The following is a 134694-nucleotide window of genomic DNA, read 5'->3' on the forward strand; positions in this document are numbered from 1 at the left end:
GGATGTAAGAGGGTTAGAGCGTATACAGGAGAAGAGCTGGGTAACACCTAGTAAAGCTAAAGGTGAGAACTGCTCTATGAACTGCCCATTCCACCTCTCGTCAAATACTCCACAAAAATTCTTGCAAATGTTTGCAAGTAGACATGAACCAGAAAATTCAGTGCAGCAGTTTGTAACAGCACAACAACCAAAGACAAAACAAAACAACACCACCCTGGGAATAATTTAAAGGAACACCAGTGAAGGAATCGATTGAAGGAAAAATTAAAAACAACTGTGATTGCAGCATCACGAGTACAATCCAACAGGTCACAGTAGTAATAGAGGGGGAACCGCTGTACATATTTTCATACAAGTAAGTTCAATCAAAAAACGAGCGAAAACACCAGTTGTTTGGGTGAATGATGCTGTCTCTCAGCTGTTCTCAATTCTGTGGACAAGGACTCAGGCTTGATGTGAGATTAAGCTATTGGTCTTATGCCCGCGAAGCTTTTCCGTAAGGGTCTCACAGCGCCGGTGCATCTGTGACAGGTGGAGCGGGCCCCACCAGACAAGCACTGGTGTGGAGTGGGTGGTGTGCGCCTCAGCCGAAACAGGTGCAAGCGGGAAAACGAAATGAAAAAGCCACTCCCTATCACGGATGCATGAAAGGAGCTGTCACCTCGCGAGAGGAATGCAGGTAAGTGGTTTTTAATGAGAATGTGCTACTCAACAGCAGGCTGGACTGAACTGTTAAGAACCCACATCACACTATCATCACCAAGAGCATCAAGGGATGGAAAAGTGGTTTTGTCTTTGTTTTCTCTACTAGCTTATTAAAACTACTCAAAAGATCAACAGAAAGATTTTTAAAAAATCAAATTATTTCTAGTCTTATGTGGCATTGGAAAAGAAATAATACAAAATAGAAAGTGATCACAAGAAATCAAGGGGGAAAATGACTTCTAATTAAATTGGAGAAATACAGAGGTAGTGTGCCACAGCGGAAAGTCAGAGCTGAGTCAAATTCTGGCCGGTGGCAGAACTTAGGAGCTGGTGGTGCCAGTTCATTTAATGGTCCCAGTCTCTATTTATTGACTGTATTTTTGTGAAACAGGACCTCTTGTAGAGTTGCTAGGAATCACAGAGGCAACCCAGACAAAGGGCCTACATTCAGTTTTTTTTTTTTTTTAAGATTTATTTTGTTTGAAAGAGTTACACAGAGAGAAAGGGAGGAAGAGAGAAAGAGAGAGAAGGAGAGAGAGAGGTCTTCAATCCGCTGGTTCACTCCCCAACTGGCCATAACGGCCGGAGCTGCGCCGATCCGAAGCCAGGAGCCAGGATCCTCTTCCGGGTCTCCCACGTGGGTGCAGGGGCTCAAGGACCTAGGCCATCTTCTACTGCTTTCCCAGGCCACAACAGAGATCTGGATCAGAAATGGAGCATCCGGGTCTCAAACTGATGCCCATATGACAGGATGCTGGCACTGCCAGCAGCAGCTCCACCTGACACACCACAGCGCTGCCCCACCCCCCCATGTTCAGTTTTGCTAAATAAGGGCATGTGAAGGGGTAAAGATTGGGTTGACCATGATACTTGTCCCTTGTTTTGAGCCTGATACCCCTCTGTACTCTCGGCCACACCTTTCTTCTATTTTTTCCCTGGTGCTGGTGGGAGAGGGTCAAAAACCTTGGCACGCTGATCACAAGTGCCATCTGCAAAGCATTTGGTGGCCAAACCTGACTTCAGCCACTCTGATAACTACGCAGTGTGTTTCATTAACATGATGTTTTCTGGTTTCAACTTACTTTATTGTTGGCACACTACTGATCAGCCGAGAGGTGATTCTGTGGGCTCCGTTATGCCGGATTCCTGCAGAATTCTTCTCATGGAATTCCCCTCCAGGAAGACGCCATTAGCAGAGATGGAGCCCAGGGAAGAGGCTGGCTCTGTTGTACAGCGGGCTTTGAGCCTGAGTCTCAGGGCATCAGATGGAGTCCATCACCAGGCCTCTAGGGAAAGCCTCTTTCTGCTCCTGGTGCCAAAAATAGCTAAAATTCCCTTGAGCAATTGGTTTGATCCTGTGGCTAATGTGAACTGATGACGACATCCTTTTCTTTTTTTGAATCAATATCTGGAGAGCTACATTTGAGGTCCATCTGCAAAATACCTACGTCAATGCCTTGTACAATTTTTAACCCTCACTTGGGAGTCATCTTTGTTCCTGCCCTTGATTTTTTTTTTACTTCTCTTTCACCCTATTTTTAGACACACACACACACACACACACGGCAACTTCAAAAAGTTCATGGAAAATGGCAATCAAAGAGAAGAGTATTTGGTGCAAAAATTTTTGAAATCAATGCATCGTTTTCTCATAATTTGCAATTGCCAGGAACTGTTGGAAGACCCTCCCCCCTAGTACCACCCTCTATACAATTAGCACTCCATGCTCATCTATTGAAGAAATGATGCAAAGTGTTGTCATCTGGGTGGACTGAGGATTAATTAATACAGAGTAGACCCGTGTTAAGTTGTGCTTCTCCCGTAGAACCGTTCATATCCACAACTTTAAACGCGGCTCTTAAAATGCTGTTGTTAACGCCCTTCTAGATCCAAAATAAGTGTTTTTCCTAACACATCATTTATAATGTTTTTGCACCTTGGGGATTGAGGTATTAAAGTGCTGCTTCAGACACACTGGGGTAACTCTGGAAAATAACATGCTGGAATGAAAACAGCTCAGGAAAGCAATTTTATGTTCCATTTTCCTGGTAGGATACTTTCTGGGGTGGGGTGGGCCCTGTTTATGTGTAAGCAAAAGTCTATTCTGTGTGCTGAAAGAAAGACAAAGGCAGTTCCGATCTGAGACGCTGTGCGGGAGCACTCGGCGGACAATTCAACGGTCAGAGAGCCAAGGACTCATACTCTTTAAACCACTGTCAGCTTTACGCACAAAGGGCCACCATTATATTTTTTTTCCTTTCTTCAGTTCTCTAGTATTGTTTGCTTTTTTATTTCGAAAAGTAATTATATATACTAAGCTTTGCATGGGTTCAAAGGTACTTGTTAACTCATTCAAGCCGTGCGCCCCTTCCCTGAGTGAGAGGAACGCACACGAGTCAGCATTATGACCACAGCGACGGAGAGGTCAGGGCCTTGGCCCCGAGTCCTTCGGCTTGGAGGGAGTGCTTCTGGGATTCCTATGGACACAGACATGCTCAGGTCCCTTCCGTTAGATGCTGCAGTATTTGCATGGAATCCTTGGGTATTATGTAAACCAGATTGCTTATCATATCGAATGCAATGCAAACAATATGCAAATAGTCATGGCACCGTATTGTTTAGGGAGCAATGATGAGGAAAAAGGTGTGTAGATGTTCAGCACAGATGCACGGTGTGGTGGCACGGAAGGCTGTGGCGCCCTTGGGTAGGAAGGGCTGCCTGCGTTTCCTCGTCCGAGCAAAGGCGCGCCACACCCTCTCCCCTGGACCCACTGGCTTCCTGCTTCTTTGGGGGACTGCGCCCGAGTTTGTTTCCTTTTTCACGTCTTCTAGAGCCAAATCCTGGGGAGCCGCTGTGGTCCCGGCTGTGATTCTAATGAGGGAAGAGCCGATCCTTTAGCCTACAGGACAGGTGAGGCAAGGCCCCTGCTCTCCCGCCCTCACCTGGCCTTTTTTCTTCACTTCCTGCACAGCTCCTGAAGGGAACGGGAGAGCTGTGGCTTGCGAAGCAGAGGCCAACGGAGAAGTGTCTCAGGAACTGCGGGAGCAGGACTAGCGGCCAGGGGACAGAACACACAAGGCCCCGTCCTTCCCTCAAAACGATCCTTCTTCCCTTCAGGTGCTAGAGGATCCGGCGAGACCATCTCTAAAGCACTTAGCACAGTAACGTGAGTGTATTCAGCACCAAAAGACAGCAGTCATTATCTAGAGGGCCCAAATCCCTTTAATTTAGGATTGGTTGATCCACAAACTTTGCATTTTTATTAGAAAGACCTCTTTTTAATGAAAAAAAAAAATCTCACAGGGTAGGGTCATTATAGCATATTTAGGCTCCTGTAACAATGTTATGAGTTAAACTACAGGTATCAACACATATTTTAAAACCACAGTGGGGATGGTTCCCCACAGTGGGGAACGGTTATTCATTCAGGGTTTGGTGCACCTGGGGATTTGCCGACCCCTTGTGAACGGCTCTCCAGGACCCCCAGAGCCTGAGTCTATGTTTAAGGAAACACTGACTCCTGCGCCCCTTTAACTGTGTTCTGAGGGATGGGGGATTCAGTGACCAAGAGTCCTTGGCACACGATGCAGGAAATAGCGTTTCTTCTGCAGAACACCATGAAGCATTTGCGATGCAAACGTGTACAGTGACCCTCCAAAGCAGTGAGATAGGATGTCTTGTTTCCCAGACGTTGTTGACAAAAGGTGTGGGGCGTGAGTGCATGGGTGTGTGTGTGCAGTCCCTTTAGCAGGCTTCCCAGCATGAGGGCTGGGGCGCACACCTGTACTTGACCTCACTGCACCCAGGGTCAGTGATTCACCAAACTTGTCTGCTGCTTGGCTCCTGCTGTTGACCTCTGTCTGTCTGTCCCAGACACTCCAGGGATGCCCGTCTTCTACACATGTCATCTTCACTCTGAGAGGAAGAGAGTTGGACAAAGCTTCCAATGCGTGGTCTGGGCAGGGGGGTGGGGTGGGGTTCCTGAACCCATCACAGGAGAACTTAAAATAATCTAGGAACCCTGACTGTTATCCACTCTCAGGTAAATTCCAAACCCATCCTGGAAAATGGGAAAAGCTTTCTCCCATTTGTTTTTAGCATGCCTTAATTCCAGTGTCTTCCTACCCTACTGGCAACGAAAGTACCAAGTTCTCAGATCCTTAGACTCCCAACAAACTGCTGCATTGCTTCTCAACTGGACGAATATAGTGACCTTTTACCCATTTGTTTGCTCATTAAAAACATATTTAAATAGTTCCTATCTGAGCAAAGAGCCAGCAGAGAGAGAGAGATAAGTATATTTTGGGGGTGGACAGCATTTGGTAGAATCAAGAAAAGAATTCCATGTTCATGGCTTAGTAATTGGTGTAGAAAGTGATACCATTTACTAAAATGTGGGAAGACTGGGCTGGGAAGGAAAGAAGGGAGGGAACTGCGTGCTCCTTTTGGGGACAGGTTGAATTGGAGACCTCTATGGATGATCTAAATGGAAATAGTAAACGGGCAGTTGGATGCAAGTGTGAGGGCCCACAGGTGTTCAGGCAGGTGATTTAGAATTAAGCAGCATCAAGATTTTACTTAAATCCAGGAAACAGATGGCATGAACAGGGAGAAACTGGAGAAGAGAGAGAGAGAGAGAGAGAGAGAGAGAGAGAGAGAGAGAAGGGAACTGAATGCTAAGCAACCCAACAGCTGGAGACAGGTAGGATGGAGGAGGAGGAGGAAGAGTCCAGCAGATGAAGGAGGAGCTGCCAGGGTGAAAGAAGAAAACCAGCGATGTCCCAGAGGCCAAAAAGAGTGGAGGAGTCAGGTGAGCCCAATGCTACTGCCAATTTCAAGTGTAAACAGAGAAAGTGTCCGCTGGTGACCCTTACAAGAATGAAGTCAATGAAGACTGGTGGACACTGGATCCACACTGGAGTAAACTGAAGAGTGGGGAGTGAGAGGAGAGGCACGGACAACATGTATAGTGACTGTATTAAAGAAATTTTGCGGAGAGGGGAACAGGAAAATAGATAAGTAGGGGAAAGGAACTCATAATGTGTTGTGATGAGACCAACTGAGCAAAGAGAAAGAGATTGGGGAAGCATGAAAAGAAGGAGAAAATTAAAGAGGGGAAAATCCAGAGTGGGTAAGAACAGAAAAGATTCAGAACACAGATGGTAGGCTGCAGCCAAAGCAGTATTAAGAGGGAAATTTATAGTGATAAGTACTTGCATTTAAAAAAATAGAAAGATCTCAAACAACCTAATGATGCATCTCAAGGACTCAGAGAAACAAGAACAAATCAAACCTCAAATAAGCAGGAGGTGAGAAACAATAAGAATCAGAGCAGAAATGAATGAAATTGAAGCTAAAGAGGCCAGCACTGTGGCACAGGAAGCTAAGCTTCCACTTACGGCTTGGGCATCCCATATGGGCACTGGTTTGAGTCCCAGCTGCTCCTCTTTCCATCTGGCTCTCTGATATGGCCTGGGAAAGCAGCAGAAGATGGTCCAAGTGGTTGGGTTTCTACACCCACATGGGAGACCCAGAAGAAGCTTCTAGATCCTGGCTTCTGGTCGGATCAGCTCCAGCCATTGCAGCCACATGGGGAATGAATCAGCGGATGGAAGACCTCTCTCTGTCTCTCCTTCTCTACACCTATAATTCTGCCTCTCAAATAAATAATAAATAATATTTTTTAAAAAAAGAAATTGAAGCTAAAAAATTCAAAAGATCAACAAAATGAAAATCTTGTTTCCCAAAAAGATAAACAAAATAGATATAAGCATTTAGCCAACTAACAGAGAAAAAAATCAAATAAAATTAGAGATGAAAAAGGAGACTGATACCACAGAAATACAAAAGATCATAAGAAATTACTATGAATAGTTTGGAAACCTTGAAGAACTGCATAAACTCATGGATACATATAATCTACCAAGATTAAATAAAAAAGATATAGCAAATCTAAACAGACCATAACAAGCAGCAAATTGAAGCAGTAATTAAAAGTCTCCCATCTGGGACAGGGTTGTGGGCATAGCAGGTTAAGCAGCCGCCTACAACAATGGCATCCACTATTCATTTCTCATCAGAAAAGCTGAAAAGTAGAAGTCATGTAAGTGGAGACAGTGTTTTTAACAGACTCAGGTTCTCTTCTCTCTCTCTCTTTCTTTTAAAAAGATTTATTTATTTATTTTGAAAGAGTTACACAGAGGGAGGGAAGGAGGGGGAGAGAGAGAGAGAGAGAAGGAGGGAGAGAGAAAGAGAGAGAAAGAGAGAGAGAGAGGGAGGGAGAGAGAGAAAGAGAGAGAGAGACTTCATCTATTGGTTTACTCCACAGATGGCCAAAATGGCCAGAGCTGGGCCAGGCCAAAGACAGGAGCCAGTAGCTTCATCTGGATCTCCCACATGGGTGGCAGGGGCCCAAATACTTGAGCTACCTTCTATAGCTTTTCCCAGGTCATTTGCAGGGAGCTGGATTGGAAGTGGAGCATCCAGGGCTCACAATGGCATCCATCTAGGATACTGGCATTGCAGGCAGCAGCTTTACCTGCTGCACCACAACACCAGCCCAAGGTTTTATAAATTCTTTTATTTAAGTTTTATTTATTAATTTTAAAGAGTTACACACAGAGAGAAGGAGAGGCGGGGGGGGGGAGGTCTTCCATCTGCTGGTTTGCTCCCCAAATGGCCTCAATGGCCAGAGCTGTGCCCATCAGAAGCCAGGAGACAAGAACCAGGAGGCAGGAGCATATTCCAGGTCTTCCATGCGGGTGCAGGGACCCAAGGACTTGGGCCATCTTCTACTGCTTTCCCAGGACATAACAGAGAGCTGCATCAGAAGTGGAGCAGCCAGGACTCAAACTGGTACCCATATGGGATGCCGGCACTGCAGGCAGCAGCTTTACCTGCTACGCCACAGCACTGGCCCCTATAAATGCTTGAATCTTGTCCTTCTGTAGCCATATAACCAATTCCTCACTTTTCTTTCCCTCTTATGATGTTTGATATACATCAAATACAAGCAGGTACTTCAAAAAGTTTATGGAAAACAGAATTAAAAGATAAGTTAATTTTGGTGTAAAAAATTGAAATCAAAGCATATGAGGTATCTTCAAAAAGTTCATGGAAATATGTATTATGAACAACGTATTCATGGATTTCCTTTTTTTTTTTGCATCATTTTCTTTCCACAAACAATTTGAGGTACTCCCGTGTGTGTGTGTGTACAAGAGATAAGACAACCATTTCATGCTCATGGATTTGGTGGGTCAGGAATTCAGAGCACACACAGTGGGATGGATGGGTTCTCTTTGGTCCATCATATCAGGGGCCTCAGTTGGAAATACTCCGAAGTTGGGGTGGCACAGTGGTGGGACTGGAAGCATGCGAGGCCTCGTCTACTCCTAAGTCTGGTTGTTGGTATAAGCTGTTGGCTGAGACCTTGGGTGGGGCTCTTGGCTAAGATTGTTGGCACACCCTCACCGACCTCTCCACGTGACTACGTGGGCTTCCTTACAGAACAGTGTCTGAGTTCTCGGCACAAGGGCCGCAAAAGACTATGGCAGTGGTGTGTGGCATTTTATTCCGCTGACTGAGGCGGTTGCAAAAATTCTTCTAGGTTCAAGAGCAGATGTCACAGGCCCTGCCACCCAACGGAAGGAATGTCAAACAGTTTGTGGGCGTGTCCTAGAACTACCTCAGAGTCAGTGAGTCAGGTCATTGAGTAAGGGAAAGTATTCCGTGTAATGGAAAGCTGGTCTCTGGGTCCGGAGGAAACATCTACAGTTGGACAGCCTCTCCATGTGAAATATACAGAGTGGTTGGCCGGCGCCGGGGCTCACTAGGCTAATCCTCCGCCTGCGGCGCCCGCACCCTGGGTTCTAGTCCCGGTTGGGGCGCTGGATTCTGTCCCCATTGCTCCTCTTCCAGTCCAGCTCTCTGCTGTGGCCCGGGAAGGCAGTGGAGGATGGCCCAAGTGTTTGGGCCCCTGCACCCTCATGGGAGACCAGGAGGAAGCACCTGGCTCCTGGCTTTGGATCAGCACAGCACTGGCTATAGTGGCCATTTTGGGGGTGGACCAACGATAGGAAGACCTTTCTCTCTGTCTCTTGCTCTCTCACTGTCTAACTCTGCCTGTCAAAAAAAAAAAAAAGAAAAAGAAAGAAAAGAAATATATGGAGAGGTGCTATCTGCTCTTCCAAGTCTCCGCTGACCCCCTCTGCCTCATTTCCTTTTACCAGTCAGTAGTCTAATTTATATCCTTCATTTAAAACTTCATATGAGAAGAGCCAAACTTAAAAGAGTCATATGGGACTATCTTGAAAATTTTTAGAGAAAAACAGTTGTAAAATTCTAACAGATAATGAAATAACTCAGGAGAATTTTATACTGGAGGGGATTTATCTTCTCAGTGCCTCAAAAGTTGGCTGAATCTTTTGGACTAACATTGTGTGCAATATTTTTTAATTGTATTCAGTGTTATTTCAAGATTGGAACAATTTTTTTAAAATGACATGTTCACAGAACTCAATAGAACCACCTGAGGTAGGTGAACGGCTAAATGATCTGAGACAGATGGATATCAATGAGCAATATTTAATCTTAATAGCAAGCAGGCTTACCAATGACAAATTCTTGGCTTGGAAGCAATGCTGACTATGATACAACTTTGCTGAGCTCAATGTTTTCAGTGAGTGGGGAACAACAGGATAGCCAGGTAGCTGCCTTACAATGCACCATAAACATGCCTAGGAACCCCTGATTAGCTGCTCCCATGCATCCTCAATGGGGCCTGCAAATGGTTCTTTGAAGTGTAACTCAGTCATACAACCACAAATTTAACTGTGTTCCAATATTAGTCTCGTATGCATTTAGTCAATTTTTTTTTATCAACTGCCATGGCCATGGTCTTGAACTAGCTGTGAAATGTTATTAGAAAACTCCAGGTCAGAAGTATATCATTTTAAGAAATATTACCCTTTTAAATAATTAATCCCTTACTTCCTGAAGAAAAAATTCTTGAGTTCATATAAAATGTATCATAAGAAGCTAACTGGATGAGCACAGCAAAAGCTAAGGCAAGCATATGTTTAACTACCCTTTTCATTAAGCCCCAAATGCTCATTAAAATTCTCACAAGTTATGCATGTACATTTTCACTACACTTCTTGAGTGAGGTCAGAGATGAGTAAAAATTAAAAAAAAAAGAAAGAAGAGTAGAAATGAATTGGCCACTTTCATTTCTAGCATAGTGAACTAGTTAATGTCAAATATAATTTTAAACATAAGTTAAACATATAATATCTGTTTTATGAAAATTAACCAGCCTTGTGAAGAGACAAGAAAACCAAGATAAACAATATACAATTGAATCAGGTTTACAAGGGCTCCGAATGATAAGCTCTGACATATAGACTTTAAAATGAATATGATTAAACTATTCAAAAAGATAAAGTGATTGAGAATTTTGGCAGATAATTATACACAAATTGTAAAACTCACAAATTGAAAACTAGATGTATGAGTGTAAAGCAAATTTCAGATAGCTGAAGAGAGAATAAATGAACTGGAAGATGGGTTGGAAGAAAATATCCATACTGGGTGATTGCGAGACAAATACAAGGAATATTCCTAAGAGAGCATAGAAGACATAGATACACTTTTTTGTGTTTGGCACACAAAAAGATGATGATTCTAGCAGGAAGTTTGGAGATATTAGAAGGAACAAAAAGCAATTAAATTAGAGTGCTGTCAGGAAATCGGCAGATCAGAAAAATTCCAAGGTCTTATTTCCCCCATAGAAACATCCAAAAAAAAAAAAAAAAAACTGTCTGAATGAACTTTGTAGGAGTTCTGAAAATAACAAAAAGTTTACAACAACAAGAAACACTCAGTAAAGAAAACAATTACCTTTAAAATAGTAGGAGTGTTTTGTGGCATTTCCGTACATCCTTGCCCCCACTCACTCCCTGGTAGGGTAGCAACATCTTGGTTTCGAGCAGTGGCAAACCTTCCAGTTTCCAGGACTACTCTGAAAATTAGAGTGCACTCTATTCTAAGTTGTCCAGGAATATCTGAAGGACTGACTCACTGGTCTGTGTCTTGCACAACTCAGAACACAGATGGAAAACGGGTGGGCACTGCTGATAAAGGCTATGAAAGGACTGCAAACCCACGGATGCCTGAGATGAGAGATGCTGTGTGGAGGTTCACAACTGGGTATCTAAGGCCCACAGGAGGAGCTGAGGCAAGACTCTGGGAGATTGGAACATTTCAAAGTCACCGCATATATGGAGATTTTTAGAAAGTCACACACATGTCCAGATAAGATGGAGTCTCAAAACAGTCTTGAGAAGACTTGACCCTGCAGGTGAGGTTTCTCTCTGGGCTCAGAGCAAACCACACAGAGAGTCTGTGAATGTTGGCCCCAGCACAGAGCCAGTCTGCAAAGATTGGGAAACATGGTTATTTCTCTCTCTATTTGTGTGTGTGTGTGTTTGTGTGTGTGTTGTTTGTTTTCTTTCACATTCCAGGAAATCATCATCAAGACATCAACTGGACATGAATTAAAACAACACACTTAAATGAGCACATATAAAAAGAAATAACATTCCCCCACAAATAAAATTGGAAAAAAAATTTCCCAAACAAACACACTACCATGGCCTTCAACAACTGACACAAAACAAAACAAAAGTAAAAACAAATCCTGATTGCCAGAGCTGCCAAATAACAACTATCAAATGTTCAGTTTTAACAATAGCAACACACACACACACACACACACACACAGCGTACAATGTTGCAGGAAAACACAGTTCAAAAAAAAAGTAAATTGACAGAAACTATCCTCAAAGCAGCCAAAACATCAGATTTACTAGAAGACTTTAAAACAATTGGCTAAATATGCTCAAATACTTAAGGGAAAACATGGACAAGGACTTAATGGAAATTAAGAAAAAATGTGAGAGATCTTTAAAAGGTTCATGGAATATATATATATATATAATATTATAGAAAAATACCTGGGTTTTAAATTTTTTGCACCGAAATAAACATCATTTAATTCCATTGAAATAGCCTCATATATGTATAAAGTGAGAATGTCAACAAAATTATAGAACTTATAAAAACAAGCCAAATTCTGTGGGGAGCAACTGGGAGCAACTCGGACTAGACTAAGTTACTGGAATTAAGACTTATTCTATGCATCTGCTTTCCCACAATATGGCGCTGAGAAGGGAAACAGCTTCTACACAGCTGCCTCCAGTTCAACCAATAAACTGTGGGACCTGCTCCTGATTGGAGGAGAGCAGTGTACTCAGCGTGTGGGTAGCAGAGTTGGGATTGGTGGAAGAGGACTATAAAGGAGGAGAGAGACGGCATGCACCAGGAACATCTAAGGGGAACATCTAAGGGGAACACCTGTGCAGCCCCTGAGAGAGCCGGCTGGCGGTGTGCCGCTCCCCCGCGGAAGTGGGGAATGTGGTAGGGGGAACCACCCTTCCACGGAGGTGGAAGGGTCGGCAGCCAACCCGGGAAGAACCAGCAGCAAACCCGGGGAGGGCCGAGCAGACAAAAGAACAGCGCAGGGTCCTGTGTCGTTCCTCCACGAAGACGGGGAGCGACATAATGGTGCCGTGACTCGGATATGAAGCCTAGGCAGGGTTTAGTGTCGTTCCTCCATGAAGAGGGGGAGCGACAAAATTCTGAACTTTTTTTTTTATAGTGGAGTGGACAATGAGAGAGAGACAGAGATAGAGACAGAGAGAAAGGTCTTCCTCTTTCCATTGGTTCACCCTCCAATGGCCTCTGCGGCTGGCGCACCGTGCTGATCCGATGGCAGGAGCCAGGTACTTCTCCTGGTCTCCCATGGGGTGCAGGGCCCAAGCACTTGGGCCATCCTCCACTGCACTCCCTGGCCACAGCAGAGAGCTGGCCTGGAAGAGGAGCAACCGGGACAGAATCCGGCGCCCTGACCGGGACTAGATCCCGGTGTGCTGGCGCCACAGGGGGAGGATTAGCCTATTGAGCTGCGGCGCCGGCCCAAATTCTGAACTTTCAAAGTACAGTAACGGAAATGAGAATTTCATACACAGGTTCAGTATCAGATATGAGCAGGGAGAAGGAAGAATAAGTGAACATGAATTTGGAATAATTGAATTTAGAATAATTGAAACGCTTAGATCTGAAAAACAGAAAGAAAAAAGAAAGAAGCAACTTGTGGAACATCATCAAGTGGATCAATGTATTAAGGGAGTCCCATAAAGAGAAGAGAGGGGTGGGGCCGGCGCTGCGGTGTAGCAGGTAAAGCCCGCTGCCTGCAATGCTGACATTCCATATGGGCGCTGGTTCAAGTCCCAGCTGCTCCACTTGTGATCTGGCTCTCTGCTATGGCCTGAGAAAGTACTAGAAGGTGGCCCAAGTCCTTGGGCCCCTACACCCGCGTGAGAGATCTGGAAGAAGCTCCTGGCTCCTGGCTTTGGATTGACGCAGCTCCAACCATTGTGGCCAATTGGGGAGTAAACCAGTGGAAGGATGATCTCTCTCTCTCTCTCTCTCTCTCTCTCTTTCTCCTCTCTCTGTGTATCTCTGACTTTCGAATAAATAAATAAATCTTAAAAAAAGAACAAAATCTTACACAATTTAACAATGAAGACACGTTCCAAGAAATACGTCATTAGGCGTTTTCATCCTTATATAAATATCATTGAGTATAATTACACAAACTAAGATGGCTATGCCATCACTGGGCAGTATAATCTCATAGGACCACTAGCACAATATATTACCCCTGTGTTTGTGGTGATGCTGGTGCAAATAAACCTGCTGTGCTTCTAGTCATAAAAAAGTATAGCTCATACAATTATATATAGTATGTAATATTTGATAATGATAATAAGCTACTATGTTACTGGTGCATGTATTTACTATACCATTCTTTGTACCACCATTTTAGCATGTACTCCTACTTATTAAAAACAAGTTTACAAAGCATACTGTGTTATGCCATCAGCAGCCTCATATGTATGTGTTTATTGCCTCCCTTGATTGCATAAAGAGATCACTTGAGGGATTGGTTTATATCACCTAGGTTTGTGTAATGTATACTCTATGATGTTTGCAAAGTGATGACATTGCCTAACAATGCATTTCTAAGAATGTATCCCCATCATTAAGAGATGCATAACTCAATCTTTCTCAAACTCTTCCAAAAAATTAAAGAGAAGGGACTACTTCCTAACTCATTCTGTGAGGCCAGTATTGTGCCGATACTAAAGCCAATGATACTATAGGCAGACAAAGATACTGATATCCTTTGGGAATACTGATGCAAAAGTCCTCAGCAAAATACTAGTGAATCTAATTTAATAGGATTATACACTATGATCAAGTGAACTCCACCCCCCCCAGAACAACATATTAAAATCAGTCAGTGTAATTATATCATCTTAATAGGACAAAGGAAAAAAGACAGTGGATCATAAATGATGCAGAAAAAGATGCTCACTTTTGCCACTTCTGTTCAATGAAGTATCAGAAATACTAGGCAGAGGAAAGAAAGGAAGAGAGAAAGAAAGGAAAGAAGGAAAAGAAAGAAAGGAGGGAGGGAGGGAAGAAAATAAGGAAGGGAGTTAGGAGGCAGGGGCATCCAAATTAGAAACAAAATAGTAAAATTATCCATGTTTTCCGATGACAAGATCCAACATGTAGAGAACCCTAGAGTTCACCCCAAAATTATCAGAACTAATCAACAAACTCAGCAAAGTTGCAGATACAAAATCAACCTATGAAAACCAGCTGATTTCTACACAATCACAATGAACTATCAGAAAATGAAATCAAGAAAGCAGTAATATGCAAAAAATAAAATATTAGTAATAAATGAAGAGGTAAATGAATTGCACACTGAAAAGTACAAAAAATTGCTGCAAGAACTGAAAGGTGTCACAAATAAATGGAAAGCTTTCTGGTGTCCAGGGATTGAAAAACTTAATAGTAGGATGCCAGTACTACCCAAAGCAACCTAGAGACTCAATAATAAAATTTCAATGATATTTTTATAGAAATGGAAAATCCATCCTACAGTTCATAAAGAATATAAAAGGACTCTCAATAGCCAAAATTATCTTTAAAAAGAACAAGTTGGATATTTCATACTTTCTTATTTGAAGACTTACTACAAAGCTATGGTAACCAAAAGACTGTTGTACTGGCATAAAGACAGATACAGAGACCAACAAAATGGAATAGAGAGCACATAAATGAACCCTTGCATATAGGATTAACTGATTTTCAACAAAGAGGCCAAGATGATCCAAAGGGGAGAAAGCAGTATTTTCAGCAGACGGTGCTGGAAAACCGGATATCCACGTGTAAAGGAAATGAAGTTGAATCTCAACCTTACATCTTTTGCAACAATCTATCAAATCTAATCATAAAAGGGAAAAATCAGAAACTATTAGAAGAAAACAGAGCTAAAGCTTCATGACATTGGATTTGATTGTGATTTCTTGGATCTGATACTTTAGCTTTTAAGAAGGCAACAACAAGAAAGAGAAGTAGTAGTAGTAGGCTAAGCCTCCGCCTGCGGCGCCTCCATCCCATATGGGCACCAGTTCATATCCTGGTTGGTTGTTCCTTTTCCCATCCAACTCTCTACTATGGCCTGGGAAAGCAGTAGAAGATGGCCCAAGTCCTTGGGCCCCTGCACCTGTTTGGGAGACCCAGAAGAAGTTCCTGGCTCCTGGCTTCAGATCGGCCCAGCTCTGGCTGTTGCAGCCATTTGGGGAGTGAACCAGTAGAAGGAAGACCTTTCTCTCTGTCTTTCCCTCTCTCTGTATGTAACTCTAAATAAATAAATAAAATATTTTTAAAAAAAAAAAAAAGAAGTAGATAAATACTATGGAGAGAACAAAAACACAATCAACATTATGGGATAAAATATTTAAAATCGTAATTTTATAAGTGAGTAGTATTCAGAATAAAGAACTCTTACGATTCAACAGCAACAAAAACCCCAAACAACTCAATTACAAACTGGGCCAAGGACTTGGAAAAAATGCTCAAATATCTAGTCATTAGGGAAATGCAAATCAAGACCAAATTGAAACAAAAAACACCAAGAATTGTTGAGGATGTAGAGCAATTGCAACCCTGAGGCATTTTCACTCGGAATGTAAAGTGGTGTGACCCCCATGGAAAGCCGAACGTTGGTCCCTCCAGAGGATCGGTACAGTGACCATGTGGTCCAGCAATGTGCGTCTAGCTATGCATTGGTCAGCTCAGGCTGCCAAAGGCCAACAGCACAGACTAGGGCTTAAACAACGGGAGTTTACTCTATCATCTCTCTGGAGGCTGAAAAGTCCAAGATCAAATTTCTGGTAGGCTTTTTCTGGCTTGCAGGTGATCACTTTGTCCTCACAGGGCCCTTCCTCTGAGCACATGCAGGGGTATGGGAGAGAGGGACAAAGGGTGTGACTACTTCTGGGCTCTTATTTTGTAAGGACGCCAACCCCATCAAATCTAGGCCTGCCTCATGACCTTATTTAACCTAGTCATTTCTCGGCATGTCCACTTCCAAGTACAGCCACCTTGGAGGTTAGTTCAACACATGAATTTTGGGGAGACACTGCCATTCAGTCCACAGCAAGGCATATAACTCCAAAGAGTAACAAGGAGGGATTCAAACAGGTACTTGAATAGCAATGTTCATAGCAATTCCCAATAGTCCAAAGGTGGTGAGAACCGTAATGGTCAGGTACAAATGCAAGAGTAAAAATAAAATGTAGTGAAGTTGGCCTCTTATTCCCATCTGAGGATTCCACCAAGGGCCAGCATTGTGGTTTAGCAGATTAAGCCTCTACCTGCAATGCTGGCCTCCCATATAGATGCCGCTTTGAGTCCTGGCTGTTCCACTTCTGTTCCTGCTCCCTGCTAATGTGACTGGGAAAGCAGCGAAAATGGCCTGAGTGCTTAGGTCCCTTTACCCATGTGAGAGACCCAGATGAAGCTCTGGGCTTCTGGCTTTGGCCTGATCCAGACACAGTCAATGTGGGGAGCCATTTGGGGAGTGAACCAGCAGATGGAAGATCTCTCTGTCTTTCCTCCTTTATCTGTAACTCTGCCCTTCAAGTAAAAAAAAAAAAAAAAGTTTTAAAAAATGACATCTGTTCTGAACAGGTGCAGACTTACTTTTCTTGATGTTATCTCATAAACACTAAAAATAACAACAATTTCCCTAGAATTTACACCGTATTAGGATTCTAGGTAATCTAGAGATAGATGAATGATGGTGATGATGGTGTATGGGGAAGATGTACGTAGGTTATATGCAAATATACTATTTTAAATTTATTTATTTATTTATTTGACTTATTTGAGAGGGAGGGAGGCAGAGAATGAGAATGAATATCCCCGTTAGCTGAGTCACTCCCCAAATGCCCACAATACCTGGGACTGGGCCAGGCCAAAGTCTGGAGTAAGCCGGGTCAGAAGCAGAGATAGGACTTGAACTCAGGCATTCTGGGATGGGATGCAGGTGTCTCAAGCAGCATCTCGATTGCTAGGTCAGAAACCCATGCCCAAATCATTTTATATAAGGAACTTGGGCATCTTCGTATTTTTGGTGTCCCTGGGGTTAGAGTTCTGAAACCAAGCCCTTCAGATACCCAGGGACAACTGTGTATCTACACAATAGAATATTATTCAGCCTCAAAAATCAATGAAATTCTAACACATGCTTTCAATCTTGAAGATAAAATGCTAAGGAAAATGCACACGAAAGCTGCTGCTGTGGTGTAGTGGGCTAAGCCTCCGCCTGTGGTGCCAGAATCCCATATGGGCACCGGTTCGAGTCCTGGCTGCTCTTTTTCTGATCCAGCTCTCTGCTATGTCCTGGGAAAGCAGCAGAAGATGGCCCAAGTGCTTGGGCCCCTGCACCAGTGTGGGGGACCTGGAAGAGGCTCCTGGCTCCTGGCTCCTGGCTTCAGATCGGCTCAGCTCCGGCCGTTGTGGCCATCTGGGGAGTGAACCAGCAGATGGAAGACCTTTCTCTCTGTCTTCCCTCTCTCTGTAACTCTACCTCTCAAATAAACAAAATAAAATCTTAAAAAAATTCACATGACACAAAATGACAAGTATTGTGTGATTCTACTTACATGAGGTGCCCAGATTAAGCAAAATCATAGGGCCAGAAAGTGTAACAGAAGTGACCAGGAGTGGAAAGCAGCAGGAGGATGGGAAGTTGTTGTTCAATGGGTGCAGTTTCTGCTGGGAATGATGAAGACATTCTGAAAATAGAGTGGTGGTGGTTGCATAACATTGCCAGTGTACTTAATGCCACTGAATTGTGCACCTAAAAATGGTTAAACTGGGAAGGAGTGGGAGAACAGGCGTTGTGGTGAGCAGTTAAGCCACTACGTGGGATGCCCCCATTCTGTATTGTAGTGGCTGCACTGGAATTCCAGCTTCACTTCCAATCCAGTTTCCTGATAATGCACACCCCCAAGAGGCAGCAGGTGATGGCTAAGTACTTGGGTCGCTGGCTCCCACATGGGAGTTTCAGATGAAATTCTAGGCTCTTGGATTTATCCTGGCCCAGCCCCAGTTATTATCGACATTTGGGTGAACTGATAAGAGGAAGATTTTATTTCTGTCCCTGTCTGTTACTCTGACTTTCAAATCGGTAAAACTAAATAAGTAAAACTTTAAAAATGGTTAAATGGCAAATTTTACATTTTATATAATTTGCTACAATATAAAAAAAAAAGAACAACATTGATAACTCTACAGGTATGTCTAAAAGAATACTGACTTTTTAAGGAATATTAAGACAATCTTGTGGGTTTAAAATATCTGCCTAAAAATATATGACAGTAATAGCATGCCATTTAGGTGGAAGCAAATTGAGTTAAACTCCTTGTATTGTGTGAGGAAATGACAACAGTATCAAGCAATATGAGATCTTGTTATGTCCAGGAAACACATTCTAATATGTATAGGCACCAGCAAGAGAACTGTAGAAGGGTACAAAACTTCCAAGGTAATACTGGGGGAATAGTACAAAAGATTTACCTCATTTTTCAAAAGGAAAAAAATGAATATGAAACTTGTAGGACAAATATAAATCAAGTAGTAAAGAGGTGAATTTAAACTCACGTATATTCGTGTTAAAGGTATATGGATAAAATTCTTTACAATTAAAAGATAATAACAGTTTGAATTTCAGAATAGTGAACCTATGTTTTTATGATAGATACATCTAAAATACAAAACATATCAGACAAAATAGTGTTTAAGGCTATTAGAGAAATACAAGGCTAGAGGAAGATTTACCAAAAGAAAGCTGATTAATATCAGACAAAATAATCTCTAAGTCTATTATTAAAGCATTATTGGAGATTAATGGGATATTTCATAATGAGTGAAAGTTCAATTTATCAGAAAGAAAATACAGTTTTAATTTGTTTAATATAATTTTGGTATGTAGCTTATAACACCAAAATACATAAATCAAAAATTGTCAGAACTATAAAGAAAACCAGACTCATTCATAATCATGGTGAGAAATCTTAACATGCCTCCTTTAGTTACTAATACAACAATCAATCAGCTTGTAGCAATTATGACAAAAATCAATTAGTTACAAAAATCAATAAGAATCTATGAAGTTGAGCCACACAGTTAACAAACTTGATCTAATTGCTTATATAGAATTTGAACTCAACAACTGTAGAATACAAATAGAATACAAATTCTTCTTAAGTACTCAAGAATTTATTCTAGCTTCATCATAGCTGAGCCAGAAAGCAAAGCTTGATAATTTCCAAAACGACTGAAATCCCACAAAATGTGTTCTCTGATCACAGTTTAATTACACTAGTATTTTATTTTAAAACCCCTTTAAAGTCTCCATATATTTGGGAATAAAGAAATATGCTTTGTGTATCTTCCTCTGCTTTGGCTTTGAGGTCTCTCTCTGGAGATCGGCTATGAACGCCAGCCCTGCCCTCACTGGAGCGCCAGGAAATCTGGCCATGAATGCTAACATTGTGCCCTTCATGGGATACTTCTTTATCCTGGTGGATGGTTAATGTCTAAGTGTGCAACCTGTAGCCTAAGGCCTAAGTATCTAATTTGTGACCAGGTGTCCCTCTCCTAGGAAATGTGTTTACACTGGAAGACACTCTTGTGGTTTTTGTTTTCGACAGGCAGTTAGAGAGCAAGAGAGAGAGAGACAGAGAGAAAGGTCTTCCTTTTCTGTTGGTTCACCCCCCAAATGGCCGATACGGCCGGCGCACCGCGCTGATCCGAAGCCAGGAGCCAGGTGCTTCTCCTGGTCTCCCATGCAGGACCTGGGCCATCCTCCACTACCTTCCCGGGCCACAGCAGAGAGCTGGACTAGAAGAGGAGCAACTGGGACTAGAACCCGGGGTGCCAGCGCTGCAGGCAGAGGATTAGCCTAGTGAGCCGTGGTGCAGGCAACCCTTGTGGTTCTTGTCCGACCTGTGTCTGGTTTATTTCTGTCGAGAGAACCCCTCTCTCCAAGAGCTCTGTCAGTTCCGTGAGACACAGAGGAAGCAGCGCAATCACATGCCTGAGATAACAGAACCATGGATTACTCTCAGATCCCAAAGGAAAGAGGGCAGTAAGCCTTGCAGGGCAAGTAGGAAGAGACAGCCCTTTGGAGTAGGTGTGCTCAACCCGCAGATGAAGAGCAAGAGAGACAGAGAGACACTTGTGGGCCAAAGCCTTTTTACTGGGGTGCGGGGCATTACCCAAGCAGGTTACCCATGGGGAGTTCGGATTGGTGGATTTAAGGCAAGCTGGCATGGGTTCTATGAGGTTGCATTGTGACTGAGATGGGGTCACTGGGGCATATCTCTACAGTCCGTGCTGGCTTTGGGGGTCAGTAGGGTGCATCGGGTCCACTGGATCTAACTGTCCCATGGAGGGGTGGCCATCGGGAGGTAGCTGTATAAGGCAGATAACCTTGAGGAACTGCAAGGGGCTGAGGAACAGGACATTTTGTCAAAGGTGACTAAACCCTGCTTCTGGAATGAGAACACTAAATGTATTTAAAATGGATGCTGAGGCAGTATAAAAGTATACAATTCACTACACTTCTAAATAACCCATGGGTCAAAGAGAAAATCACAAGTGGAAGCAGAAAATATTTTGAATCAAAAGAAAATGATAATGCAGGTCAAAATTCCTGGGATTCAGTAAAAGCAGGGTTTAGAGGAAAACTTACAGCATGAATGCATATATTAGAAAAAGAAGAAAGGCCTAAAAATAATTATCTAAGCTTTTATCTTCAGAAATTAGAAAAAGGAGAGCAAATTAAACCTAAATTAAGAAAAAGAGAGTAAAAAACTAGAGCAAAGAAAAGCAATGAAATCTGAAATAGGAAATCCATAGAGAAAAATCAATGAAAACAAAAGCTGGTTCACTGACAAGATAAAATTGACAAATATTCCGTTAGATTAACTAAGAAAAAAAAATAGAGAAGATATAAATTACTTAATCAGAAATGAGACAGGAAACAAGAAAACATCACTACAAATCCCACAAACATGAAAATAATAATAAAAAAGCACTATTATAAACAACTCATGCCCCCACAGATTTAATAACCTCAATGAAGTGGACTAATTTCTTGAAAGACGTTATCTGTCAAAATTCACACAAGGACAAACAGGTGATCTCAATAGGACTGTATCTATTAAAGAAACAACCAGGCCGGCGCCGCGGCTCAGTAGGCTAATCCTCCGCCTAGCGGCGCCGGCACACCGGGTTCTAGTCTCGGTCGGGGCGCCGGATTCTGTCCTGGTTGCCCCTCTTCCAGGCCAGCCCTCTGCTGTGGCCAGGGAGTGCAGTGGAGGATGGCCCAGGTGCTTGGGCCCTGCACCCCATGGGAGACCAGGAAAAGCACCTGGCTCCTGGCTCCTGCCATCGGATCAGCGCGGTGCGCCGGCCGCGGCGGCCATTGGAGGGTGAACCAACGGCAAAGGAAGACCTTTCTCTCTGTCTCTCTCTCTCTCACTGTCCACTGCCTGTCAAAAAAAAAAAAAAAAAAGGAAAAAAGAAACAACCAAAAATCAGCTTTCAAAGCAGGAACCGTGTGCTTCAGATGGGTTTATCCGTGAATCCTTGAAATACTTAATGAATAAATAACATCAATTATCTATAGTCTTCCCAGGGAACAGAAGTAGGGGGATGCTTCCTAGCTCATTCTGTGAGATCATCACTATCATAACAGCAAACCAGACAAAGACGTTACAAGAAAGCTATGGAGCAATGTCTCATAAACATAGATGCAAAGCATTCTCAACAGCAAATCAAATCCAACGATATACATAAAGAACTATATACCACGATCCCCCAAGTAGACAAGGCTGGTTCAACATTTAAAAATCAATTAATGTAAACATCACATCAACAAGCTAAAGAAAATATTTAAAACTGAACGATAATGAAAATGTTACATGTCAGAACTGTGGCACAAAATTAACACTGTACAATGAGAGAAGTTTCTGGTTTTCTAGGCATCTTTTGGAAAAGAAGATGGGGGCCAGCGCTGTGGCGTAGCTGGTAAAGCCGCCGCCTGCAGTGTCAGTATCCCGTATGTGCACTGGTTCTAGTCTTGGCTGTTCCATTTCTGATTCGGCTCTCTGCTATGGTCTGGGAAAGCAGTAAAAGATGGCCCAAGTCCTTGGGAGACCTAGAAGAAGCTCCTGGTTCCTGGCTTTGGATGGGCACAACTCTGGCTGTTGCAGCCATATGGGGAGTGAATCAGCGGATGAAAGACCTCCCCACTCCTAGCCCTGCCTCTGCCTCTCTGTAACTCTGCCTTTCAAATAAATAAATAAATAAATCTTAAAATAAAAAAGAAGAAAAAAGTAAATTATACCAAATATGAAGGAAGAAAGGAAATAATAAGGATAAAAGCAGAAATTAATAAAGCAGGGAAAACACACAGAGAGCTTCTTTGAGAAGCTCTATTGATGAGACTAGCCAAGAGAAAAGGTCAGGTCACAAATCAATATGTAGAATAAAAATGAGAAATCATTGTAGATCCCTCAGATATGACAAAGAACTATGGCATCATGAATAATTTTATGCCAATAAATTTGAAAATTTAGATGGGAGAAATAACTAGAAAAATACAACTTACTAAAACAAAAACAGATGAAATAGGAAAACTTGAGTAGTGGTATAATTATAAAATACCTTGAGTAGCCGGCGCTGTGGCATAGTGGGTAAAGGCACTGCCTGCAGTGCCGACATCCCATATGGGCTCCGGTTCTAGTCCCAGCTGTTCCATTTCTGATCCAGCTCTCTGCTGTGGCCTGGGGAAGTACTAGAAGATGGCCCAAGTCCTTGGGAGCCTGCACCCATGTGGGAGACCTGGAAGAAGTGCCTGACTCCTGGCTTCAGATCGGCCCAGCTCTGAACATTGCAGCAGTGGATGGAAGATCTTTCTCTCTCTGTTCTGCCTCTCTATAATTCTGCCTTTCAAATAAATAAATAAATCTTTAAAAAAATAAAAATACATTGAATCTATAATTATCCATCATTAAAACTTTCCCATTTAGAAAACTGTGTCAAAATGGCTTCATTGGGGAAATCTAACAATCATTTAGGGAATAAACAATGCCAATGTTATACGGAGAATAATTTTACAGAGAATTTTTGCAAAGAGTGGAAAAAGAGAGAGGGAGAGAATGCTTTTCAACTAATTTCAATGAGACCAATAAGAGAAAGATAGACCAACTCAACAGAAAAAAAGTGCCTAGTCTCGGGACCAATGTTTAGGCTTAGCAGGTTAAACTGTCGCCTGGATACCAGTGTCCCATAACAGGTGTGGGTTCGAGCCCCGGCTACTCTACTTCCTATGCAGCTCCTGGCTAACATGCCTGGGAAGGCAGTGAAAGAGGGCCCAAGTGCTTGGGTCCCTAAACCCATGTGGGAGACCTGGAAGAAGCTCTGGGCTCCTGGCTTTGGCCTGGTGCAGCTCCAGCCCTGGCTGTTGCAGCAATTTGGGGAGTGAAACAGTAGATGGAAGATGTCTCTCTCTCTCTCCCTCTCTCTCTCTCTCTCTCTCTGTCTCTCCCTCTCTCTCTCTCTGTCTCTCCCTCTCTGTCTCTCTCTGTAACTGCTTTTCAAATAAAAATTAAATATAAAAATGTGCCTGGCCTCCTCATAAAAGAGAATATAGATTGGCCAACAAATAGAAAAGATATTCAACCTTATGAAGGAAATGCAAATTAAAACAAGACATTACTACACAGTCACCATTAAAATGGCAAAGATTAAATAGACTAATATAGTACCAGTGTTGGTGAAGATGTGGAACCACTGCTTCCAAGGATGTGAATTGGCATAGCTACTGTGTTTTGTCGTATTATCTACAGTTGGGCTATCCAATATGGTAAGTTGTAATCACTTTTTTTAATCGATTACCTGGAACGTTGCCAGTCTAAATTACTGTAAGCAATTTTTTCTTTTAAAATATGGCCACTAGAAAAATTTAAATTGCATATTTGACTTTGAGTAGCACTGTATTTTTACTGAACAGTGCTGATCTTATGCAATGAGCTACCAACTTTACTCTTGGTTATGTTCCCAACAGAAATGTGTGTTTGTATACACAAAGGCACTAAAAGTCAAGCACAAAGATACTCAGAGTAGTGTTACGTATAATAGCCCCAAACTGGAAACAACCCAAGTGTTTGCCAATGGAGAAATGAATAAATAAGTTGTGGTATGAAATAATATTTAGTATCAAGAATGAATAATTTACAGTTACATGCATTTGATTCCAGTTACAGTAGGCTTAAAAACAGGGGGAAATAGCTACAACAGTAGAAGACAAATAATAGTTAACTTTGGAGAGAATGGTGGGTATAAGAACCAGAGGGAAGCTCTGGGCAGCTTGCAGTGTTGTGTGCCTTGAATGGGTGGTGGTGGCCAGAGTGTTTGTGATAATCCATTAAGCTGTACATGTGTGAACATCATGCGCGCTTTCTTTATGTGCGCCATTTCTCATCCTGTAAGAATTAAAAGAGGTTGTGAGGCTTCTAGCAATGTTTTGCAGATGATTTTAATAACTGTACGTCTTCCTTGAAAATCAAGCTTCTGGTGACTGATTCATCTATGGAAATTGCAGCAAAGCAAATTAAGAGTTTTTTTTTTTTTTTTTAAAGACCATATTCTGCCCAGTAAGGAAATTGTGACACTTTCTAAATAGTTCTAAGTATGACTCTCCAGTTTAAAATAAATTTAGAAATCTCTGCTCTTTGCTTGGTCACTAAGCTTGGCACAACAGTGTATTTCCTGACAAATATATCAATAAAGTCAATACAAATAATATATGGAACATGAAACTTACAGAATTTAAAGGGATCATGCACCCTACATTTTTTGAATTGGGATTTCTTTTTGAATCTGAAGGAATCTATGGTACTTCCCCTTGAAATGCCCAGGTACATAACACACAGTGTAGTATATACAATATGTTACACGTGATTTGGGGTGATTCATTACAGTAGTTTATTTAATCCAGGTTAGTTGGTAGTTAATAGTCTAAGGCAGAAGGAGTTCACGAGACACAGTTGGTTAGTGGACAAAGCAGGACTGGTATCAAAGACCTAATTTCCAAACCAGACATTATTTTTTTAAGCAAACAAGCTGCTTTTCTCTTGCCTACTACTCCCATCTGAGCACTACTGTTACCCAGGTTGAATTCTCATACAATTCTGTCATCCGTTTGCCTGCTTGCGAAGAGTCTTCAGCTCTGAATATGACTCCCTTATCCCACTTAAACAACAACATCCCTTTCATTGGCCTGTATCAGTTATTTCTGTATTTGTACTACTTTTCCAAATTTGCATTACTTTTTCAAAGCGACCATGCCTTATTTATCTTTGTTTTCCCCCAACCACTTAGCTAAAGGACAACAGGTGTAACCAATATGAAATAAACATTTGCTGAATTAAAAGGACATGCAAATGTTTGACTGAAACTTCATGATAGAACTGTATTCCTTGAACTCAGATTCTGGTGTGAGGGCCATAGATGGCAATCAAGCACTCGAAGTGTGTCTAGTGTCATGTGACTGAGGAAATGAAATTTTAATTTCAATTAAATTAAATTTAAATAATCATCTATGGCAGGTACACTCCCCAACTGGCTGCAATGGTTGGGGCTGGGCCAGGCCAAAGCCAGGAGCCAGAAACTCCATCTGGGTCTCCCGTGTGGGTAGCAGGGTCCCAAGTACTTGGTCCATCTTCTGCTTTCCTAGGTGCATTAGTAGGGAGCTGTACTGGAAGCAGAGTACTGGGGTTCAAACCCATTGCAAGCTGTGGCTTACCCCGCTGCACTACAGTGCTGGCCCCAGCTATTAGTTCTTAAGGTTCCAGGAGATCATGCTGCTCTCTGCAAAGGGAGGAGGAAAGGCCCCACCTGAGCAACCTCGCCCCCACTGCCTGGCTCTTCCTCCCCCTCCTCCTCAGGGCATCATTTTTAACCAGCTCTTTTTGGAGATTTTCCCCTCTAAGCCCCGACTATGGGGTAAGATCAAGCAAAACAAAATGACAAAAATGAGTCCCCAGGACCTGATGCTGTCAGCTGCCATAGGTCTCTCCTACAGAATTTCCTATCCCTCACCCCAGGACTCAACTCATACATGTGCAAACACGCCCCCATGTCCTCCCGGACACACACACACAACAAAAGCACATCCACCTCTGCCTGCATTCTTCCTGTGTCTTCACCACACAAGGCTGGGTCCTCTTTAAGATCAGTCAGCACCATTTGTAGTCCATGTATGCTCCTGGAAAAGAAATGGACAAAGTAATAAATAAGCAATCACAAGCCAATAGGCAGATAAGATGTGCACGGAGTGGGAGCAAGCCCCTGGTATCTTGGGTGAAGTGTGTGCTCTTGGTGCCAGCCTGACCTGGATTCTAATCTCAGCCGGCTTACTTTTAATAGCCGGGTGAATTTCAGTTTTCACTGGTAAAAAATGACAATTTTGGGAGGGTTGTAACATTTTTTTAAATAAGTAAATATATTTATTTCTTTTTAAGAAATTTATTTATTTATTTGAAAGGTAGAGTTACAGAGAGGCAGAGGCAGAGGCAGAGAGAGAGATCTTCCATCTGCTGGCTCACTCCCCAGGTGGCCCCAACGTCCAGAGCTGAGCCAATCTGAAGCCAGGAACCAGGGGCTTCCTGCAGGTCTCCCACGCGGATGCAGGGGCCCACGGACTTGGGCCATCTTCTACTGCTTTCTCTGACCGTAGAGAGCTGGATCGGAAGTGGAGCAGCCAAGACTCGAACCGGTGCCCATATGGGATGCTGGCACTGCAGACAGCGGCTTTACCCACTATGCCACAGTGCCAGCCAGAGTTGTAACATTTTTAAATAGCGCACTGGAATGGGTGTACCTAGAAGGTGCTCAGTGGACAGAAGCTGATGTTTCTGCATTGGTGTGGGCAGTTCAGGGTGCCACGGGCCTTGTGAAGGGTGGACTGCAAGCATCCTGATGTACAGCAGCCTGAGAGCTCATTAGACTGCAGCCTAGGCCTCCCTTCCTACAGCTCTCTCATAGTACGGAGGAGGCCCCTGAAGCGTGAGGCAGAAAGTGACTTGATCAGGATGGCCCAGCACACCAGGGCCCCAGCAGGCCAGGATTCCAGTGTGGCTGGTGAGGTTCTGCCCGGCTCCTTCCTGTGAACTGCCCAGCCCCTGCTCTGACCTGGCTCCTTTTCATGCCGATGTGACAACCCTAGTCCTGTTTCTCACCGGGGATGAACCCTCAATGCACAGGCAGGAACCAGAGACAGATGAGCTGAGCTTCTGGGGAGGCCCAGACCAAGCAGCATCCCTGTCGCCATGGCAACCCCAGCTTGGTCGGGGAGGACCTGCTCCTCCGGCACCCCCTCCCATCCACGCAGCCGACGTGACACGTGCGCCAAGGTCACGTGTTGTTGTTGGGCAGAGAGAGCTGCTTCCGGGTCAATGCAGGACACTGGGCTCCGGCGGCCGGATTGGGGGACGAGGTGAAGAGGAGCCGGGCCAGGGCCGGCTGGGGACCAGGCCGGAGGCTGAGCGGCGGCGGCGGCGGCGGCCGGGAGGGGGGAGGAGAGGCGCAGCCGGAGGCGCCGCCGCAGCAGCTCCCCCGCCTCCCGGGCTGAGGGGTGAGTGGAGCCCGGGCCCGCCGGCTCTGCCGGGTTGTCGAGGCCCGAGGCGCTCCCCTCCGGAACCGAGGGCCGCTCCTGTGGGGCGCCGGGAGACGAGGCTCGGGGAAGGAGTTGGGGCGAGACGGGGGTCTGCCTGCAGCGGCTGCGGGGCTGAGAGGCCTGACCCGGGCTGGACGGAGGACGGGGCCTGGCCGGGTCGGGGCGGAGCGGGGAGGGCCCTGGCTTGGGAGAGGGGGGCTGGTTCCAGCTTGGAGGGGGCCCTGCAGGGACGCCTGGCCGAGCTCCTGGGAGAATCTAGGCTTCTCACCGTGACCCCGAGGCGGCGGGATGGGACGGCGCCCAGTGGCCGAGAGGAGATGGAGACATGTCGGGGGCTGCAGGGCAACTAGGAAAGTTGTATCCAAAAAGGAAGAACCTACCCCTGGGAGGTTTGGTGGGGGAAAGAGCGGGCGGTCGCGGGGCCTGGGGTACTCGGCCTGCCCCTTCCCGGAGCTGGTCATCAAAGGAGGTGCTGAGAATTGCCCGAGTTAACGGACGGGGTGGGAGTCGGATGGGGCCGGCGGGAGGGTGCCCTGTCCTTGGGATCCTGGGGGTAGGGAGGATCTGTGTGGAGCCTCTCTGCGGAGAATGGGGGTACAGAGCGCTAGCCCTGAACCAGGAAGACGACCCGGGAGTTGGGGAAGGGGCGAGGTGGCCCACTGCCTTCCGTTGGGACTCCGAGGTGGTAGTTGAGGAAAGTTGCTTGGAAGAGTTGAACTGTTGACAGCCGGTGTGGGAGGGAGGAGCTGTACGCTGTAGGTTGCTAAGCTACAGAGAACTTGCAGGCACCGCCCAGGGCTGTCTGGGGGAAGCTGGCAAGACTTCCAGGTCCAAGTACAGGCTTGGCTGGGGCTTGTCCGCTCTGCTTTGTATGCTCCCTGGAGCTCCTAGGTCAGTGTCCAGGGCTCCATCTTGAGCAGGAAGAGAAGTGGGTGCTGAGGCATTAGCTCTCTGCGGTAACAGCTCTCATTTTTCTTTTCTTTCTTTTTTTTTTTTTTAAATCGGCCTCACAGAAGTACGTCTTGCATTATGATCTGGTACACACCTACATGTGAATGAATGAAAAGTTTCACAGAGCAATATTTACCCCTTATTCCCTGTGATGCATTATGAGAATTTGTTACATTCCTTTCTCTTCATTAAAAAATGATGACAGAAATTCACCCCATTGATTTATGGGTAACAACTTGCAGTTTGAAAAACACAGTTGCTGAGACACATTTCTTGGGCTTCCATCAGCATCCTTATATTGTAAGCTTTTAGAGGGCAAGGGTGATTCTAAGAAGATGGATTTTTTTGAGGGGGCAGGACAGCCAGGTGCCAATGACTGATCAGTTGTTTAGGTGCTTGTAATGTAGAGCACATTTGACCCATGTTTTTTGAAGTACCAAATCTTAATCTGTGGTCTATTAATGTGGCCTGATCATTTGACAAAATTGTGTGTGTGTGTTTTAATTTTCCCTATCCTTTGCTTTAAGAAATATGAGAGGCCTAGTTTCATTTAGTTGCTGTATCACTACAACATAGTTAAGGAAATTTTATTTTACTCTTCCAGTGTTCTAAGGATACACTGATTTGCTTTTCTGATATTTAAAAACATTGCAAAGTCTTCTTACTCCAGTAATTACAGTATAGCATACCTTTTGCAACATCAGTGGGGTTAGAAGGTTCATGGCTTTACTGTATAATCTAAACCTAAGTATAACTTTAAGTAAATTAAGGTCTTAACTTCCTCTATGAAAACAGTGTTTTAATCTATTTATACAATGGGGGATATGCTTAGAAAAATCACATTAACTCCTAAAAAATATCAGTGAGTATTGGTGACTAGTAAGTGGTTCCATGTGTTGCCATATTAAAGTGTTTTTGAAAAGTTGTCACATAGCCTATTGCTTGAGGACATTGAGTATCAAGTGATGTTGCCTAATTTCAGTAGGTAAATGTATAGGATAGGTATTTAAGACCAGCTTAATAGTGTTACATTTTGTGTAGGACGAGTTCGTATTATTAGGAACACAGAATTCAAAGGCACAGTCATCAGGAAAGTATTGCCCAAATGGGACTTCATCAGTGGGCTCCCATTCTTGATTGGATGCCGTTTGAGAGCATTCTATCACCTTCAATCTGTGTGTGTTACATAATGTGTGCTTCTTGCCTTTAACCACTTATTGACTATGTCTTGGTTACAGATGAGAGGGGCTGTGTTGTCTTGTGTCAGCCATCCTTTAAAAATTACCTCTTTTATTCAGGTGAATATTATTTGTTTTGGAATATTTAGCTTGAAAGAATGTTTAAAGAAGATTTCCCTTTGTGGTAGGTGTTTGGAACATTAAGGAAGATGTTCATTAATTTCATTTTTCTGGGAATTATGTATGCTTGTCAATAAACAATTGTGGAGAACTTACCCTGAGTGATTATGTGTGCTTTTTTATAGTTTTCAATTCTCCTCTTGACCCTCAGACTATTTACGTGTGTCTACCTGTACCAGGCTGTTTTCTCCTGGTAATGTTTGCTTCCAAACTGCTGTGGGTTTGGAAATCTAATACTTGGATTCGTTAGAATTTTGTGTAAAATGAGATTGTGACCTCTGAATATATGTTTACTTTCTTTTTCTTTTCTTAGTGTATGAACTGTGTGACATGTATTTTGACTGCTCAGAGGCCTATTTACTGATCTCTTGGTCCTGGACTGTGGTTTAAATAAGTTTGCTATATATTTTGGGCTTAGTCATCTGTATAAAGAAAAAGTTCTAAGAAGTAATGTGAAACGAATTGTGAGATAGTTTATTTTCATTTTTAAAAGCTTTTTATTGCAGACTGGTCTTACGTTTACAAAACAAAAGCTGTAGTACAAAGAGTTTCTATATATGCTCCACACCCAGCTTCCCCTGTTAACATCTTTTATTAGTATGATATATTCGTTACATAAACTATACACAGCTTCCCCTGTTGTTAACATCTCATGTTAGTACATTTGTCACAATTAATGAACCACACCCAGCTTCCCCTATTTTTTAATCTAAACCTCTTCTATCCCTCCCACTCCTTCCAGCCTCTAGAAATCAATATTCTCTGTTAAGATTGAATTTTTTTAGCTCCTACATATACAATATTTATCTCTCTGTCTGACTTCCTTCACCTACCATGGTGTCTTCTGGTTCCATCCAGTTTGCTGCAAATGACAGGGTTTCATTATATTTTCATGGCTGAATAGTATTCCATTGTGTACATATACTACATTTTCTTCACCCATTCATCTAATGATGGACAGCTTGGTTGGTTCCATATGTTGGCTACTGTGAACTGTGCTGTGATAAGTGTAGTAGAGCACAATTTGGATTTAAAGGGTAAAGAAACCATTTAGTTGTGATTGTTATATTTGCCCTATAAACAAGTAGTCATTAAGATTTACCATTCCTCCCTTTTTAGGCTTTTATTTCTCTGGGATTGGAATGTCACTAGGCTAACTGTACCCGTTGTCTGTTATTCTAGTTCCAGATGGTCTCACGTAGTTTCATGAAAGAACTCTTCAAGAAATGTTGCTGTGATTGTTTTATTTACCTCCCCCCGCAAAAATTAGCTGCTGTCCAGTGCCAGTAGTGATTAAAGCCCATACTATTAAGTTTGCCATTCAGGATCAACTGCAGCCTTTCTCTACCTATTTCGTAACATTACCTTTCTATCCCCAAATGCTGGTCCTCTTCATGCTGAGGCCTGTACTCCTTACACGTGCTTCTGTGTGCAGCATTCTCCCTTCAAGTGTTTGCACAAAGTGTGCTCCCTTCCTTTATGAAATCTCATTCATCCTGGTTCATCTCAGATGGCCTCTCTTCTGCGAAGTCCTTTTTGCTTGACTTGTCTCTACTGCTTTTCCTATGTTGCCCCGTATTGTGTGTTCACCTCATTCTTACTCCTTTTATATGGTAAGTTTGTCAAGAATAGGACACTCAGATATCACAGGGTCTCTCAGTGTGATTCATAGACCGAGTGAATCAGACTTGACTGAATTTAGGGTTAAAAATGGAGACCCCTGAATCCTACCCTGGACTTAGTGAATTGGAATCTCTGGTAGAGTTTAGGAAGCTGCATTTTAACAAGCTGCTCAGGTGCTGCTTCTGTGCAGTAAAATTTCAAAATCACTGATCTAGCATGATGCTTTAAATTATAGTCGATACACACAAGTCATTTTTGAGTCAATAACGTAAATGAATTGAACAATATCACGTAGCTCAGCAGATTGGTTGAATTTTAGAACTTTGACTCAGGCTAGGTTTGAATTTTGGCCCTGTCATTCGCTAACCATCTGGCCATAAGCTGTCTTAGCTTAGTTTTATGATCTGGAAAGTAGGTGAATAGTATGTAAGAGTGTTGTGAGAATTCAGTGAAATAATATGTGGAAAACAACAGTGCATGCCACATAGCAAACTCTCAATAAATGGTTTATATGCTATTATGATGAAGAGTAGCACAACAGTGGTCATCATAGTACAGGCTGAACATCCCTTATCCAGAAGTCCAGCATCTGAAGTGCTCCAGAATTCAGAAGTTTTTGAGCATGGATGTGATAGCACAAGTGGAAAATTTCACATTTGATGTCCTGTGATAGATGGCAAGTCATTGCAGGTGCACTTAAAATACTGTATAAAATTGCCTTCAGGTTATGTTTCTAAGGTAGATATGAGGGTAACATAAGTGAATATTGCATTTAGACTCATGTCCCCACCCCAAGATACCTCATGTTTATGCAAATATTCTAAAATCAAAAAACCTTGAAAGCCAAAAATAGTTCTGGCCTCACAGGCATTTTGAATAAGGGACACTTACCATGGAATGAAACATAGTTGTGAGAATTAGTTCCAGCTCAGTCATTGTTAATAAACAAATTGTTCATGCCATTTCAAGAATTTAGGTTTAAAATATTATTTTCCATTTTAGGTTAACAGATTGTGGACTTATATGCTATTTAAAGGCATAAAGGTATTTTGCCTCTTAAGAAGAATTGTTATCAAATTAGCATGTTAAATTTTTCTCCCTTTATTTCCCTGCTTCCTAAAGAATAAAGTGCAAACTTTTGGAACAGGCAACTTAACCCCTTACTTTCTGGCCCTACTAGTCCCTCTCTATCTCCGAACCCTCCTCCCCTACAGGCTGTGTGCCAGCTACACTACATTTCTTGCTGAATCTTGTGTCTCTTCTCTTACTCAGGCTTTCCCCTTCTTTTTCATCTAGGACATTTCTGCTGCTTCCTCTAAGACTTTGTAACCAGCCTCTGTAAAGAAGAGAGACGCTCCCTCGGTTTCTCTAAACGCCTTGCCCATCCTTCCCATGCTTGTAGTCCTGGATTTAGTACCAGGATTTGGTCCTGGGCTGTGTTCCTGGCACATTGTCTGCAGTTACCTCTGCCAGCAGGGGAGGACGTTTGTCATCTGATTCATATCAGTTCATCGTTTTTCTCTTATTTCCCTACTTTCAGCTTTCACAAAAATAGCCACACTTTCTTGACCACCTACTACATGCCAGGCACTTACTTTTTAACCTGTGCATTTTTATTTGAGATGCAGAGACGGAGAGCTCCCATCTGACAGGTTACTCCCCACACGCCCACAAGGGCTGCCGCCAGAAGCTAGGACCTCAGTCCAGGTCTGCTATGTGACGGGACCCAACTGCTGGAGCTCACACCTGCTGTCTCCCAGGTGCTGCACCAGCAGAAGGTGACAGTGGGAGCTGAAACAGGGACTTCAACCTAGGCACTCTCGCATGGGATGTGGCTGTCCCAAAGGGATGTCTTAACCACTAGACAGATGCTCCCCACCAAACCTAAGCTCATGCAGGCACTTAACTGGATACTTTTTATTTCATTTAATCTTCACAGTAACCCCAAGAAATAGCTATTGTATACAGTCATACACTGCACAACGTATTGGTCAAGTATTGATTGCATATATGATGATGGCCCATTGTATTATCTAGTGACACTGGAGCCATCTCAGTGTGTGTAAGTGCACACTTGGGTTCAGACACATTTCTCAGAAGACATTCCCTTTGTTAAGCGAAGCATGACTGTACCTTTGTGCTACAAACGCAGGGGCAGGGGTAGAGAGGTAAGGGACCCCCCCAAAGGGCACAGCAGTTGAAACTGAACTCAGAGCCAACTGAAGCTCATGCTTTACTCACAGTGCTCTTCTTCTAACAGCACGAGATTTAATGAGGTGACATATTTCCAAAACTCAGGATCTTGTCATTGTGTGAAACATTCGTTAATCATCCTTAAGAAGGTGTCCCTAACAAGTACTGTTTTGAGGCACATGGTTTAATCCAAAATTGCTCTTAGAAGAATGTTTTTCCAGTGGTTCTGCAAAATTTTTCTTTCTTCCACATTGCCATAGTCCTCACTGGTATATTTTGATTTTCATTTCACTGTCAGAATATATTACTTCATGCCTATTTAAAATAAAATTCACTTTTCCATTCATCCAACAAAATGTGTGGAAGAAAGAAATTAGAAGGTAAATTTGTTTTGGTGGGCAAAAATTGTAATCCATGCATACATTTTTTTTCTTACTATGTTTCTCCATGAGCTAGAGAGAGGAGGAAGTGACACCGAGTGGTTGGTCATGGCAGTGTGCTTTTGATGGGGTGAGGAGAGGCAGGGTTTTGGAGAAGTGACATTCATGTGTACACTTGAGAGCCGGGAGAGGCCAGTCTGACCAGTGTAAAGGCTGCCGGGCGGGCCAGGTGAGGTTGGGAAATTTGAGAAGCTGGAAGCCAGCAGGCAGAAGCCTTGTGGGCTGCGAAGAGTGGAAGGAGGTGGGGCTCGTGAGGTGAGCAAAGATTGGTGTACAAGCATCCTTGAAGACTAGAAAAAAGAGCTTGAATTTTGGGGTGGGGGTTTGGTGGTTACGGTGGTGCTTGGTACACCCTCATCCCATACTGGAGTGCTGGCGTTGAAGTCCCAGCTCTTCTTCCGATTCCAGCTTCCTGCTAATGTGCACCCCGGAAGGCCACTTAGTGGCTCAAGTACTTAGGTCTCTGACACCCATGTGGGAGAACTGGATTGACTTCCCAGCTTCTGTCTTGTTGGTAGCATTTAGGATTGAATGAGTGGGTAGTAGATACCTCTCTCTCTGTGTCTCTGCCTTTCATATGAAATAAAATATAAATAAATAATTAAGAGACTGGATTTTATTTTAGGTGGGAAAGGAACCCATTGCCAAGTTTAAAGGACATAATTTGACATTTTGAAAAGACCACTTGACTGCTTGTGGAGAGTGAATTGTGCAGAAGTCAGAAGAGACGAGGGCAGGAGCTACTGCATCCTAGTGGGAGATTGATGATGGCTTGAGCTAGTGTTGCAAGCAGAGAAGGAAAGAACAGGTCAGGTGTGGGACATTTTGGATGTGGTGTTGCTAGGTCTTGCTGATTAATTACACGGGGGTGGGAGAGGAAGAAGAAAGTCAAAAGCAGCTTCTGAGATGGGATGAGGAGCAGATTTGAAGAGGGAATTAAAATTCAGCCCTTGAGTGCTTCTTGATCATACACCTCCATTCACCAAGAATATCATTGTTCTGAATTTTGTATTTAATATTTTCTGTGTTTCCTTTACAGTTTTTATCATATATGTCTGTGACCCTGAATGATAAGATGATTAAGTTTCTATGTTTTTGAATTTTGTGTAAATGGAATTCTACTGAATATATTCTTAGGATTAGTCAGTTTACCTATTCAACACTGGTTTTTAAAAGTCACTTGTATTGATAAGGAAGCAGGCATAATGAAGTATCAATTGTTAATTTCAAATGCTGTTATTTTTATTTTGTGAATATATTATAATATATCCAATTGCTTGTTCTTAGATGTAAGGGCTCCCCCCACCAGGAATTTTACAATTTCAAACAGTGCTGTTGTTATGGACTTTCTTATACTTGTCTCCTGGTGCCCATGTCCAAGTTCCTGTGGAGCTTACTCTGAGGAGTGCAGCTGCTGGATCATAGGGTATGTGCATCCTCACCTTCCTAGACAGCGACGAATTGTTTTCCAAGGCACTTGTACCAATTTATACTCCCACTAACAATGTGAGAGTTCCCATTCCATTTTTCCCAACACTTGATATTGTCAGTTTCTAGGTTTTGCTAACTTATATGAAATGGTATCTTGTTGAGATTTTAATTTTTGTCTTCCTGTTATTGAACTTGAGTATCTTTTACATGTATTTCTTAGCCATTTGAGTTTATTCTTCTGTCAAATACGTGTTCTTGTCTTTCTATAGGGTTGTTTACCTCTTTATTGTTTGAAGAATTCTTTGTGTGAGTTACATGAATTGCAAAGATTCTTTATTTTTCTCCAGTTTCTGGCTTGTCTTTTTATGTTTTTATGTCTTTTGATGATCAAAGTTTTTCCATTTTATTGACTAACTTTTACTTTGTGTATTTCTTTAATGTTTTGTTTGTGAAATAGTTCCCTAAATCAAGATCATAAAGCTCTTCTCTTATTAGAAGAAATAACTGTTTTCTTCTCAAGGGAATAAATTTCGCTTTCACATTTTATCTAGAGTTGAAATTTTTTCTGTTGTGAAGTGAAGGTTCACTTTCATTTTCCCCAGATTGCTATTCACTGTCCCTGCATCAATTATTGAATAGTTGAAGCTTTTCTTACTGATATTTATGCCAGTTCCTGCCAGATTTACATAGGCGTGTTTCTGGGCTCTGTTTTCTGTTCTGTTGGTCTCTTTTTCTCCCCAGAGTTGTCTTTTTTATTTTTTTTAACAAAGCGCAGTAAATTTTTGTTATTCTCCATATTTTTATGTAAAGTTGCCATGAACACTGAATTAATGAATATTGAACCATTGTTCCTAGGGGAAATATAGAAGTCGCTTCCAGTGAGCCTATGACATAACATTTTCATCAAATGATCAACTTTAAGCTTGTTTTATATGTGTTTCTGTTTCAGGATACTTTACTTAATATATATTATTGATTCATTAACACTGAATTTACTGTGAACAGTAGTCTAATTCATGCCTGAATGAAGCCATCTCACTCATGTATTTTCTCTGTAAGGCACATCACAGCTTCCTTGTGCTTCAGGAACACTAGATTGTATTTTTGCACTACTCTTGGGAGCCATTTTAAATAGTGACATCCCAAGAAGCATACAAAATGTCAGAGACAGCACTAAATAGACCACCCAGAGGACACTTGTGTACAGTACGAGAGCTGACACAAGGGAGCGGAGGGTTGCCTCGTTCTGCTGCAGGTGGGCACATGCGCACTGGGCAAGTCACATTGTTCTGGTTGCTCTGTGTGTAACTGCAAGTGACCACAGCAATGCTACCAGTGTTGATTTGTGGGGTTAGAAATAAATATGTGTTTTCATGAATTTGTTGAAAACCCCTTATGTATGCGTGGATTTTAATTTTAGCATATAGAGGAGTTTGCAAATATGGAATGCATAATGAATGAGGCTTGACCTATGAAATATTGAAAGGCGGTTTGTTATGAAAACATTAGCTTTTGCACTTTCTCTTCTTTGTCATACTTAGTCACATATCATTTTAACATTTTTATTTTGAGAGAATAGTGCAGTAACTCCTTCAAATACTAAATGTTCTGATTGACAGATGCCATTATCTCTGTCAAGAGACTTCTTTCTTAGAATACTTTTACACAGGGTACTTCAAAGAGTTTGTAGAAAATGGAATTAAAAGATAAGGGTTTTTTTGGTGCAAAAGAAGTTCATGAAAATGCATATTATACAAAACTATGCAGAGGTTTCAATTGTTTTGCACTTACATAAAATTTTAATTCCATTCTCCACAAACTTTTTGAAATATACTTATATTTTTAATCATGGTACTGTTATGTTAGTGTAATTCATAGGTAAATGTTTGAAAGCAGTAATTTTAGGAAAGAATTGCAGCTCTTGAAATGTTTAAAACCAGGTATAAATTATTAAACCTTTATTATTATGATTCATATGAGGATTATATTTTCTTATAGTCATTACTGATATGTTCAAAGTATAAGTTTTGTGAAGCCAGATATCCTCTAGAGGTTGAAGTTTGAAGATCAACTCTTAGTTCCTCATTCAGTTAGTGATATTTCTCCTTATAAACATTGGTAAAGGATTCCAGCAACAACAGCAAAAAGATTTATACATCACAAATCTAATCTTCCAATAAATGCATTAGTTGAGAATTAGCTGTTTTTTCCCCTTACTCATGGTTTAAGATCCTCAAGTGAATTAATTACATTAATTTGATAAGGCCATTAACAGCAAGAACCAGAAATTTTGGACTTGATATAAATTGTTTTTAGCATAGAATATACTCCTTTATTTAAAAAAAACTTCATAAAATACAAATTAAATAAAACTTACCATTTTAACTTTTTTTAAAAAGATTATTTAATTGAGAGGAGAAAGAGATAGAGTACTCCCAAGTGGTTCACTCCCTAAATACCCAAATTGGGAGCTTGGAACTCAATCCAGGTCTCTCCTGTGGGTGATAAGAACCTAATCACATGATCATTACTGCTGCCTTCCAGAATCTGCAGGAAGCAGGAAGCAGGAGTCTGGAGCCAGAGCTGGTTACTGAACCCAGGTACTCCAGTATGGGACATGTGCCACTTAGCCAGCATTCTGACTCTGAGGCTCCATGCTTGCCTCTTTTTAAACATTTCATCTTAGCCAAAAGGCCAATAAGTGATCATTCCCATTTTTAAGTGTACAGTTGAGTGGCATTAAGTACATTTGTATTGTTATGTAAGCATTGCCACCATCTACCTCCAGAACTTTTTCATTTTTACAAACTATAACTCTGTACTCATTCGTCAGTAACTCCTCATTCCCCACTCCCCCTAACTCCTGACAACCAGATACTATACCATTATTTCTCAGCCTTTTGGCTAAGATCAAGTGTAGCCTGCTACACCACATACCAGCCCGTATAAGTAGATCTTTAAAAAAATTGTTTTCCATCCTATGTAGAACTTACATATTATGAAAAGACTATACATGAATTTCAAAGGTGTTTTGCACCAAAATAAAACTCATCCTTTTCATTCTATTTTTTCATGAGCTTTTTAAAGTACCCTCATATGCAGCACATTTTGTTTATCCACTCACCCACTGATGGTTACCTGGTTGGTTTCCACCTTTTGGCTGTTGTGAATCACGTTGGCATTGATCATGGGTCTACACATACCTGTTCCACTCCTTGCTTCCAGTTCTTTTGGGTATATAGCCAGAAGAAGAATTGCTGAATCATATGGCAGTTCTGTGTATGAATGTTTGAGGAACTGCCAGGCCATTTTCCAAACCAGCTAAACCATTTTACATTCTTAGCTGCAACACACAAATATTCAAATCTTTAGTTGTGCCTGTTGTTCTGAAATAGGGCATTAATCGTTAACTCTTGCATATGGGTTGTAAGGTAGTGTTGGGATATAAAAATCATATATTCAGTATTAAATCTGTTGTGGCTGTTGTTTTTATAGAGAATTTGACGTGGTAGAGGAGCAGGTATTTCTACTATTAGTTCTTTGCTGTATGTCACCTCTTTAGGAACCCCATGGAGTAGGCATAATTGTGTATCCAAGCTGTAGCTATGGAACGGAACTTTTTAATTAACTACTCTGATTTCAGAATGTATTAATAAATCTGATTTTCATATAAAATGTATGTGATATGCACAATCAGAAGTGACTAGAAAACCTTACATTAGCACCTTTTCTGGGTGCCAATCTTGTGCAAAAAGTTCCAGTGTGTGATAGGCACAAAGCAGCATTAGGATATGGTTCTTACCTTCAGGACCTGTGGGCTCTGAGATCACAAGAACACCTGAAAATCACATCACTGTGTATGAACTGAATAAAAATGTTATAAAGGATAGAAATGAATGCCGATATGTAACAAATTAATTGCACACTGAATATTTTAGGTAACAGGTATTGTGGGCTTAGCTCAAAGGAAATATCATGGTCACAAGAGATACCTGAAAAGGTATTATCTCTGAAGTCTGTTTTGAGTCGAGTGTTGAATGATATGTAACATTTAGACAGGTAGTGAGGTGTGGGCAAGATCATCCAGTTAAAGAGGGGTAGCATTGTAAGTGTCAGACATGATTGTGCCGACTCATTAATTGGCATTAATTAGCCTACTCCTGGGAAGTAAGTGCCTTCCATGAGTCAGGCACTGTGCTAAACATTTTTTTAACTATGTTCTTTATTCATTTTTTCAGCAACCCAGTGAGCTAGGAATTAGGGACCATCTATTACCCCTTCCTGTGGATGAGGGTATGGGAACTTGGCGAATGTCAGTGACTTTTCCACAGAGTCCTGGTCAGTCATGGTTTACATCCAGCAGGTGTAGTTGCAGACTCAGCACTTAGTACATCAGGCAAAATTGCTGTGGCTCTAAGTGTGAAAGGGGCTAGTGAAAAAATTGTAACTGGCCTGTAAAGTTCTGAAACCTCTCTGTGTGGCTAATGTTAGACATTCTGGCAGCCTGTGGATATGAGCCAGAGTGGTTTATGAACTCCTGTAGAAGGCTGCGGAGTAATGAACTAGTATCTGTTGCCAATGAGGCCTCGCCTCTACATGATGGCTTCTGTAGAGCAGAGATAATGGAGGTAATCTATTCTGAAAACAACTAAATAATGACCTTAAACTTGTGTGCTCACAGCTGAAACAACATGTGCATATACAGTTTTCTTCTGATGAAACCCAATCCATTCAAGGAAAAAACAAACACTGCTTTTGGAAGGATGGAGAAGTTGAAAATAATTCTTTCCCCTTTGTTGACTTGGCCAGTTAGTTCTGCTGTTTATATTTATTTATTTTTTTGGTCCAGCTACTTCGTGTGTTCATAAGAGATATTTTGGCTGTAATGGTTTCATACATTTTAATACTTGTTAAGTTACATTTCTGTGTGGTGCTGTATACTGTTGACATGAAGTACTTCTTTTTTAAGAGAGACAACATGGCTCAACAGATTAGGGCCACAGAAAGTATGACTTAGCACGATGGGGCACCGAAACATGAGCAAGTCCCCGCAGTTTCCTGGTCTGTAAGCAGAGATAAGTATTAGTTTGTCGTTTTCAGAGAGTGGTAGTAGAAAATACTTGGCTTTACAATGATTGTTAATCTCAGTGTGGAACGTTTGGTCTGGGAACAAGGGTGACTATCTCCTCCTGCTTTGAGTAAGTGCCACGGTAAAGGCTTGCAGTTTTCCCGGCTAGAATCTGGGCCAAGTGAAAGGTAAGGGTGGATGTGATTTTGTTTGTGAAGGAGCTGGATGTGTGTAGTGGGTGGTGAGGGTGAATTCTCCTTGAACCTGTTGAAGTGAAAGGTGTTGCGGATGTTAAACCATTTTTATTGTTGTGGTTGTGGAAAGTATTTTTGTTCTGTATTCAAAAGCCTAATGTGATGGAGATGCAGACAATTTGGTTAAGCCAACATTTTTGGACAAATAGTGGGTATGGAAATCAAGGAAGAAGTGTTTAGAAATATTTTCAAAGAAACAATTCAGTCTAAATAGCAATGTTTTCTTAATGTTCTCTCAAATTTCTCATCAAAATCATAAATTTCTTGGGCTGGTGCATTTGGATCCGAAACACTCCGTGAATTGCAAGCCTGCGAGCCAGTCGTGTCTGCTGGTGTGCAGCTGGAGAGGAGAAAACTTTGTCTCTTTGTCTGACATCAGCTGGGCTTTGTATGCAGCGCCTCTCCTTACTGAGTGTATTGATGGTCCTGAAGCCGTACTTTTCACTGATAACACAGTCACGGTTTTACACATCTTTAGTGTCACTAATGCGGTGAAATGAAGAATTTTGGATGAGAATTTAGTGTTTGTGGTGTTATGATAAGAAAGTGGGTAGCACTTCCTGACTTAGTAGCATAATTCAGAGAATGACTAGGAAACTAAATTCACATTTCATTTGGCGGTGTTGGATTTTTTTAAAAACTTACTTGAGAGGCAGAGAGAGAAAGGGCTGGTTTACTTTTCAGATGTCCCTCATGGCCAACCCACAAAGGACTGGGCTGAAGCTGAAAGCTAGGAACACAATCCAGGTCTCCCATGTGGGTAGCAGTACTCAGTTTTGTAAGCTATCACTTCTGCCTCCTGGAGTCTGCAATAGTAGGAAACTGGACTCGGGAGCCAGAATTGAAAGTCAAACACAGGTACTCAAAATGAGACATGGACATCTTAACCAGTGTCATAACCGTTAGGCCAAATTACTGCCCCAGATTTTTTGTTTGTTTTAATTTACCAAAAAAGTTGCTGTGCTATATTGTATTTTTATTTTATTGTTAAAGATTTACTTTTTATTTGAAAATCAGAGTTACAGAGAGAGAGAGAAAGTGAGCTTCCATCTGCTGGTTCACTCCCCAAATAGCTGTAATGACTGGAGCAGGGCCAGTCTGAAGCCAGGAGCCAGGAGCTTCATCTGGGTCTCCTATGTGCGTACAGGGGCCCAGGCACATTAGCAGGGAGCTGGATTGGAAGTGGAGTAGCCAGGACTCCAGCCGGTGCCCATATGAGATGCTGGCATCACAGGCAGTGGCTTTACCTGTTATACCACAACACCAGCCCCAGTGTTATTATACTTGATTGTGGTGTAGCATGCAGTTGAGAAACAGAGCCTGAGAAATAGTGTGGTTCCTAGTAGGGTATGAAATCATAGCGGCATGGTGTGTTGTGATAATGGATTTATCAGCTACACTCAAGTTTTGCACTTGGAATGCTAGCAGTTGAGGTAGTGAGTTAACTATAGTTCTAAGACTAGTTCTAAAAGTTTATTCTAATTAGTTTATTTTCCTTTTTGTCCAAATGGGGCATAATGCTTAGGGATAGCACTGATATAGAACTTCATGTATATATACTTTAGGATAGATTAAATTAGACGTGCCATTGAGAATGAGGCCACCCTGCCCAGTCTCATTACACTGTCTTGGACGATGGCTTGAAGTGTTTCTATAGGAAGAAATGACTGTCTTTTGTGACATCGGCTCAAAAGCTTATTAGTGGAATACTTGAAAAACCTTAAAAATGGTTATATGAATATATATTTATTGACACTGAAAGTTTTTCATAAGCTACTTAGCAAAAAATCAGGTTATAAAACTATATATCTAAAAGTAATTTAATCTTTCTGCTAAAATACATACTCATATATCTACATAGCATAGAAAAATGGTCTGGAAAGATATACACCATAAGGTGCATCCACAGGCCTAATCTACTTGCTAAATCTGTCACTGAAGTCTCTTGGTATGGCCATGGCTGTAAATACACTTCAGATATGAAAAGCGGTTGGTCACAGTTATTTACATCTTAAGCGTAGCTAATAAAAAAAGGATACCACATGGTAGGGGTTACAGAATTTGCTGATGTTCTAAGTTATTTTAGACTGGGAATTTTTAAAAGTACAGAAAGAATATTGTATTTTTTAAATCAAATACTTACTAAAAAGCCTATTAATATACCTTTATTTATTGATTTATTTTATCTTTCTTGGAGGGAAAATATCACACACACACACACACACACAGACTTTCCCAGAGTAATTTTATTTTATTGGGGATAATGCTAGGGATCAGAAAGGCTGATTTAGAAAACAAAACAAATAAGCAAAAATTGCAACCATCTAAAATGCCCAAGAATCTGTGAGGGCTTGACTATAGTTGGGGAGTTGTTTAAAAAAATAAAGCTTTTGGGAATGAAGTTAGAAGAGGAATCCATGAATGAAAGCTAAATGGGCTTTGAAAAGAAAAAAAAAAAACTGCTTAGAGAGGTAGTAATCCTGAGAGGGTCTTTGAAGCCATCCCTGGTATTTTCTCCTCGGGCCCCCAGACTCAGCCTATGTGCTTTTGTCCATTTTTAAGAGAGAACAGTTCTTTATTAACATTTGGTTGTTCTTGGTGAACTCTGCCATCTCTTCTACCTTCATCTAAGCTTCTCAAAGATGTGATTCATCCTCACTGATTATCTCCACTTACTTGTTCCCTTAATCCCCTAGTCCATGGCTTCCACCTGCTTGAATGGGTACTGAAAATGCATCCTTTAGACAAACTCCTCATGGCACAGTCCTTGGGGAACTTAAAAATTCCTACTATTTTTTTACCTTGCCATATTCTATGTAAAGGTCTCATCCTTGCATTCTATTTAGAGTGATCTGTGAGGGATTTTTCTTTTATCCCTGCAGGATGAAGTCTGGCCTGAGCAGGGACAGTCTTGATGACCACTGTTATCCCCACGGCCCAGGTCCAGTCTCCTGCCTCTGTCCCCCCACCCCCATTTGTGTTTCAGCAGTCCTGCTGACAACCGCTGTTTCAGTCTCTTGTGACTGTTCATGCTCTATTGTCTGGGCCTCTGTCCTTTCCTACCCTGTAACCTGGTCTTCCTTGATAGCTCAGAATTCACCTACTTTCTTTTTTCAAAAAGATTTATATATTTATTTGAAAGGAAGAGTTACAGAGAGAGACAGAGAGAGAGACAGAGACAGAGACATCTTCCATCTGCTGGTCCACTCTCCAAACGGCCACAGCAAGCTGGAGCTGGGCAGGTCCAAAGCCAGGAGCCAACAGTCTCCTTCTGGTCTCCCAAGTGGGTGCAAGGGCCCAAGCACTCAGGCCCTCCAAAGCCCTCCCAGGTGCATCAGCAGGTGGCTGGATCCTAAGTAGAGCAACCATGCTCACATGGGGTGCAGCACCACGGGAGGTGGGCGACTCCACCTGCTACACCATAGCACCGGGGCTGTCACCTACTGTCTTGATAACACGTCTAAAAGTTAATCACTTCTTATGTTTTAACTTCCTCTTTTTGTGCGGCTGGTTTTACATCTGTGCCATCTCCTGTGTTTCCTTCTAGATTATGGATGCCCTGAGGACAGTTTGGGTTTTATTCATTCTCCATTTCTTTAGTACTTAGCACTGTATTTTGCACAGATTCAGCATCTGGTGGCGTAAGCTTGTTTAGGACACACAGTTTATAAATACGTGAATGGACAAATAAGTTTAATTAGTATCACTTAGGGTGCAAATAGAGCAAAAAATATATTTTTATTCCATTTTTACTAAACAGTTAGTAAAGAGATTTTCATTTAGGTTGTCCTGTGAAGGAAGTAGGTGCCTAAGTGGAGAAAAAAATTACTGGAATGAAATGTCCTAAGGAGAAATTGTGGAACCTTTGGCTTGTATATTTAATGTAAGATTTGTTTTCAAATTTTTGGAAACAAATATCTGCAAGTATCTTTTAGCCTGCAATTTTTTCTGCCCTTCTCTGAATAGCTAAGATTGATTAATTATATATAAATGGGTCCATAGCATATGTATGAAAGTATGAAAAATTTTTAAAATATTCATTTACTTATTTGGAAGAGTTAAGGAGAGAGAGGGAGAGACAGAGAGATCTTCCATTTGCTAGTTCACTCCCCAAATGGCCAGGAGCCAGGCTTCAACAGTGTCTCCCAATGGGTGGCAGGGGCCCAAGCACCTGGGCCATCTGCTGCTTTCCCAGCATGTTAGCAGGGAGCTGAATCAGAAGTGGAGCAGCTGGGACAGGAACAGGCTTAACCTGCTACACCACCATGCTGGCCCCTATTTTAAATTTCTTGAGAATACTTTCCATTTCTCTGTTTTTATGAAAATTCTTCTCAGAGATTTGATCTTGTCTTAAGTGAATGCACATCTTGAATCATTGTGATTTCTTTTTCAAGTGTGCAAATCTGTTCCAACTGTATTATTCCAATAAGTTGAAACCTGCAGGAGTGGCATCTTTCCCTGTCTTGGTTCATGTTCCTGTTCACAGGTGGCAGGGAGGTCTGAAGCTCCCCAGGCTTTCCAGGGAACATCACTTTCTGGTGTGGTTTCACTGCAGACTCAGAATAATTTGGGTAAACTGTGGAGGGTTTGAGTGAAAGATTTGGGTTACTTTTGCAAACATGTTATTTTGGCATCTTCGTCTTCTTCCAGCCTCCCGATGTCCACCTTGGAGCTTGTGCTTTGTCCTTGTCCAAGCCCTGGTCACCAAGAGCAGAACACAGATCTAGCTGTCGTCCTAATCCACCTCCTTCTCCGCCCCTCCTGCGGGTCTCCTTGTACGTCAGTGCTGAGGTTCAGGTGTGTTTGTCTCTGCTTGCTTTTACTTTCCTGATTCTGTTTTACAAAATTATCCAGTTTTGTTTGGCCATTCATTTCATTCTCTTTTCATCTTCTCTCCCCTGTTTCTTTGAAAATTATTTTTAATATTGCAAGCTCTGCATTCAAAATTTTCAATTTGATTTTTTATAGGAGCTTTATAATCATAAGAAGTAAACCTCTTGATGTGTTAGTAGATCATTCCCAAATATGTTAGTTAAAAATATTTTGTATTGGAAAAGATGATATATGCATCTGGTGAGCTCACGTAGTTCTGCAAGGTAAACAATAGAAAAATCTTTTCCACTAGGTTCCACATTTCTTCTCTCTGGGGTCAGTGTTGGCACTGCTTTTATTCATTTCTGTTTTATCCTTCTGGAAATATTCTAGGCATACACAAGCACATAATTTTATTTTTGTCAGATTTAAAATTTGTACCCTGTCACTTTTGCGGTGGTATTTAGATTTTTTGGAAGATGTGAGCAAAGCTGGAAATATGTGAGCTTTCTGAAGGATGCTACTCTGCACTGGCATCCCAGCATGAGCTTATATTTCATGTATCTTTTGGGGTTAGGGGTCAGGCATAGCATATTTCTGTTTTCAGTTGTTTTGGGTTTTATCCTAATTTTGAGCTGACCCTTTTGTTGGGAACCTAAAGAACCAATTGTTTGATGGCAGTGGAGAGTATTTAGGTGGCTGGATGTTCTGTTGTGATAGTAATCCACTTGGCAAAACTGTTCTGGGCACCTCATCCTCCAACTTGCACTTTATTCTGATTTTTTCCAAGTTCCTGACAAGAGAACATTATGGTCAGGATCTTGAGGCAAAAAGGGAATTGAGATTTTTCACACACGCACTCCACTACGTGGTAATGGAATGAAGGGACATCACCCAAGATTCCAGGTTCCCTGGCTTTAAGCACCAATTCAGAATGGTTTTACAAATGTGTTAGAGCTAAGCCAACTGTTGAGGTAGATTAATGTAATTTGATGCCTGTTATTTCCAGAAAGTCAGAGATTAGCGGCCCCTTTCCACACACACACCTAAAAACCTTTTAAATGACTCCAGTTAAAGATCTTTTTCCATCCTGTATTTTCTCATTTTTCAATGTTTGGTTTTCAACCTTCCTTTCCCACCTGCTGTTCCTCCTCAAACTGCCCCCCAACAGATTTTGAGTGGATTTATATTACTAATCCATTTTGCAATCTAAATGTTCTAATTCAAAACTCATGTATTAATGTGCACACCATCTGCATTCCTGGAAAGCAAGTCCAATAGGATATCTTGGAAAATGACCAATGAAGGTGCTTGCTGTTGCTTTTTAGTCTTAGAAAAAGAAGAACTAGAAAAACACCCATATAAAGAACAAATAAATCTATTTGCAAGAGTTATTAAGGCATTGGCCATGAGGAAAAAACTTCTAAGTCACCAGATTTGCTTGCTTACTAGGACATATTTTAACTTAAATGTGTCTCTACTCTATATTTAAATTGTATGTAAGATTCTCAGCCTTCAATTGAATAATTTGAATTGAAGTGCTTTTAAAACCTGCATGTAAAATATGCTGCTAAAACTTGCTGACCATTATTTTTATAGTGACAGTAAACCCTTCCTTAGCCACACACTTTTTATTTTGAACTGCCAATTATGTGAAAGATAGCAATGTAACTTCTTTGAGTTTTTTGGTGAAACATTTCAAAAAATTCTGTTGGTATCCTGCTTGAGATAGGTCTTTGATAAGAGCCGTGGTGCCTGTGGCTAGTGGCATAATGCCTGCTCTGTGTGGTCCGCTGTTGGTGGTGATAAGTTTACATTGAACAAGTACTTTTCATCCTGAAGGTTCTTGAAGCCCTAGAGGAACACAACACAGTTCAGTTTTTACACAATCAGCGTTGGGATAGAGGACAGCATCTAGGCAGGCACTTTCCACTCCATGTGGGTAATCTTGTACTAAACAGGCTCTAATCCTAGACATATGAGTGAGGATTTTTTTAAGATTGATTTATTTATTTGAAAGGCAGAGTTGAAGAAAGAAGAAGACAGAGAGAGAGAGAGGGAGAGGTCTTCCATGCACTGGTTCACTCCCCAAATGGCCGCAGCAGCCAGGGCTGGGCCAGACCAAAGCCTGGTACTCTATCCAGGTCTCCCAACTGGGTGGCAGGGGACTGAATACTTGGGCCGTAATCTGCCCCTTTTCCAGGCACATTAGCAGGAAGTTGGACTGGAAGTAGAACAGCTGGGATTAGAACTGGTGTTCATATGGGATGCCTGCATTAAAGGCAATGGCTTCGCTCACTGTGCCACAATGTCAATTCCACAAATGAGGATCTTGCATAGAGAGCAGCCCTGTTTTTCCAAGGTGACTTGTGGTATATTCATTATGAAATGTATTCCGTGGTCAAACTTTGGTAAATCTTACACATACAACCTTTTTCCTACGGATGGACCTGTGCTGTGTGAGTGCCTGCCGCTGTGTTCCAGGCATTGGTGAATTGGTTTCACAGAGTCCTGTAGACTTGGTCCTGGTAGAAGTCTAGGGCACAGGCCATATTTCATGACTACTTTTATGATCCTACTTTTTCCTAATTCTTACTACACACTTGAGAGGAAGGTTTGAAGCACCCATCCATGAGAAAATTACAGAGAAGTTAGGTAACTAGCCAAACTTCTCCCAGCTAGTAAGGGACCCTTCATTTCCTAACTCCATGTGCTTTTTACCCTACTAAAACTTCCTCTGATGGTTAATAGCATTCGTATATGGTAGAGCTTTTGGAGAGCCCTGTAATCCAAGCAGTGCATGGATACATTTTAGGGCTCAACAGCAACCCTGAAATCCAAGTAGTACTGATATTAATATCATATTTTATAGATGAAGGCGTTGAGTCCCAGAGAAATGGAGTAGCTTATCTGAGGGCAACAACTATCAGGCAGTGAGAGCTGGGTGGTGCTTACACCTAATCCCCGTCTTCAGTTCTCCTTTCTTGCCATTCCAATTATCCTGGATGCTAGTGACGAGAGGAGGATGCTGGGAGGTGGGGGCAGAGATTTTCTGTCTGCTGATTCATTCCCCAAAAGGCCGCAATGGCCAGGGCTGGGCCAGGTCAAAGGCAGGAGCCTGCAACTCCATCTGTGTCTCCTACATGGGTGCAGGGAACTAAACACTTGAGCCATCTTCTGCTGCCCTCCCCGGCACATCAGTAGGGAGCTGGATAGAAAGGGAGCAGCTGGGGCTCAGACCAGTGCTCATATGGGATGCCTGTGTTGCAAACAGCAGCTTAACCCACTGGGCCACAATGCCAGCCCCAAGGATGAGTTTACACAGAAAAAGTGTTGTTTTTTTTTTTGTTTTTTTATTATATTTTCTTTCTTAAAACCTTCCAGTTTCTTCCTGTTTCCTGTAAGACACAGTTCACCCTCATGATGTGGATCACAAGATCTCCTGTGAGTTTCCCATTTAGATTCTTCTTATTCTATGGTCATGCCACTGTGGCAACTCCAGATCTCTAGTAGTTACTCATGAACACCATTGTTCATTCTCATTGCTGGACCTTTGCCCATGATATCCCTTCTATTTTTAGCACTCCATGTCTCTCTCACTCTTAGTAGTATTTTAATAAAATAGCCTGCTACTTGGTAGTTGGAATCACAGAGGGCAGTTATAGGGGCCTACTTCTTGATTAATAATTAATACAGAGCATAGGCCAGCCTCTTAAGCTGTCAGAATTTGGCACGTTAATTGTTCCTATTTTAACGTAGGCATGAGTACTGAGACAATGCCACAGTTACTGAATATTTGGACCCATAGCTGAGGTTAAAATAGGAAAGACTGTACCCAAACTTAGAACCAGTGATATTCTGTATTAGTTAAAATAAGTCCTGTTGTAACCAACCAAAAAAATGGAAAAGAGCAGTGGCTTAAATAAAGGGGTTATTTCTCTATCACTGAAAAATCCCAAGTATGTACCAGTAGGGCCCCTGGCTACCATGAAGTCCTCAGGGACTCAGGCCCCTTTTAGCCCTTTGTCCCACCCTACTTGGATTATATTTCATGGGTGAATGGGCCAAGATGGCATCAAGATAACATTTCTCAGCAACAAAATGGAGTAAGACACAAAGAAGGCGGGCAGATAGCAGACTCTGGCCGTCTTTTAAGGGTGATTTCTGGAAGCTGCCCCAGAATGTTTTATAACTATCCCATCAGCTACAACTAGTCACGTAGTCACTTCTGTATACAGGCAGCCATGTATATAAAGTTAGAAAGTTCCTTTTCCTCTGAAAGAAGGGGAGTATGTATTGTGAAGGTCAGATATTACAGAATTCATTCAAGCTGTTTAGCTAATGTTCAATCTATACCATCTTTTTCGGCCCTTTTCCCAGTTACTCAGCACACAAACCCTCTGCACCAGCCCAGAGTCTTCCTGTTATGCTTGGTAGGAAGTGACTGCCTCCTCTTCTGAATCTCATAGCACTTTTCCTCTCTATTGCAAATATCAGACGCAGGGGCTGGCGCGGTGGCGTAGTGGGTTAAAGCCCTGGCATCCCATATGGGTGCCAGTTCTAGTCCTGGCTGCTCCTTTTCTGATCCAGCTCTCTTCTGTGGCCTGGGAAAGCAGTGGAAGATGGCCCAAGTACTTGGGCCCCTGCACCCACGTGGGAGACCCGGAAGAAGCTCCTGGCTCCTGGCTTCAGATCGGCACAGCTCCGGCCGTGGCGGCCATCTGGGGAGTGAACCAGCGGATAGAAGACCTCTCTCTCTGTCTCTACTCTTCTGTAACTCTGTCTTTCAAATAAATAAAATAAATCTTTAAAAAAACATCATATGCAGGGCAGTTATTGCTGTCATTTATCTGCATAAGAATCCTCTCTAAATTGTAACATCTCAGGAGGTAGTGACCATGGATTTTATGCCTGCAATGCCTAGCGTAATGCCTTATAAATAATTGGTTTTCAATAAATATTTCTTACATAAATAAATGATTTTGATGATTTCTCATTTTCTTACAGAATTTTAGGAAAGAAAGATGGATCAGCCTAGTGGAAGAAGTTTTATGCAAGTGTTATGTGAAAAATACAGTCCAGAAAACTTTCCCTACCGCCGTGGTCCCGGGATGGGAGTTCATGTCCCTGCCACACCTCAGGGCTCTCCTATGAAAGGTGAGACTGACAGGACCCACGCATTTACTTACTGGGGCTTACTTATGAAGGTGCTACGATATTGCCTTGGTTTGCAGATGGTTTTCTTTATTTTGAATTAGGAGTCAAATAGTCTTTCCTCCTTCTATGACTTTTATTTTCTTAAGAACCAGACAGGACTAGTTTTCCTCCAGATTGATCAAGAGATGTTTTGGCTGCACTCAGGCAGGAATACTGTTTGAGTGACAATATTTCAAATGCATATTCTTTCAAGGAACGTGGAGGGGACAGGCTGGGCTGTGCCCTGAAGGACCTTAAGTTTAGTTGCATTAAAACATTCACATTTACAAAGATAGAACACAAGGTACTTTTGTTGAGCCAAAGAATAGCATAGTGATTGGGAAATAAATTTAGAACATAGCCAATTAATATGAAACGATCAGGAAAGAATTCAAAGCTGTGTGCCTTGAACTCATCCTTTAAGAATGTAGAATTTGGGGGCTGGCACTGTGGCATAGCGGGTAAAGCCACCATCTACAGTGCCTGCATCCCATAATGGGCACCAGTTCGAGTCCCAGCTGTTCCACTTCCAATCCAGCTCCCTGCTAATGTGCCTGGGAAAGCAGCGAAAGATGGGCCAAGTCTCTGGGCCCCTGCACATACATGGCAGTCCTGGAAGAAGCTCCTGGCTTCAGCCAGCTTGGGACCACTTGAAAAGTGAACCAGCAGATGGAAGATCTCTCTCCTTTCTCTTCCTCTGTCTCTACCTCTTCTCTGTAACTCTTTCAAATAAATAAATAAATACATCTTTAAAAACAAAGGAATGTAAAATTGGTTAGAGAGGAGAGAAAGGTATTCTAGGAGAGGGATTAGAGGTGAGCAAATTTCTTTAACTAGGAATTTATGAGGTATGTTTTTGTTTGCCCTTTAGCCTACTGTTGAAATTAATAGTTCTTAGAAATAGTTTTTTGTTATTATGGGGGATTAAGATAGGTTCAGTGTTTTAGTTACTGTTTTCTATCTTCATGCAATTATCTTATTATTCTATGCAACCTGAAATGGCAAGAAGTAGTCTTTGTTCTTGGTAATTTTTTCTAGGAGCCATTCTTTTTTTTTAAACTTTTATTTAGTAAATAAAAATTTCCAAAGTTTATGGATTACAATGGCTTTTCCCCCCATAACTTCCCTCCCACCTGCAACCCTCCCCTCTCTCACTCCCTCTGTCCTTCAATTCACATCAAGATTCATTTTCAATTCTCTTTTTATACAGAAGATCAATTTAGTATATATTAAGTAAAGATTTCATCAGTTTGTACCCACATAGAACATAAAGTGTAAAATACTGTTTCAGTACTAGTTATAGCATTAATTCACACTGAACAACACATTAAGGACAGAGATCCTACATGGGGAGTAAGTGCACAGTGACTCCTGTTGTTGACTTAACACTTTGACACTCTTGTTTATGGCATCAGTAATCTCCCTAGGCTCCAGTCATGAGTTGCCAAGGCTATGGAAGCCTTTTGAGTTCGGCGAACTTTGATCTTATTTAGACAAGGTCATAGTCAAAGTGGAAGTTCTCTCCTCCCTTCAGAGAAAGGTACCTCATTCTTTGATGGCCTGTTCTTTCTACTGGGATCTCATTCGCAGAGATCTTTCATTTTTGCCAGAGTGTCTTGGCTTTCCATGCCTAAAATAGTCTCATGGGCTCGTCAGCCAGATCTGAATGCCTTAAGGACTGATTCTGAGGCCAGAGTGCTGTTTAGGACATCTGCCATTCTATGAGTCTGCTGTGTATCTCACTTCCCATGTTGGATCATTCTCTCCCTTTTTTATTCTATCAGTTAGTATTAGCAGACACTAGTTTTGTTTGTGTGATCCCTTTGACTCTTAGACCTATCAGTATGATCAATTGTGAACTGAAATTGATTACTTGGACTAGTGAGATGGCATTGGTACATGACACCTTGATGGGATTATATTGGAATCCCCTGGCACATTTCTAACTCCACCATTTGGGGCAAGTCAGCTTGAGCATGCCCCAAATTGTACATCTCTTCCCTCTCTTATTCCCACTCTTATATTTAACAGGGATCACTTTTCAGTTAAATTTAAACACCTAAGAATAATTGTGTGTTAATTACACAGTTCAACCAATAGTATTAATAGAACAAAAAAAATACTAAAAGGGATAAAGTATTAAATTGTACATCAACAGTCAGGATGAGGGCTGATCAAGTCACTGTTTCTCATAGTGTCCCTTTCGCTTCAACAGGTTTCCTTTTTGGTGCTTGGTTAGTTGTCACCGTCTAGGATCCATTCTTATTCTGAGAAATATGATATTCACAAGTATGAAGTTGAAAATAATATAATTTATAGTTTCTGTCTTCAGAAGTAATATACCAAATAGGTAATGAAGAGCTGAATTCACGTGTTTGTTCTTTTTATAGAGATAGTAAGAGTGATTTTTGTTGACACACAGTTTTGAACCAGGCTATATTCAGAGAGTTATTACTTTAGTTTGACCTAAATTCATGGAATCTTTTAAGACCCTGAAATACTTTCTCCTGTTACAAAGAAGGCTAATTTTCATAAGGGACAAATTATACATGGATATGAAAGAGAAGAATTCATAGCCAAATGTGAGAGAAGGTGATGCAGGTTTTGAATGGCTCTACTTAAGTGAAGGAGACTTGAGTAGTAATGAACTTGAAGAGAAGAGGTTTAGCAGATAGATCAGTGGATTGGAATAATTTTCAAAGGCAGCAAAAGGTGAAGATACACAGCAGGCAGAGAAAAGAGCTGTCAAGGCTACTTTTAAACTAAATTTTTGAAAACAAAGAATCATGGTCAGTAAGAAGGAAGTGGTGGTCCAGCCTGAACTGTGTGGGGCTGGTGTTGGGATGGTAAGAGGATAGATAGCATGGATGGGGCTCAGTTGTTGGTAACTGAGATGAGCAATCCTGCTGAGAGTTAAAGCTTAGAGGACTTTGTTGGTGGTACTAGTTCAGTAATTTTGAGCTCCTCCTGGGCCATATTTGGCTGTCTCCTCTTAGCATTCACTTTCCTAGGATCTCATTCTTATCCTGCATTTTCCAGGTCTTACATAATTTCTCAGGGTTTGATGTTTGTTTCCTGACAGTTTCTGGGGGCTGAGAATACACACACAAGAACTGGGCTGATGTGGAAAGTGTTTTATGTTCCCTGTGCTTCAGATCGCCTCAACCTCCCAAGTGTGCTAGTGCTGAACAGCTGTGGGATAACCTGTGCAGGAGATGAAAAAGAAATTGCTGCCTTCTGCGCTCACGTGTCGGAGCTAGATCTTTCTGACAACAAGCTCGAAGACTGGCACGAGGTAAAGTCCTTACAGTGCTGCATTTTGTGAAAGGGCAGCACGAGGCCTTGTATCATCGTCTGTGTCATTATGTGTTCTGCTGACTGCTGCTTCTCACTTGAGACTCTCATTTTCTGTGTGTCTCAAGATAAATAACTGACAGCATCAACTGCATCTATGATGATTTTTTGAATAGCTGTGCTATTGCTAATTTGTTTCCAGGCCTCAGGAGGTTAATGAGACTACAGTGGTTTAGGCTGCCAAGTACTAAATTCCCTACCATTTCACTACTCTACACATCCATCCCATGCTTATTCTACTGCAATATGTATTGCTATGAATTAAAAAAAAAATTTTGCTAGATCTTGAAACTAAGGTTTATAAAAATATTTATTCTGGTTACTGAAATTTATCCTTAATAATTTAGAACTTATATTATCAAATCTCTTCAGTGGTTCGACAGAGCTGAGGTTTTTGGACCTTAGAGTAACTCTAGACTAAGTACCTAAATAATAATATCACATCATTCTCTCTTATTGTTGTACATAATTTACCTACCTGATTATAACATTACCTCATAGAAGCTACCCCAAAGAATAAGGAAATTTAATTCTCCCTGCATGGTTCAGTCTCTGCCTTAATTTAGGTTCTTATTTCTTGCTTTGACTATTGATAATATTTCCTAATGGATTTTCCTGGGTCTGCTTGTGTCCTGCTGTCTCTAAGCTGTTTTCACAGGGCTACGTCACACTCCATGTAATGAATGAAACATGACCGTGACAGTGTTCTCTGTGAAGCGTTTCGGTTCTTTCATTACATAGGGACTAAGATCTGCATTTTGTAATCATGGCCTCCGTCATATGGTCCTTTGTGATTTCCAGCACTTTGTCTGCATCTTGAGCCATTTGCTTCTGCCTTAGACTCTTGACCTGAAAATCCCCCTTGCCCTGACTCATCCTGGACCCACTGCTTTCTTTCTCTGTCCCCCTTGCCATACTTTAAGATGTGGTCAAAGTTGCTAGTCTTCCGTATTTTCCCCTGGCACATGCTTGGGCAGAGTCAGATTATCCCAGAGCTCCTGTCTCAGCTTACCTGACAATTTTCCTGCCTATGTGCTTACACAGAGTAGAGATTTTTATCTTTTTTATTATCAGTGCCGAGAATATTAGGTGATCAGATGTTTGTTTGTTGACTGTGTTAATGAATAAAATGATCATATGTTAAGAGTTGATTAAGACCAATTACTCCAACTTTTCCTGCGATCTTAAGGAACTCTTTTGTTCTGCTAGTGCTTCAGTTAGCTCATCTGTAGGCCAGGCTTGCTGATAAAATGATCAGAGAAATACTTTGTAGATATTGAATGCTGTACAAATTCCATGACAGATTTCCTGTTTAAGAAAAACTGATCAATAAGTATTTTTGTTCAGTTTTTGTATATTATCCTGTTTCTTAGTCTTGTTTAATCTGGTAACTGTGCTTGTAGTTAGAGTTCCTATTTTTATTAGACTTTTTACCAAAACTTGGAGATACATGTCATCTGATTTTTTTTTAAAGATTTATTTATTTACTTGAAAGGCAGAGTTACACAGAAAGAGAGAGAGAGAGAGAGAGAGAGAGAGAGAGAGAGATATCATCCATCAACTGGTTCATTCCCCAAATGGCTGCAACAGTTAGGGCTGGGCCAGGCTGACGCCAGGAGCCCAAAGCTTCTTCCCGGTCTCCCTACAGGTGTGCAGGGGCCCAAGCACCTGGGCCATCTGTCTCTGATTTCCCAGGCACATTAGCAGGGAGCTGAATCAGGAGCTGTAAGGGATGCTGGAGTCGCAGGCAGGGGCTTAACTTGCTTTGCCACAACACAGCCTCTCCTCACTACCTGGTTTCTAAATTTATTAATGTAAGTAGTGATTTATTTATGTAAATACATGTATAGTATATTTATTAATTTATTACTGTAAATACATGTATTTATTTATGCAAGTGATTTATTAATGTAAATACATGTATAGGACTATTCTAAAAAATAATAGCTGTTTGCACTTGTATATTTACTTATTTAAGCACTAGAATGGTTCACTGTTGCACAGATTACAGCCTGCGCCTTCTTGGTCCTTTGAGACACTTAATTGCCATGCATGATCTGTCTACACTGCACAAATGCAAAAATCCTCCTTCTCCTCTACACCTCTCCTAACCATCCTGCTGCTGAATCTCTGTGAGATGTGTGCCCTGCATGGACCTGTTTCCTGGCCCATGCAGCCGCTCTGTTCACCGGCTGTCTCTGACATTTGTTTCCTCAAGACTATAAAATTTCACAAAGGTTTTGTGCTTTGACCTATGCTTTGAGTATGTACGCGAGCTTTTGCTAAATGGTGGGACGAATTTAATGTAGTTGATGTGGCGTAGGTGCTGCCTCACAAGGAAGATGTATGTCACCTGGGTCACTACACTGTTTACGCCAGGCAATTCAGGTTTTTCCTGTGCTTAGACAAAGGTCTATATTAAATATTTCTCAGGCTACACTGACATATAGCCAGAAGGCTGTAATTATTTGTGCTGTATTTATACTCTGTGTATTCCCATAAGTGCTTAATAGTCTGCTGTTAGGTACTTTTCAAGTAGACATTTGCTGCTACTTTCAGGTTTCCATTTTCCAATGTGTTATTATTTATTTATTTTTTAGAGATTTATTTTATTTAAACTCAGAATTAGAGGGAGGGAGAGAAAAAGAGAGAGAGAGCTTCTGTTTACTGATTCACTTCCCAGGTGGCTGCAATGGCAAGGACTGGGCCAGGCCAAAGCCAGGAGCCAGGAGAGCCCCCAGGCCTCCCACATGGGTGTAGGGGTGCAAGCATTGGGCAATCTTCTGCTGCTTTCCCAGGAGCATTAGCGGGGAGCTGGATTGGAAGTGGAGCAGCCAGGACTTGAATTGGTGTCCATTTGGCTTGCTGGTGCTGCAGGCTGCTGTTTAACTTGCTGCACTACAGTGCTGACCCCTATTTTTGTCTTTATCATCTCCTCATGTTTCCTTCTGTCCTTAAGTGTAGTTGATCTCAATCTTTGAGGGTATCTATCATAGCACAGAGAAATGGAAGAAATTCTCACAGTGAAAAAATATTGATTTGGGGGTCTTGGTCAAACTATTTGCCAGGCTACAAATGCCTCATAGGTCATGATTTTGAGACACTACATTTCAACCCCATTACAACCCAGATTACCAAAACGATCATTTGTCCTTAGCCATCAACTTTGCCTCAGCCAATATTGCTATAGCAATGTGGAACAAAATAATACAGTTTGTTCTATTATGTTTTTGAGTGTTCACTAATACTATGAGTTAGGATTGGCATCTTATGTAGTTTAAACTGCTGGCTGCTAAATGTTCAGAGACTAACATGGATGTGGGTAAAAAATGGAATACTTTGTGGGGAGGCAAAGTATATATACTCTTTTAAAATTGGGTACCCACATGTAAAGAAATGCATATTTTTGCTTTTGATTTGAATTTTTGGCTGAGTAAAATTTGTCTGACCTTTCCCAAGGTGTCTCCTTATTTCTCCCCATCTTATCAAAACCTTTCAATAAAAGAAATTAAACTAAATAGTTGAAAGGAGGGAGGAATTAGCCACTCAGGTAATGTAGAGAATAGGTTGGGTATAAGTTACAGATTGTTATCTTAAAACCCTTTCCTCATTTTTCTTATAGGTTTAGTTTCTTCCTTTTTAGAAGCCAGAGTGGAGGATCCTCTATTAAATCAGGATTGTAGAGACCCAAAGGTGATCTAAGTTCATCTCTGTGTTGCTGCACATAAGCGTACTTAACTTATTTCAGCTTGGGGAATCTTTTTTATTTGTAGAGTTTAACAAAGAGAAATCAATGCACTGACCTAAAAACTCAATGTTTGTCAGCCTTTGCTATTGGGAAACTTTTCCAACATTAGTAAATTTATCTGTGTGGTGAATACTTTATTTTCCTGAATCTTATCATTAGTTTGAGATTACCCCAATAGATTTTAATTTCAGCCCGTTAAAGAAAGTATTTATTTAATTCTAACATATTGTTTTTTGTGCTTGAGTGGGCAGATTCTAGTCCAATTTTGTCTTTATAGGCTATTTCAGCACTGTTGAGGAATAATTATTCTAAATTTTTATTCTCACCATGTAGTAGTAAACATGCAGACTATGAAGATTATTCTGCATATCTGCTGGCCTTGAGAAATCCTCCAGGAATTGTTTTGAAACATTTAAAAAAAAATTATTTATTTATTTGAAAGGCAGAGTTACAGGGGCGGGGGGGGGGAGACTTTCCAGGAGCCAAGAACTTCTTCCAGGTCTCCTATGTGAGTGCAGGGGTCCAAGCACCTGGGCCATGCTGCTTTCCCAGGTGCATTAGCAGGAAGCTGGATTGGAAGTGGAGCAGCTGGGACATGTACTGGTGCCCATCCGTGATGCTGGCATTGCAGGGGGGGCAGCTTTACCTGCTATGCCACAGCACTGGCTCCTTGGAGCTTTTAAATTTTTTTAAGTGTTTTTCAATTTATTATAGACAAATTACTACTTAAAAATTCATGAGAAAATTGAATTAAAAGATAAATTTTGTAAAAGATTTTATTTATTTATTTGAGAGGTAGACACAGAGAGAGGGAGAGACAGAGAGGTCTTCCATCTGCTGGTTCACTTCCCAGCTGGCTGCAATGGCTGGAGCTGAACCTATCCCAAGCTAGGAGCCAGGAGCTTCCTCTGGGTCTCCCAAGTGGGTGGAGGTGCCCAAGGACTTGGGCCATCTTCCACTGCTTTCCCAGGCCACAGCAGAGAACTGGGTCAGAAGAGGAGCAGCCAGCACCTGAACCAGTACCCACATGGGATGGCAATGCTGCAGACTGAGGCTTAGCATACTACACCACAGTGCCGACCCCAAGATAAATATTTTTGATGAAAAAAAAAATTGAAATCCATGCATAGCTTTTCATAATATGTGTTTTCTACAATCCTTTGAAGTACACTTAATAAACAAAATGTAGGGGGGGAATGCTTAGCAAAAAGATTGTTTTGTTTTTCATTTACTGGAATTGCTCTGTAATTAGCACTTATTTTTTCCAGTTTAGTTGGAGAGCTGTTCCTGTCCTTTTTTGCCTTAAAAGAGATAAAGTATAGGGACCGGCATAGTGGCATAGCAGGTAAAACTGCTGCCTGTGACACTGGCATCCCATACCAGTGCTGGTTTGGGTCCCAGCTGTTCTACTTTTGATTCAACTCTCTGCTAATGGTCTGGGAAAACAGTGGAAGATGGCCCAAATGTTTGGGCTCCTGCCACCCATGTGGGAGAACGGGATAAAGCTCCTGGCTTCTGGCTTTGGCCTGGTCCAGTGCTGGCTGGTGCAGCCATCTGGGGAATGAACCAACGGATAGAGGATCTCTCTGTCTACCCCCCTCTCTCTCTGTGACTTTCAAATAAATAAGAAGCTGTTTAAAAATGAAAGAGAGAGGTAAATTTTAGCGGGTCACCACCTTCTCTATGAAAATTCTTCATGCTAGTGTTAAGGTCCTAGAATGCAGTATGGGCATTCCTGTGTTGTGTCTGTACTGTGGTCATAGACTGAACTCCCAATTCTAGCCATTATTGCAAACAGGTTTGGAATCATTTGGTCACAAATGAGATCAAGCAAGAGCTTATGTAGAGTGGTATAGATTTCTTATACTTCAAGCAGAAGCTTAATATATTTTGTGTAAAACGTAGTTCATTTCTTCACATCGTGAGTGAAATGGATGAAACAGTGAACGTGAGGCCTTTCTGATATTCTCCTCTGAACCACCTTGGAGTTTTCAGATCCACTTCGCAGTGATTTTCCAGCTCCTGAGCTGGAGATGTATTCAATAGGGCTGCTACAAAAAAAAGATTCCTGTCTCTTTCACCTGTGGTTCTCTCCTTGGATGCACACTCTTGGCAGTACATCTGGAGCTGCCAAGAGAAGATCTCCAGGTCCCAACCACTGAGCTCGTCATCTACGAAGGCTTCTGATTCAGCAGTCGTGGTGGGACCTGAGAATTAATGTGTTTTTAAACGTTCTACCAATGATTCTGATGGATAGTCAGCATTGAGATGTTGGTTTAGTAATTGTTACATTTGTTGAAGGTTTTGTGCTATTAACTCATTCAATAAATATCAGTGTCCTCCAGACAGTAGTGAACTAGGTCAGGGCTCTCCCTGCCTTCATAGAGTTTATGTGCTGCTGGGGAAGCGGGCAAAGGAATGCGGTTGAACAAGATGTGCTGATGGCTGTGCTGAGCACATTCCATGTTAATCCTGCCAGTAGTGCTGTACTTTTGGAGGAAAGTGAGACTGAGAAAGGTTAAGTAACTTGTCTGAGACCACATGCCCAGGAAGCATTGGAACCTGGTTTGAACCCAGGGTTTCCAACTCTAAAATTAATCCTAATTACTTTTTTCTATTCCCTTTCTCATAACTGTTACCACATTGGCTATTTAAGGCTTAATAAACTCCCAGAGCATATTACATTAATTTCATGTTTGTTTAAGCTGTTCCTTCTTCTTGATTGTGCCGATTATGCTTCAATGATCTGTATTCATTATTCTTATTATATTTATGATCTATTCACTATAGTATATTAGAAAAAACAATGAAAAATCCCAGTACTGGCTTTTGTGACTGTGAGACCTTAGTCAAATTATTTAACATCTCTAAGCCTTACTTTGCTCATTTATTAAAATGAAAATGGGAGTATTTATCTTGCAAGTTGTTTTGAGAACTTAGTGAAATAAGCTATGTTAAAGAGACTGGTACTAAGCAGAGCAAAAAGTTAAGGTCCATAATGCTCATTTCTTTTTATTTTTTATTTTTTTGTCTGCTAAGTTGCTAGCAAAATCATTAAATGGATGATAATATTTTCTCTTTTTTTTTTTTTTTTTTTTTTTTTGACAGGCAGAGTGGACAGTGAGAGAGAGAGAGAGAGAGAGAGAGAGAAAGGTCTTCCTTTGCCTTTGGTTCACCCTCCAATGGCCGCCGCGGCCGGCGCGCTGCGGCCGGCGCACCGCGCTGATCCGATGGCAGGAGCCAGGAGCCAGGTGCTTTTCCTGGTCTCCCATGGGGTGCAGGGCCCAAGCACCTGGGCCATCCTCCACTGCACTCCCTGGCCACAGCAGAGAGCTGGCCTGGAAGAGGGGCAACTGGGACAGAATCCGGCGCCCCGACCGGGACTAGAACCCGGTGTGCCGACGCCGCTAGGCGGAGGATTAGCCTAGTGAGCCGCGGCGCCGGCCAATATTTTCTCTTTTTAAAATTTATTTTTCATTTTATTTGAAAGGCAGTTGTGGAGGGGGAAGAAGTGAGACAGAGAAAGAGAGAGAGAGAGAGAGATCTTCCATCCACTGGTTCACTCTCCCAAATATCTGCAATAGCCAGGGTTGGGCCAGGCCCATGCCAGAATCCAGGAACCAGAAAATCAGTCGAGATCTCCCACAGAGGTGTCAGGAACCCAATTACTGAGCCATCTCCTGCTGTCTCCAGGGTGTGCATTCGTAGGAAGCTGGAATCCAAAGTAGAAGTGAGACTTGAACCCAGGAACTTCAATATGAGATATGGGCTTCTTAACCACTATGCCACTTGTGCACTCCTTTTTTATTTATTTTTATTTTTATTTATTTATTTTATTTGAAAGAAAGAGAAGGAGAGGGAGAGGGAGAGGGAGAGAGAGAGAGACTGGTTCACTCCCCAAACAGCTGCGATGGCCGAAGCCAATCTGAAGCCAGGAGCCAGGAGCTTCTTTTGGATCTCCCACGTGGGTGCAGGGGCCCAAGAACTTGGGCCATCTTCTACTGCCATAGAAGAGAGCCTGTAGCCGTAGCTACAGGCCGTAGCAGAGAGCTGCATCAGAAGTGGAGCAGCCAGGAATTGAACCGGCGCCCATATGGGATGCTGGCATGGCAGGCGGCGGCTTTACCTGCTATGCCACAGGGCCAGTCCCATACTCCTTTTATTTTTTTTTTTAATAGTTATGGATGCTTTTTGCTTTTTGGTCAATGTATTTTTAAGGTTTGGTGTCTTTTAGTCAAATTGAAACAGTTTTCTTACTAATCGTGACTACATATTTGTGAGCATATGCATGGTTACCAAGTGGTTTTAAAACCTTTAATTAGTCTTAGTGTTATGAAAATATGAGAGAAAGGAGATACTCAGAATTACATGACCCAATCTCAGCTCTTTAAAAACTTATAGCCTAAAATAGCATCTAAACTATCTTTTCTTCATTTATCAAAGGGAATATGATATAGAGCAGAATTGGAAATCTTGCTCAAGGGACACAGGAAATCATTCTTTTGTACCATTAATTGTCATGCTACTGTTTCATAGAAGGAGATAAATTATTTACCAAGAGTTGTTGAAATCACCTGTCCCTTCTGTGGGCACCATTGCTAAGTAGGACTCCCTGAGGTAAATGTCCTTTGCCTGGAGGCACACTCACTTAGGCTTTCTTGAACATGATTGCTATTTAAAAGCTCTGATTACTACCTGATATGCTTTTCTTTTTTTTTTCCCCCATAGGTCAGTAAAATTGTATCAAATGTTCCCCAGTTGGAGTTTCTAAACCTGAGTTCCAACCCTCTGAATTTGTCGGTTTTAGAAAGAACATGTGCTGGGTCCTTCTCTGGGGTTCGCAAACTTGTCCTCAACAACATCAAAGCTTCATGGGAGACAGTCCACACGATACTGCAGGAGTTACCAGAGTAAGTCCAGGGAGCAGGGTCAGGAGGGAGCTATGTTGCCACCTGTGTTCATATGTAGAATTACTGCTGATCTCCCATCTCAGAAATACTAGAACTACAGATTGTGTGGAGAAAGAGGCTAGAAAAATGAAGCAATGAGAATGAGGGTAGGAGGGTAATGTAGTAGCACTTCCAATGGAATCCTTGTTCGGTGCTGAGTAGCGCCAAGACATAGGATATGTCATCCTTTGGCTAGAAAATACCCCTGAGAAGCACTTAACACTTCTAGGTCAACTAGTCTTTCTCTGTTTTAATCTTCTGATTACCCGATGTAAGAATTCTGCCTCTGGCCTTTGGAAGGAAGATCATAATATCTCTGAAATATGTTAGCATTTAGATGTTTAAATACCTAGCTGGTCTGATGGAAAATAGGACTTAGTATTCTTTTCAATAATAAAAAAAAGAAATTATACCTTTTTTGATCAGTTTGGAAACCTTTTATCATGTTTTGTTTATATCTCTTTTTTGTAGTTTAAAGAAATATGTGAAGCTGTAGTTTGCCTAAATATTGAAAAAATTATCAAAGCCCTTCAGAATCCTGTCTTACTCCATCATTAGTTCTCACTCTCACTCTAATGAAATTGGTTTCCTCACTGCATGCAAAATCCATCCTGGTAGAATGAGATTTAAAATTTCAGTCCCACTATCTACCATATGATCTATGATGAGTGACCTAACAGTTGAGCTCAACAGCTTTCCTTTTCTATAAAATGGGCCTAATTGTATTTACCTGGCAGAAAGAGAAGTAAAATCTATAATGTATGGCAAAGGGCATGACATAGGGTAGAAACTCATTAAATGTTAGTTATTATTTCTAAACATTTGTTCATTTTGTTTATAGAATTTTCTTCTATCTTCTCTCAATATGTACAAGTCCACCCCCTCCTTCAGGCCATGAATCCTTCTGACTGAAATTTCAATTTCATTGCTATGTTAACTACTATTACTTTCAGTTATTACCACTTACTTTAGTACTTAATCATTTAAGCACAAAATTAATTTAGTACAAGCTTATATCATTCTCTGCTCTCTTATGTAGTGTAGGTTTTCTCTTCCCTGCTATCTTGAGTTACTTTGTGTATGGTAGGCATTTATATATTTACTAACTGAATGAAAATGAGTGTAAAACTGCTTTAACAATGAAATATTTCCTTTTTTTCTCTGCAGTTTGGAGGAGCTCTTCCTGTGCCTTAATGACTATGAAACAGTGTCTTGTCCTTCTATTTGCTGTCATTCTCTTAAGCTACTACATATAACAGACAATAACCTCCAAGATTGGACTGAAATACGGAAGCTAGGAGTTATGTTTCCTTCACTGGATACCCTTGTCCTGGCCAACAATCATCTGAATGCTATTGAGGAGCCTGATGATTCATTAGCCAGGTTGTTTCCCAATCTGCGATCCATCAGCCTCCATAAGTCAGGTGAGATACAGGCTGGCTTTCATTCTACATGCAAATTGATCTGAGCCTGTGTGTGAAGTCCAATGAGAGTATATTTCTTTCAGTCATAGTTCTACCCTTTTAGAGGATGAATTTTCAACATGACATGCAGATGTCTATTGATTGGCTAAGTAGAAGCATTCATTTTCATGAATGGTCTGATAAATATTAAGTGGCAGAGCACTGTTAGCAATTTATATTTTATACGCTAAAAGGGTCATGCTAAGAAAGGAGTGAAGTGAAACTGATGAATCTAAAAGGAAAAGGCAAAGTAAGAAAGGGTACAAAGAATTACCAATGAGGCCATAATGTCCGTACATAATTTAAAGAATCCTGACCCGCTGTGCTTTTTCAAGTGCGCACTTTCCTAGTGTCTGTGTGTAATTGGTCGGCAGTTTATTGCCATCTGATCCCATGGATCATAGGCATGATTATATTTAACTTATTTCCCTTTTTAAAATTAATCAATTTTATTCTTGAGAGTAGTTTTAGGTTTTGTTTTTAATTACTCAAAAAAAAACTTTTTTTTTTTTAATTTAGCTTTCTAACTCTTTGCTTGTGCCTTCAACACTTTCACAACGATTTTCTGCTCCTTGATAAGGAAAGCACGCTTGATCCTGTCATGGACACATTTAGCACACGTGGAACTCCCATGGGCCTTGCTGACAGGTTTTTCATTTTAGACCACCTCATCAGAGCTTTCGATCTCACAGCACAAACCCCTCGACGTCTGCCTGGGCACATGCCACATGCAGATTTTGGTGCCTTGCCAACCTTCTCAGTATAAACAATTCTGTTACCAGGAGTTCCGGACAGTCTGGTTTTGGTGGAGGCTGTATAGTAGGGAGAGAATTGGGCAGAAATTGGGCAGAAAGTAAAGAGAGTCCCCATGCTTCCTACACACCCTCCTCCACTATCAACATCAGCACCAAAGTGGTACATTTGCACCACTTCCATCAGTGAGCCTGCGCTGACACATCATTTCACACCAAGTTCAGAGTTTACATTAGGGTTCCCTCTTGTATTTTAACAAATGTGTAATGCCATGCATCTACCATTGAGTATTTTACAGAATTGATTCACTGCCCTAACATCCCTCTGTGTTCTACATATTCATGCCCCTAACCTTGGCAACCACTGATTTTTTTAGTGTTTCTACAGTTTTGCCTTTTCCAGAGTATTATATAGTGGGAATCACATAGTATGTAGATTTATAGATTGCCTCTTTCCCTTGGTAATATGCATTTAGGTCTTCCATATATCCTCATGGCTTAAAAGCTCATTATTTTTAGTGCTGAATAATACTTCATTTTCTGGATGCAACATATTTTATTGATCCACTCACCCACTAAAGGACATTTTGTTTGCTTCCAAGTTTTGGGGCAATTATGAATAAAGATGCTATAAACCTATACATGCAGGGGGTTGTGTGGACCTCAGTTTTCAGTTCACTTGGGTAAATGCCAAGGAGCGTGATTGCTGGATCATGTGGTAAAAGTATATTTAATTTTATAAGAAACTGTCAAAGTGTCTTCCACAGTGGCTGTATCATTTTGTATGCCCACCACCAATATTGAGCATTCTTCTTACTCTACATCTTACCTGCATTTGGTGTTTTCAGTGTATTGGATTGTAATCATTCTAATAGGTGTGTTGTGGTATTTCATTATCATTCTCTAAGCATGTGGTGTTATACATCTTTTCATGTGCCTACTTGCCACCTGTTTGTCTTCTTTGGTGAAGTGTCTGCTCCATTGTTCAGTCAAGCTATTGATTTCTTATTGTTGAAGTTGTTTTTTTAATTTCTGACTGATATATACAAATTATACATATTGTGGGGTACCATGTGATGTTTTGATGTATGAATACATTATGTCACGTTCAAATCAGAGTAAGCATATCTGTCTCATCAAAGATTTATCATTTATTTGTGATGGATATTCTAGCTTTCCTTTTAAGATATGTAAAATTTGAAATAATAATACCTTTAAAGGGAAAATTCTGCCTTTTAAATATATATGTATACACATACACACATGCACACATGACATTATCATTACCTAAAATCACCAGATTGTGCAATGGAACACCTGAGCTTCTTTGTCCTATCTAATATAACTTAGTACCCAGTAATCAACCTTTCCCCACCCTCCTTCCCTCTACTCTCCCCAGCCTCTGGTAACCACCTTTCTACTCTCAACTTCATGCGGTCAACTTTTTTAGATTGCATACATGGGTGAGATCATACAGTACTTGTCTGTGCTTGGCTTAGTTCACTTAACAGAATGTCCTACAATTCTATTCATATTATTGCAAATAAGAGGATTGCATAGTGGCTGCATAGTTTCCCACTGTGTATACGTGTGCCCCATTGTCTTTATCCATTCGTCAGATGATGTGTACTCAGGTTGTTTCCATTCCTGGCTGTTGTGAAGAGTGCTGCAATACACATGGGAATGCAGAATTTCTTTGGATCAGGGTGATTCTTGCCAGAGTGAGTTCGTGTCCCTTGTGCATCCACTCAGTGGTGGGTTGCTGGATCATAAGGTAGTTCTATTTTGAAGAAACTCTATATTGTTTTCCAGAATGGCTGTGATAATTTGCATTCCCACCAACAGTGTGCAAGGATTCCCTTTCCTCCACATTCTTACTAGGGCGTGTTACCTTTCGTCTTGTTGGTCTTAGCCATTCAATAAGTGAAATGCTCATTTTGGTTTTGGTTTGTATTTTTCTGATGATCAGTGATACTAAACATTTTTTCATGCACTTGTGGCCATATGCATGCCTTTCTTTGAAAAAATGCTTAGATCTATCACCCATTTTAAAAAATTTTATTTTTTTATTTGAAAATCAGAGTTACAGGGAGAGAGGGAGAGACAGAGGACAGGGAGACAGAGATCTTGCATCCTCTGGTTCACTTCCCAGATGGCTACAATGGCCAGGGCTGGGCCATGCCAAAGCCAGGAGCTAGGAGTTTCCTCTGGATCTCCTACATGGGCATCAGGACCCCAAACACTTGAGCCATTTTCAGTTGCTTTTCTCAGGCCATTAACAAGGAGTTGAATCGGAAGTGGAGCAGCTGGACACAAACCGGTACCTGTATGGGATAGAGGCATCGCAGGCAGAGGCTTTACCCTCTACACTACAACGGTGGCCCCAGCTCATTTTTAAATTAGTTTTTTTGTCTTTGAACTGAATTCTTTACATATTATTAACTCTGCCAGATGTTTAACTTGCAAATGTCTCCTCCCATTCTATACGTTGTCTCTTCACTCTGCTGATTGTTTCCTTTGCTGCACAGAAGCTTTTAGTCTCATGAAATCCTATTTATCTATTTTTGCTTTTTTTCCCCCATTTGGGATCTGAGCCAGTAAATTCTTGCCCATTTCAGTGTCCTGAAGCATTCCCTCTGTGTTTTATTCTAGTAGTTCATAATTTCAGGTTTTATCTTCAGGTCTTCAATCAATTTTGAGTTGAATTTTTGTATATGGTAAGGGACAGGACTCTGGTTTTGTTCATCTGCATGTGCATATCCAGTTTTTCCAGCACTACATGTTGAAAAGTCTGTTCTTCTCCTTTGTCAGAGAAGAGTTGACTGTAAATGTGTGGGGTTGCTTCTAAGCTTTCTATTCTGTTTTGTTGGTATATGTATCTGTTTTTATGCCAATATACTGTTTTACTTATTATAACTTTGTAATACATTTTAAAGTCACGTAGTGTTATGCCTCCTGCTTTGCTCTTTTTGCTAAAGATTGCTTTGGCTATTCAGGTGTTTGTGTGTGTGTGTGTGTGTGTGTGTGTGTGTGGTTTAGGATTTTCTTCCCTAGTTGTGCGAAAAATATCATTATTATTTTGATAGGAGTTGCAATGACTCTGTATTTGACTTTGGATAATATGGCCATTTTAACTCTATTGACTATTCCAATCCATGATTGCAGAATGTCTTTGTATTTCTTGGTGTCCCCCCTGAGTTTCTTTCATGAGTGTTTTATAGTTTTCATTGTAGAGATTTGTAACCTTTTTTTTAAAAAAAGATTTATTTATTCGCTTGAAAGTCAGAATTACACAGAGAAAGAAGAGACAGAGAGAGAGGCAGGGGGTCGGGGAGGGAGAGAGAGAGAGAGAGAAAGGTCTTCCATTTGCTGGTTTACTCCCCAGTTAGCCGCGATGGCCAGAGCTGCACCAATCCAGGAGCCAGGAGCCAGGATCCAGGTGCTTCTTCCAAGTCTCCCACATGGGTGCAGGGGCCCAAAGACTTGGGCCATCTTCTACTGCTTTCCCAGGCCATAGCAGAGAGCTGGATCAGAAGTGGAGCAGCTGGGACTTGAACTGGTGCCCATTTGGGATTCTGGCTTCACAGGCAGCGGCTTTACCTGCTACGCCACAGCACTGGCCCTTTTCACCTTGTTTTTAAAAGTCTGGTTAAGGTTATTCCCAGATATTTTTGTTTTGTAGCTATTTGAAATAAGATTTTTAAAAATTTTCTTTTCCAGATAATTTGCTAGTGGGTATAATAGCACCATGGATTTTTGTATTTTGATGTTTGTATCTTGGGACTTTTCTCAATTTATTCTTAACTGTAGTAGTTTTTTGATGGGGCTTTGAGATTTTCTATGTATAAGTTATGTTATCTGCAATAGTGACAATTTGACAGTTCTTCCTCTCCAATGTGGATACCTTTGGTTTCTCTTTCATGCCCATTCACTCTGACTAGGACTTCCAGTACTAAGTTGAATAAAAGTGGTGGCGATGGGCATCCTTGTCTTCTTCAGATATTAGAGAGAAAGCCTTCAGCTTTTCCCCATTTAGCACGATGTTAGCTGTTGACTTGTTATTCATAGCCGTTATTATGTTGAGGTACATTATTCTGTTAAGAGTTTTTATTATGAAGGTATGCTGCATTTCATCAGATGTCTTTTCTGCATCTTTTTAGATTAATGTGTTATTTTTGTCTTTAATTTTGTTGATGTGGTGCACCACGTTTTGTGATTTGCCTTTGTTGAACAGTCCTTGTATCCCTAGGATAAATCCCTTTTGATCATAATGAATAATCTTTTTAATGTGCTATTGGATTCAGTTTGTTGGTATTTTGTTGAGGATTTTGCATTTGTGTTCATCAGGATTTGGGTCTGTAGCTTTATCTTTCTGTTGTTGTATCCTTTTCTAATTTTGGTGTTAGAGTAATGCTGGCCTCATAGAATGAGTTTGGAAAAATTCTCTCTTCTGATTTTTAGTAATTTGAGAAGAATTGGTGTCAGTTTTCTTTAGGTGTTTAGTAGAATTGAGCAATGAAGTCATCTAATGCTGAGTTTTTCTTTGTTGGGAGCCTACGGACTTTTTTGGGAGACAAAGAACAGTCTGAGTGTCTTTTTTAAACTACTGATTCAATCTTATTACTTGTTATTGATCTATTTGAGAATTATTTTTCTTTATGATTCAATCTTTATAAAGTAACTTTACCAAGGAATATGTCCACTTCTTTTAGGTTATCAAATTTGTTGGTATATAATTGTTCAGAGTAATCTCTAACAATCTTGTATTTCTGTAATGTTAGTTATAATGTTTCCATTTTCATCTCTGATTTTATTAAAATAAAAAAGTACTTTTCCTCCAACAGTAGAGACAAGGGCTGTAAACAATAATCAGATCTCAAAATGTCAATTTCACTCATATACATTAAATTTTTTGTACTCTGTTAGTTACCATAGATCAGGGAAAACATATATTTGTCTTTTGGGGAGTAGCTTATTTTGCTAAATAGAATGGTTTCCAGTTGCTTCTGTTTTGTTGCAAAGGATAGGATTTCATTCTTGTTATTGTTGAGTAATATTCCTTAGTGTATGTATACCACATTTTTTATCTAGTCATTGGTGGATAGACATCTGATTGTTTCCAATTCTTAGCTATTGTGAATTGAATTATGGAAGCAACCCAGATGTCCATCAACCAACCCATAACTGGATATAGAAAATGTGGTATACATACACTATGGAATTTGGGAGTACAGATAGTTCTTTCATATGCTGATTTCATTTCATTTGGGTAAATCCCCAGGAATGAGATGGCTGGGTTATATGGTATATCTAGAATTTTCATCTTTTTGAGGAATCTCCATACTATCTTCCACAATGGCTATATTAGTTTACATTCCTACCAACAGTATTTTAGGGTACTTTTCTGCCCACATCCTAGCTAGCATTTATTGTTTTTTGACTTCTGTATGATAGCCATTCTAATGGGGTTAGATGAAACCTCATTGTGGTTTTTATTTGCATTTCCCTGATGGCTAGTGATCTTGAGCATTTTTGCATGTGTCTGTTGGCCATTTGAATTTTACCATTTGCAAAATGCCTGTTCAAGTCCTTTGCCCATTTCTTAACTGGATTGTTCATTTTCTTTCTTCCTTTTTTTAAAGATTTATTTATTTATTTTAAAGGCAAAGATACAGAGAGGAGGAGAGAGACAGAGAGGGTGAGATCTTCCATGTGCTGGTTCACTTCCCAAATGGCTCCAATGGCCGGGGCTGGGCCAGGCCAAAACCAGGAGCCAGGAGCTTCTTCTAGGTTTTCCATGCAGTTGCAGGAGCCTAAGTACTTGGGCCATTTCTGCTGCCTTGCCAGACACATTATCAGGGAGCTGGATTGGAAGTGGAGCAGCTGAAACTTGAACCCAGCACATATATGGGATGCTGACATTGCAGGCAGAGGCTTACCCCCCTACGCCACAAAGCTGGCCCCTGGATTGTTCCTTTTATTGTTGTTGAGTTTCTTGAGCTCTTTATAGATTCTGGATATTAATCCCTTATCAGTTGCATAGTTTGCAAATATTTTCCATCTTTCTCTTGGTTGCCTCTTCACTTTGTTGATTGTTTCCTTTGCAGTGTAGAAGCTTGTTAGCTTGATGTAATCCCATTTGTCTAGTTGTTGCTTTTATTGCCTGTGCTTCTGGGATCTTTTCCAAGAAGTCTTTGCCTATGCCAATGTCTTGCAAATTTTCTCCAATGTTCTCCTTTAGTAATTTGATGGCATTAGGTCATAGATTTAAATCCTTGATACATTTTGAGTTGATTTGTGTATAAGGTGTAATGTAGGGATCTTGTTTTATATTTCTGCATTTGAAGATCTAATTTCCCTAGCACCATTGCTTGAAGAGACTATCATTTCTCCAGGGATTAATTTTAACTCCTTTGTCAAAGAATGGTTGTAGATGGCAGGATTGACTTCTGGGGTTTCTATTCTGTTCCCTTGGTCTGCATGTCTATTTCCATGCCAGTACCAGGCTGCTTTGATTATAACTGCCCTGTAACATGTCTTAAAATCTGGTATTGTGATGTTTCCATCTTTGTTTTTGTTGTTTAAGATTGATTTAGATATTCAGGTTCTCTTGTGATTCCATATGAATTTTAGCCTCATTTCTTCTAGATCTGAGAAGAATGTCATTGGTATTTTGATTGGGATCACATTGAATCTGTAAATTGCTCTGGGCAGTATGGACATTTGGATGGTATTAATTCTTCCAGTCCATGAACATGGAAGGTTCTTCTGTTTTTGTGTCTTCTTTTATTTCTTTCTTTAATGTTTTCTGATTTTCATTGTAGAGATCCTTCACCTACTTGATCAAATTTATTCCACAGTATTTAATTTTTTGGTAGCTATTATGAATGATACTGATCTTAGAAGTTCTTTCTCAGCAATGGCATTGTCTGTTTATACAAAGGCTATTGATTTTTGTGTGTTGATTTTATATCCTGCAACTTTACCAAACTCTCTTATGAGTTCCAATAGTCTCTTAGTGGGTGGAGTCTTTTGGTTTCCCTGTATATGGGATCATGTCATCTAAAACAGCGATAATTCAGCTTCCACCTCTCTGATTTGTATCCCATTGATTTCTTTTTCTTACAATGGCTCTGGCTACAACTTCCAGAACTATATTGAGAGGGCCAGCACTGTGGCGCAGCAGGGTTAACACCATGGCCTGAAGCACCGGCATCCCATATGGGCGCCGGTTCTAGTCCCAGCTGCTCTACTTCCAATCCCACTCTCTGCTGTGGCCTGGGAAAGCAGTGGAAGATGGCCCAAGTCCTTGGGCCTCTGCACACATGTGGGAGACCTGGAAGAAGCTCCTGGCTCCTGGCTCCTGGCTCCTGGCTTCGGATCAGCGCAGCTCCGGCATTGCAGCCAACTGGGAGTGAACCAGCAGATAGAAGACCTCTCTCTCTCTTTTTCTTTCTCTCTGCCCCTCTCTCTCTGTGTAACTCTTTCAAATAAATAAATAAATCTTCAAAAAAGGACTATATTGAATAGCAATAGTGAAAGTGGACATCCTTGTCTGCTTCCAGATCTTAGTGGAAATGCTTCCAGCTTTCTTCCCGTCCCTTCCCTGCCCTGCCCTTCCCTTTTCTTCCTCTGTTACAATCTTCCTTTTTGGTTAAGAGATTTTTTTGTAATAGTGTGTTCGGATTCCTTGCTTGTCATTTTTTAGTGTGTCTGTTATAGATTTTTCCTGTGGTTACCAAGAAGCTTTCAGAAAAGTTCTTTTAATTATAGCAAGCTATTTTGAAATGATAGCAACTTAACACTGATTATAAAGATAAAAGAAACAAAGAATGAAAAACATAAAAAAGTAAAAAACTCTACACTTGTATTACATCCCCCCTTACATTTTGAATTTTACATCCTTCTATATTGCCTACCTATCAACTTATTTATGTAGTTATTATTTTTAATTGTTCAGTTTTTTAGTTTTGTTACTAAAGATACGAATGGTTTGTGTACCATGTCTATAATATTTGAGCACTCTTTGTTCTGTGTAGTTACTGTGACTGGTGAGTTTCTGATACTTTCAGATATTTTCTTCTTACTTTCTAGCATCTCTTTCTTTCAGTTTGAAAATCCATTTAGCATTTCTTGTAGGACAGGTCTGGTGGTGATAAACTCTCTCAACTTTTGTGTGTCTGGGAATGTCTTTATCTCTCTTTCTCATTTAAAAGATAGCTTTGCTGGATATAGTAGTTTTGGTTAGCAGATTTTTCCTTCAGGGTTGTGAAAATCTCCTTCCATTCTATCCTGGCCTGTACGGTTTCTGCCAGAAAGTCTGCAGTCTGGCAGGTTCAGACACCTTTATTTGTCATTTGCAGCTCTGAGAATCCTTTATCTTTAATCTTGGAGAGCTTGATTTTGTCTTGGGATAGACTTGTTTGAGTTGAATTTGACTTTCTTTAGGTTTTGGATTTTTATTTTTTAATTTTTTTATTTATTTATTTATTTTATTTTTTGACAGGCAGAGTGGACAGTGAGAGAGAGAGAGACAGAGAGAAAGGTCTTCCTTTGCCGTTGGTTCACCCTCCAAAGGCCGCCGCAGCCTGCCTGCTGCGGCCGGCGCACCGCGCTGATCCGATGGCAGGAGCCAGGTACTTATCCTGGTCTCCATGGGGTGCAGGGCCCAAGCACTTGGGCCATCCTCTACTGCACTCCCTGGCCACAGCAGAGAGCTGGCCTGGAAGAGGGGCAACCAGGACAGAATCCGGCACCCCGACCGGGACTAGAACCCGGTGTGCCAGCGCCGCAAGGCGGAGGATTAGCCTAGTGAGCCGCGGCGCCGGCCAGATTTTTTTTTTTAATATCATTTTTTCCTTTTGCTTCCTGAAGTCCCTCTTGAACTCCAATAATTTATATATTTGCTCTTTTAAGTTTCTCTGTTAGAGTATTGAACCTTTTCTCTGTGTTCTCTTGAAGCTCATTGAGTTTTCTTAAAACAATATTTTGAATTCTGCATCTGTCTGCCTGAGGTTGGGTAAGGGATGAAGGCAGTCCCTTGGCCATCTGTGCTGACAGCAAGCCGGGTCTTGGTGTCTGGGTCTTGCAGCTGCCGTGTCCTGCACAACCTGGAGGGTGTGCACTAGGCCCATGTGAGGCTGGTAGTGATGTAGGCTGAAACAGGATGGCATCCTACCCAGCTGCCCCTACCTGATGCTGGGTAGATCTAGAGGCTGTGCCTACAAGTTCTGGCCTGAGGGTAGGAACCTTGGCTCTCTCAGTACCAGGTCACAGCAGCACTGGCACTGAGCTCCAAGGCAAAGCCTTAATCTTACTCTCCTGTCCTGCTCTCCTGCAGTTACAATCTTAATCCTGCTGTCTGCCTGAGGTTGAAGGAGGGTTATGAAGGCAGTCCCTTGACCACCCAGGCTTACACTAAGCTGGGTCACAGCTGAGCCATGGCCGTGTGGGCGTGCCCCATGCCTGAATGTGCCTGCCGGGTCCATCCCACTGTGGTGTACTGTTTCACCTGTTGTCGGGGCAGGTCTAGAGGCTCCATCTGAGGATAGGCGCCTTTGGACTGTTTCTGGTGCTGGGTCTTACCATAACAGGCCTGGCACAGAGCTCCAAGGCAAAGTCCTGTACTCACATTCTCACCCCAGTCCTCAGTAGCTCTAGTCTTGCTCCACTCTCTATCTGCAGTAGGGACAGGAGTTGGGGAGGGCTTTCTGGCTTGAAAGTGTCAATTTTGTTTGGTCTGCAAGAATAGGCCTAGGAGCATGGGCTGTGGGGTCCTGTCTGGGACTGTGTTTTGCTGTGGAGGCCTGGTACTGGGTTTCTTTTTCTTTCTTTCTTTCTTTCTTTCTTTCTTTCTTTCTTTCTTTCTTTCTTTCTTTCTTTCTTTCTTTCTTTCTTTCTTTCTTTTTTTTTAAGATTTATTTAATTTATTTGAAAGACAGAGTTACAGAGAGAGAGAGAGAGAGAGAGAGAGAGATCTTCCATCCGCTGGTTTACCCCCTTGATGGCTGCAGCAGCTGCAGAGCTGTGCCAATCCAAAGCCAGGAGCCAGGAGCTTCTTCTGGATCTCCCATGTGGGTGCAGGGACCCAAGGACTTAGGCTGTATTCTACTGCTTTCCCAGGCCATAGCAGAGAGCTGGATCAGAAGAGAAGCAGCCGGGACTAGAACCAGTGTCCATATGGGATGCCGGAGCTTCAGGGCAGGGCTTTAACCCACTGTGCCACAGCGCCGGCCCTGGTACTGGGTTTCAATTCTTAGGTCTGGACTTAACTCAGTCTCCTTCCTTGCAAGTGAGAGCAAGGTGTTATTCTCCCCTGTTTGCTGCTTGGAGCTGGGGGAGGGGTGATATAAACTCCTTCCTTTGTGACTTTTTCAATTCATCTTTTCTTATTATTGTCCTAAACCAGGCACTGTCGTTTCTCACCTAGCTTCCTTAATTCTTATGGGTTTCTTGCTATGTTAACAGCTGTTCACATTGGTGTGCTGTGGGGAGAGCATCCCGGGAGCATCTTACTCTGTTGCTATCTTGCTTCTGGTCCCCTTACTGTTGAGGTTTTGTGTGTGTGTTTATGCGTTTTAATTTTATTTATTTATTTGAAAGGCAGAATTAAAGAGAGGAAGAGTGAGAGAGCGAGAGAGCGAGAGAGAGAGAGCTCTCACCCTCTGGTTTACTCCCAAGAAGGCCACAGTGCCTGGCATTTGGCATTTGAACCGGCACCCATGTGAGATGCAGATGTTGCAGGAGGTGGCTTAATGCACTGTGCCACAACACCAGATCTGATCTGCCTATTTCTTAAAACAACTACACAGCTAAAAAAAACTAAAATTGCATAAACTTAGTTTAATTTACCTTAGGGTTATTAGAATAGGCACTAAGTTTTAAAGATGAGTATTTGCACAAGGAAGCTGTTGTTGCACAATTTCCCATACCGTGGTCCATCTCTATGCTTTTCCTAACTGGAAATGCCATTACAAGGGAACAGCATGGTTGTGACTGGGAGTGTTTTTGTACCAGTGCCTTCTTAAGTTGCTCCTCTGCCTTTAGCCGGCTAATGGTTGATGGAAATGGAAAGGGACTTTGTTGTTCCCTGAAATGTGTTTAATAAGTTGTAAAATCGACCAGCTTCATTATTACCTGAATATTTTTCCTACTTGGACCTTTCCCTGAATTAGAAGTCGAGTGTTTTGGATGATACATGTGCACACAGGTATAAGGACAATTTCATTCAGAATTATTGGTACAAAAATATTAATTTGCTGCATGTTATCCTTATTCAAAGGTTCAGGTTTTTTGTTTTTGTTTGTTTTAACTGTAATGTTAGATATTTCCCCTGTCACCAACATGACGACGGTGTGGAACTGACAGTACTTCCTTTCTGGTTCTGTTAACCATGCCCCATTTCAGAAGTTGTCAGGTACAAATCTGAGGATGGCACATCAACTGTGATCACTAGTTACACTCTGTGAGCCGATATGTGAGGAAAATGGGTTGGTCCTGTCACTTTTTAAAATTATATAATCTTGGCACCCGCCCAGTTCACTGAAACTACCAGTGACCCTCCTTGTTAGCCATTTTGGTAGACAGTCAGTGGGAAGGAGCTGTCTCTCCCTGACCACTAGGGTCGCATACAGAGAGAGGCTATGGGGCATGTTTATGGTGTTTAATTGTATTCTACTCTTTGCTTCACTGAAGAAAAACCTCAGGCTCTCTAATTTATGATCATTTTAACATTTCATAAATTATGGAAGTAATTTTTTGCTTCATTTATCTTCTGATTCGTGTGCTTTTCTCGATTTACTCTAATAATATTTTTCTCAAATTAGGTTTGCAGTCTTGGGAAGACATTGACAAACTAAATTCATTCCCCAAACTTGAAGAAGTGAGATTGTTAGGAATTCCTCTTCTGCAGCCATATACCACTGAGGAGCGGAGGAAACTGGTGGTAGCCAGGTCTGTTGTCCGTTTTTTTCTGCTTTCTTATTATGTCATTAAAGGGCCCATGCACTGTTGTGGGGGAGGGGTGCCCCATGGGTTTATCCACCGTTTGAGCAGGATGTACATGGAGGAGCGGCTTCTGTAGCTCCGAATCCTGCCTGAAAGGGATGCAGTATGGCGAGGAAAGCATGAGATGTAATTGGCCTGCCAAGACCTCTGACAGATTCTCTCACAGATCTATTTTTGTGTTATTCAATATTTAGAATATTTGAATAAAATTTGAAATCACGAAGCACAAGTCTACACATAACATGGAATCTGTCACAGTTGTCCTTAATTTGTCTGCTACCGTAGTGGCTTTTTCAAGTGTAATTACCTGAAAGCTGGGCTATTGCTCTAGTGTTAAAGCCAAGAGAAGAGAATCTATGTGTTGCCCTGGGATAGAGATGGACTGCTGTAACTTTTGTCTGCATCCCCTGACTCCTCTGGCCTTTCGTGTCTCGGATTCTGCCCCCACTGACTCCTGGGATTTCCCATGAGCATTTGTTTTTGTCTGAACCTTCAGCAGAAATAGAATTTCAGCTACATTGCTGAATTGGATGTGGACATGGAGCTTGGCTTTGTCCTCTTTGTGCATTATTTATATTAGTTTTGGAAGGGGAGCAGTAGGCCTTACTGTTCCCAAAAGAAGAGTGATTCTTTAAACTGGGTATTGATCTTTCTGACCAGCTAATGCCTAGCAGATCCGTGAGTACACATTAATAACTCACTAAAGAAAAACTGTCAGCATGCTTTTCTTTTAAGAATATTAAGTCTTACAGTAGGCTCCTATACTTTATTTTCTTTACACAATACTTTTACAAACATAATAAATTAATTCTTAAATTTTGTACTCAAATTGTACTAATTACTCTGTAGATCTGGGCTATTTAACTAGGTAACCACTGAACATGTATGGCTGTGAGCACTTGAAATATTTCTTACCTGAACTGAAATGTGTTATTGGTGTAAAATAGACACTGAGTTCTAAATACGTTATATGAGTAAAAGAACGTGAAAAGCAACACATTAAATATTTTTAATATTACCTGCTGAAACGATTATATTCTGGATATATTAAAGTAAGTACACATATTAAAATTTGTTTCGTCTGTTTTGTTTTCACTTCTCCAAGATGGCTGCTGGAGAATTTAAAATTGCATTTGTGGCTTGTATTGTATTTATTTAAGTTGGGCAGTGCTGCCTAGAATCTTATTTGGAAAGGTGAAATATAATTATGAAGGTCAGTTTTACATCCACATATGAAACTAGGTTTTGTCCTTTATTTTTCTGTCACTTTGGTTCATGTTTAGTAGCTGCACACAAGCAGAACTACATCAAACATGTACTTTCAAGAGAATAAGACTGGGCCTCAGACCAGTTATTTTTATTTCTAAAACTAAATATTTTTAGTAGTTTAAAAATGTCTTTACTTGCAGATTGCCTTCGGTTTCCAAGCTTAATGGCAGTGTTGTTACTGATGGTGAACGAGAAGATTCTGAAAGATTCTTCATTCGTTACTACGTGGACGTGCCGCAGGAAGAAGTGCCATTCAGGTAGAGAGTCTCTTGTCATCTCCCTAAGATGCTTCAGAGAGTGTTGAGGCAGCGCAGGAAGTACTACTTTAGAGCAAAATCTAATAATCTGTTATTGGATCCTTCTTAGAGGCCTCTGATAATAGCTTTTTTAAAAAAAAAAAAAAAGAAATACAAAAACAAACCTATTTTATCTCATTTTCCACAATGCGTTTCCTCTAGCCTTGCACTTACAGTAAGAACAACTGAATGAGTATTTCACTAACTCAAATTACTAGTCCACATCATCAGTTCCTTTTGATCCTCTTCATATTTTTGAAAACCTACCCCCAAAATTGGTCTCTTCACTCATATTGCCTCTACTTTTAGGAAAGACTGAATTCTGCAGAATGGAAGATTGGCAAATGTGTAGCAGGCTCATTTACTATGAGAAAAGGCCTGGGAGATAAGCATGTATCATTATGCATATTTTTGAGGGTGCATTATTAATACCCTATTAATGTAAAAGGAAAGTAGCAGGTATTTGGCCGGCGCCGCGGCTCACTAGGCTAATCCTCCGCCTTGCAGCGCTGGCACACCAGGTTCTAGTCCCAGTCGGGGCGCTGGATTCTGTCCCGGTTGCCCTTCTTCCAGGCCAGCTCTCTGCTGTGGCCCGGGAGTGCAGTGGAGGATGGCCCAAGTGCTTGGGCCCTGCACCCCATGGGAGACCAGGATAAGCACTTGGCTCCTGCCATCGGATCAGCACGGTGTGCCGGCCGCAGCGCGCCAGCCGTGGTGGCCATTGGAGGGTGAACCAACGGCAAAGGAAGACCTTTCTCTCTGTCTCTCTCTCTCTCACTGTCCACTCTGCCTGTCAAAAAAAAAAAAAAAAAAAAAAAAAGGAGCAGGTATGAAACAGGAAAATAAACAAGAAAGACTAAAACGGGTTGCTAGTTGTTGTTCACTAGAATTGCTTACCAAAAAAGTTATTTGTTTTCCTTCCTTAATGATTTTAAGAATGATATCACTTTTAAAAATCAACTAAGAACAGCCAGGTGCAGATACTGTATCTTTTAACAACCTAAACATATTGGGTTGAACCATGTGAGATATTTTTAAGTTAAAAAAAATGGCCCAGTATTTATATTTTCATGTAGTTCCATCTAACGTATTAGTGGAAGAAGTAAATGTTCTAACTTTGAGCATAAGTGTATCATTATAGTTTACTTAACTCCATTCTGTTACAAGGAGATGACACTGGTATAATTATCCTATTGTGCATTTATATACTAGTTGATACTTTTTTAAAAGATTTATTTTATTTATTGGAAAGGTAGAGTTTGAGAGAAGGAGGAAGTGGGGGTGGGGAGAGAGAGAGAGAGAGGCCAGGACTGGGCCAGACTGAAGTCAGGAGCCGGAAGCTTCATCTGGGTCTCCCTCATGGGTGAGGGGCCCAAATACTTGGGCCATCTTTTGCTGCTCTCCCAGGTGCATTAGCAAGGAGTTAGATGGGAAGTAGAGTAGATACCCACTACCCCACAATGCTGACCCCTAGTTGATAAACTTCAATCATGAGAGGATTTATTGCAAGGGCATTGGGGAAGCTGAAAGAATCACTGGACGGTATGAGGAAGCTTGCACAGGCCCCAAGAGAGACAATGACAGCCCTGGTGTCAACTCATATTCTACTTCTTTTATCACTTCTGGCACTGTCATCTCTAGACACGGTAGTGCTGGAATCGACCACTGGACATTTGCAACAGTGTCATTGGATCTTTGATTCTCCTATGAGTGTTGAAAGTAATCTCTCACTGACCTTTCCTTTTCCATTTGAAAATATTTTTCACATAACTACTGTGTGGTTGATGATGCCCCAGGTGCAGTAATGAAAATGAACAGTGTTCTACTAATATGGAGCTCACATTCTGCTGGGACCTCGCACTGACCTTTACCTTGTCCCCAGGAGTCAGAAATCTACATGAGGCCCACTGCTTGGATATGTTTAGGGCATGTGCTCACACTCTGTCCCAAGACATGAGAGGGATTATCTGCTCCATTCTCGCTCTTGTGGTAAAAGGTAGAATATTGGCTGGCGCCACGGCTCATTAGGCTAATCCTCCGCCTGCGGCGCCGGCACCCCGGATTCTAGTCCCAGTTGGGGCGCCATATTCTGTCCCGGTTGCCCCTCTTCCAGGCCAGCTCTCTGCTGTGGCCAGGGAGTGCAGTGGAGGATGGCCCAAGTGCTTGGGCCCTGCACCCCATGGGAGACCAGGAGGAAGTACCTGGCTCTTGGCTTCAGATCGGCACAATGCACTGGGCTGTAGCGGCCATTTGGGGGGTGAACCCACAGAAGGAAGACCTCTCTCTCTCTCTCTCTCTCTCACTGTCTCACTGTCTCACTGTCTAACTTCCTGTCAAAAAAAAAAAAAAAAAAAAAAAAAAGGTAGAATCTTGTTTCCCTGATCTTGGGACTTTCCCCCAAGCATGAACAATTTGACAAAAATAATATACACTGTAGTCTGTCACTTGAACTCTCCAACATCTGTGCCTTGTTTTCTCCATAGTTATATATATTTTTAAAGGTTTTATTTATTTATTTGAGAGGTAGAGTTACAGACAGAGAGAGGGAGAGACAGAGAGAAAGGTCTTCCATCTGCTGGTTCACTCCCCAAGTGGCTGCAATGGCATGAGCTGGGCCAATCTGAAGCCAGGAGCCAGGAGCCAGGAGCTTCTTCCAGGTCTCACACTCAGGAGCAGGGCCCAAGGACTTGGGCTATCTTCTATTGCTTTCCTAGGCCACAGCAGAAAGCTGGATCAAAAGTGGAGTAGCCAGGACACAAGCCAGTGCCATATGAGGTGCCGGCACTGCAGGCAGAGGCTTAACCTACTACACCACAGTTTAGCCCCCTCACCCCATATTAATATTTTAAAAAATTATTTTTCCCCACAATAATGTATTCCTTGTACAAATGAAAGCATACTTCTCTCCCCTAAAATCAGATAACCCACGTCTTACAAAATGCTACATTTGGCTTCAAGTTTTGATATCTGCATACTGTCCATTTCTCTTTTACTTCTATATTTTGAAACTTACTGATTCAGTTGTAAAGTTAACTACTTCAGTATACCCTTTAGAAAATAATGGGAAGAATGACAAGAAATAAAATGAAGATTGATTAAAATTTATAAATGTTTATATGACACAGCAAGGAACAAAATATAAATATGGATTGATACTGTCATTTTTGTACTCTGGTCCTAAGGCCATAATTGGTATTTATGACTTCTCTCTTCATTGTCTGCCCTTTTCATTTGCTTATAACTGACTTTGCCTTCAGGTAACTTTCTCAGGCATGGTTTTTTATCTGTTTGGAGACTGAGAATGGATGTCTTTTTCTCTGGTGGGATCTGTATCCTTGGTAGTATTTTCATAGTCTTGATTTTTTTTTTACCACTAGGCCTGGTAATACCAGGAGATAACAATTTTTTTTATTATCCCTTGGCTTAAAACTTTTTTTTTGGAGGGGTACTTTTGGGTTTGTGATTAATAGAAATTATACCACATAGTTGGCAGTCTCAGCTGCCAGTTGGAATACTTATAGTACTAGTGGAGATATTTCTCTCTTAGGTTCTCAACCCAGTAGAACTCAGGAATATGAAACAACACTTTTGCAAGTTGGTCACAAATGTAATCACAGATATATCATGTCTTTCCCTTTCGCTCTTTGGTATGCAGAACTATTTCTTTTGACCAAGGAATAACTGACATCCCTTTTGTTCTTCAAGACCCATCCCAACTGATCTAGTGGTGGTACTGCCTTTGTGGTACCCTTTAGAGAAGCATTATTGCTGTGGTTTAGTGTTTTGGCTGCAAGGGGGTCAGAGACTACCTATTCATTCTAATCCTAAAGACCCCATGATTGATTAGCTCCTGCAAACTATTCATGCAGTCTATCTTAATTACTCTCTGGCCTTGCTACCTATTAATGGAATTAAAACTACTTTTCCACTCATTAAAATGCCTGTGCTTGTTTTCTTCTATCCTTGAAATCAAAATGGGCAACCTGATTTCAATGTCTCCTACCTATATCCTTGGTTAATAGTTTTTCAGAGGTATGGGTACTCTACTTGCTAGTATATGTTCAAGGTGTTGGAGTAGGAAGAGTGTTTTGGGTCCTTTTAGGGTTCATAGATGGAGAATGTGGTGGAGGGGTAACATGAGTGACATTATTCATGTGTCCTGAAGATGTCCTTCCACATTACCCTCTCAAATATGTGGCATCTCAGCTTCCTTTAAGCATAGGTTATCATTGACTACAATTTGCAGCTAGCCAACTGGGCAAACATTTAGAACCACTCTCAGTCACTGAGAGTGAATTCAGAATTTCTGATAAGCATGCCTATATCAACAAAGCTAGATCTAAAATTGCTTTTCCTTCTTTGGTTTAACGCACTCAGAATCTGTTCCTGTATTTACTTGCTGTATGTTTGTCCATATAAATGACCAAAATCTTATCATTCTTGTGGTGTTTTTGTAATTAACCTCACAGAGTATGCTTTTTTCTGATGTTATTGGAAGTGGATGTATGTGGGCAAGGGTGAAGCAACTAGGAAATTGCTTTGCTCTTCTTGCAAATGAAATTCCCTTGGGCAAGCAGATTGGACTGCCTTTCCAAGCAAGAGAGGGACAATGTTCTTCAACAAAGGAGGAGGGGCTCGCCAGCTGGCAAGGGGGACCTACACAAGGTGAGGGATTCGGGGTGCTGCCAACTTCTCAGATCCTTCTGTACGCCTCCATTTATTTTTTCTTTTTTTCTCTTACCAAGGCTCCAACTTTCATGTGATAGTCTCAATGTGGATGCAAACTTAACTGAGTTGTAATTCAGCAATCCAGAGCATTAAATGTCATGTGTTTGCTTTCATGACCACTTCATCTCTGTTGTTATATGAGGGGGGAAAAAGGTCCTTTTCTTAATAGTACCTGGTTCTAGATTGTGCCTAAAGCCTAGTTTATGGGGATTTGACCTTAATACTCCTTTCATTTAAGCTATCTGCACCCATAGACTATCAGGTGCTCTAACTCGTAGTAGAACTTTTCATATTGTACTATTCTTGGTAGTGCTCTTTCAGTCAACTATAGCATTCCATGTGACCACAGGTGATAATCATATTTATTAGTCATGGTAAGGACTTAACCCTTTCTATGAACATTAATATGATATTCTCTGCCAGAAAGAAATCCAAAATTTCCCTTAATTACCTGAGGATCTGGCCAGTAATCTACTCCCTGGTATCAATTTCTTAGTGCAAACAACAGAAATCAACTCTGGCCAATGTAAGTAGGCTGGGAATTTACTACAGAATAATGCAAACTATGGAGCCCAGAGAATTGACAAGAAGAGGAGACGATTAGGCCTGGGCAAGATTGAACGGAAACAAGGCACAGGAAGGTTTCTGTTAATTGCTGTACTAGCAGGGTTCTTCCTGTGCTGGGCATTGGGCAGTCATCGGGACACTGCTGGGCTCTGGACTCCATGGTTCTCAATACTTAGAGCCATGCCTTTGAATTCTTGACACTTCCATATCTTCTATAATTCCTGTTAGCCCTTGTGTCTTTGCATGACTCTTTAAGATTTCAAATTCCAGGTACAATTAGATTTGTGTTACCTCTCCATGTTCTAGCTTTCAGGGAGGAGAGAGAGAGAGAGTATGCACCCCTCTTCACTTTCTGTGGTGAAAAGTGGTTTTCCTTCTTATCTGTCTTGGGTTTTCCCCCAGGCTTCCCCAAGGGTGGGGAACCTTCTTTCTGCCAAGGATCTTTTGGATATTTATAATATCATTTGTGGGCCACACAAAATTATCAACTTAAAAATTAGCTGGCGCTGTGGCATAGCAGGTAAAGCTGCTGCCTGAAGTGTTGGCATCCCATATGGGTGCCGGTTGAAGTCCCAGCTTCTCCAATTCAGATCCAGCTCTCTGCTATGGCCTGGGAAATTAGTAGAAGATGGCCCAAGTCCCTGGGCCCCTGCACCCGTCTGGGAGACCTGGGGGGAAGCTCCTGGCTCCTAGGTTTGGATCTGTGCAACTCTGGTCTTTGTGGCCATCTGGTGAGTGAACCAGTGGATGGAAGACCTCTCTCTCTCTCTCTGCCTTTCCTTCTTTCTCTGTGTAACTCTGACTTTCAAGTAAATAAAGAAATTATCCTGCTATTTTGATTTTTCAGGCCTTATCATCCCTACCCCAATAGATGCTGGATAGCCAGAGTTAACATATATCTACCATAATACTTTTTCCTAGTGGTTTTTCATCTAAGTCCCTTGGTAGAATTATCCATTATCAGCAAATACTTTTTTAAGCCCTTGTTATGTGCCAGGAACCGTGTTAGGCACTTAAAAAAAAAAAGGAACTATAATAGCATTCATGCTAATGGCATTGTTATGAACTAAGAATAGTGATAAGCAGTATTTGTGCTGTACTTATCTCTTGCAAGTTTTACAAGCTATATGCATTGTCTTTCTCTAAAATACAAATGAATCATGATAACACAGTACATAGTTAGAAGGCAAAAATTGGACCCTGTAGATAATTCATGTGTCATCCAGAGTCACATTTGAGTTTTAGTTTGCATTAAGAATAAGATATCGATTATTTTTTGTTTGCTTGTTTGTTTTTTGAGGAAGCATTCCTTTTCATTTGACCATGGGATTTTTGTGTTTATTTTGATTTTCCTATAGATGTTAACTTCTACAACAATCCTCCCTTAGTTTGAGTCCCTGGCTTTTCCTTCTCCTTTAATTTTCCTATATTGTACCAGTTAAACATGAGCTATAGCTCTACTTAACTTAGACATAAGGAAGAAAAATTACCCAGAAAGTCTTTGAGGGCGTGGGTAAAGAGCCGTTGCGAGCAGCTGAATGTCCGCTGTGGCAGCACAGTTATTTTCTGAGTCAGCTGGATTATTCACGTGTTTCCATCTGCTCAGTGGTGCTGGCCGTAGGAGACTTTCAAGATAATGCAGAGATTTATGCATTCTCCTTCCCTATCCCAGAACAAAATGCAGTTACAGGAAACATTTGAATTTTTTATGATGAAAGGAATAAAAAATTAGGGGACTAATGGGAGACATATGTATACATTTTAAAGTTTATCTTGCAAGAGGCTTATAATTTCTTATAGGTGCTCAATTATCCTTTTTACTGCTTTTTACTAAGAGTTGGAGTTGAATGTTTCACTTCCGTGCTATAGATGCTTATGGTGGTAATGGACTACCACAAAAACTAAGCAGTCAGTCTTACGTGTCATATTTGTTTACTTTGCGAAACCACTGAAGATGAAAAACCTTCTTCTGACCCTTGGCCTTTGGACATTAGAGTTCTGGGTTTTCCAATCAATACACTCTTTCTTTTCAAGTTTTCATCTGTGCCTGTCTGCTCGTGGCCTGTGTGGCAGAGGTGTGGGTTTCAAATAAGTTCAGAGTGTGCTGCAGGTGGCTGACAGGATGTCCTCACTGGCCCGGTCCTGTTTCAATTACAGGACTCTCATGCCTTAGCAGGAGAACTTCTGGGAAGTGACTCTAGATTGTAGTTGGATTGCAAAGGACAGTTTCATTTATTGACTGAATACCTCCTATGAAGAGGCACTGGGCCAGAAGCAGGAGATAAAAAGACAAGAAAGTAGTGTCTGTTCTCAAGAAGCTTGCTGTTAGGGCCAAGCTGGAGATCGGTTACCTGTGCTGGATCTTCCTCACATTCCCAGCCTCTGAAAATTAAGTTACCCCAGGACTTAGTCCTTGGATCGCATCTCTTCTGTACTCATCTCCCACATACTTGTAGCCAGTCCATGGCTTTAAATGTCTTCTGTTTTCTGAGAAGTGCGAACTTTGTATCGTCGGCTCTGATCTGCTCCTACATTCTAGTCTAGAATTTCCAACCACCTGCTTGACATCTCCCCTGGATGTTTAAACCTAGTGTATCTAAAACTGAACTTGTGATCTTGACACCCTCCATAACCTGTGCCCTGCCCTCCACCCCTCCACCACCATGTCCGCTCCTCTGCCAGGTTCCTCCATATTCCCATTCATGCCCTTGACTTCTTTCTCCTAAACCTAGCCCCACCACATCTAGCCCATTGCTTTTTTTCTTTTTCTTTCAGCTGTACATTCAAAAAATATACATAGCGTATGGTCACCATTTACCACTCACTTTAGCTCAAGCCTTCACCCTCTTTTTGTTTCTCTCTTTCTTGTTTTCTTTTGAAAAATTTATTTATTTGAAGGTCAGAGCTACAGAGAGAGAGGGAGAGACAGAGAGACAGATCTCCCATCTACTGGTTGACTTCCCAAATGGCCACAGCTGAGCCAGGCTGAAGCCAAGGGGCAGGAGCCAGGAGCTTCATTCAGTCTCCCACATGAGTTCAGGGGCGCAAACACTTGGGGCATCTTCTGCTGCTTTTCCCAGGACACTAGGAGGGAGCTGAATAGGAAGTAGGGCAGACAGGACATGAACCAGTGCCTATGTGGGATGCTTTTGTTGCAGCCATGGCTTTTTCCACTGCACCACAGTGCTGGCCCCAGGCTGTCACCATGTCTTACTTGTGTTCTTACAGTAATCTGCTCACCAGCCCCGAAATCTTCCCTTGCTCCAAGGTAGCCTTTCTCCATATAGTAGCCATGTTATAAAAACTCAAGTTTATAAAAAACAAACAAACAAAAAAAAGCATGGCCCCTGCTATTTCCAAACACACTTTGCACACTCCTACCACAGGCCTTTGCGCCTTTCCCCTTGTTGGGAATGTGCCCAGTTACCTGCTTGATTCTCCCTCGCTGCACTTCGCTGTTAGGATTGTTTCTCTGCCTCCTGTGTTTAAAATAGCACACTTCTGAAATTCTCTTAAACTGCTTTTGTTTCCTTGTCATTTATCAGCACCTGACCTACATTTCTTGTACCTTTTCTGTCTCTCTCCGCCATGCTGTAAGCTCCGTGGAAGTTGAGACATTTTCTGTTTTGTGCCTTGCTATCTCCCTAGCACGCAGATCAGTGCCTGACAGTGGAGCAACTGTTAGTAAGGTGATGGAATGAGGCCAGCGTGTGGCATAGTGGGTTAAGCTGCTGCCTGATAGGCCAGCTTTCCATGGGGGTGCAAGTTTGAGTCCCAGCTGCTTCACTTCCAGTCCAGCTGCCTGCTAATGTACCTAGGAAAGCAGTGGAAGATGGTCCAAATGTTTGGGCTGCTGCACTCACGAGGAAGACCTGGAGGAAGCTCCTGGCTCCTGGCTTCAAATGGGTCCAGCTCTGGCCATTACAGCCATTTGGGGAGTGAACCAGTGAATGGAAGACTTCACTCTCTCTGTGTGTCTCTCCCTCACTCTCTTTGCTCTGTAACTCTGCCTTTTAAATAAATACAGAAATCATAAAAAAATATGATGGAATATTTGCGTTATGTTATGAGAGCACAAAAGAGAGGGCTTAGGTCTGCCACCAGAGATTCCTTTCCTAAAAAATAAATGAGTTAACCTGGTGAAGGTGAGGGGAGAATATTCCAGATGGCTGTGAGTAACACGGGATGTAAAGGCCCAGAGCTACAAAATGTGTCTGGTATGTACACTACTTTCCATGTGGTGGGACTGGAGACAGGCAGGACGTGGGGAGAAAGGTGGGAGCCTGGACAGGCTTTGGAGACTTGAGTATGGTGCACTAGGAGGTGAGGGCTTTCTCATGGGGTTAGGGTAGGGAAGTCACAAGGGCAGATCTTGGTTTGCTGTTGAAGGGGAAGCTGGGAGACACCCCGACCCCTAGTTAATAGTGGAGACTGCCGGCGCCGCGGCTCACTAGGCTAATCCTCCGCCTTGCGGCACCAGCACACCGGGTTCTAGTCCCGGTCGGGGCACCGGATTCTGTCCCGGTTGCCCCTCTTCCAAGCCAGCTCTCTGCTGTGGCCCGGGAAAGCAGTGGAGGATGGCCCAAGTGCTTGGGACCTGCACCCGCATGGGAGACCAGGATAAGCACTTGGCTCCTGCCATCAGATCAGCGTGGTGCGCCGGCCACAGCGCGCTGGCCGCGGCGGCCATTGGAGGGTGAACCAACGGCAAAAGGAAGACCTTTCTCTCTGTCTCTCTCTCTCACACTGTCTACTCTGCCTGTCAAAAAATAAGAAATAAAATTTAAAAATTTAAAAAAATTAAAAAAAATAGTGGAGACTTTAGTAAGCAAGATACAAGCTTTGGACACTGTTTAGAGAAGTACACACATTAGCACTGCATTTCACTATAGAATTTGAAGTGGTTCTCAGAAAACATGTTAAGTTGTTTTCTGGTGCTGGTAGTCCTAGGTTCTTTAGGGTTGTGTACGTATCCTTTAGACAGGAAGAAAGCTCCACACCCAGGGCTCCTGCACACATTAATGTGTTCATGATTAATATTTTTGCCTTTTAGCAGATGTCTATCTAGTGTTGCCTTTATGTATTGGTTTTTCCTTTATTTGCTTTCTTTCTCCATTTCCTCCAAGAGATTAAATTAAATTACCTCGTTAGTACCTAACTAATACTCATACACAATCCTCCTCTGGTTAATCTTTGAGAGAAAGAAAGAAAAAAAAGATGCAACTTTTTTTTTTTTTTTTAGAAATCAACATATTGTATCCTTTGAGGCTCAGGGATTTTGTTTTTGTGGACAGCAAGGGGAAGTTAACGCATTGATTTGGGGTGTCTCTTTTTTCACGCTTCAAAAATTTTGCTTTTCATAAAGGGAGTTAGCAGAGACATAGCTCCAGTGAACAATTCTTTAATGGCAGAAAGAAATGCTTTTGTCAGAGACAGGGTGGCAAGGCCAGAAACTTTGAGGCCGTTACTCTCCTTTGGTGCCTCACCTTCTGTGCGTCCTGAAGAATCCTTACAGTGCGTCCCGGGAAAATCCTTCTTTATGATGTCCAGGATCATATTAGGAATTCCTCAATGCTTGTTTGACGGTCCTTAGTGGCCAGTGCTTCGTAGCATATGGAGAGTCTGGTTTTTCCTGCCTCAGACCGATGGCCTTTCTGATGAGCGGGGATTGTCTCTTGGGGCCATGGTGAGAGCAGGCCAGCGGCCTGCACTTGGACGCCACCCGGATGAAGGCTCGTTTTGTCTTGGATGCTGGAGAAATCCTAGTGCCCTGTGCCCCTTCCCTCTTCTCCCTAGCACACAGAGGACCTGCTGTTGTGAGGAACATTGCTAGCCTGGACCTGCGTCTCCTGGGCTTCTCCGTGCTGCCAGGCTCCATCATCCGCTGTCAAGGCGGTGACACAGCACCGTGCGCATTCAGCTCTGAGTCCAGGGGAAACAGAAGGGCATTCTCCCCGGCGCACCAGGGAGAGCCTCTGAAACGCGAGCTCTCAGCCTTTGTCATCCCAGTTACCTGGGACTTTTTTTTTTTTTTTAATTTCTTGCTGCTTTCCCAGCCAGCAGAAGATAGTGACCCCTCCTAATCTTGATTGGAGATATGTATGAGTGTTGGAACCTGCTTGCAAAGGGAGGAGAGAACCAGCCCTCCCAAATCAGGGTCTTGGGGGCAGATGTCTCTGCTGTCTGAGCTTCTATTTTGTCCAGGACAGGGGCCATTTTTATCTCTTTTTGTTTTGATTGCTTTTTAGAATTAAAAAAATACACCTAGACATTGCTGTTCACATATTAAAGCTGATGATAACTCATATTTGCTGTATGACACATTATTTTTTTAAACTAGAAAGAAATAATTCTACAGATAAAATTGAAGTATTTCTGCTCTCAGTCCTATTCCTCATTCTCAGTAACTATTAGCAAGCATTGCTGTGGATCCTTGGTGTCTATTTTGTGTATTTTATAATTTCATTAAAATGTAAACTAAGATATTATAATTCCATGTCAATCTGCATTCCTCTTTCTTCTCTCAATCTGTGGCTTTTCAGTCTAGCCTTTTTTTATTTTATTTTTTATTTTAATTTTTTAATTAGTTTTTAACAGATCCAGTGTGCTTTATAGATACAATTATAAGAAATAATGCTATTCCCTTCTCTCTCCCTCCCTTTCTCCTACCCTTCTTCCTTCTCCCTCTTTTTTTTTTTAGTTTTTGAAATAACATTTTAAATTTATATTACAGTAAAAGAATTTAATACTTCACTGAATAAGAAGTTTAACAAGTAAAAAGAAAAAAACCCTTAAGTTTAGTGGGAATATAGACAATGGCTATAAATAATAATTAAATGGAAAAATGACCATTTCACTCAGTAAATTTTAAAGTAATCAACAGATCATTAAAACTATAGTAGTATAACATTTTTAACTATAGGTTTCACAAAGGTATAAAACAAAGTTTTACAAAACTATATCTAGTCTTTTTACTTTGTATTTTGTTGAAGGCTTAAATTATGCTTTATTTTTATTGTATGTTTTTTTAAAGAAATCTGCTCCCATCCAAAAAAACTCCTCTTTTTTTTTTCTAAAAGTGTTTCCACAGCTGTGGCTTTGATCTGACTGGAATTTATTTTTGAGTGTAGTTTCAATGGGAGATCTGAGAGTTTCTTTCCCCTTGCGTGGGAAATTGGTATTCACCACTGATCTACAATGCCTCTCAGTCACTGGTCTCGTTTCTTGTCTGCATGCTTCTGTTTTAGGGCTCTGTTCTGTTCTGTTGGTGTACTTGTTCATCTCTGTATCATTACAATGTTGTAAACCACTTTATATTATATTAAGTCTTAATTCTTGGTAAGGATAAGTTTCCCTACCTTATTGCCATTACTTATATTATCTTAGTTTTGTACATACTTTTTCATATTAAGATCAGCTTATAAATTTCACAAAATGTCTTGCTGTAATTCGAACTCTGAATGCATTGAATTTATTGACTTTGGGTGTTGGGGGGGAGGAATTGACATCTTTTTTTAAGATTTATTTATTTTCAAAGAGTTATATAGAGAGAGGGAGAGACAGAGAGAGAGGGAGAAACAGAGAGAGAGAGGGAGAGGGAGAGAGAGACAGAGAGAGAGATCAGTCTTCCATCTGCTGGGTCAATCCCCAGATAGCTACAATTGCCGGCACTGGGCCAAGCTGAAGCCAGGAACTGGGACCATCATCTAGGTCTCCCATGTGGGTATAGGGGCCCAAGTACTTTGGACCATCTTCTACTGCTTTCCTAGGCCATTAGCAGGGAGCTGGATTGGAAGTGGAGCAGCCAGGACATGAACTAGCATCCATATAGGATACTGGAGTCACAGGCAGTAGCTTTACTTACTATGCCACAATGTTGGCCCTAAGAATTGACATCTTAATGTTAACATGTCTTCCTTTCTGTGAACATAGAGTATCTTTCCATTTAATTAAGAACATTTTTTATATCCTTCAGCAATCTTTCCTAATTTTCTCCCGAAGGCTTTTCACGTCCTTGTTAAATCAATTTTAGATGAATTACTCATTGTGTCATTGTTTTAAGTGAAATCATTTTTTTCTGTCACTGCTTCTAATTGATTATTGTTGGTGTATATGAATGCTGTTGATTTTTTTTTTTTTTTTGATAGGCAGAGTGGACGGTGAGAGAGAGAGACAGAGAGAAAGGTCTTCCTTTGCCGTTGGTTCACCCTCCAATGGCCGCCGTGGCCGGCACACTGTGCTGATCCGATGGCAGGAGCCAGGTGCTTCTCCTGGTCTCCCATGGGGTGCAGGGCCCAAGCACTTGGGCAATCCTCCACTGCACTCCCTGGCCACAGCAGAGAGCTGGCCTGGAAGAGGGGTAACCGTGACAGAATCCAGCGCCCCGACCGGGACTAGAACCCGGTGTGCCGGCGCCACAAGGAGGATTAGCCTATTGAGCCACGGCACTGGCCCTAATGCTGTTGATTTTTATATGGTTTTCATCTATCATGTACAGAATAGTTCTTCTTTGCATTCATTTGGATTTCTGTGACTTATAAGCAATTGTATCTTCAAAATAGTTCTTTTTTTTAAAAGATTTATTTATTTACTTGAAAGAGTTACACAGAGAGAGAAGGAGAGGCAGAGGCAGAGAGAGAGAGAGAGAGAGAGAGAGGTCTTCCATCCGATGGTTCACTCCCCAGTTGGCTGCGATGGCTGGAACTGCACTGATCCCAAGCCAGTAGCCAGAAGTTTCTTCCAGGTCTCCCATGTGGGTGCAAGGGACCAAGCACTTGGGCCATCTTCCACTGCTTTCCCAGCCCATAGCAGAGAGCTGGATTGGAAGCGGAGCAGCCGGGACTTGAACTGGCACCCATATGGGATGTTGGTACTGCAGGTGGCGGCTTTACCCGCTGCGCCACAGTGCCAGCCCCAAAATAGTTCTTCCTTGTTCTTGGATATGACCTCCAGTATAATATTAAGAATGAGCAATTAAAGAGACCATTTTTATCTCATTCCTCACTTAAACAGAATGCTCCTGAAGTTTCAGAGTGAGGTATTTTTATACAGAGTATGACTTTTCTGTACATTTTCAGTAGATACCCTTCATCAGCTTGCATGAGGAAGCCTCCATCTGTGTTTTTCTAAGTTTCTTTTATTATGAATGAGCATCAAATTTTATAGAATGCTTTTTTGCGTTGAGATGAACATATTTTCTTATAAATCTGAATCTTAATGATATGTTTTCAGATATGTACCATCTTTGCATTCCTGAAAGAGTCAGTTCTATTGTGAAATATGAGATTTTCTTTTTCAACATGCAGAGTTTAACTATATATATTGTTATCTGGGATATTTTCATATACTTTTAGATGCAAAATCAGTCTATAATTTTATATTGTTCTCTTCTGGTCTTGTGAAGGGCATACTAGCATCTTAAAATGAATTGAGCTGAACATTCCCTATTTTGCAATTAAATTAATGCATTAGGTTAAAATTTTTCTATCCATTTACAATATTATATTTGAATTTTTAAAATATTTTAAAAATTTTCATTTGAGGGATTGAACAATTATTTTTAAAAATATACAGAAAAATAAGTTACCTGTCCACTCATATCCTTAGCAACCACTCAGCTATTTGGTCTCCAGGCAACTACTTACTATGGTTTCCATTGCTAGTCATTGCATAACTGTAGAAAATTTACTTGAGTGAGAGAGAGATGGTGGAAGAGACAGATTACAGAAGGAGATGGAGGAGAAAGAGCTAGAGAGCTTCTATCCGCTGGTGCACTCCCTAAGGCCTGCAACAGGAGGGACTGGCTTGGACTGACCCTCTGACAACCCCTGACCTCATTTTTGTTCTTATAGTTTTGACTTTTCCAGAATGTTGTATAAATGGAATCAGTCCACATATGGTCTGTTTTTAATTGAAATTTTTATTGAGATAATTATAGACTCATATGCAGTTGTAAGAAATAATACAGTGGGATACTGTGTACCCTTTACCTAGTTTTCCTCATTTGTAACTTTAAAAAATACTTTATTTGTTAATTTATTTATTTATTTATTTATTTGAGAGAGAGAGAGAGAGAGAAAGTGTGAGTTCCTGTCTGCTGATTTAATCCCCCAAATGGCCTCAGTGGGACATGGCAAAGATTGGGGGGCCCTGAAGCTGGAAGCCGGAAGTGGGTAAACTCAATACAGATCTCTCACCTGGGTTTCAGGAACCCAACTAAGTGAGTCATTACTGCTGCCTTCCGGAGTCTACGTTAGCAAGAAGCTGAAATAGGTAGCCACAGCCAGGAGACTAACACAGGCACTTTGATGTGGGATAGATAGCTTAACTGGCATCTTAACCACTTAGCCAGGTACCCACTCAAATTTTATAACATTTTGTAGAAGTTGTCACAATCAAGATCTTTTTTTAAAAAACTTTTATTTCCAAAGTACAGTTTATGAATGGCTTTTCCCCCTCATAACTTCCCTCCCACCCACAACCCTCCCATCTCCTACTCCCTCTCCTATTCCATTCACATCAAGATTCATTTTCAATTCTCTTTTTATACAGAAGATCAATTTAGTATATATTAAGTAAAGATTTCATCAGTTTGCACCCACACAGAACATAAAGTGTAAAATACTGTTTCAGTACTAGTTATAGCATTAATTCACACTGAACAACACATTAAGGACAGAGATCCTGCATGAGGAGTTAGTACACAGTGACTCCTGTTGTTGACTTAACAATTTGACCCTCTTGTTTATGGCATCAGTAATCTCCCTAGGCTCTAGTCATGAGTTGCCAAGGCTATGGAAGCCTTTTGAGTTTGGCAAACTTCGATCTTATTTAGACAAGGTCATAGTCAAAGTGGAAGTTCTCTCCTCCCTTCAGAGAAAGGTACCTCCTTCTTAGATGGCCTGTTCTTTCCACTGGGATCTCACTCACAGAGATCTTTCATTTAGGTCCCCTTTTTTTTTTTCTTTGCCAGAGTGTCTTGGCTTTCCATGCCTAAAATACTCTCATGGGCTCTTCAGCCAGATCTGAATGCCTTAAGGGCTGATTCTGAGGCCAGAGTGCTGTTTAGGACATCTGCCATTCTATGAGTCTGCTATGTATCCCACTTCCCATGTTGGATCGTTCTCTCCCTTTTTTATTCTATCAGTTAGTATTAGCAGACACTGGTCTTGTTTGTGTGATCCCTTTGCACAATCAAGATCTTAATATTGATACAGTCCCTTGATGTTATTCAGATTTCTCTCAGATTTCTCTAACTTGTAATCATCGCTCTCTCTCTCTCACTCTCTCTGTATGTTCTGTTTTATTGTATATGTTGATTCTTTTAATCACAATTTGTTTAACTCTCTGGAGGGCATCTGAAAAGCATCTATATTGAGTCTAGTGTTTGATTTTTACAAATAAAAGAATCCGTAAACATTCATGTACAGATTTCTGTGTAAATGTGGGTATTTGGTCCTCTAGGGTAAATATGCCCAGGAGTGTGATTGCTGGGTCATATGGCAATCACACGTTTAGTTGTATAAGAAACTACCAAACTGTTTTCCAGGACAACTATAGCATTTTATATTCTCACTAGCAATGACTGTGTAATGCAGTTTCTCGCATACTTGTCAGCATTTGGGCTTGCCACTACTTTTTTATTGTTGCCATTGTGATAGGTGTGTGCTGTCTCATGGTGATTGTTGACTTTCATTTCCCTGGTGATTGGGGATATTGAACATCTTTTCATGTGCTTATTTGCCATCTGTACAGCTTCTTTGGTGAAGCATCTGCATGTTTTTCATCCATGTTTTGATCAAATTGTTCTTTACTGCTGAACTTTGAGAGCTGTTTATATAGAAGCCAGTTCTTTGTTGGATATTGGCTTATGAACATTTTCTCTTAGTCTGTGGTTTGTTTTCTTTTACACTATCTGTTGTTGAACAAAAAATTTTAATTTGAAGTCTGTCAGTTTTTCCTTCTACAAATTGTGACTTCAGTGTCAAGAGCCCATTGCCTAGCCGTAGCTCTAGATGATTTTATTGATTTTTTTTCTCCTAAAAGCTTTATAGTCTTAAATTTTACACTTAAGTCCATAATTCATTTGGAGTTAATTTTTGTGTAAATGTGAATTTAGACCAAATTCCATCTTTTTTTTTTTTGCTTCTAATTGTCCATTTGCTCCCACACCGTTAGTTTTAACAAATATGATCTTTTTCCCATTGTTTTGCTTTTGCACATTTTTCAGAAATCTGAAGTATATTTTCATGGATGTTTCTGGATTCTTTATTCTGTTCTATTTATCTGTATGTCTGTTATTCTATCAATATACCATTATCTTGGTTACTTAAGCCATATAGTAAGATAATATCTCACAGAGTGATTCTTCCTATTTTCTTTTTCCATATTATTTTGGCTATTTTAGGACTTTTGCCTTTCCATAAAAATTTTGAACTAAACTTGTGTTTATCTCCAAGAAAGCTTTGCTGGGATTTTGATAGGAATTTTATTAAACCTATAGATGAGTTTGGGGAAGACTGACATTTTTGCTATGTGGAGTGTTGCAGTGTATCAACACAATATGTCTCTTCATTCAGGTCTCCTTTGGTTCCCTCTATTAGTACTTTTAAATTTTCACTATATAAGACATAAACATGTTTTATAAGAATTTTACTTATTTCATGTCATTTGAAAATATGGGCATCTTCATTTCTTTCTCTCTCTCTCTCTCTCTCTCTCTCTCTCTCTCTTTTTAAGATTTTATTTATTTATTTGAGAGGTAGAGTTACAGACAGAGAGAGGGAGAGACAGAGAGAAATGGCTTCCATCCACTGGTTCACTCTCCAAATGGCCTTGACAGCTGGAGCTGAGCTAATCCAGAGCCAGGAGCCAGGAGCTTCTTCCAAGTCTCCCATGCAGGTGCAGGGGCCCAAGGACTTGGGCTGTCCTTCATGCTTTCCCAGGCCAAAAGCAGAGAGCTGGATCAGAAGAGGAGCAGCTGGGATATGAACTGGTACCTGTATGTGATGCCAGCGCCGCAGGCAGAGGCTTAGCCTGTGCCGCAGTGCTGGCCCCTTTATCTGCCTTTTCAATCTGTGTGAATTTTATTTTTTCTTACCTTTGTAAAGTAGCTAGAACTTCTAGTTCTGTATGGAATGAGAGGAGTAAGAGTGAACATCCTTGCTTTATCTTCCTCTCCCCATTTTAGGGAAGAGCAATCAGTCTTTTACTGTTAAGTGGAATATTAGCTGCTGGATTTCCATGGATGTTCTTCATCAAGTTGAGCTCACCCTTCACTATTTATAACTTACTGAAAGTTTTCATTGGTTGGTCAATTTTTCAAGTGCTTTTTCTGTATCAATTAATACCTTACTTTTCTTCTTTTGTTTGTTCATATGGGAGTTGCATTAATTGATTTTCAAATGCTGAACTAGCTTTGCACACCTGGAATGAATCCCGTTTGGTCATAGTGTGTAATTATTTTTTATATATTGATTTGGTAATATTTTGTTGAGCATTTCTGTATTTAAGTTCATGGGAAATACTGGTTTATAATTTTTTTCAACTTTTTTGTGCTTTTGATACCAGAATAACACTAACTTCATAACGTTGGAAAGTGTTTTCTCCTCTTCTTTTGTCTGAAAAAGATTGTATAAAATTGGTGTTAATTCCCTTAGTTAATGGTTTTTTAAACATTAAATTATGGCAAGATGCACATAACATTTATCATCTTAGCCATTTTAAAAATTATAGTAAAATATACATAGAATTCATCATCTTAGCTATTTTTCAGAAGATTTATTTATTTATTTGAAAGGCAGACTTACCAAGAGAGAAAGATCTTCCATCTGTTGTTTCACTCCCAAAAGGACCTTAACAGCCAGGGCTTGGTCAGGCTGAAACCAGGAACCTAGAACTCCATCTGAGTCTCCCATGTGGGTGACAGGGGCTCAAATACTTGGGCCATTTTCTGTTGGTTTCCCAGGTGCATTTGCAGGGAGCAGTGTCAAAAGAGGAGCAGCAAGGACCCCAACTGGGGCCCAATGGATTGCCACATCACGGGCAGCAGCTTAACCCACTACACCACAATGTTGGCCCCCATCTTCACCATTTTTAAGTATTCAGTCTAGTCAAGTTAAATACATTAGCATTGTTCTGTAGCCTAGCTCCAGAACTCCTTTCATCTTGCAAAACTCAAATTCTGACCCATTAAATAACAGCTCCACATTTTCTCTCTTTCCAACCCATTCTACCTTCTATCATTGTGATTTTGAATAATCTGGGTACTTTAAGTGGCATCATACAGTATTTGTCTTTTTAAGGCTTAACTTCACTTAACATAGCATCCTCAAATTTCATGCATATTATAACGTATGACAGGGTTTCCTTCCCTTTTGAATGAAATAATACTATATACATTATATATGTATAAAGTATGTGTATATTTTTATGATATACATCATATCGTTTATCCATTCATCTATTGATAAACATTTGGGTTGCTTCTACTTCTTCCCTATTGTAAATAGTGCTGCTGTGAATATGGGTATGCAAATATATTTTTTCAGCACCTGCTGTCAATTATTTTGGATCTATACCCATAAATATAATTGCTGAATCATATGGTAAGTCTGTTTTTAGTATTTTGAAGAATGATTGTACTGTTTTCCATAGTGGTTGTACCATTCTACAGTCTTACCCACATGGCACAAGGATTTCAAATTCTCCACATCCTCACTCACATTTATTATTTTCTGTTAAAGTCCTAATGGGTGTGAACTAGTATCTTTTGATTCATATTTCTCTAATGATTTCATGTGCTACTGGTCATTTGTGTATCGTCTTTGGAGAAATGTCTATTCAAATCTTTTGCCCATTTAAAAATTGTTACTTTGAGGGCTAGTGCTATGGTATAAATAATAAAGCCACTCTCTATGACACTGGCATCCCATATAGGCACAGGTTTGTGTCCCAGCACCTCAACTTCCAATCCATCTTCCTGCTAATGATCTGGGAAAAGCAGTAGAAGATGGTCCAAGTATTTAGACCCCTGCCACCCATGTGTGAGACCCAGGGAAAGCTCCAGGCTCAGCCCTGGTCATTACAGCCATCTGGGGAGCAGATTGAAGACCTCTCTCTCTCTCTCTCTCGATCTATCTATCTATCTATCTATCTATCTATATCTATTTATCTATATATATATTTCCTTTTTTAAATTAGATCATTTAGTTATTTGTTGTTGAGTTTTAGGAGGTTTTGATATAGTCTGGATATTAGCCATCTAATTAGATATGTGATTTGCAAATACTTTCTCCCATTATGTAGCCTGCCTTTTCACTCTATTGATTGTATCCTTTGATACACAATGTTTTTATGCTTTGGTGTTCCATTTGTCCATTTTTGCCTCTGTTGCCTCTGCCTTTTGAGTGTTATATACAAGAAATCATTGTCAAATCCAATGTCTTGAAGGTTTCCTCTTAAGTCTTCTTTGAAAAGTTTGATCACTTTGGTTCTTACATTTAGGTCTTTGTTTAATTTTAGCATATGGCACCAGATCAAGGTGCACCTTCATTCTTTGGCACGTAGACATCCAGTTTCCCAACACCATCTGTTGAAGAGACCATTCTTTCCCCCAGTAAGTGATCTTGGCAATCTTATTGAAGATCCTTTGATCAAATATATGATGGTTTGTTTCTGGGCTTTCCATTCTGTTTTGCTGGCCTGTATATCTGTCTTTATGCCAGTACCACACCATTTGTATTACTGTGACTGTGATACTTGTATGTTTTAAAGTTAGGAAGTGTTAAGTCCTCCAACTTTTTTCTTTGTTGCTTTGGGGGCCAGCGCATGGCTCACTTGGCTAATCCTCTGCCTGTAGCGCCGGCATCCCATATGGGCATTGGGTTCTAGTCCTGGTTGCTCCTCTTCCAGGCCAGCTCTCTGCTGTGGCCTGGGAAGGCAGTGGAGGATGGCCCAAGTGCTTGGGCATCTGCACCCACGTGGGAGACCAGGAGGAAGCACCTGGCTCCTGGCTTCGGATCGGCGCAGCGCCAGCCATAGCGGCCATTTTGGGGGGTGAACCTACAGAAGGAAGACCTTTCTCTCTGTCTCTCTGTCTAACTCTACCTGTCAAATAAGTTTAAAAAAAAATGTTTTGGCTATTTGGGGTCTAATAAAATTCCATAGACATTTTATAATGATTTTTCCTAGTTTTTCAAAAATTGCTATTGGAATTGTGATAGAGATTGTGTTGAATCTGTAAATTGTTTGGGGGTAATATAGATAGATGTATTAACAGTATTAAGTATGCCTATCACTTCTTAGCCTTTTGGTTAAGATCAAGTGTGACAGTATTAATTATACCAGTCTATGAACCAGGTATGTCTTTCCATTTATGTGTCTACGTTGATGTCAGCAATATTTTATCATTTTCCAAGTTGTTTTCCTTTTTAAAATACCATTGATTTCTGTCTATATCTTTTTATTTCCTTCCTTCTGGTTGATTTTCTCTTCATTTTGTATTTTTTCATGTAGAGATGTAGATTTTTTATTTGAAGCTTTCCTAATAAGTGTATTGCACTATAATTTTCCTCTCACTGTTGCCTCTATAGCATCCCAAATGTTTTGATAATCACATTTTTATTTTCATTCAGTTCTATGTTTCTGTGAAAATTATTAAAAGATTCCCTTGAAATCCACGTTTGCTGAGTTTATTTTTTTTTAACATGAATGGTTGTTAAATTTAATCACATGCTTTTTCCGTATCTCTTAAGAAGTTCATACTATTTTTCTTAAAGTGTCAACCAGTGGTTTATTTTAACTAAATTTTTGAATGTTTAACTGCCTTTGATTTCCCAGAATAAATCTCACTTCGTTGTGATGCATTATCTTTTTACATATATGGGTGAATTTGATTTGCTAATATTTTGTTAAGGATTTTCATGTCTATGTTTGTGAGGAATAGATGGTATGCAATATTCTTATAATATTTTCATCTGGTTTTGATACCAGCTAACACTGGTCTTAGAAGTAAATTTGTGAGTGTTCTTTCCTCTTGTCTTTTCTGAAAGAGTTTGTGTAGAATCAGTATTATTTCCTTCTAAAATATTTTGCAGAATTTCTCAGGAAATCATATGATGTTTTCTTTAAGGTTTTAACATTGAATTTAATTTATTTGCTAGCTTTAGTGTAAGTTACTCATTTCTTCTGAGTTTTAGTCATTTGTATCTTTGAAAGAATTTGTCCATTTTATTTTGGTTGTTGAACTAATGAGTATAAAGTTATTCATAATGTTCACTTATTATAAGCCTTTAATGTAAGGTCTGTGGTGATAACACCTTTTTAAATTTCTATGGCATATTCTTTTCTTTTTTTTCTTTTTTGCTTTTTGACAAGCAGAGTGGAGAGTGAGAGAGAGAGACAGAGAGAAAGGTCTTCCTTTTGCCATTGGTTCACCCTCCAATGGCCGCCGTGGCCGGTGCCACACCTATCCAAAGGCAGGAGCCAGGCGCTTCTCCTGGTCTCCCATGCAGGTGCAGGGCCCAAGGACCTGGGCCATCCTCCACTGCCTTCCCATGCCATAGCAGAGAGCTGGCCTAGAAGAGGGGCAATCAGGACAGAATCCGGCGCCCCGACCGGGACTAGAACCTGGTGTGCCGGCGCTGCAAGACGGAGGATTAGCCTATTGAGCCACTGCGCCGGCTGGCATATTCTTTTCTTGATCAGTCTGGGAAATTTGTCAAATTTACTAACCTTTTCAAAGAATCAGCTCTAGGTTTTGTGGGGATTTTTCTCTTTTTCAAAAAATCTATATTCTGTTTCATTGATTTATGTGTACATATTTATGTGTCTTCTTCTTGCTTTAGGTTTAACTTTCTCATTCTTTTCTAGTTTCTTAAGCTTGGATCATTATTTGAGATCATCCTTGTTTTATGTTATAAACAGTTAGCTCTATAAATTTCTCTCCAAGTACTACCTTAACTATATCTATACTTTTCAATATCTTGAATTTTCATTGAATTCAGAATATTTTCTAAATTCCCTGTTACTTCCTTTTTAATTTATGAGTTATTTATAAGCGTGTTGCTTATTTTGCATATAGTTGGGGGGATTTTCCAGTTATCTTTCTATTAATTATTTCTAGTTCAATTCTACATTGGTTAGAGAACATTCTCTGTGTTATTTTTTTTCTTTTTAAACTTTTATTTAATGCATATAAATTTTCCAAAGTACGACTTATGGATTACAATGGCTTCCCCCCCATACCGTCCCTCCCACCCACAACCCTCCCCTTTCCCACTCCCTCTCCCCTTCCATTCACATCAAGATTCATTTTTGATTATCTTAATATACAGAAGATCAGCTTAGTATACATCAAGTATGGATTTCAACAGTTCGCTCCCACACAGAAACATAAAGTGAAAAATAATAGATGATTTTTTTTTAAATGATGATGAAATCAGAGCAGACCTATTGTCATGTTTAATCCCAGTGAGAGTCAAGTTGGGAATTGATAATTTCTTTTTTTTTTTTTTTTTTTTTTTTACAGAGGATCAGTTTAGTATGCATTAAGTAAGGATTTCAACAGTTTGCACCCCCATAGAAACACAAAGTGAAATATATTGTTTGAGTACTCGTTATAGCATTAAATCTCAATGTACAGCACATTAAGGATAGAGATCCTACATGAGGAGTAAGTGCACAGTGACTCCTGTTGTTGACTTTACCAGTTGACACTCCTGTCTATGGCATCAGTAATCTCCCTATGCTCCAGTCATGAGTTTCCAAGGCTATGGAAGCCCTCTGAGTTCTCCGACTCTTATCTTGTTTAGACAAGGTCATAGTCAAAGTGGAAGTTCTCTCCTCCCTTCAGAGAAAGGTACCTCCTTCTTTGATGACCTGTTCTTTCCACTGGGATCTCACTCGCAGAGATCTTTTGCCAGAGTGTCTTCGCTTTCCATGCCTGAAATACTCTCATGAGCTTTTCAACCAGCTCCGAATGCCTTTAGGGCTGATTCTGAGGCCAGAGTGCTATTTAGGACATCTGCCATTCTATGAGTCTGCTGAGTATCTCACTTCCCATGTTGGATCACTCTCCCCTTTATTTACTCCATCGGTTAGCGTTAGCAGGTACTAGACTTGTCTATGTGCTCCCTTTGACTCCCAGTCCCTCCACCATGACCAACTGTGAACTGAAACTGATCACCTGGAACAGTGAGATGGCATTGGTACATGCCACCTCGATGGGATTGAATTGGAATCCCCTGGTATGCTTCCAACTCCACCACTTGGGGCAAGTCAGCCTGAGCATGTCCCAAATTATACATCTCTTCCCTCTCCCATTCCCACCACCATGTTCAACAGGGATCACATTTCAGTTAATTTTCAACACTTAAGAATAACTGTGCATCAATTACAGATCTAAACCAGGCCAACAGGCACATGAAAAAATGTTCAAGGTCATTAGCAATCAGGGAAATGCAAATCAAAACCACAATGAGGTTTCACCTCACCCCGGTTAGAATGGCTCACATGCAGAAATCTACCAACAACAGATGCTGGCGAGGATGTGGGGAAAAAGGGACACTAACCCACTGTTGGTGGGAATGCAAACTGGTCAAGCCACTATGGAAGTCAGTCTGGAGATCCCTCAGAAACCTGAAGATAACCCTACCATTCGACCCAGCCATCCCACTCCTTGGAATTTACCCAAAGGAATTTAAATTGGCAAACAAAAAAGAGGTCTGCACCCTAATGTTTATTGCAGCTCAATTCACAATAGCCAAGACCTGGAACCAACCTAAATGCCCATCAACGATAGACTGGATAAAGAAATTATGGGATATGTACTCTTTAGAATACTATACCGCAGTAAGAAACAATGAAATCCAGTCATTTGCAACAAAATGGAGGAATCTGGAACACATCATGCTGAGTGAAATAAGCCAGTCCCAAAGGGACAAATACCATATGTTCTCCCTGATCGGTGACGACTGACTGAACACCAAGAGGGAAACCTGTTGGAGTGAGGTGGACACTATGGGAAACGGTGGCTTGATCAGCATAGCCCTGACTGTTAATGAACAACTTAATACATTATCCCTCTTAGTAGTTTTTTTATCTGTTCTACTTAATATGACTGGTTTAGATCTGTAATTCATTCTCTGTGTTATTTTAATTCTTTTAAACTTGCTGTGGTATCTTTGAGTCTTAGAACATGGCTAATAATCCCTTGTACACTACAAAAGTGTGCATTCTGATGGGTGATATGTTTTATAGATGTCAGATCAAATTGTTAACTGTTATTCAGGTCTCTTAAACAGTTAACAATTTTCTATCTGTTTTGTCCACTACTGAGAGAAGAGTGTTGTCTCCAAGTACAGTTGTGGATTTGTCTGTTTTCACTTTTTGTTTCAACAGGTTTTGCTTCATTATCTTCTGTGTGTATCTATTTTAGATACATGCACAGTCTGGATTGCTGTGTCTTTCTGTTTGAGCTCAACTGTTTTGCAGTTGCCTCTAACCAGCTCCCTAGACTCCTGGCCCAAATACTACTATGGTGGACTTGGGAGAACTTTTCCTGCACTAGTTACAAAGAATGCAGAGGCAGGATTTGATTCAACTCTGGCTAGTTATTCCTTCCCTCCCTTCCTTCCTCCCTTCCTCCCTTCCTTGGATTGGACCAGGCCAAAGCCGGGAGTCAAGAACTCTATCCAAGTCTCTAGATGGGTATGGCAGGGACCCAAGTGCTTAGGCCATCTTATATGGCATATTAGTATCAGAAGCAGAGCAGCATTGCGAGTGGTTGCTTAACCCACTGTACTATAGTGCTGCCCCTTCGTTTTCCTTCTTCCACCTAGGCCTAGTGATGTAGAGAGGTAGACCTATGCAATGGATCTGTGGTAGTTTTTTAATTCTTATTTCCTGCCCAGCCTCACAACCCCCAAACTCTGCCCCTGCTTTAAACAGTGAACCTAGCTCCTGTTCCTCTCTTTTCCCATGGAGCACATTTAATCTCCTTTGCTTTGTAGGACCTGAATACTTGGCTATTGCCTCTTGTGGATTTTGAGGCCAATGATCTCATGGTTTCAGTTCTGTGATTTGTATTTCTGTTCAGTTTCTGGTCCATAAAGATGCTGATTATTTTTGAGCTTGTCCTATATTTTCTTGTATTGCAACCTTTAATATTTACTCACTGTTACTCTGAATTTGGAGCAGAAGTGCATTAAAATGTGAATGTCCAGGACTATTATGACCAAAGTCCTCATCATACTGTGAAAGGTGTGTTGAAATCCTTCAAGTGCTGTATAGTATTCTGTTATATATATATATAGGTCACATTATTTTTACCCATTCACTGGGTAGTTTTGCCAAAACTTAAATTTTACAAAATAGTAAATTGAAACAAATATAGTTCCATGACTTAAGTTTCGATTTAAAAACTATATGAAAACTGCTAAGTTCAGTTCAAGATATTATGCTATATGTGAAAGGTGAGGATAACTAACTCTGCAGGTAGGTGAACTACAGACACTTGAGGCAAACAACTGGGAAGCAGTTATGGCTTAAGTTAAGCAACAGATTGGGCCCTATGAAGGCAGATCATAAACAGAAAAGAGAATAGAGGCCAGCAGTAAATTCTTAGGACTGTCCCAAGTGTAGATGTTAAAAAGAAGAATGAGAACCCATGAAGAGAGATTGAAAAGAGGCATTGGATATATAATAAGGAGGGTTCTAGAATAATATTCATTATCACATACTCACACAAAAAGGCACTAGGATATTGAGAACCAAGATAAACAGTAATCTGAGAACAAGATCTGAGTTCTGGGGGCTGGCATTGTAGCCAGTGCCTATAACACCAACATCAGATATGAGCATTGGTTTGCCTCCTGACTGCTCCATTTCTAATCCAGCTTCCTGCTAATGCATCTGGAAAAGCAGTATAGGATGGCCCAAGAGCCTGGGCCCCTGCCACCCATATTGGAGACCCAGATGAAGCTACTGGCTCCTGGCTTTGGCATGGCCCAGCCCTGGCTATTGTGGCTATCTGGGGAGTAAAGCAGCAGATGGAAGATCAATCTCTGTCTCACTCACTCTTGCTTTCTCTGTTGCACCCCCCCTCTCTATAACTCTACCTTTCTAATAAGTAAATCTCAAAATAGAAAATACTTGAGTTTTGCTTTCCACCAGCTAAAAGCCTTTGGGTTAACCAACTGGGCCTTAGTTATTATATCTATAAAGTAAGTAATAAGTTGTCTATGTGACTCCTTCTACCTCAGAAATGTTATATTTATGTGTTTTAATAAACGGAGTATTGATGACCTTGAGAAAACTGTTTCGGTAGAATGTAGAATGTGATAGAATATTAAGGTGATTTCTTTAATCCCATGATATGATACCCTATCAAAGGGAGAGAAAACATACTATAACAAAAGTGATTAGAAAACAGCATTCAGATTATGTTTGGAATATACTTTTGAATCCATCAAAATGCCTGAGGAGACAAAGTAAACAAAGTTTTTCTTCTAGTTATACTTGAATGATTTGATTTAACCAAGTGAACCATCAGGTTTTTTTTCATGCTTTATACGTTACATTCCTTAACAAGACAGATATATGCAGTAGGGATTTATTTTGGAGTACGATATCTTTGTTTAAAGACTCTATTTGATTCAATATGGACCTGGATTTGAGGGATGATAGAGTAACAGAATTGTTAGTTTGAAAACTACCACATAGGTCACCTGTGAAAACACTTCTAGCCAGTTGTAAAGAATGAACAGAACACCTAAAGGATATTTATGATTCTGTTATGGTGTAGGCACCTGCACAAGGTGGAAAGGCCCTCATTTGTCTCCAGGATGTTCTGTGAGCTACTTTTTCTATGTGTTTGGAGACATAGTGTCCAAATCTGGAAGCATTCTGCCACAAACGAAAACATGTCACCAGGCATACTTTAGTTTTCTAGTTTATTAAAAATTATGTAAAATGTGTACTATTTGTAGCGTTTAGTTAGGATAGTTTACAAGGCTACTCCAGAGCTAAGAAGTTAACATTCTGTCTCTATCCATCTTTGAGATCTATTATCAGTTCACCCTCAGAGTAAGATTTGTGGCTGGGACACAAAGTCGTTTTCAAGCCGTATACAAGCCTTCCTTTATGGACTTATGTCGGACTGGCGATTGAGGAAGTGCTCCTAGGCCTCGGGAATCCAGAGTGAGGGCGGGCAACGAGAAGCAGCAGGAAATCCCTCTCCAAGTGCTGCGTGGTGACTGCGGTGCCACTGTCATCTGCTCATGCATCCCATTAGGCAGGTGCCCGGACCAGAGCTCCTCCCGTGGGAAGCCTCGCTGGTTTGCACTGGCAGAAGAGCTGACCCGGCTCCACGGAGGTGGCCACATTCTCCATTCCCCTATTTTTAGTGCCACCTTCAACCCCTGCCTAATTTCTGACTGCTGCTGATTCAAAAACCCTTAAAGTGGTAAGCAGCTTGTCTCTCAAAGTGGGTGTTTTTATTCAACAGGAAGGAAAAAGCAGCTCCGCAGCAGTTTGCCTGTGGGCGGTGTTCTTCACAAGGTCACAGCTGGCACTCGGTTTCCATTCATCACACACTCCCTGTTGCCCATGTGGTCACGCTGGCCTTTATGCTGTGTGTAGTAGATTGTGTTTTGCCTGTGGTTGGTCATTTTCTGTTAGAAAGCCATGACAGAACGGAACAGAGAACTTCTGAACACAAATACAGCCCATTTTACATTTTAGCATTTGATGATTGCACTGCATTCTTATCAATAATATCTTCCAAAGTAGGTTTATGGCATTTTGCCCACTTCATAAGTAAGGCTTATAAATATCAAATACTTGCTGTTAATAGATGAAGACACTGATTGATAAAATATAAATTGAGATCCTTCATTTTGAAGACTACGTAGTCATCAGAAACCATTTACCTCTCAAAGAGTACAGCTTCAGGAAATCATTGAACAGATGCTAAGAAAAGCTCCGATGATACATAGTGGGCAGGTTTAGTCCAGTTTGGATGGACTTTTGAATAATGAATAAAATATCTTTCTTATATTTCCCGATTTTTCCTGCTTAAGATAAGGCAGAGAATAAAGATGGAAGTAGATAGATTGTCTTGAAAACATAATTTTCATTGATGTAACGTTTCAGGGACCATATCCAGTATTATCAATGCGTGTAATGAATCACAGCTCTAATACTCTTTCTTCATTTGTGTTTAACAGTGACTGTTTCTTAGCCTACGTCCAAAGTCTTTCCCATGTACAAAAATCTACCTGTCTGAGCTGCATATTAGTAAATAAATGGAGATTTTAAGGTTTAAACAGGTAGAAAAGCAAATGCAGAAAACAATCCTGGAGATGGTACAAAATAAGATTGCAAAATTGTGAATGAACCAGATCTTTAAGGGCCTTTTATAGTCAATGTATTAGTTTCCTGCTATTACTATAACAACTTACTATAAACCTAGTAGCTTAAAAAAAACCTACTAACAGTTTTACTGTTTCTGTGGTTCAGAAGTCTGGGCACAGTTTGGCTTGGCTGGGTTCTCTGCATAAAGCCTCACAAATCAAGTTGTCAGGCAGGGCTGTTTTCCTTACTGGAGGCTGTTGAGAAGCCTCCTGTTGCAGAGTCATTCAGCATGGTGACCGAATCCTGTTCCTTCTTAGACTTTCCATGTGACCCAGCTCTCTTCAGTTCAGCAGTGGTCTGTCAAGTCCTTCTCATATTTTGAATCTGACTTACTTCTTCAATTACTAGCTGGAGAAACTTCTTTATTTTTGATGTTCATATGATTAGATTAGGCCCTCTCAGATGTGGGAGCTAAAATTCTGCCCACCTCAAACATGTTAGGGTTTTGCTCTGACGATTATTGTCTGATTTTAAGGAGAGTGACATAATCAATTTTGTTTTTTAACAATTGCTTTGGCCATAACGTAGACCGTGATTGTCTTGAGACTACCTTGACAGTCATGGGGGCTCCTGAGAATTTTAAGAAGAAAGGCATTTCAGACAGTATATAATATGCTTACAAAAATCTTTGGAAGAGTTAGGGGAGGAGACATAAGCTGCTTCCCTATGACTGCTGCTACAATAGTACCAGAGAACTGGCCTACCCAGATCACTGCTACCTCTTCCAGAATCAGATCAAGGAGGGGAAAAAAGAAGAAAAAAAAAGCCAGCAGGCTGCTGTCCCTGGTGCTGATCTCACCACCTTAACTGATCTTGGCGATCATCAAGCTGCTTCCAGGACTGTTGACTCTGGGAGCGTATTGCTTGAACTGCACTTCAGAAGTTAGGAAACCTCTCCCAAAACTGTTTTCACAGCTTGTCTGCTAGATCCACTGCCTTTCTTCACAGGGCTGACTCTGATTGATAGATGTTAAATCTCACTCGCAAGGGAGTTCAGCTTTCCAGTCTTGCAGGACAGGAAGGACTTTCAGGAGAAAACTTCAACAGATATTGAGAGAACTCATCTAGTTTATGCATCCACAGAAAGCTACAGCAATGAAGTTTATTAATCATAGTGTTTTGGAGCCGGCCCTGTGGCATAATGGGTTAAACCCCTGCCTGCCAACACCAGCATCCTGTATGCTGGTTTGAGTCCTGTCAGCTCCACTTCTGATCCAGCTGCCTACTGATGTGCCTGGGAAAGCAGCAGCAGAAGCTCAAGTGCCAGGGCTCCTGCCACTCACATAGGAGACCCAGAGGAAGCTCCTGGCTCCTGGCCTTGTCCTGGCCCAGCCCTGGCTGCTGTGGCCATTTGGGGAATGAACCAACAGGTAGAAGATCTCTCTCTCTCTCTCTCTCTCTCTCTCTCTCTCTCTTTCCTTTCCCTTTGTAATTTTGCCCTTCAAATAAATAAAAAATCTTTTTTCAAAAAATTATTTTAAAAATCATAATGGCTTGAATTTACAAGAGAAGTGGGCAAGATAGATGGAGATAGATTCATGAGTTACTTAGGAGAAGTCACAGGGCATGGCAATTGATTCTCAGTCAGTAGAAGTAGAAAGGAGAGACAGGAGAGGAAGAAATTGGAATGACTGTCAAATTTCTAACTAGGATAATTAAGTAGTTCTTGGTGCTAAATGAGAGAGGAAGAAAAGTTATTTGGGGAATGGCAATGAATTCCCCCTGGACATAATGATTTTAGACAACTGTAGGACTTCGCAGTGTACCAACTTACAGGTCTTATATTTTGTAGATTTTTTCCTATTTATAACATGTAGGCTAATTTTTGCATATAGCTTATAATTTTTCATATAAATAAATATGTCTGAAAATTCAGTTTGCTGTAGTGTCAAATATAAATGAGTCTAACAGTATACAATGGTTAACTATAAGTTTTATTTTTACATTTAAATAAGTTGAGGGCTTACCATTACTTCTTTAATATCATTGTGAAATAGTGTTTGGGGGGTTATTTCCCTTGAAAGACAAATTTTTCTGTTTCCTAAATTCTTTCTTCTTTCAGAATATCTGCTTGTTAAATTCATTTCTGAAAAAAACTTGGCTAGGTATAATATTCTTAGACTGTCCTTTCTAATTTATTTATTTGGCCAGGAATGATGTTTTTCTCCTCTTTTTGTTTCATTAGCTCTGTAATCTCCCTTTTCATCTTATTCTACTGTTTATCATTTGTCTCTGAGCTCTTGTTTTTTTTTTAATATTCTTGCACTTTGATTATTTGTGGTACATTTCCTTTTCCTTCAGTCATATTTGCTTTCAAGTGGAGTTCTGCCTGTGCCTGTTCCTCATTTATGTGTTCCTTTCCTTGCTTCTTCTTGCTATGGTATGTGCTGGGTCACCATTTTATGTCCTATCTAACTGCTTGTGTTTAAAAGTGGGTCCTTCTCTGCAGACAGTCTTTGCTGAAATATAGTACGCATGAACTCTCCTTGACTCCTTGCTGTGGTCTCTCTTGTTCCTCCCAGGCCAAGCTGGAGAGCTAGAGCATCATAATTCTGTCTAGTGTTCTGTAATCGGAAGGGAAAACATCTCTGAAGTTGAGTTCAACTCTTATCTGACCACATAGTTTCTGCTGTCTTTCCTGAGATCCTGTTAAACTGTCATAGCTTAGTTTCACATAGTTGAAGGCATATACTAGGAGGTGGGGTGGGAGAAGGAATATTTTCACCTTTGCATTTTGGTTCCTGGGAAAATTTAAAGTCTTGGTAACTTTGCTTTTTGTTTGAACGTTTTTGTTTTGTTTGCCTTTGCTAAAATCTGATGCTCTGGTAGTGAGACCACAGAACCTTCTTATCCTCGACATTTTTCCCCCTCTACCTGGCTCCATACCCTCTCAGTCCACTTTTCTGTAATTAGGAAGTGTCTGTCAGTATGCTCTGAATTTTTTCCCTTAATTTCTTTCTCCATAGTGGTTTCTGGGGTTGGACTAGGATCTTTGCTTAGCTAGACCACATAGTACAGAGTTTTTTGTTCCTTTGAAAAAATTATGGTAATAAAGGTATGCCCTCTCTTTTTTTGTTAGTTGTTGCTGCTGATTTTTTTAACCCCTTAAAAATACTAGTTTTGTATGAAGTCCTGGGAGAAGATTCTATGTCACCTGTCTCATCATAGAATTACCTCTTCCAAGAAGTCCTGTCTAAGCAGATTTCAATCTTGTATTTTCTAAAGGTGTGTGGATGTTTGCATTATGGAAGCTCTGAGTAGGTTTTTGGTGCGGAGGTTAAGGTACCACTTGGAATGCCCAGATACCAGTGCACCTAGGTTTGAGCCCTGGCTCTACTTCTGATTCCTTCTTCCTGCTAATGCATACCCTGGGATGCAGTAGTAAGGAGTCAACAGCTTCGGTTCCTGCCACCCACGTGAGAGGTCTTGGTTGAGTACCAGATCCTAAGTTTCAGCCTGGCCCAGATCCTGCTGTTGCAGGCATTTATGGAGTGAACCAGTAGATGGAAAATCGATCTCTCTCTCCGCCCCCTTCCCTCCCTCCATTCCTCCCTCCCCTCTCTGCATTTCAAATAAGTTAAAATAAATACATAAGGTCTGCGCTGCGGCTCACTAGGCTAATCCTCTGCCTGCAGCGCTGGCACACCGGGTTCTAGTCCCAGTTGGGGCACCGGATTCTGTCCCGGTTGCCCCTCTTCCAGGCCAGCTCTCTGCTGTGGCCCGCAAAGGCAGTGGAGGATGGCCCAGGTGCTTGGGCCCTGCACCCAATGGGAGACCAGGAGAAGCACCTGGCTCCTGCCATCGGATCAGCGCAGCACGCCGGCCATAGCAGCCATTTGGGGGGTGAACCAACGGCAAAGGAAGACCTTTCTCTCTGTCTCTCTCTCTCACTGTCTAACTCTGCCTGTCAAGAAAAAAAAAAACATAAAACATTTCAAATGTAAGCTCAGGAGCAGCAGCAATAAAATGTTAATATTTTTATTTGTATATGAACTTAGATTTTAAAAATGTTTATTCATCTGGTACTTAATTTTTATGAAGGCATGAAAGACAGGACCTGTTATCTTAATTTTACTAATCAGGGAAGAGAGAGCCAAAAGGATTGAGTGTGTTGCCAAGTCACATAGCTAATTGTAATACAGAGTCAACACTGAAGTCAGAAGCAGTGCTATTTTTACCATACCCTGTTACTCCACTTAATGGAAACGATTACCTCCATCTCCAAGCACAGATGGCTTATTATGTCTTGAATGTTCCTACAAACCTTATTTTGACATTGATTTGACTGAGTGAAAGCCAAAAGTGGGCTGGGGGGTTAGAGAATGATCTTATGTGACTATTGTATTCCGATCCTTAATTAACCTCAGTGTGTCTTAGTTCTAATAAAACTCGTATTTAAGTCTCTTCAGTGTTTTCTCTGTCTCTGGTGTGTAGAAAACTGCCTCCCTTCCTCATTAAAATCAGTCCGAGAACCTCCAAGGCTGCGGTGAAGACAAAAATGATTCACTTCAGAAACTTGATCTTTTGGGCCCTATTCTCATCTCTATAATTTATTTTCTTCTTTTTTTTTAAAAAAAGATTTATTTATTTATTTGAAAGACAGAGTGGCACACATAAAGAGGGAAAGAGAGAGAGAGAGAGAGTTGTAGATATCTTCCATCCTCTGGTTCACCCCCCAGATGGCTGCAAATGCCAGGGCTGGGCCAGGCTAAGCCAGGAGCCTGGAACTTCATCTGGGTCTCCCACATGGAGTAGCAAGGGCCCAAGCTTTTAAGCCACCATCCACTGTTTTCCCAGGTGTATTAGCAGGTAACTGGATCAGAAGTGGAGGAGCTGGGACTGAAACCAGCCCTCTGATATGGTATGTCAGTGTTGTAGGCTGCAGCTTAAACTGTTGCTCCTCAACACCAGCTCTTCACTTTCCTCTTGGTATCTTTTACTCTTTCTTCCTGCCTTGGTGGCAGAACATGTAGTTCCTATTTGTCCTCCCTTTCTCCTGAGGATATATCCTTGGCTCTTTTTTTTTGCTTTTTAAGATGCATTTATTTGAAAAGCAGAGTTACAGAGAGAGAAAGCGGGAAAGACAGAGAGAGGCAGATTTTCCATTTGCTGGTTCACTCCCCAAATGGCTGCAGTGGCTGGAACTGGGCCTATCTGAAACCAGGAGCCAGGAGCTTCTTTCAGGTCTCTCACGTGGGTGCAGGGGCCCAAGGACTTGGGTCATCTTCCACTGCTTTACCAGGCACATTAGCAGGGAGCTGGGTTGAAAGTGGAGCAAGTGGGACTCAAACCAGCACCTCATAGAAGCGCTAGTGCCACAGGTGGCAGCTTTAACCACTAGGCCACAGCACTGATCCATATCCTTGACTCTTCCATTATAAATTTCTTGTTTTACAGCTGGGACTAGTTTAGAACGTTCAAACGGTGCTTCACAGAAAGAGTGAGATGCGGTTATTGGCCAACATAGACTGACTTGCTTTTGTTTATAAGTCGCGGATGTTCCAGGCCAATGTGTGCTTAGATATCTGCCCTTCTTGATGGCACCCAAGGAAGCCCATTCTGCAGGCAGATCAGACGTCTCTATCTTTGTAGAGTCTACTTGTCTAGTTCCCACTTCCCTTTCTAAGCCTATGACTATGTAATGATTAGCAGCAGCCGTGGAGACTATCTTCGCAGAAACACTTCTGCTGCCCACGAGGATGTAGCTTTACTGTGGCCTCAACAGGGCAGCTCTGTCAGATCCCAGAATCCACAGCGGTTATCCAATACATACTTACAGCGACGGAAAGGGTAACGTTAGATAGAGTAAGGTGTTCGAAGGATGTTGAGAAGAGCAGTGCGGTTTCCCTGTGGTTTGGAAGGAAGAGGTCCTTTGCTCCTGTGCTTCTGGTCTAAGTTGACTCTGTTGTTTTTATCCTTCTAGGTATCATGAACTGATCACAAAATATGGGAAGCTGGAGCCTTTGGCAGAAGTGGACCTAAGACCCCAGAGCAGTGCGAAAGTAGAAGTCCACTTTAATGATCAGGTGGAAGAGATGAGCATTCGCCTGGACCAGACAGTTGCAGAACTCAAGAAACAATTAAAAACTCTAGTGCAATTGCCGACGAGCAACATGCTTCTCTACTATTTTGACCACGAAGCGCCCTTTGGCCCAGAGGAAATGAAGTACAGTTCCCGGGCCTTGCATTCCTTCGGCATTAGGGATGGAGATAAGATTTATGTGGAATCCAAAACAAAGTAACCTCTACCGGCCTTGTAAAAACCCACACATGAGGACTTATGCAGGGCATTTGTTTCCAATATGGTTTTCTTTAGAAGACTGCTTTTGTTTGGTTTGATTTTGTTTAGGTTTGGGAGGGGTTTTGTATGTTTCTCCCCCACCGAGAACGGGAAGGGGGCCGTTTTGGGTATTTTCTACCACAGATTTCTTCTGCTCAGCCAGCAGAATTGGCCGCTTCTCCAGTCCGCGGGCCCTCTCTCGTGAAAGATGACCAAGAAGTCGCCGACTTGTTACTATGTTCTCCGGGGCGTGCCTGCCTGGTTCAGAGGACCAGGATTGTGCTGGTGAAGGCAGCGTGCACTGCGGCTGCCCCTCAGATGGGGATCTTGGGGTCTTTCCACCAGGAAGCAGGAGCCTGCGCAGGGAGGGCCCGCACTTCTCTCTCCTGCTTCTTCCTTTTCCCTGCTCTGCCACCTTTTTCCTGTTTGGGTTCAGTTTTGTACTTTGAATTCCGCCACCACGTGTTTACCTGATAGTTCCATTCTGCTCATCATTACCTTCTTATTTCTCAACTTGGTGATTGCCCCTGCCCTGCCGTCTCATTTCTCCCTTTTAAAATAATTTTAAATGTTTTAAACATTTTCAGCCTGATTCTGATCTCAGGTACTCAGTAAGAACCTGTAGCCCTGTTGAGATGTTGAAGAAGAGTAAATGGAGAGGTAAACTCTGGGAGAACTCGCTGTTGTTCTGGGAGCCCAGGCAGAGTGTTCTGGTCTCTGTGTTTGTCACTATCTCACTTTTTATGTTCCTCATATATGAGATCAGCCATTGCTTTGAGAACATGAAACATGGCCGGTTCCAGAGTTCTTTGACTTTTGCTTGTTGAATGTATTTCCTTGTATCTCTGATTACTTTAAACTACTGGGACTAGAGGCCTGACTTCGTGAAGAAGCCGAGAGAGTAGAATATATACAGCCAGGGGAGTTGAGACTCAGCTAATAAACCATCCTTGGTGTGTGTGAGGAAGTGGAGTGGGGGGATGTGAGAGACCGAACTTTACGACTTCCTGGCCTGTGTCATCTATTTGAAGCCCTGCTTTTGCACTTAGGGTTAAAGGTGGGAAATTTTAATCAAAGGGAGCTTTGATTCCCAGTTCTTTCTTGGGACTTTGTGATGTCATAAATGAGCACTTTTCTCTGTTTTACATTTCAATTTAGTTTAGAGAAGAACAGCTCTGCCTAATCTACAAGTAAAGATGTAAGTGTCAAAACTTCAGAATTGCCTCCAAGTCCTATTTTTTTTTTTTGCAAAAGCAAATTTCAAGCACTTTCCCTTTTAAAAGCCAGTCCCTCACCTGCTCTGACATCTTTTTGTTTGTTGTTCTGTTCCTTCACTAATCAGATGGAACCCCTTTCTTCAGTGTCATTCTTTCTGTGTCCACCATGTCTGTCAGTGGGAGTCATGAGAAAGACGTGGCAGAACCAGAGCAGGAGGTGTGCGGGCTGAGTGATTTTCTGGTTGCATTTGACCTTTGTTACGTGGTTCCAGCCCTCCTACAAATTTAGTTTCTTCTGAAATCTCTGGATGGCTCTCGTAAATTATTCACATGTAGGCAGTTGTGCTTATTATTGCTATGTTTTTATTTTCCTATTCCCTGTGGCAGACGTTCCTTCTGTTAATGCACTTCAGGTTCAGTATCTGTAAAAATTTGGCCCAGGCCACTGAGTCAAATCTACATTCATTGTAACATTAAAGACGGAAACCAAAGGGTCTGAGAAAGATGATGCATGAGGCCTGATCTCCTCCTACAGACTTTTATCTTTCAAAATCATAAATGAGCAGTGGAGAGCCAGGCTGGGTTTAGACAAGAGAAGTTATTTTGTAATCACGTTTTTTTTTGGCAGATGTTTGGAAGTGGGGAAATAGTGCAGCAACAGTGTTGTGAAGATGAAAACTGTGGGTGCTTTGTGTGTGTGCACACGAGTGCAGAGGAGTTTGAGAGAGGAATGGTGTAACTGAGCCCGTTGCTTTTGTCAACCTGGGAAACAGATGCTCTCTTATTTTTTGAAGTCGTATGACCCCTGGCTGTCCCACAGCAGAAGGCAGAATGAACACTTGTGTTATCAAAGGTGGAATGGTCACAATTAATAAGATATTTTCTATATGACAAAGTTTTATGAAATGCTTTTTTACTATTAGAGACCTGTTTCTTCTGTTCTTACAGAACGCAGTGAATATCAACTGCAACATAATTCCTTTTATTATACAGTTGCATGTGAAGGGAACTTCTCATTTCATTCAGCAGACATGGGTATTTTTAGGGTGTTGTAATTGATAGTTTTAATAATTGCTGAATAATTTTTGATTAAGAAAAAAATCTAATACAATTACTGGTCTTTTAGAGTAAATGAACAGAGGTAAATGAGAAAAGCTATTTGAGCATGTGTACTTATAGATTCATTTGGGTGGCTGAGTAAAGACGCTGCGCTTGGAATAAAATTGGTGCTGTGTAGACACTTGTAACCAAAATTATTTTTATAACAGGCCCAGAAGAAGGAGAGAAGAGACCAAGGACCTCTGAGTCCACAAGTTATTCATATTTGGTTGTCTATAGCTTATCTGTATTTTAATATTGATCTGTCCAGTTTAGTGAGAGCATATATTAACATTTGTGAGGCAAAATGCTGTCATCACCAGTATTACAGATTGTGTTGCTACAGGCACAGTGTATAGAACATATGTTTTCTAAAATAGGATTTTTTTCAGTTATGAAAAAGGAAAGAAGTAATAAAAGAAAGCCAAATCAAAACCAAGGGACCCTTTCTACATCGCTACTGAAGCCACAGTAGAAATCAGCTTTTGAATTTTCATTGTTGAAATAACTTAGATTGCTTTAAAGGAAAAAAAAAAAAGTCCAGAGTCCTCTGTCTTTATTATTAGAAGTTTATGTTGTTACTGCAACTCCTCATCACCATTGCCATGATATACAAGAAAGCAGCAGATATGATAAGCCCTTTGTTTTAAAAGACCATTTGGTGACGAGCCCAAAATATAAGCATAGCTTCGTATAACAGGACAGAAAGCTATGATGCAATGATTTACAAAAGTTCTGTTTCCCTAAGAAGAAAGAAAAAGAAGGAAGGAATGAAGAAGGGAGGGAGGGAGGGAGGGAGGGAAAAAATGAAATTCATTTCTAACTCAGTATTTCAGCTGTGTTGGCGAACCTGCGGTGTTAGGAACAGAGAACCCTTGTGGCACAGAGAGCCGCTCAGCGTTTGAGGCCCACGGCTGGCATCTCGCTAACGCACACGGGAGTGTGGCCTGCCGTGTGGGAGATGCCAGGCTCCGGGCATTAAAACACGAATACAGGACACTAGACTGTTCTCAGCAATGTCATTTCTGTTTATGAATTTGACTTTTCCCCTCAATACATGTTAGAGTGAAAATGCAAACTGCTTTCAAGCACATCCTGAAGCTATCTGTGTTACCAGATGTGTTGTGAACACTCTACTGTTTTCCATAGGTGCTTCCTTAAAATCTATGTCCATGTGTAGTGATGGAGAGGGACTGGACTCTCTCAGGCTCTTTACTTGCCGGTTGTCTCCTGCAGTTAATGGAAATATATATTTTGTTTTAGAATATAATTTAAACATGAAGGTCTATTCTTTGCACTTTTATTAATATATATATATAGAGAGATAATCTTTAAAAAATTAAAAATCCAAGTCCATTTCCTTTTGTGTTCTGATTTTTTTTCCTGCAGTGTGGAGTTTGTTTTCATATAGGTAAAAACAGACACAGGTTCTTTTGGCCTACCTTAGGGAGATTCTGACCATTCTAACAAACAATTGGAATTTTGCGAAAGTCAGAACAAAGATTGATAGGAACTATAATAGTAGTTGTTTTGTTAGCAAAGTTTTATACTTTTATTCTTTAATTTATTCATTTGAGAGGTAGAGATACAGACAGTGAGAGGAGAGACAGAGAGAAACGTCTTCCTTCTGTTGGTTCACCCGCAAAATGGCCACAACTGCCAGAGCTGTGCTCATCCGAAGCCAGGAGCCAGGTGCTTCTTCCGGGTCTCTCATGCAGGTGTAGGGGCCCAAGGACTTGGGCCATCCTCCACTGCTTTCCCAGGCCACAGCAGAGAGCTGGGTTGGAAGGGGAGTAGCTGGGACTAGAACCGGCGCCCATATGGGATGCCAGTGCCACAGGAAGAGGATTAACCTACTGTGCCATGGCACCAGCCCCTATACTTTTATTCTAAGAATGAAACCTCTCTTTTAAGATATTTGACATCAGTTTATTTTAAGAAAGATCAAAAACCTCATTTTGATTAAATAAAAATTGCCAATTCTTATTCAAGGACTACTATTTTCCTTTCAAAAATAATTTTTTTTAATATTTATTTGTTTATTTGAAAGAAGTTAGAGAGAGGGAGAGAGAGAGAGAGATCTTCTGTCCTCTGCTTCACTCCCCAAATGGCTACAATGCTCAGGGCTAGGGCAGACCAAAGCCAGAAGCCAGGAGGTTCATCCAGGTCTCTCATGTGGGTGCAGGGACCCAAGGACTTGGGTCATCTTCCGCTACTTTCTCAGGCCACAGGAGAGAGCTGGGTAGGAAGTGGAGCAGCCAGGACTGAGCCAGCACCCATGTGGCCTACTGGCCCTGCAGACATACGTATCATGATTTGTTTAAAATTGAGATTATTTATATTCAGATTTCAAAGAATTGTCATTTTAACTTCTTTTCTATATTCCTCTAAATGATCATTTACTTTTGTTGAGTTTTTCTGAGCACGTGCAAGATAAGAGCTATCAAGACAACCAGCGCTGACTAATCGAGACAACCAGCGCTGACTATACTGAGCGACGCTGTGACTCTCAGGCTCTCAGAGTGCCTGCAAAACCAGACGGCGGACCTTTGCAGTCCCATTTCTTTTCCCTACTCTTCTCTGGAAAGGAAGTTCCCATTTGGTCTTCCCAACAACCCTAAGGCTTCGGCACAGTTATCTCTGTTTTTCTTACTGGGGAGGAAACGGACAAGTAGGAGAAGTAGCTTGATAAGAATCAAACAGTTGGAAAATGCCGAGGCAGGGATGCAAGCCCGAGCGACTCGGCTGCACAGTCCATGCGCTGACAAGTGCGCTGTAGTGCTTGCTACTAAGGCTGCTCCCATAGCTGCCCTCAAACACAGACCTTTACTGTTGGTTTGAACTTGGCACTGAAACACTGAAATGAGACGTTCCTCACTATCCGCTTCCTGGATTCGTTCACTCCGCAGCAGAATCACTGGTGAGGCTGAAAGCTCCAATTTCAACTAGAACTGTGCCTTGCGCCATTTCCAAAACCCTGAAGTTGCTGTGGGGATGTATCTGCTGTCCTCCCTGCTCCTCTGAAATGCCATTTTGTGCTCTCGTGGCAGGTGTACCGACAAGAGTAAGTGTGCCAGTAATAGGATGCAGGGAGACTGTGTACTTGGCTTTTAACCTAGGACTTTCTAAAATTGTAAAGTATGATTTCAGCAAACAGCCAAAGGCAAGAGAGGTCACTGAGCTCCTCCTCAGACTCCCCTCAAGGAGGCACAGAGCACTTAAAAGTGGAGCTGGTAAAGGCAGAGGAGCATTCGCAGCGCGGTGGAGACTTTATCAAAGGTTTTGTGATGGGGAAGGATGAGCCTGTCATTCCTGTTGTTCCTCCTTAAGATTCAAGGGGATGCCTGGTGAGGAATATAAATATTGCTTACCAAATAGAGGAGACAGGTTATCTATTATGGTCCGCACGATCCAGTCCTGCTAAAAAAAAATTACAATGCAATTTCAGTTTGTCAAGTCTTACACAGACTTATCACCCTTGAATGCCTCTTAGTGGCTCTAAGCAATACAATTAAGGTGTTAAATAAAGAATAGGAATAGGGAAGGCAGACGTGGAGAATACATAGTAAAAGAGAAAAATAGGTTCTGAAACACAAGACACCTCTGTGGGCAGATGGAAGCTTCATTCCATTGTTAGGGAACATAACTAGGATGATATAAACTATCTTGGTTATGTTAAAATTTCATTTTCTGTAAAGTCAATTGCTTAAAAAGTCTTAAAAACATTTAAATTTAATTTTAAATAGATAACAGCTTGGTTCAAAAATCAAACAGTACAATGAAGAAGATATACATCAAAAAGACCCATTCTAATCTTATTAGTTTATTGTGTTCTTCCAAAATTTGCACAAATAACAAAAATATATAGAGTCTAATTATTCCCTCTTATACAGCAAAAGTTACATATCACACATTACCATGCCCTTGCTTTTTTGCGCTTCAACTGCTTCTTGTAGTGCTCTATAAACATAGGGGATTACTGTACCTTTGTTTATAAGTATTGATTTTATAGGTGCACTATAATTTACCTAGACAGTACTCTATTAACTGACATTTGAGATGTTCTCTTCTTCTCAGTCTCTTTATTTTTTACTATTTTCAGTTTGCTGTAGTAAACAGCATATGTTCTTTTACATTTTAGAATTACATCTGTAGAATACATTCCCAGAAGTGAGACTGCTACATCAAAAGGTCAAAGTGTGTGTAATTTTGGTAGGTATTGCCAAATTGTTCTCCACTGGGGTTATACAAAACGAGCATTTTTTTTCCTGTTTATTATTTGTCACAGCCCTGCAAAGTCAAAGAAGACTTTACTGATCTTGGGCTTAGATGTGCTTCCTGGCTATTGAAACCCAGATAACATTCTTTCCAATTAAGCATGCAAATCTAGGCATGTGAATTCAACGCATTATAGATAGGGTGAGGCACCTGTATCATTTGTCTTGTGAGCCATTTTGCCTCTGGAACCTGTAATTTTTAATCATCGGTGAGATTTCCCCTCTCCAGCACAAGGTTTTTGAGAATTATTTATCCTTAACAGTGTGTGAACACTTGTTTCAGCTGAGCGCCCTTGGAAAGTGATGGATTAATTGCCCCGAAATCTCTGCTTATTGTCTAGAGTAAGCTTTAATCAGAGCTCATTCTTGCCTACCAGTGAAATTTCTTCTACGTGAACTATGAACTATGACATTTCTTCTGCATGGATGGAACTATATGCCGCTCTGTGGTGGACAGGGAATGTAGTGTGTCAGCCTTCATCCCTGATCCCCCTCAACTTGATTGCTCATGTGCTAGCAAGGGATATTAGAATAAGGCCAAATATCGGGTTTTGGTTGTCATTCTACTTAGAATTAGCTGTTGCAAACTCCTTGGCTGGAGATACTTCAGAAAATATCTTTGAGTCCTTGTTTAAATTTCAGAGATGAACAGCTTTTATTATTGAGCTCTTAAAGCTAGAAAATACTGCTGGTTGGTTAATAAATAATAATAAATGTCATTCAACGTGGTTTTCAAAGAGCCAATGTCATATTCCTTATAATTAAACCATATTTATTAGCAGCAGCTCAAACCAAGAGTCTAGAATGAATAGGGCCAGCAAAAAAATATAACTTACAGGCAAATAATATTAATTCTTTAAAAGCATGGATTATAAAGCATTTATTCCACAATTTAGATTCTTGATGCTTACAGCTTGCAGTTAAATGTGTATTACCATGATACTAATACATATGAAAGGTTTTAGAAATATTACATCAGGATTTTTAAAATCTGCTTTTTAAGAATGAAAAACTAATAGCGTGCATGAGCATCTCGTTTTGTGAAAGCTACCCAGTGCCCAGAAGGAAGAGAAGCCGGCTTCAGATGGGCACCTGCTGAGCCCCTTTCTGTTAGGAATGTCTGTGCTGTTTAGCAGAAATCTTCAAGGACACTGTCATGATTTCCCTGTCACCTCATCTGGCCATGGGTAACGTGACCATCGCCAGGGAGAATGCAAGTAGAGCCACAGATGTAATCACCTTAGGGAGCTAAACTGAAGAGGTTGGACATCTTCTGATTGGCAGATAAGTGATGGAAACACCTGCTCTGCAGACATGCCCGAGTTTCTTGTGGTAGATTACGAGATGAAGCAAAGCGACCCGTGGTGGAGGGCTTGCGAATTTATCCAAGGCATCAGTGTCACAGGTTCTCCAGGAGGCAGATGTTAAAGTGTGATTGGTAGTGTAGAAGGTTTATTGGGGAGGGACAGGAGTTTGACACAGTGGCCTAAGGACCCACACCCCTTATCATATCAGAGTACCCGGATAGAGTCCTGGGTATGCTTCCAATCCAGCTTCGGGCTAATATGCACCCTGGGAGGCAACAGATGCTGGTAGGAGTACCTGAGTGCCATTACCCATGTGGGAGGCCTGGATAGGGTTCCTGGCTTTAACCTGGCCCAGCCCTGGCTGTTGTAGGCATTGGGGAGTGAACCAATAGTTGGAAGATTCTCTCTCTCTCTCTCTCTCTCTCTCTGCCTTTTAAACAGAATGCAAATAAGTAAATAAATAAAAATTAAAAATCAGATGGTTTATTGAGGAGTAGCTGTGAAAGAATGAGGAAGAAGTAGGATTCTGAAGGCAAGGCATCAGAGCACGCTACAGACTTGGCAAAGACAGCCTGTCCCCTGGGGTGGGAACACCTCGGGCAGAAGTGGCCCAGGCCTTTTTACAGTGCTTTTCTCAGCGATCGATTGAGCAATGCAGCAAGAACGGAACCGCAGCATAAACACTAATGGAGATACCGAAGCAGCCAGCAGGTGAAAACCGTCAGCCAGCCGTACTCCTAGCTGGAAATCATTCTTGAAGCCGCATCTCAATTGTACATTTTCGTGTGTGCCACAGCCGATCCCAAGCAAGGTTTAGATCCAGTTCTCTCTGACAGGGAGCTCCCCGTATGGGGCTCTGGTGGGCAGCTTTTCCCAAGGTGAAACTGAAGACAGGTTAGGCGACTGTCACTGCAATGGGCATGGTATCCGTGACCTCTCTCTTACCACTCATTGTGTCACCTCAGCTGTCACTTCTTCTGGCCTTAGTGGCTTCCCTGGAGGCTTAACCCAAACCTTAATTCCTGAGTAGTCTGAGTCCCTGGGAGCTCTCTGCTCCCCAACCTAGAGTTGATACACTTGTCTGTCACAGTCACAGTTGGGTAAGGGAGTACTAAGAGGTACAAAATGAGTCACCTGGGTGTCACACACAACCCCTCAGACCCTTTGTGTAACAGCAGCCTGCCTTCCTCCCGCTGGTCCTACCAAGATGATGGCTCATCTTCTTGCCTGCTAGTCTTTGGACACAGGGAGCCCAAAGTGCCCACAGCTCAGAGCTATGGGGGACCCTTTCTGTGTCTGCTGGTGAGAAAGTGCCCTCTTGGGGAACCAGGACCTCTGACTCTGTGCAGCTGAGTCGAGGAGTTGGGAGCACAGATTGCCCGGTGACCATCTGGGAGTCATGGCAGCTGGAGCCACCCCCGCTTCCACACCTTGGCTTCTTGATCCGTGCGGTCGTCCTTTTGGGCACACTGCACCATGCAGTGATCTCTAACTCGCTGTGTCTCTAGTGTCCTGGAGGCTGGCACTTCATCCTCATGTGGTGCTTCTTAAACAGTTCATTTCAATGTTTGGCCAGGCCATCATCTTCCACGTTATACTATTTATACTCCCACCAGAGGATCCCCTAATCGTAAACACACTCTAACACCCCCTTTTCTATCAAGTGGGTTTCCTCCTCAGGTGGTATTTTGCATGGAATTCTATGCCTATGGACCAGACTTTGGTGGTGCTACCTAGAAGTCTCTGGACAGGAAAGGCATATTCATTTCCAGACTACAGTACTGTAAACACCCATCAGAAGGAATCGCTGGCCTTTCCAATGTGAAGGAGGTCCGATGTGATCATTTTGCCACCATCTAGCCATCTGCTACCCCAAGGAACTGAGGACTCAGCTCCGTGTCTGTCAATGACAGATGGAATGGTCAGAGGCCACAGTAACTATACCAACCCCGCTCAATGGGAGTTCACGCTATTGGGCCATGACGATCTCTGTCCCTCTGCTGGGACTGCTTTATGGAATGTGTCCATTGTACCAACACAGATGAAGGCCGAGTCATTTTGTCTACTTGGTTGTAGCGGACACCTTCTGGTTGGTGCTAACATCTGATATGAAGATATTTCCAGTTGGTGTTCATTCTTGTCTGTCTATCCATAGGTCTCTACCCCGGGCCTCTTTGCCACTGGTTTTCCAATATTTTTTCTTGCCAGCCCTTATCAAGCTGGCTGTGTGCTTCTGTACTGGCTACACGTTTGTTCATAGTCTAACCTCAGAATAATTCTCTTTGGACACAGAGTATGTGACAAAATTGTATCACCTAGGCACCAACACATTGGGGAGATTCTCCTTTATCACTGTCCTTCAAAAGCACCCCTGAGTGAGGCAATCACCATCCGCTTTAGGCTACACACACTCACACTCACACACGCACACACTGAGCCAATCCATCCAAACATCATGTCATGTGCACCTCCCCACATATGGCCATATGTGTGATCTGGGTTGGAACAACTGTAACAGGTGACACGGACTCTGAGTCACCTAGTTACACTACTTGCTCATGTTTGGCTCCAGATTGGGTCCACCTGACTTCCTAGTTCCAACAGGGCCCAGATCACTATGGGAAGTTCTGGACACATGGCCACTTGTCTCTAGGTCAAATGTTCCATCCCAGGATCCAGATGCACATGTAGTTTTATGCTGCCAGTCACATGACTTTGCTCCAGAACTCCAGGAACCTGCATAATAGTTTCCCCATTGGGGTGTGCAATAAACTTCACACTTCATCTTTTTCCAACATCGATGCCTCCAAGATCAAAGGCTCTGCTGAGGAGCTGAGGTTATAGTGCAGAGGGAGTTAGCAGCCACCTGCGATGCTGGCATCACATATGAGCTTTGGTTCAAGTCCCAGCTGCTCCACTTCTGACCCAGCTCCCTGCCAATGAGCCTGAGAAAGCAGCAGACGATGGCCCAGGTATTTGGGGCCTTGATACCCTTGATGTGGGAGACCTGGATGGAGTTACAGGCTCCTGGTTTTGGCCTCACACAGCCCTGGCTGTTGTAGCCATTTGGGGAGTGAACCAGTGGATAGAATTTCAGTCTCTCTCTCTCTCTCTCTCTCTCTCTCCCTTTCAAATAAATAAAATAAATCTTAAAAGACTCCACTGAACATGGTCCAAATGGCAGAGCTGCTTACATTGAAGCTTGGGGCTGTTACAGGATTCTTTCATGCTCTCAGTACAACCAAAAGCTGGCTGAATTCCATACAGTCCAGAACATGGGCTGGAGCAGTTTCTCTGGGTTTGGAATGTGTGACCTCAGAACCCAAAAAAGCCTGTTATAAAGAAGAAAGAACCTCTAGGCAGGGTGGGTGTGCGACTCAGGAATTTGTCTTCTACTTTATGTTTTAATTAAAAAAAAAAGATTATTTATTTGAGGAGAAGAGTTACAGAAAGAGAGAGGGAGAGACATGGAGAGAGAGGTCTTCCATCTGCTGGTTCACTGTCCCAAATGGCCACAATAGCCAGAGCTGAGCTGATCCAAAGCCAGGAGTCAGGAGCTTATTCCAGGTCTTCCACGTGGGTGCAGGGGCCCAGGCACTTGGGTCATCTTCTGCTGCTTTCCCAGGCCATTAGCAGGGAGCTGGATCAGAAGTGGAGCAGCTGGGACTCAAACCAACACCCATATGGGATGGGTGTGAAGCAGGCGGAGGCTGAACCTACCACACCACACCACAGGGCCCTGTCTTTTACTTTAGAGGAGATGTTCCAGCATCTTCCTGATCACTGAATTCCTACAAAGCTTACAGAAGTAGTAACCTTGACTCTTCGTGAGATTTCTCTGCCTCCTCTTGGAATGCACCTGCCTTCTGCAGCCTGCTGCCCATCAAAGTGCCCCATCCGTTGCTGTTGCTCACTGTAACGCATCGAGGTGAAGTTCCGTGAGACCCAGATGGCCAGATCTCTTTGCATTATAGTAAGAGAGAAGGTGGGAGACTCACATAGCACTGGACAAAACTGTAAATGTGTATCGCTGTCTGTTCCAGATGATGTGAACTATTTCTGATCCTTGTTCCTGATTCAGATAGGAATAAAAATGCATTTGCCAAATGAATGGCCACCTGTCATGTACACAAAGCCGTGGCAATTGGCTCTAGCAAACACACTACATTAGTTCACCCGCGACAACTGGGGTGGCTTCTTGGTTAAGCTTGCAGTTTCCCGGCCATTCTCCAGGCTCTATCCTGGCAGTTGAATGGCACAGGACACAGTCTGCCATGCCTGCTCTCCAAGACTAGCGCTCATCTTGGCCGTCCGGCAGCAGCCCAGGATGCAATACTCTTTTGTCTTTGCTACCTTGGCTACAGTAAGGGGCGTGGTCTCAGAGGTTTTCACTTGCCCTCCTTAGTATATAGCTACCCTACAGACCAAGGACCCGATATGCCACCCACATCAATCCCAATTACATGTGCAGAAGGGGAATCCCATCCCAGGTGCGTCCGCAGCCTCCAGCGGTTCCCTTCAGACTGACTCCGTTTACACCCCCAGCCTCTGTGTGCTCATTCGAACAGAGTCTTTAGGTGTCCACGACAGCTTGAACTGCTTGTCTCAGAGCCTTCAGCATGTTTGGGCATTCCTCTTCAAGTCTGCAGTTCCCTGAGTAAGTAGCACAGGGACGAACGGGTAGAACCATCACCACACACGCTTCACAGGGTGCTGTGGGGTCCTGCCCTTTGCAGAACTACGGATTCTGGGTTTGGGAACGGACCACATCCAGAAACTGGGACGGGATTGTGACTTTTCACTGGGCCGACTGCTCTCAGCCTTCCCGCAACCATTACTGCTTCTGCATAGACATTAAGCAGTATAACCTTGCTGGCTGCCCTTCTACTTGGCCCCTTGGGTGCCAAGTTGTGTTAACCGTCTTCTTCCAGGCCTTTAGAAAAATGATACCACTGTCGTCCTCCCACCCCCTCCTCATAACTTCAGGCAGCAAAGTGCTGTCCCCTGGCCTCTGTTGCCTCGGGCCCGTCATCACCTCCGAGCTCACCCGAGCTCACCTCCGCTGCCACTGGCCCTGGCCTGCAGAGGGGAGGCACCCTGAACTTCTTATTTTATTCTATTTACTTGACAGGTAGAGTTATAGACAGGGAGAGCAGTCTTCATCTGCTGGTTCACTCCCCAAATGGCCACTACAGCCGGCGCTGCGCCGATCTGAAGCCAGGAGTCAAGTGCTTCCTCCTGGTCTCCCATGCAGGTGCAGGGCCCAAGCACTTGGGCCATCCTCCACTGCCCTCCTGGGCCACAGCAGAGAGCTGGACTGGAAGAGGAGCAACCGGGATTAGAACCCGGTGCCCATATGGGATGCTGGTGCCACAGGTGGAGGATTAACCAAGTGAGCCACGGCGCCGGCCCCAGCACCCTGAACTTCTTGGTGATACCAGTGCTTCCCTCCTCAGCATGTTCCTGTTGACCTGGGTGCATGGCGCGTCTGTCCTCTGGGCCTCCCTTCAGGTGTGGGCCTCGGGCTCACAGAATTGATGGATTCCAGCTCGCTCCCTTCACTGAGCCTTTCAATCCCGTCTTCTGCCACCTGCCACAGTAATGCAGGCATTTCACCAAGGCTCGCTGCGAGCCATCACTTTTTGTAGGCTTGTAGGAGACCTGGGAGATAATTGGCACCATCCCCTGGGATTCTGAACCCGCAGGGAGAGCCTGCCACCCTAGCAAGTGCCCCAAGGCAGTAAACTCTTTTTCTGTGTTACAGCCCTGCCTGCTAGACAGAGCCCCTTGGTGTGCAGTCCCCTGGGTCTCCCCTCCCCTAGCCCATGCCTCTGTGCGCTGGCGAGATCCGGCCGCGCCTGTGGGCACGCAGTGCCTTGCCTCTCTCATCAGGCCCAGCACATCTCCGCCTGGGTTAGGCTGCAACTTGACCCTGTCTCTGGGCCCAGCAGGCAGGAGAGGAAACGGGAGCACCTCCTGAGGGGCACAACCATTGCCTTGTGGGGGAAAATCCTCCCTATTGTCTTCCGGAGCCGGCAGAAACCTTAGCTTTTAATGGGGTGGAATGGGATATGTCTGAAGGCGCAGAAGTTTTGGGGAAACTCAGAAAATCAAAATCTTGGACAGGATCTCTCCAGCCGGAGCTAATATATAGACTGGATGTAGCCAAAATACACTCACATACACACACATACATAATGGACATATTTATGTCAGCCTCTGACTGTGCCATGATACAGCTCTTTCTCATCACTCAACAGGGGCTTCTGGGGCGAAAGCTGCCCACCGGGGGAGCCCAGCTGTGGGTGGAAAGTGCTAGGCCATCGTACCACCAACCCTGCCCAGTCGCTGGCCCAGGGCCACCCCAGGAAGAGCGGCCTCTGGCTCTAGTGGTACGACTGAGCCAAGCACACTTCTGAAACCTGTCTTGGACGTGTCTGTGACAGCATCATTTCACACTAACTCAGGTACAACCGTCTCTTCCACCGAGGAGCTGCAAAACTCAAAAAAGAAATCCAACACAAAGCTGCACCCTACTTACTGGCTGTTTTAAGCAATTCTAGTTTGGTTTTGTTTGTGTGAGGGGTCTGAAAAGCAGCGTCCAGCTATGGGCTGGCTCTAAGGCGCACTCCCCTGCCGCCTCAGCCCCAGTGGTCCCTTTGTGCCTGCCCGCACAAGATTTTGTCCTTTGTCCGTCTGTGACCATGCAGGTTACACCCAGTGCAAGCGAGACCCGCGCATCCCCAGCCCGACTGCAGCCAGATCCTCATGGGCGCCACCATCTTGTGTACCCGCGGCTGCCCAGGTGGCCGCGGATCCCCCACACAGCCCTGCCTCACGGGGAATGAGCCCTGACCGTGGGTGCTACGGGCTCAGATGGAAATACCCTCGTGTGCATGGAAAGAGAAGGCCAGAGCAGCTCTTTGGCTTCAAACCCTGTGGGTGGCCTCCTGGACTCGAACCTTCACAGAGACTGGGCGAGCAGAGTGCTTCTCTCGGGGTGTCCAGACCTGGGTTTAATTTTAAGAGGCACTTAAAAGATTAGACTTCCTGTTAGCCTATGAACTTTAAATAAATATATGTGGGGATGCACATATACCTGCAGAGTATACCGGATTCGCCCAGGTTTCTGGAAAAACACTGGGTAATTGCAACTAAAAATGTAGTTCCCATCAGCACTAATGTCCATTTTAGGATTACTTGCTCAGCCCACAGGCGTGTATGTGTGTGTTTGTGTGTGTGTGTGCACACATGTGTGTGCGTGTGTGTATAACTTGGTACAATCAGCATTTAAGAGTCTGGACAGAGAAACATTTTAAATTCCCACTGTTCCACAAGAAAAATTTCCTGCTGCATTCAAGTCACTTCCTTCTTGATCCATTTCATTTAAAACAGTGGACTTAGCCGAGATCTGCACCCATTTTTCCTCACCCCACAGTCACGGGGTGCTGTGCCAGTTGCCAGCAGGAAGAGGCTGTCTCTTCCCCTCCTCCCCAAAGACCCTCACGGGGCCCTTGGGGACAAGTTCCAGGGGCCCTGCTAGGTTTTGCCCTGGAGAAGGATCAAGCCTGACGCTGGGTGCCTCCTTCGACTTTGCCAGAAAGTGGGGTGGCCTGTCCACAGCGGAGTGTCTGAGAGAAGAGGGCAGGAATCAAGCCGGGAAAACTTCCCTTAAATACTCCATGCACACCTGTGAAACGCAGAGGCCAGCCTGTCTGTGACAACTGTTGGAACCCAGAGCCACGACAAAGACAAGACAGCAGAAAACCCACCTTCATGTAAATGGTGGAGGGAGCCACTTTGTTTGGGGTTTTAGTCCCAAGCTGATGGATGCTAATTCTGTAATGCTAGCCGGCTGCCTTCTTTCGGGTACAAAGAGGGAAGGGGGGGCTTCTTTTGTGTTTCTCAGTGCAAAGTGATTCCGATCAGAGAGGACCAAGGCTGCAGCTCCAAGTACCTGACATTTCCATCTGAATCTACTTTTTTTTTTTTTTAAAGCAGGGGGTGGGGGAGGAGGTCTAGTTTTTCAAGAAAAGAACCTCTCTACGCACTCCTGAAACTGATCTTTAGATTTACTTTTCCTTAATCAATAGGGAGAAAAAACTTGATTGCAACTCAACACTTAGCTGACTGTAGCGCAGGACGAACTGGATTTTGGTTTTAGGAGTACGAGATTCAGACATCATTTCAGCAATCAGAAATAATTGGCAGCAAGTTGAGGAGAACTGACATGAATTCTTGTTTTACCTAATTTTTCCTGGTTTACCAAGATCTGACTTAATATTTCTGACTCAATTCTTCCAGTCTCTACAGAACAGGTTAGTGACATTTTTCATAAATACCAATATCTCAATGCATCCTCCTTACTGTTCTCTGAACTGGGTCCCTAAGGGCTCAAGCCTTAAACTTGCAGGGCACCTGCCTCCGCTAAAGCTGTGAGTGATCTCTGCTAAAAGCTTTGTACCATTTCCAGCAAGGCTGCCTAATCTTTCATATGTGCTTGAAATTTCAATGCTGATACTTGAGGGCGGAAGATTTGCAATAAAACACTCACAGGATAAATTCATGGCTTTTGCCATGAACGTGTGGCGGAAGCGTTGCGGTAACTTCAGATGATAAGAGGAGGGTTTGTATTTTTAAGAACCCTGTCAGCGGCAAACCTCAAGGTCCAGCCACACTCGTAAAAAGCGTGTAGATGTCTAATTTGGAGCTTGCAAGTGTGTCTGCGCCTCAGCTTTGCAGAACGCCACAGATCATCCGAGCTGCTCGCAGAGGGTAAAACCAATGGCTCAACTGATTGTAAACGCACGTGAAAACAAGTGCAGTTTGGTGATGTTCCTTCGTCAATTAACTGCAACTTACTTAGGCACTGGGTTCTGTTTTCCCTGTAACTCCATGGAGCGACCCTGCTGTGGTTCTTTTTTATGATCAATATATCTATTGTCCACTTCCCTGGGGAGAGTCGGCAGAGGTATAGGTCCCCATGAGTCTGCTTGTCGAAAGGGTGGGCTGGCTGTGTTTTGTTGAGAAGATGATAGCAAATGTAGGCATAGACCAGGTTTTAGTCAACTCTCCTTGGATCTTGATGGAAATCAGGAGAGCAGGTCTCACAGAGGAGGACGTTGCTTCTCTTCTAGAAACACACAGTCTGGGCCCTGCGTCTTTCAAGGGGCGCCCTTTTCCAGTGTTTTATTAAATGCAAAGTAGATCCCGTCCCTTTACTCATTGATTCTATACGGTTACCTGACGATTTGAATGATCTCGTTATGCTTCTAGCCTGGCTTTTTCTGGGGGTCTAATCTACCCGTGAAGTGTTGAACCTAGGAGGACCTGCCAGCCCCCTGGGAATTTCAAGCAGCCTCAGAACTGTTGATGTTGTTACGTGAATTTGTTCTACGATGGTTGTGATGTGTCTTGGGATTTGCCACCAAACACACCTGGTGTTCTGTTTACTCTGGCAAGCTGGGGATTTTTTTTTTCTTCTTCTTTTTAAAATTCCAGGATGAATTATTCATCATTACTTAGAATTTGGGTCTCTTTCATCTTCGCACTTGTACGGCACCAAGGTGAGTACCACAGCATTCCATAAAGCTCTTGATTAGCATGCTCTTGAATTTATAAAGAGAGATTTTGTTGGAAGCATAATTGTAAGGGCAGGTGTACATGTGTCTGCAGATACAACAAGGAAAATGTAAATTAAATTCTGTTGTCAAGGGCAAAATATATTAACTTTGACTGATGTTCACTTACATCCTCACTTTTTCTTAACTTTGAACACAGTTTGTATAGACTCAAGAAGATCTTTAAAATAATGCAAATGGAAACATCATTTAAAATGGACAGAGTCGTCTGTGTGCATGCTATGCTTGCTCGTAGATTCCCATTCAGGAGTTTAACTTGTGGCGAAGACTTTAAAGGATATAATTCTTTTAGCCAAAAACTAGGAAGTAACAATGGCACTGATGACAGTGACTAAAAATCCAAGTGAATAAGAGCCCCCTCCCCCAGTGATTCCTTCTGTTTCTCTCTGTGGCGTTGCCCTGGGAAGATGTGAGGCCACCTACATTCTATCTTCTGTTGTTTTTGAATCTTAGACAAGAAAGATGGGACAGTGGACATAAATCTGAAGATTTTATGGTGAAAATTCTAAAGCGCCTTTCCTTATTTGCTAGTGTGTTTGGTTAATTCAGTGGGCACCTTGTTGCTTGTCTGAAATGCACAGATCTGTAAGATCATCTGTAAGTGCAAAGGTGAATCTGTGCCTTGCGAACCACAGTGGGAAATCCCACAACAGTGCAAGACACCCACGAACTCCAGCCGCCTACCCTTGCCCCAGAAAAGTACATTTTATTTGGTAAACACAAAGCAGAACAAAATCTTGGAGATGTAGTCATGTTTATTATGGATGTTCCAACTTAGAGCAAGCATAAGCAGAAATAGTCTTTCTTTTAGTATCTCTAATACTATTGATAAACTGTGTATTGATAAGCAAGTTAGATAAGTTAGATTTTTAAAATAATAATGGCTTCTGAGATGGAAATTATTGTAGTTTAAGCTTTTATTCAACATCTCTTTTTCATTCAACAAATATTTATTGAGTCTTTATGATATTAAATATCCTCATTACTTGCATTCTTCTTAACATTTTCCTGTCCAGAATCATGCACTAGTTAGAACCACCCGTGAAGAGAGGAATCTTGCAAACAGAGCAGGCAGAGAAGTTAGGAAGAGGCCCACGGCCACGGCTTCCTGTCTCCTTGAGAGCTTTCAGGGTTTCCACATTCCCCAGGCAGAGTGGCCAGCGCTGCCCAAAATGCCAATTAACCTTTCCATGAAAGTGATGGCAATTCCATGTGAATTTGAACCCTTATTCATGATTCCTGAAAAGCTCCCCTAGAGGACAAATCCATGGCGAGGTGGTTTGATTTGTTGCAATTAATTTGAGAAAATTTATCACTTTTCAAATGCCTTAAGCACTTGGGCATAATGTGATGGCAAAGACAACAAAGACATTTTTCGAAAAATCCATACCTTCTAGGAATTTGGAGGTTGTTACTATTCTGTGATTGTAGCAGTAAGGGCAGCACATTGGCTGAGTGTTCCCGGGACTAAACCAGCGACAGCACCTTGTAAAGATTAAGGTTTGCTCGGCTTCCCAGAGACTTCTGGGGTTGGAGAAACAATGTATACACCAATGACCCAACTAGTTTTCCCAGTCTCCCGTGCCTGAGCCCTGGCTAAGGGATCACCTCTCTGCCGAGGCAGACCTCGTTCCCCCAGGAGAACTGGCGACCTGGCACTCCGCCTGGGCTGCTCTCTGGCCACTCTGCCTTCTTTTTCACACGAGCTGTTGTTTGCTCACTAAAAGGCTCCCAGTGGAGAGGGCAGTCCTTGGCCAGCTGCTCACTGGCCTATCGGCTCCATCAGTGCAGGGCAGGGACTCTCCCAAGCAGAGGGCCCAATACGAGAATGAGGCATCGGCCTCCGAGCAGGTACTTCAAGAACCCATGAATGCCAGCAAACACATTTTTAAGAAGAAAAAGGATGGTGTTCTGTTGTTCTGTTGTCATTCAAAGGGGAGAAAGGACAGAGGCAGGGAAAAGTGACACCCGAAACGCACGTTGTTCCGAAGATGCCACTGGACGTGATCCTCAGTCGCACAGCCCCTGGGGAGAAGGTCTCATTTTTCTTGCCAAACTG

The 134694-nt window shown here is 41.8% G+C and overlaps 1 protein-coding gene and 1 long non-coding RNA gene across 19 annotated transcripts; one reads left to right on the forward strand and one right to left on the reverse strand.

The window, feature by feature from the left end:
• Positions 1–1156: 1156 nt before the first annotated feature.
• LOC149128559 (uncharacterized) lies at positions 1157–10915 on the reverse strand. Of its 4 annotated transcripts, none has more exons than XR_016221163.1 (4): positions 10606–10904; positions 6105–6356; positions 1788–2138; positions 1157–1405 (listed from the first exon to the last, which is right to left on the reverse strand). It is a non-coding gene; the product is annotated as an uncharacterized LOC149128559 (long non-coding RNA). The 4 variants fall into 4 exon arrangements; XR_016221161.1 differs by having other exon boundaries at positions 6105–6362; XR_016221169.1 differs by lacking the exon at positions 6105–6356.
• A 16730-nt stretch (positions 10916–27645) lies between these two features.
• Positions 27646–118766, forward strand: TBCEL (tubulin folding cofactor E like). 15 transcript variants are annotated; one of them, XM_070047302.2, is made up of 10 exons: positions 27655–27763; positions 35796–35934; positions 45912–46058; positions 51081–51230; positions 54425–54564; positions 63100–63281; positions 64488–64744; positions 77361–77487; positions 78951–79067; positions 114739–118766. In XM_070047302.2, exons 4-10 carry the CDS (start codon positions 51098–51100, stop codon positions 115055–115057), a joined length of 1275 nt encoding a protein of 424 aa, XP_069903403.1. In that variant the 5' UTR covers positions 27655–27763; positions 35796–35934; positions 45912–46058; positions 51081–51097; the 3' UTR covers positions 115058–118766. The 15 variants fall into 15 exon arrangements, with proteins under 15 accessions (XP_008258777.1, XP_017198492.1, XP_069903403.1 ...); XM_051819476.3 differs by lacking the exon at positions 35796–35934 and adding an exon at positions 99924–100017 and having other exon boundaries at positions 27723–27901; XM_051819437.3 differs by having other exon boundaries at positions 27730–27901.
• The last annotated feature ends 15928 nt before the right edge of the window (positions 118767–134694 follow it).

This window comes from Oryctolagus cuniculus, chromosome 1 (genome assembly GCF_051225735.1).
Source record: "Oryctolagus cuniculus isolate XC-2025 breed Fujian yellow rabbit chromosome 1, ASM5122573v1, whole genome shotgun sequence".
NCBI classification, from domain to species: Eukaryota; Metazoa; Chordata; class Mammalia; order Lagomorpha; family Leporidae; genus Oryctolagus; species Oryctolagus cuniculus.

Bases quoted from the DNA above. Each gene is read 5' to 3' on its own strand.
- TBCEL (XM_008260555.5), top strand. From the start codon at position 51,098: ATGGATCAGCCTAGTGGAAGAAGTTTTATGCAAGTGTTATGTGAAAAA. The intron at 51,231-54,424 runs GTGAGACTGACA...CCTGTGCTTCAG, and splicing joins TCAGGGCTCTCCTATGAAAG to ATCGCCTCAACCTCCCAAGT. The intron at 63,282-64,487 runs GTAAGTCCAGGG...TTTTCTCTGCAG, and splicing joins ATACTGCAGGAGTTACCAGA to TTTGGAGGAGCTCTTCCTGT.